General features: G+C 35.9%; 2 protein-coding genes and 1 long non-coding RNA gene across 4 annotated transcripts in view; 2 read left to right on the forward strand and 1 right to left on the reverse strand.

The window, feature by feature from the left end:
- Nucleotides 1-4,078: 4,078 nt before the first annotated feature.
- Nucleotides 4,079-77,906, reverse strand: pbx1a (pre-B-cell leukemia homeobox 1a). Of its 2 annotated transcripts, XM_058797551.1 has the most exons (9): nt 76,100-77,906; nt 74,822-74,895; nt 16,439-16,683; nt 16,063-16,253; nt 15,404-15,539; nt 15,087-15,246; nt 12,603-12,712; nt 10,055-10,144; nt 4,080-6,899 (listed from the first exon to the last, which is right to left on the reverse strand). In XM_058797551.1, exons 1-9 carry the CDS (start codon nt 76,285-76,287, stop codon nt 6,807-6,809), a joined length of 1,287 nt encoding a protein of 428 aa, XP_058653534.1. In that variant the 5' UTR covers nt 76,288-77,906; the 3' UTR covers nt 4,080-6,806. The 2 variants fall into 2 exon arrangements, with proteins under 2 accessions (XP_058653537.1, XP_058653534.1); XM_058797554.1 differs by lacking the exon at nt 12,603-12,712 and having other exon boundaries at nt 4,079-6,899; nt 76,100-76,995.
- Nucleotides 77,907-90,631: 12,725 nt separating this feature from the next.
- LOC131553148 (uncharacterized) lies at nt 90,632-92,012 on the forward strand. Its single transcript, XR_009274121.1, has 3 exons — nt 90,632-90,750; nt 91,212-91,329; nt 91,516-92,012. It is a non-coding gene; the product is annotated as an uncharacterized LOC131553148 (long non-coding RNA).
- Nucleotides 92,013-142,169: 50,157 nt separating this feature from the next.
- glula (glutamate-ammonia ligase (glutamine synthase) a) overlaps nt 142,170-144,179 on the forward strand; it is a 3,354-nt gene continuing 1,344 nt past the window's right edge. Inside the window, exons 1-6 of the mRNA XM_058762000.1 lie at nt 142,170-142,316; nt 143,101-143,286; nt 143,368-143,529; nt 143,611-143,757; nt 143,847-143,974; nt 144,119-144,179. The exon at nt 144,119-144,179 is cut by the window's right edge and continues 139 nt beyond it. Of these exons, the coding sequence (XP_058617983.1) occupies nt 143,121-143,286; nt 143,368-143,529; nt 143,611-143,757; nt 143,847-143,974; nt 144,119-144,179 (664 nt within the window). The 5' untranslated portion in view covers nt 142,170-142,316; nt 143,101-143,120. The remainder of the gene's footprint in view (nt 142,317-143,100; nt 143,287-143,367; nt 143,530-143,610; nt 143,758-143,846; nt 143,975-144,118) is intronic.

Consider the following 144,179-nt stretch of genomic DNA (forward strand, 5'->3'; position numbering starts at 1 on the left):
GTCTACTTGTACAGCCCCATTGTGCTTGCAACCAATTCTAACTTAAACTTTCAGGAATTTTTTTATTTTTTATTTTTTTTAATAAAGATTGAAAGACCTGTCAGAAACTTAATGGTGGTTACGTTGAAGTCATATGACCGTTGAGTAGTTTATTTACAGCCTACTTTTAGCTTTTGTCTTTTATTTAGGAAATCTGTGTTCATTTGTGAAGACTGCCAACTTATTTTCCACAATGATCCAAAAGTCAATGGAACAATTCTTTTGGGTTTTTTGTCAAAAGAACCAGGTTGATGCTTGGCCTACAAAAAATAATCATCACTGCAGCGCTCTATTGTGCCATTAGTGTCAACAAATGAAACTGCAAGAACAATTATTGTTTTCATATGTTTCCCAAACACTCCCCCATCCATCACTGGTTAAACAAAAACTCCCACCCTGAATTCACAGCATTGCTTGAGCCAATGTTTCTGTCTTGCTACTGTGTTTATACTGAAATGTGAAATTAAAAATGCATCAACCTTTAACTTTTCCAGCTAAAATGGTTTGAATATTAAAAATGAACTTACATTTTAATTAAACAATTAAACTTTGAGTTAAAAGTTTCTAGGACCTAGGAATTTTTATAAAACTTTTATGAACTCAAACGCAATACAAAAGTGAAAATAAGCAGGCATTCATTGGTCCTACTTCTCCGTCTCCCCAGTTTTGTTAGGAGGAAAGACATGGACTCAATATAATTTAAAGTTGGCTGGAAGCTGCTCAATATTTGACTGGCACCAAAGCTTATGTGTGCAGAGCTCAGATAATTCAGCTGGTTTCACAAAGAAAGCCTTTGCGAGTGTCAGGAAGGGGATTTCTCATCCCTCCTGTGAGTGGCTGATATGCAGAGGCTGTGCGTCTGGACCAGACGGCCTATCTCTGGGATTTGTCCTGTCCTTTCAAACCTGAGAAGATCAGTCGTGAGATGGAATGCCAAATGACACAGAGGCGACCGGGGAGGCTCCAACAGTGCCAAACAGATAAAGAGAATTAAACGGAACTGGCCACAGATGTTCCTATTGCCCTTTTTAATTTCCCAATACACAGTGCTGGATTTGCTGTCAATGCCATTGAATCTGTTCTCCCGGTATATGGATGCAGGAAAACAAAATAGCACACAATATCTACGGTCACATGAGTCAACAGTATTTATTTCAGTCACAAGCCCTTGCCTGACTTTTCAACACATAATTGCATTAAGGTGTGTGTGTGTGTGTGTGTGTGTGTGTGTGATTTATTAATTAAAATCTCAAATACACATTTCCACAATTCCACAATCCACAATTAATGGCACCCTTTTATTCAATACTTTAAGACTCCATAAAACTCCTTTTGCCAAGACAACATCTCTGAATCTTCACCTATAATGCCTGATGAGTTTGGTGAACATCTGACAAGAGATCAGAGATGGTGTTGCTTCTCCTCTTCGGTTTGCCCTACTCATTTTCTATAAGGTTCAGGTCAGAGAACTGGGTTGGCCGTGGCAGGACCTTCATTTTGTGCTCAGTTACCCATTTGTGTTTTGATTTTGATGTCTGTTTTAGGATCACTGTCCTGTTGGAAGATCCAAACATGGACAATTATAAGATTTCCAGCAGGGACAGTTTTGATTTATTTATTTTTTTATCTGTTGGTATCTGATAGAATCCATGATGCCATGTATCTGAACAAGATGTCCAGGACTTCTGGCAGAAGAATAGACCCACAATATTAAAGATACAGCAATATATATAATTGTTATTGGGACACTTTTTATCCCTGAGTGCACCAAACCCATCTTGAGTGTTTGTTGCCAAAAAGCTAATTTTTTTTTTAGTTTCGTCTGACCATTGAAGCCAGTCCTGTTTGAAGATGCTGTGTTTGTTTTTGGATGAGAGCAGAGAATTAAAAATAAATAAATAACCTCCCTATATGTGTAGTGATATAGGTGCGGTTTGATAATTTTTTAGGCTTTCTGACCCCGAGACTCAACTGTATTCTGGAATTCTCCAGGTGTGATCCTTGGAGAGTCTTTGGCCACTCAAACTATCCTTGTTGCCTTGCTTTAAGCCAATATAGTCACACATCCTCTTCCAGACAGATTCATAATATCTCCTGTTGATTGGAATTTATTAAATATTATATACAGTATATATACGCATTTCCAAACATTCATTTTGCAACGTCTCCACAACACTTGAATAAACTTCTGTTAACTTGATCAAATCAATGGTGCAACTACCCTTCGCGTTTAAACAGTTTTTTCCCCCTACAGCTTTGTAGGGAAGGTTTCTTCAGGTGTCTTGGAGATATTACCACAGTTCTTCTGGATTTAATCTGTCTTAGTTTTTTCTGATTCTTCTTGTAATTCCAGAAGGATGGTGTGGAGCACTGGCTGTTGTCAGACTCGTGCACATACAAAAATCTCACTCATTGGATTATTACAATTAATAGCAAAAGGAATGTTTGAAAATGTAAACTGATACTTCCTACCAACACACTGCAGCAAAAGATAAACATAACTGGCTTAAAACCTTTCTCACAGTGTTGTATTAATTATAATGTCAAAATAATCAGTATTTTAATCAACATCTGTGTAAATGTCCTTTAGTTATCTAGAGATTCTGTGGCATTTTTCAGCAACAATATTCTCCCCTGTGGAAGCAAAATAAGACCTGACATTACAGAGGACAATTTCACATTTCATTTCTGTTAGCGTTCACATCTCTCTCTCACGTGTTGACAAGTGGAAGATGTGGATGAGTGGGATTCAGGATGTTTAGGGTGAAAGACGTGTGGGGTTGTTTGCTGTTTGGAGGTGGGAGACTGGGTCAGTATGGGCCTGTGGAGGTGGGAGACATGTTAAAACCCTCGTCCCCCCTCACACCCCTCAGCCCCCCTCATGGAAGGCAGTGAGAAATGGCTGCCAGAATATGTATATATAAAACAAACTGCCAGTACTCCTGAGGCTGAGTAGCTTCAAGCTGTTCTGAGTCCAGAGGCATGAGACCCTGACAGACCTGTGAAGTCTAGGCCTGACCTTGGCCCACTTTCACTCTTAGGCATGAGGGACTGACAGAACTCAGAGCAGGAACACAATGACATTCAGGAAGGTCTGTGTAACTAATATCACAGACCTTACTGTGACATTCAGCCCAGGATAATGAAAAGAAAATGTATGTTTTTCTATGTATTTTAATATATAATTTACTGTGATGGTAAAGCTGAATTTTCAGCAGTAGTGCAGTCTTTAGTGCCACATGATCATCCAGAAACCATTTTAAAATGCTAATTTGATTTAGAATAGAAAACTTTCGTAACATTGTAAATGCCTTTACTGACACTTTTGGTTCTTTCTGAATAAAAGTATTAATTTCTTTCATGAAAAAACAAACAAACAAACAAAGAAACTACCGACCCCAAACTTTTGAATGGTTTAAGTTATACACAAAATAATAAAAATAAATTTGTAATTGGAGAAATTATAAAAATAATTACAAAAAGTTGTATATAAAAATAAATAATAAAATAATTATAAAATTAATAACACTTGTCTAATAATATGTTAGTATTAATATAATTTAATTTTAAATAATCTATTTGATTTTTTTCTAAACTAAAATCATTTTAAATTATTTCTTGATTTGTTTTATGATTACTAAAATTATCATTTATTTATGCACAGCAACATATTTATTGTTACTAAAGCACTTGCTGAGGAGACACATAAGCAGATGACTGTTATATAATAATTTACAAATAATATTTATTTGTCTGCATTTGTGACTCTCACTGTGGCTCCTAGATCCTAGACCCAAGTATAAACAAATACAGAAACCAGTTATTTTAAATTGTATTAATATTTCACAATATTACTGTATTTTTGAACAAATAAATGCAGTCTTGGTAAGCATTAGAGACTTCTTTCAAAAACATTACAAACCTTCCCAACCCCAAACATTTAAACGGTATTGTATATCTGCAGACAAAGTAAAATCGTGGAAAAAATACATCAGGATTTACTCAAAACACTGCAGTATTTTATTGTAAGCAAAACACATGCAACAAAGTAAAATGAGAAAATTTGTTAAGGGCTGACTTCAAAATCTCAGGCTAAGAAATGATGTTATTTTGGACCAGAAGTGTGCAAAATCTAAGTTATGGACTGAGTTATCTAATGCCAAATTATAGGTGCCCTTTATAGATGTGTATCTATAATTCCTTTACTGTATTACTAAAATGGTCCCTAAACATGAACTGAAGAACAAGAAAAGCATTAAACCCTGTAAAACCTTTATAAAAAATAATAACAAAACAGAGAATCTCACAAAATACATACTGATGTGTATCAATACTGTTCAGTGAGCAATACAACATTTATTGATGATAATCATGTCAATTTTGAGACAAAGTTTGTGGGAATTGTGGGGGAAACCCAAACACAATAGTCTGGACTTCAATGCTTCATATGGTACATAATCGTGAAGTCTAATAATGCATTTATAGCAGGTGCGGTCAAGTCTATTTCACAAAATATATATACATTTTCACAATGGCAACCATCAGCAAACTAGAGTGTGTTCCTGTGTGTCATAAATGTATGTCATTCAAATAACAGATGACGTATGTTTGTATTGTCATATGGATTAGCATGATCATCTTCAAACTATTCCAAAAAATATTAACTGGTCTTGATAATGAGAGCTAAACAAAAGCAAAAAAACAAGACACACTGAATAAAGAGAGAAAAAGAATCTTCAAAGCCATTATTGAAGGCAAAGGCAATGAAATATCTGTCACATATTTCTGTTTCTTATACATACATAAGCTACTTTCAGTTTTTACATTTTTGGTTTTGACAGTGAATAGCGATGAACATTCCCAAACATTTCCCCCCAAAATCCATTAAAGAGGCGGAGCGTCTTCCTTTTTGGCAACTGTTCAAAAAGATGTTTTTGGTAGAACATGTGTCAGAGAGCACAAATTAATAGGGGATAATATGATATTAGACACTGAGGTCATATTAGCGATCGATTGGCTTCATCCCAAGTCAGTGTTTGAAAGCCATTGAACTGGATTTCTGGCTTCGGGGCAAAGGGTCCATAAAGATTAAGCGCTTGTATGGCGCTTTACCTGCATAAACACAGCTAAGAGTGACCGTCGAAATGTCCAAATCTTATTAACTTAATGACTTCCCCATTTAAATGGATTCTGATTCAATGTACTGCAAAACAAACTTCATTACCCGGAGCCCTGACAGACAGGGATATATTTTCAACAAAAATTAGTTAACTATTGGATTTTTCAAGATCATTTTTTTCAATTAGGAAGAGGAGCTGCATCCGTCATGATTTCACAATGGAAACAGTGGCATCAGCAATACCAATTGGCCAAAAGAAATAAGACAATAAGGTAGAGTTTGTGTGTTGTACGTTCTTACAAATGCTACAGAAAACTCATTATGTTTGAACAGCTATGAGCATGATATTTCATATTCTTTTACAGCATTTACACAAAGGATTTTGGTTACCAGCAACGCTCAGCTGTAAAGCACATTGCTTGTTTCAAAAACTGTACACTCACAGTTGGCTCTCATACTTGAAATTACAGGAAAAACAAGATGTCAGGTTCACATTTGATAAGACGTGACCTTTTGATGAAACCCTCAAGGTTTTCGCGGGTGAACATAAGATAATAAGGAATAACATTTTTAAAAAGGGACTATACTAAAACTAATTCAATTCAAAACAATAAAGAGCATTAGTGCTTGTTTTTAAGGATTTGGGGTAGTAAAGAGCATCCGTCTGTATAAACCAAACAAATATATTGCTCTTTATGCCAAATTCCTTCACTTAAGGGAGAAAGGGAATAAGGGAGTGTTTGAAAGCAATCGGGGAGGAAATATCATTACGGACTGTAATGACTTGATGCTTCCGCCATTTCCGGAATCAGTTACATTTTCATCGACTCACAGACAGTGTCCTCAAAAACAAACAGAGTGAGGAAATGACTCCAAATGAAATCTACAACAACAGAGTTGTTTGGACTGCTCTCTACGATAAACGTAAGCATGTTCCCTTATCTAATGGACAGATTTGATGGCCTTTATGGGGAAAATATGATAATCAGCTTTGAAACGGTATGATTGACCTCCACACATCCTAGTTAAGAAAAATCAGTTTTATCTGGCAAAGGAAATACTTAAATATAGATGAACTGATATTGGAGGGTCTTTTGAAAAATGATAAAGGAGAAACAGTAAACAAACAAAAACAAATAGTCAATATATCACTATGAACGAACAAAAGAGGCAATAATAATTGACCGTACCGATAAGGAGAGCTTCCTCTCGAGCATTATATCAAGTGGTAACATTTTTATTTTTTTTAATTTTTTTTTTAGAAAACAAGGACTGTTCTTTCATGTATTTTTCTTTTTTTTTCTTTTTGCTGAGAGGTAGAATGAAGTATTTAAATTGAAACACAACAACTGGTCGTTCCATCATTAACAATTGCCTCATAAGACTGAAACAGTCACAGGTTTTTGTTAGTCGCCCTGTGCCACCTAAAATACACTGTGAAAACTGTACAAACACATCTTTTTTTTTTTTCTTTTTTTTTTTTAATTCATAATTGTTTTCTAAAATCTTGTAAAGTATCCCAAATGTTCCACGGTAGGATGGCATGATTGTGTATGACCATGTAGGATGTTAATCCAAATCTGAGGAGGGTGGATCGCTGGATCTTTAGTCTGAAGATCCCACGCGCTGTGAGGATGGATGGTGCTGATCAGTTGGAGGTGTCAGAATGGACGCTCCCGGGTCCTTCCGTGGGTGAGGTCACTGAGGAGGGTGTCGGGGCATCTTGCCAGCCACCGTTCGCCTTTTGTGAGGAAAAAAAAACGAAAGACAAAATTACAAAGTGCATATTTCAACACTCATCCGAATGCAAAGATGCAGGCGACCGGCTACAAACCCCGTCGTGAAATCAAAACGAGAGCGATCGTGAAGAATTCCCTAACTATAAGCACGCTTTTGCAAGAAGTGAGTCACAAAGTGAGGCAGTAAAAAGGAACGACATAATGCTGCATATTACGAGTCATTTCCAGAACATGATTTTCAAAAGACAGATGATGGAGGAATCAATTATTGCAAATTATCACATTGGCTAAAGGAATGAAAGTATAATGGGCACCTAAAAATGGAGGCCATTTCATGTCCGGGAGACAGGTTGCCTAAAGAGCATTTGGGGCATTAATAGCAATTTCCATGCCATCAGAAAAAGGACTAGAAATGGGCTTTGGCAGCCTCTTATTTTCCCAGCCTGTTATTTTAGATAGAGGCAGTCTGTAATCAAAAAAGAAAGAGCAGAGCGAGGAGAGAAAAAAACTTTTCAAATCTTCAGCTTTGGTGACACCCCATGTCTATTTCAAAGGCGTAATTACAGCGCATGGGCGAGAGGAAAGCTCCCCCACATAAATGCTTTATGTCTCAGGCCGTCATTATCCACAGCTGAAAAAAAGGCGAATAACTTATCTGGGTGGAGAAGGAAAAACATCATGTTATTTAAGACAGTGAATTTGTTGGAAGATTGAGACACTTTCTCTGGCTACATTATCACGGCGTTATGATGCAAATGTTCGGGCTGTTGCTTTCTTCTTTTTCATTTATTTATGGTTACAGGTGTTCAGGAGGTATAAAATATTGTTGATTGAATTCTTGACAAGAACATGAAATCAGTTGATTTTTTTAGATTCATTTTTTTTTAGAAATGACCGCAAGAGTATGTCACTGAAAAATTATTAAATATAATAATTAAAAATTAAATATTTCTTAAGTGCCAACATTTGAAGATAGCGATTAAATTCAAAATATATGTGAGAAAAAGAAAAAAAAATTCAGCTAAAATATATAATGTTGAAATATTTACACTTAAGATTTATGTGAATGTAAAAAAAAATCTATGTGAATAAAATACATATCTTTTCATATTTAATTTAATTCAGAAATATTTACATGTATCTTTCAATAAAAAACTAAAATAAAAATATTTTCAGATCTTCAGAAAAATTTACATACAAATCTATGTGAATTAAAGAAGTGTTCAGATAAAATATCGGTAACACTTTACAATAAGGTTCATTAGTTAAACATTAGTTAATGTATTAACTAACATGAACTAACCATGAGCAATACATTTGTTACTGTATTTACTAATCTTCGCTAACGTTAGTTAATAAAAATACAGATGTTCATTGTTAGTTCATGTTAGTTCACAGTGCATTACCTAATGTTAACAAGATTTTAATAATGTATTATTAAATGTTGAAATTAACATTAACAAAGATTAATAAACGCTGTATAAGTGCAGTTCATTATTAGTTCATGTTAACTAATGTAGTTAACTAATGAACCTTATTGTAAAGTGTTACCAAAATATCTTTTCAGATCTTTAGGCTTTTATTTAATTCACAACAATTCAACATCTTTTTAGATTTTATTTAATTCAGACATATTTATATTCAAAATCTAGTATTTTGTTTATATATATATATATATATATATATATATATAAAGTCTTCATAGAGTTTAATTCAGAAATGTATGTGAAAACAAGAAATGTTCAGATAAAATTTCTATTCAAATATTTATTCAGAACTATTTAAATATTTTTCAGATAATACGTCTTTTGAGACTTTACCGAATTCATAAATATCTTATTCTAATGACCTCAAAGATTTATTTACATTACTGTAAGCTGTCCTGACAAAAACATGCTCTTCATCAGCCATAGGTGGCACAGAAGTGCTGGGCCACTTCCACAGGACACATTCGGTTCTGCTTCAGAGTGGCTATTTAGAGAGACCGTGTTAGTGTGTTTGTCTTTTTTCCTTTTTTTCCTCCTCACACTTTGCTGGCTCCCTGTCAGTGCTGTTAAGGTGGCAGATGTGTGATATGACCAATGCACTTGGATTGCTGTCCCAAATCTCTACTCAGCCCTCCCTTGAGACTGTCTGATCAATTTCCTCTGCTGGCGACACGGCTTGTCGCTGTGGATTTTACATGCTGGCCTCTGCCGTTTGTGTTCCCGTTCTCCCTCTCCCTCTCTTTTAAACACTCCTCCCCCAGTACAAAACTGATGGTTGGAGCTGCTCGTCTGCTCTGGTTAACACAATTCTTTTAATGTGCGCTCAGAGCTGTGGTGGAGAACACCATCTCAGGCTCTGAATGAGTTTGATGGCCTGAATACACCTGCGTCTGGGCTTCTTTGATGTTGTCGGTGTTTATGTGGCTGAAGGAGCCATGGTAACGTTAACACTGATCAGCGGTCACATTTTCTGTCGCCTTGGTGACTGTTGCTAGTGTGCATATTGCCGCTGGCACCACTAGATAGGGGTACAGTATATATATATATATATATATATGTATGCATATATATATATATATATGTATGCATATATATATATATATGTATGCATATATATATATATATATATATATATATATGTATGCATATATACACACATATATGTTTGTACACACACATATCCGTTCTATTTAAGGGTTTGGGGTCAGAGCTTTTTTTTTTTTTGCATTAAACTGATCAGTAAAAGCTTTTACATTGTTAAAGATTTGAATTTTTTTTTCCACAAACATATTAAGCAGCACTGTTTTCAACATTGAAAATAATAAAAAAATGTTTCTTGAGCACCAAATCAGTATATTAGAAAGATTTCCATAGTAAAAATACATTTATATACATTTAAATATAGTATACATTTAAAATACATTTATTTCACACTAAGTATAGTTCATATCTACTAACATATCTACTGACATACACTCGAGACTTACTGATATAAAAAAGTATAATTAAACTTTATTTGGAGTACAACCAGTGCACAATGCACATTTCAAAAAACATTTAAAAAAATTTTACCGACCCCAAACTTTTAAATATCATGCTAATGACATTGGTCTTGAGGATCAGGTACAAGAGCCAAAGACAAAGAGTGAAGAGGCTAAGTTTGGACTCACATTGATGCCCTGTGGACTGTATATCTGACTGGCAGCGAGGCTTTCACTGTATCCTCCTGTCTGACTGATAACATGGCGAAGAGTATCCACCTGCAGACACGATGAACACAACACAAACAAAAGACAGGGTCAAACAATACAGATACAAAACAAAGACGTTTGTGCTGAGAAAAGGTCACCCAGATATCAAAAGGATATTGGCAACCAAAAAGGTCATCAAATGTTGAAAGAAATGTTTGTGCTGCAGATATCAAACAAAAGACACAATTTGTTTCTGAATTGATATGAAAAAATAAATCAACATTTACAGTGTAATTATTGGAGTGAATTTAGAGAATTAAATGTCATAACACCTCCCCCCCGCAAATATATAAATTATAATACAGCTATTTACTATAAAGCAGAATAATATAAAATTTAGTGCTGTCAAACGATTAATCACGATTAATCACAATTAATCACATCCAAAATAAAAGTTCTTGTTTACGGAATATATGTGTGTGTGCTGTGTATATTTATTATGTATATTTAAATACACACACATGCATGTATATTTTTATGAAAAATATGTTATATTTGTACATTAAATATATTTATATATAATATAAAATATATAAATATATACATGTAAATACTTGTAGATATTTTCTAAATATATACTGTATAAGTGTGTCTTTATATACTTATTCCATGGTCTGTTTGAATACTGGATTCTGATTGGCTGGCAGGTATGCAGTATAACCGTTTAATGCGCAGGTAGTTCCAAGTCGGTTTAATCACCTTTCTATATTAATACACTGCTTTAATTGATGCACACTAACCAACACACATCACTGGCTCACACACACAAACACACACTCACACATACGGAGAGAGAGAGGTCAGAGATCGCAGATTGCAGATTGCGCTGCACACACACATAAACTTGTTGTCAACGCTTCCCCACGATTTTTATTAATAAAATAAAAGATAGATACTAGATCGCTACATTATATTCCCCAGCAACAAGGTGATAAAATCGCTGTTTTTGAAGTAATTGTTTGTAGAGAGAGACGCGCAGACGCAGCAAGCAGTTAGACACAACTGTCATCTCTCTCTCTCGATCGTTAATTAATTGAAATACATGCTGTAAGTCATTCAAATAAATGTGGTCTTACCACACTATTTCATCTCTGTGTCTGAAACTGGCAGAATGCTAGGGCTAACGAGACGTAACTAACGAAAATAACCGTCAATTTTACCCTTCCGGTCAAATATTGCGCTGCAAAGAGCAATACAAGTTTTAACTTGTCTATAACTTGGCAAATGACCATGGAATAAGCGGGATAATCAACGGCTAGCCATGCATTAAAGGATTTTAATGCACTTCGCGGAGGCAACCACCCTCCACTGCCTCCACTCTGTATTAAAATCCTTTAATGCACGGCTAGCCGTTGGTTATCCCTTACATAATAAATATACACAGTACCCACACATATTATGTAAACAAAAATGTTTATTTTGGATGCGATTAATTGTGATTAATCCTTTAACAGCACTAATAAAATTACATTTAAATATATACATGCATACATTGAGCCACAGAGCTGATACATGCATTTTATAAAAAGATTTTATATATTTTGTTACTCAGCACGTTCGTAACACACTAAAACAACTCGTGTAATTCTTGCACCACATGAACTAATTTCAGAAGATTTCCTCTGGGATTCTAGCACTGAATATTCATGAAGCACCCCAAGCCTTTGGAGAAGTTATTTCGTTATGGGAGGAAAACATTCCGAACGTCAAAAGGGGACAAACCGAAGCACCCTGTGTTTGGATGCTAGTGTGCCGGGCAAGGTCAGGCAGCCACGGTGGCGGATGTGACAGCATGACAGATACGCAAACCCGCTGACAAGAGTTGTATTGTTTCCAAGACTGTCTTTGATGGTCTATTCATTTGGAAGTTGACAATGGCCACGGAGCAGTGTACAACTGCTGGAGGCAAACTGTAACCCCAGTCTGTCCTCAAGGTCAGGAGGCCCGTCATGTCAGCCGGGGCTGAACAGAAATGTACACGCGCCGGACACTATGATGAGCAGGCTGGCGCTGAGAGATGAACTTTGTTGTGACAAGGATATATAACAAGATGATGACTATTTGATCAGTTATGACATAGACATGCCATTCAGTACTAACGGGAAAAGTTCCTGTTAAAATATGGGCAAACACAAGAACAAAATATGAAAAAAAATTTACAGAATAGCATGTGCTTGCTTTCAAAGGGGATTTCAAAGTGAAATCAAAGCTCAGTTAACAAAGTAACCCGGAAAAAAGCAGCAGCACAATTCTAAGAATCCTTTCTTAGAAATTCAATAAATAGAGGCAGAAAAAAGAATTGGATTACTAATGGATCCAGGCCCACTGTGTGAACCGCAGCTACCCAGATGTGATTTTGTGAGCGGGGTAATCAGGACCGCCATTATGACAGCCCAATGTGTGATTAGGTTTAACTGAATGAAATTAGTTCCGGTCATCTGCCCTCTCTCTTAGCGGCACTCCCTACCTGTGACTGAATGTTGGCCCCCACTTGGGCCCCCTGGTATGAGTCCCCATTCAGAGACTGCACACTCATGAACAAGTCCCCGGAGTTCATGTTAAAAGAGCCAGCAGAACCTAAGAGGAAGAGAGGCCGAGAGAAAGAGAGAGAAAGACAGGGATAGATAAAGACAAGAAATAGTCATGCAACAGTAAGACTGAAGTAAGGAGGGTTAGTAGTGCAGAGCTGGTACTGTAAATAAGGGATATGTGTTGAAAACCACACAAGCTTGGTACCAAGTTCCAAAACCTAAATCCAAGGTTAGAATGAGCTGAGAGAAATTCTGTTTAATATATTTATAGTTTATTCAATGCAAAGGTACCTAATATTTCTGTTTGCTAGGTATATTTATGCCTATTACAGGACTGCACTGTTAGCTTAGCAGCATGCCAAATGCCAAAATCTATTGGAATCAATTTAGGACTAGGCGATATGGCCAGAAATATATATTTTTTAATATCATTTGATATCAATATTTATCACAATATTAATTTCAAACCATTAATGGGGAAATAAATGCATTCCACATGTTTATCAGAATGCAAATATCATTTGTTTGTTTATAAGTAAACTAAACTTTTAATTGAGGGCCCTATGAAATCTGTTTAACAGTTTAATCAATACATTTTAAAAGGTAACCAACTGAAAATATAACTAATCACTTACAAAAATGTTTTACATTTTTATTTTTTGTCAAATAAAGTGCTGGACAACAAAATTTGTGTACTGTGAAATAAAACATGGATGAAAAATATCTTAGTTGTATGATATTCCTTAAAAAAATATTATTATTATTACTTTGAGAAGTACATTTTACTCTAGACTAGTAATATATTATTGTCAAAATTTCTTCAAGTTAAACCCAACTTTTATTTTGACACACACCTGAACATCTAAATATAGGCTAAATGTCAAAAAATACTCAAAAGTTTATTATCGAAATTGTGGATTTTTTTTTTTTTTTTCTCAATAAATATTATGTTTTGATATAACACCCAGACCTAAATAAATTCTAGTCTCCAGTGCTCTTCACATAAGAAGCACTACACTTTTTTAATGCTAGAGAGTATAATAAATGAGTCCCTTTTCAGGTTCCTTTTCAGTTAGAAGTAGACAGCAAGGCAGTTTAATAGGTTTAGGAACAGCCCTGCTGACCTGCCAAAGGTTGTTTACTCTTCAAAGCTGCTTTTTTTTTTCAGCCTGGACATGATGGTCTTTAGCTGGTTGGCCAGTTCCCAAATCCCTCTAAAACCATCAAAACAAACCTGCCTGGCCATCTTGGCAAGGCTGGATGGCTAGCTAACTGCCCTAGGCAAGTTTAAGCTGCTTTGTTTCAGTAGGGAGAGTTATATTGTAGTTAAATGCCACAAACATACACATTAAGTCTTAAGATACAGTAACATTTACTGTTTTTCAGCAATTTTAGTGTGAGTAAAACCTTGTCAGTTCAATAGGAATTAATGCGTTCTTAAATTTTGTGTGAGGGTGAAAAATTTCCCTATGCAGATTTCGCATCGGGTTGGTTACACAGAAAGCTGCTTGGTTTGGAAGTGAATTCTATGTGAGCTGTGCTTCATACATTGCTCACTATTGACACTATATTAACCTATTTGGCCCACAAACTTTCAGCTAATGTGACCGCACCTCTAGCTTATCACTAAATAAATCTACAATAGCTATTAGTGTTTCAGGAATAACAATGGGTGAAGAAGGACCAAAACAGACTTTTATTAATTCTACAGTGACATCTAAGATGGGCAGTACAGTTACACTGCCACAGCCAAGTCATTCAGGATGTGCTAATTGAGTCACAGAAGGAATCAAAGAATGCTATTTGTCTTTTAATGGAGGAGAACTCCCTAGATGTTTAAGAGAGAGCAGGGCTTAACTTAATTTCCGCTTTAAAAGCCGCAGGGCACTAATCAAATGTACATGGACCTCTAATCACTTCAAGGCTATATGACAAAAGGCTTGACCATCTCGTCATAATGACATCCAGGAGGTCAACCAGACAACAGCGACCGAGTTGGCTAATGGCTTAGGTGCGTTCACACCAAATAAAACAAAATGTAATTTGAGCCAAACAACTATTAAGTCAATATTAAATAAAAGCAAAGTATTGGTGAGTAAAAGCTGACTTATTGGTTGTGGAAAGAGAAAGTCTTATATGAGCTATGCAGCAGGCCAAGCTGCTGATGTAGATAAAGAAGAGGCGGATTTGTATGTCATAAAGAGAGGCATTATGGGAATGCTACAGTAAAGGGAGGACATTAAAGGCAGGCAATTGTCGAATATTCAAAACATTACCATGGTGAAGTACTTATTTACCAGTTGATGACATTAAATTTGCTGTTTCTGCGCCACTAGCAGGGCTATATTCTAAAACTTACTGAAGACCAGTGAAAAACAAACATATCTGTTGTTTGTGTGTTAATTTATTGCAATACTCACCGGCCGAATTTGGTGTGGAAGGCGAGTTGGCTTGGCTGCCATGGGTGGAGACGTTGGTTGCGGTCGCGGCGGTTTTGGCAGCGTACATGTTGGCTTCTTCTTGGAATTTTCCAATATTTTTCTTGTATCTGATCCTCTTGTTTCCAAACCAGTTGGATACCTGAGAAGACAAGAATTAATGAATAAATCAGAAAGAACAAAAATTCATTTCAACCTCAAGATTATTTAAGAGCTGTTTAGTGTCTTTGGACCACACATTTCTAAGCATTCATATATATTCTACATCACTGTATGCGGTTATGGTTGGTGTGTCTCACCTGTGAGACTGTAATGGAGCATTTCTTTGCCAGCTCCTCCTTGGCCTCCTCGCTGGGGTACGGGTTGCTGAGGTGGGAGTAGAAGTATTCATTCAGGATCTCTGTAGCCTGCTTATTGAAGTTTCTTCTTTTTCGTCTAATGGAAAATGACAGAACAGAAAGAAAAAGAGAAAATGAGAATGAGAAACAGAGCGTATAGCGAATAGCTTGATTCAGAAGCTACAGTGTTTATAAAGTCCTTCACATTTGAACCTGCTGTGTAAATACAGTGGCTCTAAATAGTGTTTGGACATTTCATTCACTTCAAAATGTATGACTATAATTGAATTCCATTAAAATATCAAACTAACTGGCACACTTTTTAATCTAAACTTTTCATAAAAACGTTGTTGGGTTTCAAACATATAATACATACTACCATTTAAATGTTTCTTTTTCCATTTTTTTCTTTCAAAAACACAAAATCTTACAGACCCCAAACCTTTGAACAGTAGGGTATATATTTGGGCACTTTACTAAAAAATCATATTGGTTAAATTTTTGGTGCATTTGGTGGTCAAATGATATTTGACCAATTTGTCTTTTTACTTCATGTTTGCTATGAAATTAGATAGAGACATATTAGATGTAGTATTAGATACACATACACTTATACAGACCTGGCATCTAGGAAGCGGGAACGCAGGATCATCACCGCCTCGCAGGTGCTCTGTTTGAGCTGCATTTGGATGGAGCTGAACTTGCGATGGATGATGCCCACCATGCGCTCGATCTCTTTAGGGGAGATGGGCCGAGTGCGAGACTGCTCCCTCAGCAGGTTCATCACATGGGTGGTGAACTCATTACACGCCTGAACATGCACAGAGGGGTGGCACATGAATCAATCTCTGTGCATCTAAACATAACTACAGGAGCTGCTCAAATATCCTATCCTGAGGACTTTTTGGTGTGCTACAACATTTTGTTTCAAAACATTTGAGTTTACAGAGATCAGATCTAAGAGTCTTTTCTGGAGACCAAACGCTGTTCTCTCACCTGCTCATACTTCTCCAGTTCTGTATGGTAGATCTGACGGATCTGGGACAGCTTGGCTCGGTAGTCTGAGTGTTCGGCCGAGTTATCGGACCCGCCGCCGCCTGCCGCAGCAGCTGCAGCCGCAGCTGCAGCCGACCCGCCTCCTTTCTCAGGTCCGGACACACCCTCGGCTAGCAGCATGTTGTCCAATCGCATGAGTTGAGCGTCTGGTGGCTCCTCCTCCTGAGCTCCACGGATACTGAGTACTGCCAAGAAAGGAAGAGAGAATAAAGACTTGAGTAATTTTGTAGGTTCAACTGGAAACCCTGAAAGTTTTCAGACATATTATGCTGTCTATGACTATGTAGTAGACATTTAGTGGTCCTTTCTGTTTAACTGTGTACTCAGAATAATAGCCTATTTCTAATATTAGTAAAGCTAAGAACTGCAATGTCTCAATATGACACTTAAAAATGAGAAGCACATATATATATAGGCTAATTTATCATCTGAGTGACCTCCATAACAGTCAAGTTAAAGTAAATGTCTGTAATAAAATTAACATAATAACATCACATTGTCTCCTTATGAGACGTTACAGAGCTTGAGAAGTAATATATGGCCTTCATTTTAATTGCTCTCTTCTTTGTGATAAAAATGTGGAACTATACACTGATCTTGGCAGGGTATGAGATAATAAAACCATCATTTCATTGATTTGCACAATAATTTAGAATTAATTATTATATCTGCTCATTTTTAGTTCTTGATCTTGTGATATTTACCCATTAAAGAGTAAAAGCATCAAATTATTATTTAAAACATTAAACTAAACAATTACTAAGCTATAGAAATGTCAGAGAAATGCCTTTTTTTTTTTTTTTTCTTGTTTGCCCACTATCTGCTGATTATTTTCAAAGTCGTTCACCTGTCAGGTTCTCTGGAAAGCTTTCTTTTTTTCAACTTATGTTTATATACAGATTAAGTTTATATGCCATGAAACTCTGCTCTTTGATTTTAGGACTGTACATGTATCACTGCTTATATTGGCTGTGTTACAGAGGTGCTTTAAACATCTACCTAACTGCAAAATTTAGCTCCAATGCTGCTCTGATATACACGTACTGTTCAAATTATTCCAAACACCCTGTTCACCTGATTTAAATGTAAAAATTATTTAGTAAAATGTGATAAAAACAGAGCTAAGAGTACCACTCTCTTACTGGTAACAGAAAGTATTATCACATTAGCAGGAAACAAACATGCAAATTGTGGAGGATGTTTACGATTCTGTGTGGGGTTGGTTATTACTACACTATGAAGGAAAAGAAGATTATATAAGGACTCTCAAAGGAGTTTTGTCTGTTTGTGCAGTGTTATTAGAACATTATAAACTGTGGTTTCTTCGTGTGCCACTAGATGTCTCTCCTTCTGTTCTGTTCAGTGAAGGCAGACTGACGGCACACAGCACCCGCAGCAGCCATTCCACCAGTAACAAAGAGCACACAAATCCAGATTTACTAAGTATTTGACAAACAAGCAGCCATACATGTCTGTAGAGGATCCACAGCGATAACAGAATACAAATAAAACCAATACTCACTATATAATGCAAAGATTTGTTTTGGTTACAGTTAAAGTGGATGCCAAACCAAACATAGCAATATTGCTTATTATAATAAATATGTTAGACAAAAATATTTACATTACAATACATTTCAAAAATCTGGGTTCAGTAAAGATGCTATTTTAAAGAAATTAATATCTGCATTTAGCAAAGATACATTCAATTTATCAAAAGTGACAGTAAAATATTAATGTTTTTACTGCATTTTTTTAATCAAATAAATGTCCCTTGCTGGGACAAAACTAAATTATTAACAAGATACCAATTAATATACCAATCTGTGTAAATACAGGCTGTAACACTCCAAACAAAAGATACAGGAAGAGCTTCCCTCACCTTTTAATAGTGAATGGGTCATTTTATTCTGCTATTCCAACTATATATAGTTATATGATTAGTTATAGTTTTTTTTTTATTTGCATTAAGTGTTATTTTTTCCTTCTGTGTTGTCCGGCCCAAACAGAAGAGACAGAAGTGCCCACCACCAGTTAAAAGCTGCTGACTGAACTCTTGTTTATTACATATGTAAACCTACAAAAACACCCAATGTCTACCGCAGTAGACGCAATGCAAATGTTCCTGTGACATCATTCTGAAGATGACAGCAGAGGGTAAGGCAACCAGCGTGCTGCAATCCTTTACCACAACCCCGAACCCAATCAGTCCAGCCTCTTCCAATCAGCCCACTCCCACTGCAAATGTCAGGGGCTGTCAGAGGCCTCCAGAGGTCAAGAGTTCAGGGCATGGGTTGAGGGACACCGGTGAGGTCCGATTTCTCTAGAGACTCCTAGCAGTACAGCGAACAACCTGCTTCTTTTGCGTGTCCTTTGGCGCACGTGTGCAAAGTGTGTTTCACAAAGTGATTATTTTCGTACCGCCATCATCCTAAACTCCTCACTTCTACTCTTTGACGATGACTTCAAGCCTTGCTCTGTTTTCAAAAAACTCTGGCTGTCCAATTTCAGGCTCGTCTCAACTGTCTGCCCACCCAACTATTTCACAGCGAATAAAAAACACAAGTGTATATCAATAGCACAACACAAGAGAAAAAGAGCGAGTCTTTTATGCCTTTATAATAGAAAGAGACAGCAACAGTAGAACGTGACTGGTGTACGGCATCGACTAAAGAAACCCAGGCCCAGAAGTGCGCAACGTTCATCTGGAGAGGAAATCTAATGAGGCAAATAATGATTTATTCATTCCAACCATATCCTCCAGTGCACAATTAAATGCATGAAATATATTAAATAAATACAATGAATGCGGATAATCATACAATTCACTTTGCAGTTGCTTAATTACCCCAAACCGACGCAATGCACTTTATTTATTTTGATTCAGTAATGGCATGGCAATCGATTAGGCCGTAATGCTGCCGGCCCTGCGTGCGTGTGTGTGCGTGTGTGTGGTCCGTGCCCAATGCGCTGCTGATGTGAACTGAGCTGAACTCAACCACCCGCAGACAACCATTAACAGTTTTCTGAGGAGCAGATCATTCTCTCTTTCTGTCTTTCTTTGGTTTCTTCCTTCTGTCTCTGTCTGTAGGGGAAGATGGGGTAAGACAACCTCTTTAAAAACAATGTGTATTACTGATACAGTAATATTTCCCTGAAATAGAAACATTTAAGTTTAACATGTATAAAATAATAATGTATCATCCATCATATAATTGGGGGGGGGATAGATAGCATAATATAAATAGCATTTGCTATTGTAGTTGTTGCAGCCCCACTACTGGCATAAAATGACCCGCAAATGTTATGTAAAATACTAAATGAAATATTCTATTATTTTTATTATTTAAATAATTTCTAAAATCATCTTATGCCTCTTATTTTGTAGTTAATTTGGATGAACAGAAAAAGAAAAAGAAAAAAGGATGTCACAATAATAAATAACACATGTGACCCTGGGCCACAAAACCAGTCATAAGGGTCAAGATACGTCATCTGAAACATGAATAAGTTTTCCATTGATGTATGGTTTGTTAGGATAGGGCAATATTTGACTGAGATACAACTATTTGACAATTTGGAATCTGAGGGTGCAAAAAAATCTAAATATTGGGAAAATCGCCTTTGAAGTTGTCCAAATGAAGTTCTTAGCAATGCATATTACTAATCAAAAATTAAGTTTTGATATATTTACGGTAGGAGAATTACAAAATGTCTTCATGGAACATGGCCTTTACTTAAAGGGGTCCTATTATGCTTTTTCACTTTTTGAATTTTAGTCAGTGTATATGTTTGGGCATTAAAAAGATTTTTAGATTACAAATCTCAAAGTCCACTCCAAAGAGAGATATTTCGTTTTTTAAAAATCCCTTTTCAAGAACTACAACAAATGGCTCGTTTGGACTACAGCGTTGTTTTCTGGTGTTAGTGATGTCACAAAGCGGGCTATTAGAATATCATTAAAATAAATCCTGCCTATGGAAATTGGAATGGTTGGTGGGTGGGGAGAGGCGAGGTCGTGGTTAGAACGCTTGGTTGAGTGCATCAGACAAGACAACGACGAAGAAGTGCTGCAGTTGTGTCAAGTTTTCGCAAGTTATTACACATGCACCTGAATAATTATGTATGTAAATATGTATGTTACAATTATGAAAATGTTTTTATAAATTGCTGACAGTACAATACTAGACAGTGATGTAATTATGCAGAATTTACACTTCAATTATGAGAATACAGTGTTTTTCATACATTGATTTATTTGTGGTGCCAATAGATTTGCATAGATTTTCCAAAAGGCTTTGACTTCGTTGAATAAACATGAGCACTGCACGTTTCAAAATCGAAACCCGGTGCGGGTGTTTTTATATCATTGTATTTCTGAAGGAAACCGACTGTCTTCAGAAAAATTTGGATGTCATTTTCATTTCATCTTGCATGTAATGTCTGATAAAGCAGCATTTGTGAGCTGAGCTCTGCTTTGTGTACAGCGTTACCGGGAAAACCTACCGCTCAACAGTACCTCCCGCTGGTAGAGAATGAATTTGCATAAAAAAAAAAAATTGCATTAGCCAAAAAAACAACAACAATAACGTTACCAGTCTAATATGTCTTGCAATATCCGTGCGTGCAAAGGTTCTGCGCGATTCTCTTGTTCAGTATTCTCGGGGTCTGAATCCGGCTCAAATTGATATGGCAATATTGACGCCAGACGGAAATTGCTGCTTTGGCAAGGGGTGTGGCAGTACTGAAACACTGTCTAAGCTGTTCGTCAATCACAACGCACTGGGATAGCTAACCAATCACAACACATTTCGTTTTCGGAAGGTGGGCATTCATCAAACCCAGAACTAATCGAGTCGTTTGTGCAAGGCTGGGGAGAAAAGTATTGTAATAATGTAAATTATGTGAAAAATAATGTATTTTTCGAAACACCAAGCATGAGAACATGTTCTAGTACACCCCCAAAACAAAATCAAGACTTTGTAAAGAGCATAATAGGACCCCTTTAATATCCTAATGATTTTTGGCATAAAAGAAAAATCAATAATTTTGACCCATACAGTGTATTGTTAGCTATTGCTACAAATATACCTGTGCGACTTATGACTGGTTTTGTGCTCCAGGGTCACATATATAAACCGAGTTATTCCTTTCATTTGCAAGACAATAATATAGATCTTTGAAATAATTGGGGGCGGGGAATTCTATAAATTATTGAAATAATCACAATAACAATAACATGCCATGGTGGCCTTCTGCATATTTCTGAGGCTCCAAAAACCAACAAACAAATAAATGTCTGTGTCCAACTAAAATATAAATCTAAAAAAAAATCACTTTACTACTGTTAAAAAATTTGATATTTTATCTTCAATAATCAATACAAATGTTAATTTTCTGATGGCATGTCAACATTTATATGAGCATAAGAATTCAATTAATGTGTTCAGATGAAATTTAATGTCAAGAAGAAAATTAAAGGTGTTGGGGGGGTGGAACATGTTACCCCCATCTTACCCTATTTTGTCTTTCTCGTTTTCTCTCTGACTTTGTCCTTTTTTTTTTTTTTTGCATGTGCTATTTAGCATCATGAACAGCAGCAGTTTTTAGAAATCTCTAATGGACCATCTCACTTTTGGAGGCTTTTCAGATGTGACTTCTCCTCAGACAAGTCTTAATTTCACCCTCCCAGCAGTCGCTTTTCTGAGCATTTCCCGTTTCACAGCTGATTTGCCAATCTAGAACCCACGCACCTGATAGCAAGACCTAATTTCACTCTCTTCACTTCTATAACAAGGCCAAGCGGGTCTGGTATTCCCCATGATAATCCCAGAAAAACTCACATCTTCCTCATGTTTGTTAAATTGTAATCTTTTTAAAATGTATGCTCGATCACAAGGTTGCAGAGTCTTGTAATCCTCCTTTGGAGCAATAAAAAAGTATTTTGTTTAAGTGAAACGAGGCGCTAACGCAGTCAGGAGCTTCAAGCTAGGTTTAGTCAGGGGGGTTTATCTTTTCAGTGTCTAAACCAAGGCTGGTATCAACTTCAGGGAATTAAGTTGGGAGTCAAAGAGTGGAATGGATTACTGTTGAGACAGGAGGATTTGGCCTGATTTTGTATCAGAAAGACAGACATATGGCACACAGCAGACTCGTGGCTCTTTAGTTCTCTGCGAAACCTCCTTGGAGTAGAATGTGTGAACATTTTTCTGCAATGTTCAGCGTTTCTAAAAGTCAAGCTACCATTTTTAAAAAATGCATTAAATAAGCAATAAGGAATGTTTCTACATTGTAAATATTTACCAAAGGCCTCTGTTAGGCTAAGATGACCAGAAATAGCTATTGTAATGGGGGTAGTTCTCATTTTAAAAAAAATAAAATAAAACTAAATGTGTTCAAAACAGCTTGCAAAGTTCAAATATATATATATATATATATATATATATATATATATATATATATATATATATATATATATATATATATATTCTAATATGCAAGATATTGCACAAACCTGTTCATTATATTCTCGCGTAGTTTATAACTTAAACTTCATCTTAATTATCAATTAAATAAAATAATAAATGTCACTGAACAGATGACAATTAAAATTGATTTGCCTTTATTTCAGTGTCCAAAGTTTATTGAGACTGTTATATCATAATGATGTCAGGAGAAAGTACAAAAATCTGGAATTATTCGCCTTTTTAAAATCATAATTTTCAATACTTAAAAAAATTCAGAACTAGTCTTTCATGACTACATATTAATACACAGCAGTGCCTTGATAAAGCAGTGAATTTATAAATTGTTTACTGCAAATATATATTTGGACATACACCACCACTGAAAAGTCTGGGGTTGGTAAAAACTGTAATATTATGAATTATTATTACAATTTAAAAGGCCTTTCTATTTATTCTATTTTCTATTACACTTTAAAATGTAATTTATTTCTGTGAATTTTGGGCAGCCACTACTCCAGTCTTCAGTGTCACATGATCCTTGAGAAATCATTCTAATATGCTGATTTGGTGCTCAATAAACATTTCTTAATATTATCAACATCGAAAACAATGTACTGTTTAATATATTTTGTGGAAAAAGATATTTTAAAAAATATCTTTGATGCATAGGAAGTTCAAAAGAACAGCACTTGAAATCTTTTTTAACATATACATGATTTTATTGTCACTTTTGATCAATGTAATGCATTCTTACTGACCGCACATTTTTAAATTGAACTTTTATTTAAATTCACAGTCTGTTTTGCAGTGATTGCATTTTAATATATTACCTTGTTTAAAAAAAAAAATCTGTACAGTATCTTTTAAAAGAAACCTTTGGCCATTGAAGGTCTCATGTTTGTCTGGGAATGCAAACATACTGTACAGAAGTTGGCTGATTTTTGTATTCACAAGAAAGCAGCAACGTAGTCAGCTTCAAAGTTAAAATGCATTAAAAAAATGAACAATCTGCATGTTTAAAATCTCTTGTTTTTGCATCTTTGCTAAGGATTCATTTCTTTCAAAAGAAAAAAAAAATCTTACCCCAAACCTTTGACTGGTTGTGTAAATTCATTATTTTACTAAGCCAATTAATTTACTTCCTTCTACTAAAGGATCTAACCACACATACAGTGTAAGTCAGTGAGGAGAAGTTTATTTGTTTGTAAATGAGAATTACTGTGCTGTGGCTAGCATGACAATATAAAGCCAGAGATGAAGTAATCGTCCTTCTCTGGCATGTTTTAATTGAACGGTGACAGAAGACAAATCCCACCTCTCTCTGTACTCATCTATAATTAATCTGTGAATGGAGGAGGCCCTATCAATGACATTACATTGTGTTAATAGCACCGGAACGAATGCACACACACACAATATACACTGTAATATACGGATGACAGAGGAACATTCTGATGCTACGTTCTTACTGTGAAAGCCTCTTAGAAACCACTTCATTTTGTCATTTGGCGTTTACACTAACACAACCACCATCCCATAAAAACTAGACAGAGAGACACAACCACAAAGCCAGCCAGTCAAAACAAAAAAAGAAAGGAAAAACAGCAAATGCAAACAAGCCGCCCCAGCGCTGCTGTATTTTCATACAGTGATACTGCCCAGCCCCCTCCCTGCATGGCCTCAACTCCCTGTGAGCGTCTTAAATGAAAGCATGTTTAATTAATGATGTTGAAGTATTCTGTCACAATTAGGAAGATGTATGGTCAAACAAGGCGCTTGTGATGGCCCTGACAAGGATGATGAAAGTTTGCCTTCCTGGACTGGCACTGGCAGCCAGCGCTGGGCCCTGGAGCCTCTCCAGATGCAGTCAATACGGTAACCTGAGACTTGAGATCTCCAAGCAGACTCATGCCGTCAGCCAACAAGCATCTAATGCACCTCACTACATCACACACTTTACTGGTGCTTCACACACGCCTGGTGAGAATATAAAGTAAAACGATAGAGGTACACCTTCTAAAAAAAGATCAGGGTTGATTTTTCAGTATGCCTTAATTACTAAAAGGGATGCACTGATATAAATATTATTGGCTAAAAGCAATAGTTTAGTTTTTTTTCTTGCTTCTTGTATTGCTATTTTTTAAATAAATTCATGAATAATAATACGTATTATTAAAAGATATTATATATATATATATATATATATATATATATATATATATTTTTTTTTTTTTTTTTTTTTTTTTTTTGCTTTGTTGTTTCGTTTTTCCCCTGGCATATAGGTCTAACCAATTTGATAATTCATCAAAACTAATATTGCCTAATATAAAAATGCTGACAAATAAATTTTGCATCAATAATTACATTTTTAACTGCAAAACTAGAATAATTAAATTTAATATTTTATATTTCTAATTGCAACTTTATATTTTATTTATATTGGCAGTGACTAACACTAAGAAATAGAAACTGGAAAGCATTAAAATGATATAGTTGTAATGAAAAAGTATTTTTTTATTATTATTAAATACTAAATTAAATATATGTAAAATACTGTATATCACAATTTACTGTTGCTTTGGTATTTCAGTAAATAAGAATAATGATGAAGTGATATATAATTTTAGTAGTGTATTAGGCTGCATAGCAAAGAGCACCAAAGCTTTGTAAATCTCTAGAGCCATCTATTCAGTTTTTCTCTGTTTCTGAATTTCTTTCTCTTGTCTGTGTCATGGTGGGCCTGTCTCCAACTTGTATATGAGACCGAAAGAGGGACAGCGACATACTAATGTAACATTACCGTCATTCATTACAAAGCCTGAATACAGTGAGAGAGACAGAGAGCGAGGGAGAGAGAGACTATCTGTGGTACAGGCAGCATAATAATAACATCCACAGTCATTCAGCACAGCTCTGTGTTATTTAATCTTTGTCTGTGCTGTAGGAACTCTGAATGTGTTTTGCTGATCTACTGCATTCTGTGTTACTGCCACATGCTGAAAATCTCATCCCACCACAGAAATAAAACATGTCTCGCTGGTCCTGTATGAAACATTTACTCATGTTTTGGTTTAGAGTAATATCAACATAGTCTCATGAAAGTCGAGTGTAAAGTTAGGTGATAGGTCTATACTATGGGGCTGTTGAATGCTTGAATCTGATTGGTTGACAAACATTCTAAGGTGTGCAATTATTTGCAGGGAAATGCACGGCTAAAGTAGTTCCAGGCAGGTCTTGACTGCATTACATGTCCATATCACTTCGCCAAATGATTTCAGTTATTTCAAACGTCCTTACAGCTTACAACAGCAAAAAAAACTAAACCCACAACAACGCTGACTGAGCAAATAAATATAGTGAACAACAAGATAAAACAAAAAATATATATTTTCATGTTTTGCCACACAATTACGTTTTATTATTATGTACAGAAAGCACATACTCTCTTTCTCCCGCTTTCTCTAACTTAGAAACGCACATACATGCAATACAGACACACACTCGCACAGAAATGTGTTGTCAGTGCTGCTCTGACAATTTTATCAGTAAAATAGTTTAGCAGCTTAAAAACTACTTGTCATTTCTCACTAGCAAGGTAATGAGAGGTAGTGTTTTTGAAGCATATGAACTTACAGCTTGGCTATTAGTAGAGATGCTGTTGCCAAACATAGCTGAGAGATGCAAAGTAATTCACACACACTTAAATATCTCTCTATCTCTCTCTCTCATAACTGCATTGCTCAAGCCTCCGTTACTAGGTCTAAAATGATGTTTTGGAATTAGCAACAGTGGCATGAATGAGATGCATACGAAATTAATCCTAAACACAAGAGGGTTTTAAAGACAAAAAATTGGCTAATTGGGCCCAATTTGGACACTTAGGGGTGTACACACTTTTGTGGCCAGCGGTTTAGACATTAATGGCTGTGTGTTGAGTTATTTTGAGGGGACAGCAAATTTACACTGTTATACAAGCTGTACACTCACTACTTTACATTGTAGCAAAGTGTAATTTCCTCAGTGTTGTCACATGAAAACATATACTGTAACAAAATATTTACAAAAAATGTGAGGGGTGTACTCACTTCTGTGATATACTGTATATATGAAGAATTCATTTGCAAAAACTGATAAACGCCACTTTAAAATTTTAAAATTTCATTCTCCACATATGAATCCTAAACACATTTTGTCAAAAAAGCCGATAAGTTCATTTTAGCGAATCAGCGCGCTGTATTCAGGTCAGGTGACAAGGCTACTCTCACTTTGAAAAGACGTGCTAGCTGAGAGGAATTTCGTCAAAGCTGACTAAAAGTGATCGAGGATGAATAATTCCAACGAACTTGATGAACCTGTGATATCTTCTTCAGGGCGAAAAAGGAAAATAAAAGCTGAAACGTTTTCACGGAGCCTTGTAAAAGCAGCATGTTACAATGGTGAGGGAAAAGTTCTGTGTAATGCATGTAATCACATCCATACAGTTTGTGATCACATCAACAACGTTTGTCAGGCATCTACATTGTCATCTGAGGAGATTACAAAGATTAAATGAGTGTTTTTTTAAACTCTAAAACATGAACCAACTGCAGCTTGATTGATATTACTTGGAATGCGCAATAAAAAAATGTGATTTCTAAAAAAAAATTAAATAAAAATGGAGTTATCGGTTTTTGCAAATGAACTCTTCATATATATATATATATATATACACACACACACACACACACACACACGCGCGTGTTGTTTGTGTATGTGATGTATTTGAAATAGAAATCCTTTGTAACATTTTTAATGCCTTTACTGAAAAAATAAGTGCATCCTTTCTGAATAAAAGTTAAATTTTTTGTTGTTGTTTTTTTTACTGACCCCAAATTTTTGAATGGTAACTATTAAAGCAAATGTTCTCATTTTAAAGGAATAAGGAAGGTGAGTGATTATGAGATGATTTTTATCAATTTAAGTCAGTTCAGAGTCTATTTGGGAAAAGTCAAAACTGTATAGGGGGCTCTCCAAAATAATAAAAAAGGCTCAAGGAATCAGAGGGTGACAGAATGAACGCTGAAGATACAGAGGAGGAGGGGAAAGGAACTGAATCGGAATGCTAAAGTACGGTGTCAATTAAAAAAATGAACTGGAGTACATTGCCGGGATGACAGCTGGTGGGAGTCGAGATGACAGGCGTTACATTACGCAGCTTTGGTGGCTCACGTTGTTCCCTCTCTTGCCCCCCTTCCCCCTCCCCGCGGACGGTGGTCAGCGAGACGGGTTTGGAAGAGAGTAGAGAGCTGGGACGCCACAGGCCCCCAAGCTACAGCTAATAACCGTGATTAGCATTAGCAAGCCTCCACCAGGCAGTCTGGTGCACACCACAAGACAATTTAGAGCTACGCACTTCTACTTAAAGACCTTCATTAAAAGAATTTGTTATTCAAAACAGGCGACGCAAAGTGTCCTCAGGCTATCAAAGTCCTGTCTTTTAAGGTGCCTCGGAAACGTACCTCACTAGATCTAATCAGACTTCAGCTTGGCGCATTAAGCTAGCTGAGTTTTTATAGCCTTTGGGCTAAATTAGATATCTTTCGCTTGGGTATGTTGCCAGGACAGATCACAGGGACAAGGATACATGAGAATGGCTCATTTAGTTCACTGTGTTTGACACGTAAACCATAAAACAACATCTGAACTTACAAAAAACGCTAAAAGTTCGCACAGCTTTTTTGGCTGTTTGTCAATAAAACTTCACTTTGACAATTTGCATTGGCTTCTAACAGATACGTATCGAGTTTCCAGAGTTGCTCTATAATGTCTGTCTCTTAAAGAGCTGGAGATGGGAAATGATCCCTTTGAAAGACAGCGACAGTGATCAAAGTCAGAATTAATTATGCACGCTTGTCTCTCTCCCCCCTCCTCCTCTCCCAGTGAATTTTGCTAATCTAATCGAGCCGGAGTGGAATGGTTTCCTCTCTGTCATCCCTTGCATGCGTGTGGTGCCTGTTTACTAAAGGGAGAGGTGCGTATGACTTAATCTCTGCTCCTTAGGGAATCCGCCAGCTCTCTGTATATTGCTTCCTTTATGAGGATTGCATGTTAGAGAGGAATTTCTCTGTAACAATCAACCGCCAAGGAAATCAAGTCATCTTTCTCCTCGAATAAATACCTCCAGAGTTATACTTGAAGGCTGACACACAAAAAGCAGCTAAGATAGCTTTGTAGGGATTGTTCAACCAAAAATGAAAGTCATTTACTCAGCCTTACTGTATGTTGTTTTAAACCAGTATGGCGGGTTTTTTTCTTTTTCTTTTCAAGAACACAAAAGCAGATTTTTTGAAGAATGGTTACACTGCTCTTTACCTTATAATGAAAGTGGATGGGAACCATAAAAGCACAATAAAAGTAGTAGTTTTCATAACTGATTTGATAGCTTTATAAGAGGAACTAGGACTGGATGATATTCAAAAAAACTGACATTGCAATATGTTGTTTTTCTATATATATAATACTATATAAATATATAATGCATTTTGTGACAGGAAAAATAAAATCACCAGATGACTTTAATAGCTCTATTTGGAAATAATCACCAGTACAGAAAATAATGTACCAGCATAGAAAAAAAATAAATAAATAAATAAAAGTCCCACTTTATATTAAGTGTTCCTAATACCTGAACAATATTTACATATACAATAATATATGTAAAGCCAAACTTACTGCTGTGTAACATCAAAGTAATTACATGGTAATCCATAGGAATTGTCTACTTAATATAAAGTGTAACACTTTCTTTACAAAAAAGTGCTGTTACTCCTGTTACACATTTGTACTTTCATTACCAAAAAGTGTTGTTACCAATGTCCTGTTACACATTTGTACTTACACATACCATTCAGAGTGTTGTTACAATATGTGTAGTTACACAAATATTAGAGCTGTAGATACTATGTACCAATGTTACTATGTAAGTACACAGGTATTAGGGACACAATATAAAGTGGGACCAAAAATTATATTAGTGTACTAGTATTCAGAAAAAAAAAAGTAATTTATTATTTAATTAAAAAACACTTTTACAATACAAATTTATCAAATTTATTAATAAAAGCATCAAGCTTTTATTGTGGCGGATTGCCGGCAAATAAATATATGCAAATGAACACAGCGCGGCACTTCTCACGGAAACCTGCAGTGCTTAAATTTTTTTTAATTAAATTGCAGCCTTTGAGATTTGATAATCACACTAAGATATATTGCGATATTGATTTTATTATGATATATTGTTCAGTCCTAAGAGGAACAGACTTAAACTTTATCCTGAAAATATAACTTGCTTCAAAATCTTTCTTGATATCTGTGGTCACAATTAACTTTCATTATATGGAAAACAGAAGTGTGAACATTCTTCAAAACGTCTCCTTTAGATTTTCATATAAGAAATAAAGTCATGCAGGTTTCTAAGAACCTGAAATATATAACTAAATACATGCATAAGTATTGACAGATCATGTTTGGGCACATCTACAGTAATATTCCAAAAAAGCTCTGGTGATGTGTCTAATGAGTGAACTCTTTAAAAATGATGAGGTAGCAGGACTGAGTGTTGTCGTACTTTAATGTTCATCTGTGCAGGTGGGCTTGAGAGCAGAGGTGAACGTGTGAGAGCAGTAACCTTGCTCTGTTGTGGCCCTAAAGAGGGTCTCTATACGAGCGACAGCATGTAAAGGGACCCCCACACACTCGCCGAGGTCCCCGTGGTGTGTTTGCACGCGTGGCACATTTCATAAGGCTTCGCTCTTTGACTGGTGATGAGTTTATGCGAAAGTAATTAACAGTAATTAATCCTTAATTACCATAATTAGCCAAGTCGCAGTAAATTAAACCACATCTGGAGGCAGATGAAAGGGGCTCGGCAACTGAAGCGGTCTGTTTTCTGCTTTTTACTTTTTTTTAGAGGACTGGGGGCGAAACCAAAGCCATCTGACAGCATTTGGTGGCGGCTACCTGTTTGATCAAGACTCCTGTGTTTTTTGCTCTGGATCCCATGAGAATGACTGAGTGAGTGAAGCTGAGGGGGATGGAGCATGATGGGAAAGGGGGAGGAATGAGGGATTCATTTCAAACTACAATAACCTCTCATCTCTAGGGGAGCATCTCCCTTAAGCTACGACACAAGGACGTGCAACATATGGCCACTCGCAGAAACACAGACAATTGCCTGTGGTGTCTGGCTCCTCTGGAACATGGATGTCTGCATCTCACACATGACACTGGGTTCTCAGAGATAGCAGCCGTCGTCATCAGATAAATCCATCTTTGTGCGATCCCGAGTCGTTTCAATCCCTCTATGGATAAATGCAAACACGGGAGTGTTTTATCAAATATAGCTCTATTCGGATGGGACTCGTTTTCCCTGAGGAGCTCAGATAAATTTGTGTTTCACAGACGTACTTTGTGGTTTTAATCCAGTCCCAATCAACATAGCTGTTGTTTTCTTTTCACAACCAAAATTACAGAGCAGTTTACCTACTGATTTTCAACTCGGGCATCCTTTGGAAAATCCAGTCCCATCTGGTCAGTGACTGTGGTGCAGAACAATTCTTCTCATTTATTTTGACCTTTGTTGAATACTGTACCTAAATCAAATTTTCTTGAAGTATGCAGAACAAAAAACACAAAACACGAACAGATCACAGACTGGACCCCTGCAAACGCTCATGACTGTGTGTCAAGGTCAATAAAACTCTTAAAATAGCCTATCAGATAATTTGACCTTAGGGTAGGAAAATGTACAGTTGTAAAAAGTCATGTGGTGGGATTCTAAATACTTAAAGGGTTAGTTCACCCAAAAATGAAAATTCTGCCATTAATTACTCACTCTCATGTTGTTCCAAACCTGTAAGACCTCCGTTCATCTTCGGAACACTAATTAAGATATTTTTGATGGAATCTGAGAGCTCTCAGACCCTCCATAGACAGCAAGGGTCCTTACACAATCAAGGTCCAGAAACGTAGCAAGGAGATCGGTAAAATAATCCATGTGACATCAGTGGTTCAACCGTAATTTTACGGAGCTACGAGAATACTTTTTGTGCGCAAAAAAAACAAACAAACAAAAAAAACGACTTCATTCAAATTCGTCTCCTCCGAGTCACCTTAGCACCCTATTCTTTTTGAAGAATATCCACTGAACGCAAACAGCATATGCTCTTCTGTGTCAGCTGCGCCATTACTATTTTTTTTTTTTTTTACCAGTGTTAACTAAAACTATTACAAAAATGTTTAAATTAAAAAAAGTTAAAATAAAATAAATAAAAATAAAAATATTAGATTTAATTAAACTTAAATGAAAATAAGTTGATATATTGGCAACTATCTGAAACAAAATAAGCTAAAGTGCTTAAGTGCTAAAAATACTAAAACTAAAACTGAAATAAAGCTAAAAACACATTACTGTAGATAAAAACGACAAAAGCACAACAAAACTAAAACTGAAATTAAAATGAAAACTGAAAATATAAAACAAAAGCTCAATCAAAATAAATACCATAATAGTATATAAATAAGACTAAAATAATACTGTTGTTTACTTGATGGGTGCACCACAAGAGAGAATTCATGCAGTTAGAATTTTTCTTGAAAACAATATAAAGTTTTTCAAAACCATTGAAACCGACATGAATATAATGAGTATACGTAAGATTTTGGCACATGTGTTTACACAAAATTTTTAAACACTCTAATTCGTCATTGTCCCATATAAGTCTTGTTTATTTCAGTGGGTTTTGTAATGGATGTATCCATATGGCCTTTCGTAACACCCACACCCACAAAAAAAAAAGAAAAGAAAAGATACTTCCATCTTAATAAAAACTACAGAGATCTCAATCCTGTCAAATCAACACATGGAATAATATGCTGCGTTCAAGTCCTCCTGGGGCGTTCGTACTTACGAGCTGACAAGTCGTTATTACGACGTAGGGTGCATTCAAGTCACTTTGGTCGGAACAAGATGGCGATTTAACTTTTCTACATAAAATTCAACGTTTTTTTTAACTCTACAAAATGATGAATGAAGAATGTGCATTGTGTTTTTTATTTCTTCTGTTTTTATTTAATTTATGAAGGTGATGTAAACTGAATAATTATATATTCTATTATAATTATACAATAATATATTATTTTGTATATGCAACTTATATAGTTTTATTGTACATTACAAAAATCTGCATATCTTTAGCCTTTGGCTGCGTCCATTGCATCCAAAACGTTTTTTCACTGACACGCCCCCAACTCGGAAACTCTGGGCTTAAAGAAAATTTCAAGTTTTCCACTCGTAATAACGACTTTGTGGTGGCGTTCATGTGCATTAAACTTGTAAATACGATGTATCCGACATGACTTGAACGCACCAATAGACATCCTAGGTTAATAATTAACTCAAACATCGTTGAGAAAGCTAATCTCATCCCAATAGTGCTTAAGTGATGCACCAATATACTAAACACTCAAACAGAGAAATGAAAGTGCTGTGGGCTGTGGATGCTCGGCAAGTGTGTGTCACTCTCTAATCAGTTATTTACACAGAGTGTGAGCAGATTAAAGTGGGATTAGGCTATTTGCCACACCCGCAGGCAGCCTATGCATCCATGTGCCTTCCCAGCCGCCCACTAAACCACAAAACCCCTCCACAGCTTTACATTGCATCCCTATCAAACAGCTCCAACTCTGGCACAACATCCGGCTGATAAGCACTTATCTGCAGAACATATTCACAAACATGCCATGCGTCAACACCGCACCAACATTCGACATTCAAATCATACCAATGTTCCACATTCAATCACAACTCCCCAGAATTCAGTGTTTCTGATGTTTCAGTAAAGCACATAAAAGAAGCATAAAAGAGTCCTTATGACTTGTGAGCTATATTCAGAGTCTTTAGAAACCATATAGATAGATTTGAGACTAGGGTTGGGAACCATTTTTACCAATCGTTTTAATGAATCAAACACATTAGAGTTCAAAAGTATTTTTAAAAGCCTCTTTTCCTCACTGAGGCTTAATTTATTTGAAATGTATTGATCTAAATTATTGATGAAATTATTATTGTTATTTCAATTTAAAACAACTGTTTTCAGTTTTAATGTTTTGCTAAATTTAATTTACACCAGCCATTAATCTAGTCTTCAGTGTCACATCATCTTTCAGAAATCATTCCAATATGCTGATTTCTTTATTTTTATCCATGTTGAAAACTTAAGATATTTTTGACATTTATTTCTTCAGGGAATCATTCAATTCAACTTCTTCATTTTTGACAGGAATTAAATTTGTTGCTTTGGAAGAGATCTAAAATAAAAAATCTTCTTTGTGTGGCACATAAAAAAAGAAGAAAAAAAGTAACAGCTTTGAAATGACACCAGGGTGATTAAATAAAGTAAATACTTTTTGGATGAACTCATCGTTTAATTATCAAGAGAATCTTGAAATCTTGTATTCTGTGAGCCCATCCTATTTGAAACAAATGGTCTGCGTGTCTCTGCAGGATTGGCCCGCAGTTGAGGTGTAAATTAGAGCACTGGTAGAAGGCGAGAAAAGTCTATTAGCACACACGCTTGGACCCGATTCTGGCGAAGAAACTGGATCTTAAATGACCCCAAGGTACAGAGCTGTGATGGAGGGCAGGTTCGAGGCACGGTTGTACACGTAAAGCTGTTACTTCAATAACACGTTGCTAACGTGATCTCACTGCAAGTGCAAGCTGGAGAAGAGATCTCACACTGTGTACCGGACTTGACACGTCTTATGTAAACAAGAAAAATGAGAGGGCCTGCCAACACTGACACAAGCACCATCTCTAATTGGACTATAGCCTATAAGCTATTTTTCTTGGTTAACATAGTTTCCCTGTACACTATAAATGTCTTGTGGAAACAGGCGTGTTAGTGTTTTTGAATCCGACTACTTAAAGTAGTAACAGGTCTCATCTGGAATCTGTGGAAGAAAATGTCAAGTTACCTTGCGAACTAAAGAATATTTGGCCACACACTTTATATCCCCTCACCGATTTTGTTATTGTGATGTGTCTGTCTCTCGCTGGAATTTTCCATTTGCAAGCTGTGGTGTGTTGGCTTTGCTGAGGCTGCCTTGTTCAGTAAGCAAGAGTAAAACTACATGAGACATCAAACTTCATAACAACTCCCATCCACAAGACACCAGGCCGCTAGAGACCAGTGTTTTGTGTGTGGTAAGCAGAAGGCCCTGGAGAATAGAGGTCTGTTTGTTTCAGTTACTGCCAGTCATAATTTTCCCTACTCCAACATAACTAATGCCTTGCTTAAGAAAACTTGTCAATACCAACTTAAGCTGCATTGAAAAAAATAATAATATAAGATTCTGTGAATAACTTTTAGGTGAAAGTCAACATGAAATCAAAATTAACTATTCTTATTTTTTAATGGAATATTGCAGTGATTATTTATCATGTATCTGTACACATTATTATTTGTGCCCTCGTAATCTTGAGATCATATACATTAGATTCCCCTCCCCTCAACAACAACAATCCAATTGTCTTAATGTAAATTGCTAATGGACAAAATCAAAACCAGTCCTACTGTACATTTGAAAAGCCAATTCATTATAGAGAAGAAAAGACATTGGCAATTTTCATTGCATGCCCAATTCTTAAATTATATATAAGCCCATGACCACAAAGATTTTCTTTAGTCTGCAGAACACAAAAGAAGATATTTTGAAAAATGTTGGACCCCACTGACTTTTAATGCATGGACAACAAAACAACAACACGGGGATATTTTTCAAAGTATCTTCTGTTATATTTCACAGAAGAAAGAAAATCATACAAGTTTGGAATGTCATTGCATGAAATGACAGATTTTTTATTATTTTGTTGAAATAGGCTATCCCGTTAAAAAAAAAAAAAATACTTGAGTAAAATCTGGGTCAGGTAAACCCAAAAACACAAGTTGACTATACTGCTTGACTAGACTAATATACAATAACGCACAAAATAATTGATTGATTTTAACAATCTCAAATTATATCAGTTGCCACACCCAAAACTACTTTAGTAAAACCAATCTTTTCTCAGTAGCAGACAGCATTCCTAGATTTCCCAAATGTCACATCACTGACGAGAAAACAGAATGAAATCTACAAAAAAAAAAACGTGATCCAATTTTTCACATATTCAAAGATAATTGTCACAACATGGGATTTTCTGTTCTGATTGTTTTGGGTTGGAGATTAGCGGCGCAGCTAATCTTGCTAATTAGTGCTAACAGCGTTTCTCACTTGACTCCCCAGTGAGACGGGGACTCCTGCAGACTCTGTGAGTTAAGAAACGAATGTGGCTGAACATGCAAATGAGCTGAAAGCGGACCGGGCTTTGCAGAAAAGCCGGGCCGGACAAAAACCGACTCGCCCTGAGGTTCACAATGCTTCAATCACTCAATCTTACTGGCTTATATGGGTCGCATAACAGATGCACATGTGGGTCAAAGGGAACCCCCGTTGTCAATCAAGAGACAAAAGTAGAGAGAGGGAGGTCATTTGTATATGAACTCATTAGAGAAAGTAGCGGGGGGTCATTTTTACATCTCCTTCTGTCCTTGAGGCGATATGTATGAAAAATGAGAGGCAAGTCTCAGAAGGCAGCGGCCACGCTTGACCCCAAAAAGGCATTGCGGTCTGACGCTACAGCTAAATGGAGAGGTGATGACAGAGCTACAATACAGGGCGCTTCACATGTTATACAAACACAAAACAAAAAGGAGAGAGAATCCTGTTTCGTCTGAAAATGCCTTGACGCGAAAACCAGTGAAGTGTATAACTGTCAAGGGGAATCGGAGGCTCGGCTCAGGGGCCGGTCGATTGCGCTAAGATCGCATAAAGCATCCTCATTCTCTCTCTCTCTCTCTCCTTCGCTCTCTCCATTTGTCATTCTCCTTCCTCACCCGGCTGGCTCGGAAGCTTTTTCCCCAACCCATCCCTCACCGAAATGCCCATCGCAAATAAGCTATGCATGAGTCAACACAAAAGGAAATTGAGCAAACGCTAGGCGTGTTTGCGCGGCATCTGCTTTGAGGGATTGCAGTGTGACTAAATAGGCAGCTTTCTGTCGGTCAGCCCATCCACACCTGCCTCCCCAGCTGGACTGCCGCGCTCTCCTCCGCACACAGCCCATTCCAAATAACTCCCAGCTGCTGACTGTATTTTTAGCCTCGGCTTTTATTTTCACACCTGCGGGGAGTGTTTTCACAATCGACTTTGGGCTTTCCCCCCTCTGGCTGCAGGCAGGTACAGTAAATGGAAACACATGTTGTTTACTCATCAACTTTCATCAGGCTGTTTGCGTGAAGAACAGGCCTGTATCTGGCGAGGGCCTGGTTTCGAAGCGCTACGTGACGATCCGTCCTTTGAACGTGTAGCCCTGAAGAAATCGCACCTGCATATTGGCTTGTTGTGAAAGCTAGGTACGTGGTCATCTTTTGTTTATGTTGTACTGACAGGATTTACACTGACACCTAGAGGTGTGGATGTTGGACCATGCAAAAGCAATAGTTTTCAATATCAATCCTATGGCAGTAAGCTATGATCTATTTATTCCAAGAGTGAAAGTGTGCAGTAATAAGCAGGTCTTCAGTTGGTCATGTGATCAAAACATGGTGGCCCGCATGAGGCGACACGCTCCGTGTAAAATAAATCAGCTTCTATTAGGCTACCGATAGATAGAAGAATAGATTTCTTATGATTAGATTGTTTTTCCGCTATCAATCCAATAGCTCTTAGTTACGATTCATTTATTCAACAGCGAAAGTGTGCAGTAAAAGCAGGTTACTTCAGTCTCCAGTTAGTCATGTGAAATAAAAATGGTGGCCACAATGAAGCGACACACTCCATGTAAAATAAATCAGCTTTTACCAGGCTACTAATGACTGGAGTGTTTTTAATATCATTTTATTTTTTTTATTTTTTTAAATTTATATAGAAGTTTATTATTTATTTTTTATATTATTATTTATTATATTTGTTAATGATTTTATTGTATTTATTTATTATTATTATTTGTATGTATTTTTTCAAGAATGACAATATATAAACCATCTCAAACAACTGAGGAAAATGTAAAAGATATGTAAACCATTTAGCCTTATTTTCAAAGACTTTTTCATTTTCAAGTTTTAAAGACATACAACAAATGCTTAAAAACACACTTTTATTTCTGCATTTTACTTTAACTTCTTTCTACTTTTATCATCTTTACAAAAACCGGTATAGTTCTAAAGATTCTTAAGGATGTATGTTTGTATTACAATGTAAATGTCTCATTTAAATGTACTCAATTTGACACATTTGAATTTGAATTTTTTAGAGGTAAAACTTTTTTAATGAAGAAAAAAGAGACTGAGAGCACCTTTAATGTATGCGAAACCTGAGCCATCTCTGGCACACGGCAAACAGCGAACTTGACAAAATGATTTAAGCGTGCCACAGTGGCACTTGGTATGATCTGGGCCAGCGCCGACATTAGCATGATAATGAATGCCGATTTCGACACTTGGAAATATAGAAATAGGATTTTTGTAAGAGCGCTGCAGGCAAGAAGCTGAAATATGCTGGGGGAGTGGGAGGTTTCGCTTCATCTTCTCCATCCTCACGTACAGCTGGTTAAGGGTAGAGATGGTGGGATTACATTATGAGTCTGACCTAGTTGGGAGTTGCCTCCAGAGACTCAGATACTTGCCTCAGTGGCTGGAACTGGCTGTAATTTCTCCCTGCTGGTGAAGAAGAGAGAGAAAGAGAGAGATGGGCAGACAGGCCTTCGCTCAGAGTCTCAGTGTTGACTCTGGGGCTCTCCGGGACATTGCTGTGTGGGGGCGGTGGTTACAAAGCATGACTGTGCTTTGGCTCAGGGGCTTTATGAGCTCCATCTCTCTCACACACTCAGCTCTGTGAACCTGCGCTTCTTAATTTGAGTCCGTCTATGTTAAACTCACATGGGCTTCTACCAAGGTTGGGCTTTAACCTTCTCTAAACAGTGGAGGTGTAGTAAAAATAAGCACAGGAGAGGGCTATTTGAAGTGTTTTGGACCTGCTTATGTGACCGCATATTGCAGTTACAAAAGAATAAAAAATAAAGGTCTGATAGCAAATGAAAAATTACATACAGTGGTGTCCAAAACTCTGAGGCCATTAATGCTTTGCATTTAAATTAATGGGGACATATGCCGTTGCTAAAAAGAACATTATTTTGTGTATCTGGTGTAATGCAATGTGTTTATGTGGTTTAAGGTTAAAAAAACATTATTTTCTACATACTGTACATTATTGTTGCTCTTCTATGCCCCGCCTTTCTGAAACACGTCGATTTTTACAAAACTCATCGTTCTGAGAAGCGAGGTGTGCTCCGATTGGCCAGCTATCCAGTGCGTTGTGATTGCCAAATACCTCAAGCGTGAGACGGATATGTTACGCCCCTTACCGTATTGCATCGCTCCGCGTAAACATTACCATGTCTGCATTTCAAATCAAATCAAATCTCTTTATTGTCACACATCATGTACACAAGTGTACCAATGGTGAAATTCTTAGGTGCAGACTCTGTGCCATGGCAGTACAAGCAACAAGATATGAAAATTTACAATATAATAGGGATGTTCATTTTAACCGTTTAACCGTTAACCGACCGATAAGAATTTTGACCGATTAATACAATCAGTTAAACGGTTTAAAGTCACTTTTTTATTTTTTCAGTAATTTATCAAGATATTTTAAAAGGTTTAATGCATGGTTAAAATAAGCTACAGGTATAAAAAAAACAACAACAACAAAAAAAAAAACGTTTTTTAGAGAGAGAGAAAAAAAAGCATAAGTCGCCTATAAGTCGCATTTTATTATTTCATTCAGAAATAGGCCGACGCGAATTACAAATATTATAATAAACACTGTAAAAATAGCTATGCTATTTTAGTTCCCCTCACTCCACAACAAATCCTTTCAATTAACAGTAGGCTATTTAGAAAAGAACAAGAATTAAAAATGTAAGAAGCTATAGCGACAAACCAAAACGAATTAAGGCTAAAACGAAACTGAAACCAATGTTGGGTCTCTCCTTCGACATAAAATCAAATGTTTCCGTATTCGCAATGTATTTGAATGCCAAAATATTATTTACCTATTATGTAGCCTAGGCCTACTTCACTCGCGTTCCAATATCCACGTAAAACAAAATGTTTTGCATAACTTCACGGCGGTACGGTGATAACGCTTAACAGATTTTACTACATATTTAAACTGAGCAGTGTTTTTTGTTTTCCCATATGTTTGACTGATTGTTTTTTATAATGATAATGAACAGGCTGCATTGTCAATTAGAATGCTAAACTGTGTGCGGCGCTGGAAAATCACTTGATTTTAATTTTTTTTCCCACCTTCTAACAGTGGAAGCAGCATACTTCTTTTAGTCATGAAGATAATCGGAATTGTAAAAGGTTAGGGTTGTTTGCTGCTTTTTGCGCATGTAAAATTAATCCCCGGAAAACAAATGTTAGTATTTTTAACGGGTCACAGACACTTATTCTTTCTAATTTAATTTAGTTCTAATTTAAAATAATCTTGTCGGTTAACGGTTAATAATCGGTTAACGAGCGTCGGTTGTCGGTTAGGAAAAATAACCGAAATGAACATCCCTACAATATACATAAACAAGAATATACAACAATATACACACTTTACACAATATACACATTTGCACAGTATACAATAAACAATATACAGTTGTACACAATATACATTATACATACATATGTCTATAATATACACATAGTAAGTACACATGTTCTCAAGAGACTTATAGATGTATGTATAGCTTTTATATTTGACTTATAGCTTTATATTTGACTTACAGTGATGTATGCTGTTAGTGTTTTAACTATGAAGTGCAGTGCAGTAGTTAGTGCAGAAGAGAAGATGGAGCTGCATACATTTGTGATCGGAGAAACGACAAACAACAAGCACTACGGTACACTGCTTAAAACTCGCGTTTGAATCGTCAGTGGCAAATTCTTTAAATAAGAAAACGTACTTACAGGCTGTGAGTCAGAAGCGCCAGACTGTCCTTGCAAAGTTGGAATTGCCCCACTATACAGAAACAGCCTTTGTGCAAGCCAGCATTGTAGGCTATTCTATGCATTGTAGGCTATTCTTCCAGGTTCAGGAAATAGTCCACCGTAAAATCGTAAATGTGCCACATTTAGCCAAAGTGACTAATTTTCCTCTGTAGTCCACCTGTAGTGTATTTACTATGTTTGGAATTTAATAACATTATATTACTTATATTACAACATTAATAATTTACTTTGATTATTTGATTACTTCGACTTATTTTGTTTTAATTCATTACTGTGAATTAAGTTTTTTATTTTTTTTTTTTTTTTTTTCCTCAAAATGTAATAGTAAAGCCATAAGCCATAGTTTACAGTAATTTTAGAACACTTATATTCCTGGAAAGGTAAAATAAACAAAAACAAATAATAAATTATTGATAACAGATAATAACTTTTCTGCAAAGCAATGCGGTTCTTCATCAAATATTTAGCAGAATAGCTGCCAAGCAACACAGACGCAGAAACACAGATGCAGTGGCGCAGTAATACTGGTGTAAAGAGGTCATAGATACAGTATATGGTTTATGAAGAATTTTACAACGGCTTTGAATATGGCTCAGCCAATCATAATCAAGGACCGGAACTATCCTTTTTAAAATAATACTTTTATTATATAAAATATTATTATTACTTTTGATGCTATTATTATTATTTTATTTAATAATATTGAATATTGAATAATATTATTCAATAAGGTTTAAATTATGCTTTCAATCAGATTCTCAATATGGACTTTTGTAACTGACTATACATGGGAAAGGTAGCCGGTTTGTAATACAGTTGTTTTTATGTTCTGTTTTGCTGCACCATCTTAAAACGTCATTTAATATCTGTTAAAAACAAAACCAATTCATGTTGAGTTTCAGTCGATATCTAAGGCAGATGCTGAAAAACAGGTGCAGAATAATGACAGGGAAAATGGAAAAAGAGATGCCATTCTAAAATATAAAAAGTCACTTTATATTCAGTTTCAGTGTACTCTAAAGGTACACATTTTGAATTAGTATTTGAATGAGTAAAAAAATGAACAAAAGAATAAATCAAGGAATAAGTCAAAACAGATATAGCTTTTTTTTTTCCTGCAGGTGTGTGCTTCTTTCTCCATCTCCTGTGTCAGAGCCAGCTAGCCTTTATCAGAGGGGTTGAGGGGAAATGTGCTCTAGCCAGATTAGCCTCTGCTCTGTGCCAAGGTTATAAACAGCCTGTTATCGGCCTCCCAAACAGAGTAATCCGCACTGTATCAGCACCCAAACATATGGGGCCACACAAAGGCAGATAGGCCCTGATGGACACCTCATTTTAATTGCAATGAAAACAGCGTTTGAACATCTTTCAGGAGACCAGGGAGTATATATTTCCCTGAGTCCCTGCCTCCTTGTGTCTGAGATGTACATACACCGTGTTTAAAGATGAGGGTTTTTGTGTCGTCTCTGAAGGTCATTATTCATTTTCCTTGTTTAACTTCTATCACATTTATTCAGCTTAATTGATCTTTGTTCAGCGCTCAATCTGGTCCCAAGGCTTTCATCTGTGAGCGCAGCTCCAATATTCAATAGCTACGTTATCTGAGACACTTCTTACTTCATTTTAAGCAGCGATGTGATTAATATTCATTGGACAGCAGTTAATTCAGTTCAGAAACATAAAGGAGGACTACACAAATGCATACACGTGACGGGACACTTCATGTGAGATATAACACCTTTTTAAATAATACAGTGCTAATTGAAAAGAGGAAACCACGTTCTCGCAAATTCGGAAACGGAGATGATATTAAGCCTTTCTGAAACGGTGCAGATTATTTCGAGTGAGTTTGGTCTACGGTTTATAATAGCTTTCTAAGCTATTACAGAGGACAGCCAGATTGAGCGGTAATGGCCTTGGTAGCCATGGAAACATTATCAGGGTAGTAAAATGCTACATGACATCAAGAGCACGGAGAATCGATGAAAATAAACAGCATTATGTCTGATCCACCATGAAATCCCAGTGTTTAGAACGCAAATTTATGAATGAATTACCTGACCGCCAGGTTTAGCGAGACTCTCGCTTGACAGAAGTGCAGTGCTGACGCCCCCGTTACGCCCCGTGCCTGAGAAACTCATCCACGGGAGAAAGCAATAAATTCCTAAATTTTTATATACTGCCCACAGATTTAAAAGTCTTGTTCAATAAAGTTTAAAATGTCACAGAGGGGCAATAACCCAGATCACATAAAAGCTTGAGGCTTGGAAAGCTATGCAAAAATGGCAGAGTCCTTTTCCTCGAATGCAATAAACTTTTATATGTTTCAATCGGCCATAAAAAATGGTTTTGCAGGTTGTCAACGGGGGAATAATTGGTACATTTTATTAATATTAGCACATCATCCAACAGGCTTTTTTTTTGCCACGTCAATCTTCAGTATGTATGTGAAAGGACTCACAAAACAGAATTGACTCAGATTTGAATGGAGATCAATTTATATTATAGTTCTTTGAACTAATAGTACTCAGGAAAATACCACATTGAAATGATGATACACATGGGGACAATGTACAAAAAAAAATCATGTCAGGATATTATAAAATATTATCATAAAGCATGAGAGGGGAAACACCAGTTATATTTAGACAAGCACTAACAATCTAAAATTTGGACATATCAATTTATGCTTCTTATGTCCTTAAAACCTTAGGTTTAGGTAATGTTTTATTAATTTTGCATAAGAGAAATATAAATTGTGCCCACATACAGGTACATTATGATTTGAAAGTTTGGGTTAGTGTTTTTTTATTTTATTTTATAATTAATATTCAGTAAGAGTGCATTAAATTGATCAAAAGTGACATTTGTAATGTTATTAAAGATCGCCATTTCAAATAAATATCTATTCATCAAAAATACTGAAAGAAAAAATAAGCAGCACAACAATTTTAATTAATGATAATAAGAAATGTTACCTGAGCATCAAATTAGCATATTAGAATGACTTCTGGTGGATCATTTGACACTGGAGACTGGAGTAATAGCTGCTGAAAGTTCAGATTTACCATCGCATAAATAAATTCCATTTTAATACATATAAAATCTGAAAAAAAAAAAAAATGTATGATTTACTGTATTTTTGATTTAAAAAAACGCAGCCTTGGTGAGCATAAGAAACTTCTTTCTAAACATTAAAAACTTTTTTTTCTTCCAGAAAAACAGAAAATAGTTACTCCTTCAACTTCCTGCATTTTACATTGATATGTCAATTATTTGTAAAGCACTTTTTACTAAATCCAGAGAATATTCACTTACTAAAAAAAATAATAAAAAATCTTTTCTTGAAAGTACTTGGTGCAAAGAAGAAGATATATAGCTTTAATTTCTTAAATATATGTTTGTGGAGACTACATTATTCCCATACTACCATTTGAGTTTTTACATAGTCTTGATGACTTTGTACTATTTAATATTTTAACGTGGAATAGTAGTATTAGTAATAATTAGGGCTGTGCGATATGATGATATATATCGGATGGATGAAATAAAAAGTCTATCGTTTCATATTACGCTCTATCGTTTATTTCGTGGTGTCGCAAAATACATTGTTTTCGGGAATACTTTTTCATAATTTGGATGACTGCACTCTTACACGTGACCCCGGGCGTGAAGGGGAGACAGAAGCAGGTGACTCCGAGTAGTAGAACGACCAGCCAGGACAAAACGAGGAGCTCGTTCCTAAACGAGGGACTACATCTGTAGCATGGACACACGTTTTTTAAGCACTGCAGTTTTAAAACAACGATTTTAAGCTGTTGAAATGCAAACAATTTTGTACAGAGCTATATGCGTGCGCCATCTCTGTTTCTGTGTGAGAGGAGCACGCATTTTTTACCGCTTTATTGGCTTTTACCAATTAAATAAACACACTTATATGCGTCATAAAGGGGTCTTAAAGGGGAAGCTGTCCAATATTCGTCCTGTCTGCCATTCATATTAATCAAACAACAGTGAAAGAAAATCTCTCACTGTTCTTGACTAAATCACTTTTGTCATTTTAATAAGAAGAAATAAAAAAAAATAATAATAATAATGATAATGTATGTATGTGTATATATATATATATATATAAATCTATACATAATACATGTGTTAATTATATATATATAGATATAATTAACACAGTGAAGACTAATTTACACAATGTATGTAGCGTTTCTGATTTATTGTAGTTTTTGTCCTATTGATTGCAATTAGTTTATTATCCTTATTTCATCACTGACTGAGTTTTTTTGTTTGTTTGTTTTGTCTCTTTTTAGGCTTGTATTAGTTTTATATTGGCATTGGTGACAAGGATTATGAAAATTATATGGCATCAAAGATTTTAATATCATAAAAATCTTTTTAAAATAAAAAAATAACTATATCGTGATATATATCGTTATTGTTATATAAAATTACTCATATCGTGATATAAGATTTTGGTCATATTGCCCACCCCTAGTAATAATAAAGAATTAGTAGGTATGTCCACACTTTTGACTATTACTACCACTACAAATGAGGGACTAAAATCCACCATCTGCTCACCTCTTCTAACATGCAGACTTCCAGCCTAGAGTATAATCTAGTAAATGTCAATGCACTTTTTTTAAACATCACTTCTTAAGCAGGTGATGAACGCGACCACATGCGTCCCTCTGTTTGCGTAAATGTCAGTGTATCAAGCGTTTGCGCGGCTGAGTCGGAGTGCTAGCCTGGGCAGACATCTCGGAGCATCCTAGGCTCTCATTAGATCAGTAGCTGCTGTCAGGACGCCCGCCCGCCCGCCCGCCAATGTGCTTCTGCTCTGGCTGGCTGGCACACAAACACTCCTGGTGTCTGTGCATCTTCAGCCACACGTGAAAAGGGAACGGTATTGAGGGGTTAACGTCAGCTCTTCTCCACGCGCGTGCTCAAACGCTCTGTTCCAGCAGGCTGCTTTAAGCCATTACCTCTCACCACATTGCCGTGCCAGCTCATATGCTGGATGGCCTCGCTCTCCCATGAGCACCCTGCTTCAGACCGTTACACAACCCAACAACCACCCCACACACACACACACACCTCTTCCAACACCCCCCAGGTCTATATATCACATTTAACACTCTGACAGTAACAGTCTATAATGTTTCAATTCTACAAAATCACTCTGCCAACTCCAGGATAGCTGAGCGCAGACTGAGGAAAATAAATAACCCCCTCGGCCAGCCACAGTCCATTTCAGAGAGAGAAGAAAGAAAAGAAAGGGAGGGCAATTTTAGCCCTCATAGACTTTTCCATTTCCTGTATGAATGATTACAGCATGCTGGCAAAATGAAATGGGGTAATTAATTTGTCACTCGGTTTGTTTCGGCAAGATTTGGCACCTAAAGTCAAGCAGGTTCTTGAGCGAGCGATGCAGGAAGGATTCGAAAAGTGCAAAGTGAGTAACTGGCTAAATACACGTTGAAAGGTTGAATAAATCAATGAACGCTTGCTGAGGAGGTAAAACCGGACTGTTGCTTTAGCTATTGTTGTGTTTACACAAAGGTTTCCATTCATAAAAAATCCCCACAAGCTCATGAGGACTTTGATATCCTTTCAAAACATCAACAATTGGATCGTTGGATAAAGACTGTTTAACCACTAGCCTTTTAACTAAGTTGTAGATTTGCGTAGACCAGGCGACATGCCGTTGAGTGTTTCTGTTTTTCTCGTCGCATTTTAATGTCGCAAACCTTGGAAGATTTACCTCGGCTAGATTCAATCATTCCAGCTGTACACAAGCTTCCTGTGTTTCACATCTAAACCCAAAGATTTGTTTTGCTCCACAGGAGTATTAACATAGACATATTGTCAACTGCTCCTGCTCTTAGGAGCCATTCATTTAAATTCGCCCATTTGAAACACTTCAGTTTGTCACCATTATTCATCGCTAGCACACCACCAAGTCAACAGCAACAATGGTCCTATTTTTCAAGCTAATGGTAGGGCTTGCCTGCCATTAGCTAAAAAGGCATCTGCTTTTGAATAAGCCTCTCCAAATGTGACTTCTGTTTAAGAATGAATTTGAATAATTAATTACACGATAAACCAGGCACGAGCAACAGTAACAGAGCTTCAGGGCTCAGACGGTGAGTTTGAACTTTTTTTTCCAGCCCCAAGGCCAAAGGCATTTCTCATTTGAGAGCTAATCTTCAAGGATAGCAATCTCAGCCGAATTTAATGAAACAGAAGTAAAAGATAACGTCACATTCGATCACGTCAACTCTCGAGCGCTTCCTGTGCTGTGCTTTTGAGGTGGCACTCATCCATAATGGGCAGAAATGTGTGATTTCACCGTAAAGAGATGAATTTGCCTGGAGTGCTGGTTCTCCGCTTCAGTCCAGGGGGTTATTTGCTGACTCCTGACCCGAGGTCATAACCTGCACTCCAGCTGTCAAATCAAAGAATGGTCAACTCACAATTATGAGGGCTACACTCCAATGAGGATGTGATTCATATTCTCAATGAGAAATCCAATAACTAGCCTACAGTCATTTCTACACATGCATGTTTAAAAGGTTTTTGAAAAATATGCAGTCAACTAGTGAGAATGACTACTTAATCTAGATTTTTTTGTTTATATATATATATATATATATATATATCATTATATTTATCATGCTGCCACCACTAAAATATAAATTTAAAAATGTATACATAAAATGGAATTATTTAATTAATATAATTACAATTATATTAATACAATTTGAAATAATAGATCTGACAACTATTTTAATATATTTTAAAATGCAATTTATTCCTGTGATGCAGAGCTGAATCTTCAGCAGTCATTACTCCAGACTTCTGTGTTACATGATCCTTTAAAAATCATTGTAATATGTTGATTTTGTGCTCAAGAAACATTCCTTTAGATTTTATCAATGTTTTTGTGGATATTGTCATACATTTTTTTATTTATTTCTGGGTGTTTTGATGAAGAAAGCTCAGGACAGCATTAATTTGAAATAGAAATCATTTTTAACATTATAAAAGGTCTTCACTTTCACTATTGATTAACTGAAGGTGTCCTTGATGAATAAAAATATAAAATAAAAAATATATAAAAATGCTACATACAATGGATTTTATATAAATGCCTTCTAAGGAACGTGTCCGATTGAAGCCGGACAAGGTGAACTTGAACCAGCCTAATTACACAATGCTTCCTTGAAACAGATTAGTCAACAACTAGTTGAGCCAACCCACTGACTAGCTGCATGTGCACATCCCTATTCTTAAAACACAAATCTGTTTGGAGCCATTCTGTAATCGTATTCCAGCACTCCCGCCACATATTAATGCATAAAACAATTTCACCACCATAACACATTCATATCTCTCGCCCGATCTAATACGGCCCCGGCAGCACTCAGCATATCGGCCAGACCCAAGTTTGTTTAAACCGAAGCTAATATCCATTTATACCTTGAGCGTGTATTTATTTAATAAATCATTCAGCTCTTCGGAGGCTAACAACCCGCCAGTACCAGACTTTGGGTCATCCCGCAAGCTTTTATTTGTTTACCCCCTTCTCTTTATTCTTGCACAGGGCCGTATCTGCGGGTGCCGGCGCTCCATTATACATGAGCCATCCTTGTTCCATTCCTTTGCAGGGCCACACTGTCTTTATTATTTAATTAAGTCGCAGAGTCGTTACATTAATAATTGAGTGCGAGGGGACCCAGTGCAGCCCGCGGCTGTGGCGGATGGGCCTTTCCTGGTGTGGAGTGTATTAAAAAATGTGTGTATTTATGTCCTCGGGGAGTCTGTCCTGGCTGCATAAAATTGAATTGGTTATATCTAATATATCCACCCCCGAAGGGAAAGGGGGAGATCGAGCGAGAGAAAGGAGAGAGAGAGAGAAAGAGGATGAGAACGAACAGTGGAGGCAAGGAGGGAGGGCTGGATGAGTAGATGAGGTGCTTGAATCCAGCCATTGGGGAATAGAAAGCTTGGCTTGGCTCTTGGATTTGGCAAGATGCACAGGGCCTTGACGTTAATGTCCCTGAATCAAATCAATGGATGTCCAAATCCTGAGTGTGTGGTGTGTATCGCCTTAAGGCTGAGAAGGAGAGAAAGACAGGGCAGAGAGACAGACAAGACGGACAGAGAGAGAGAAAGAATCAAGAGAGCAAGACAGATTAAGCGCATTCGTCGCCGGGCCTCTTTGTTCTTCCGGGATGTGTGGATACGAGGACGGCTTTGTGCGAATCAATAAGACCAAGAGGTGGATCGGGTCTTAAAAAGGATTAGCGGCAAAACAAAGCTCACATAAACGCGTTAAAGACTCCTCGGTAGGAGCGTGTTGAGGAGCACAATGCTGACATATACGATAATGTGCGGCTGAATTTGAATATACCAATAGCGCGGCACACTTCCGAGGGAGCGTGGCTCAAACAAGCCGTTCAAAAACACATTTGAAAGGAAAACGTCTTGCGTTCGTCCTCATGAAGGGTTTTACGTCAAAGTCCATTCGTTCTGCGCTGCACCTTTAAGCAGCCTAGCCTGCGGGCTTCCAGACGTATGAGCTTTTAACGCTACCATTAAGGCCAAGGCCTAAATTATTGATCCGCTGCCTCTATCAGCATAACGGTCACGTCCCCGGTATCACAACCTAACCAGGCCGTGCCAGGCCATTCCGCAGCCACAGTCTCTGATCTCTGGAATAATTAGGGGGGTCGGACAGAGAAGTCTTGTGGTCTGGTGGGGGTGGGGTGTTTAATATCCCCCCACCCCACAGGTCTGCGATATCTCTCCAATCAAATGTGCCGGCAAAGCCTAAAGATGGCAGGTCTCATCCAGGCCCAAATACAGCAGATAAGGCGGCGGTAAAGAAATAATAAAAGAATAATGTGAAAGGAGAGAAAGAGGAGAGTGCCGAGCAGGGGCATAAATAAAGATGTGGCGCAGTGGTGTAATGAATTCTGAAGGCCGGGATCAATAATATCAGCACTCTGACTCTACCTTATACATACACAAAGAAGAGTGAGAGCGAGAGAAGGGCTGCTCACATACAGTCAAAGAGATAAGACTCCACTGGATGACTGTTCACTGAAAGACATGCTACAAAAGAGAAAATTTGAAATCACTACTGAAAAGAAGGGGATGGTCAGAATGGTCGACTAGCAAACAACCGGAATAACTGGAAGTGATTTTATTTCAATTAAAGTTGAATGCAATCTGATCTTAATACTGAACTTCTTATTGCAGCTGAGCTGATTATTATTTCCATATAGTTGATTAAATGGATAAGTGTGTACTTGGGCTGGGCGGTATATCGAGTTTGTACGATATATCGGTATATTCTTTATAAGCGATACGGTATGAAGCAATACCGTTAATATCGATATAAGTAGTTTGATACGAGCACATCTGCAAAAATATCTAGGGAGGACACAGACTGAACTGCTGCGGAGAAAGTGCATAATACAATTTTTTCTACATGTATCAGGCTTTATATGAAGGGCTTTAAAAAAAAAAAATCGTAAGATATAGTAGCCTATAGTTTATAGTTTCAGTTTAAAGCGGCTCTGTGAGAAAGGCTGCATGTGCCGCTGACAGAGACGTGCTGTTTTCCTTAACGCATAACTTACATTTCACAGGTATATTCTCCATCTGTAAATGTTAGAAAGCCATGGAAATATTTCCATTTTGCAGTCAGAAGTGCGTGAGCTTTTGCTTTACGGTTCTCCGCTAGACTTCATTTAGGACGAGCGCCGCCACGCGCATGCGCGCCAAACAGATGGAGCGCAATGAAATAGGAGCGCAATAACTCTGACTAAAATATACATTTTGCTGAAATATTTGTAGTTGGAAAATAAATGTGACATATGTAGAATTTTAAACCTACAAGTAAGTGTATTTGTATGATAGCACTAACTGTAAAGTGTAATGGGGTAATCAAAATAGCCCTTTTACTCAATTAGTCTAATTTTTTATTATTTTAAATTTTAGTTTAGTAAATTTAACTTCTGCTATAAAAGCATTATTTTTGTTTTTAGATTGCAATGTTACGATGTTAGAATGTAATGTGATTTGAACCCTTTTTGCACATAATATATGCCTACATGCTTACATTCACTTTATTTGTTTAATCCAAATACAAAATACCGAGATATATACCGTATACCGCACATCAGCCAAAAAATACCGAGATATGAATTTTTGCTCATATCGCCCAGCCCTAGTGTGTACTAGTAAAATAAAATAATGAAACTAAAAGTATGCATGCTACAAGTAAATATAGCCATCACAAAATTGTTACGTACAGAACACCAGATATAAAATATTTATTTTATTGTATACATTTGTTATAAATATACACTACTTGAATTAAAAACAAAAGGAATGCTCACCAATGATTTGTTTATTTAAAAATACAGTAAAAACAGTAATATTGTATTATTACAACTGAAAAATACTGTTTTCTATTTTAATACATTTTAAAATGTAATTTATTTGTATGATGGCAAAGCTGAATCACTCAATACTCAAGTACTGAAGTACTCAAGGCATTTAACTTATTATTGTCATTATTTGGCAATATTTGCCATTACATAATATTTTTGTGTCAAGATTCAATAGAAAGTTCAAAAGAACATTTATTTTAAATAGAAATATTTTGTTAACATTCTAATCACTTTTGATCAAATTAATACATCCTTGCTGAATAAAAATATCCAAAAAAAAATCTTACTAACTCCACTCATTTAAATAGTACTGTGCGTACACACACACAAATACATATACACACATATCGCACATATTGGCCTAAACCAATATGGCCAATACATACTGATACTATAATCAAGTCTATGCAAAAAGTTACTGTGAATGATTTCACTGCTATACATGATTTGTCTCTAATGCACGCAAAACCATTTCAGAAACTGCACTCATTCTGGCTGAGTTTGATTCCATTCATTGTTATTTGTAGAACGCCCTTTAACAAACACATCTGATGGTTTATTCTGAACATAACTCTAAACCTGTACAATCATAGAGGGCTTCTGCATGACCAACTAGTCATTCAGAAAACCTGACTAGTCAATTAAAAAAAAAATGTAGTGGTGAAAATAAAAGAAGAATTTGCTATAGTGACTTTCTCACAGCAGGAACAGACAATACTGCTTAATGTTGAGTACTGAGGAGATGGAGAAAGAGTCAGGCAGCCTGCGACAGTGACACACACACACACACACACACACGCGCGCTGATGAAGTGAACCGGTGTGGGGGTGGGGTGCTCTTATCTGCAGCGGTGAGATCAGACAGAGAAAGACCAAACGAGCAGTCAGCACTGATGGTCTCCACTGTAGAGAAAGGCAGACAGAGCGAGGGTTGTCACGAAAACCAGTACTAGAAAAATTACATGATTCTTGATGGCAATTCTGATATCACAGCAAAAGCAAAAATGCTAATTATTAGTAGAAATTGGAACTATTCTGTTTGGGATAGTTCACTCGAAAATGTAATGCTATCATCAGTTATTTACCCTCATTATGCCCTTCATTTTTCTGTGGAACGATGGAAAAACATTCAGAAAAATGTGTTTTTTGTCCATACAATGGAAGTTAATGGAGTCCAATATTGTTTTGGATGCATTGACTTTCATTATATAAACAAAAAACTTTTCTGTTCACGGAGAAGACAAGTTATACAGGCTTGAAGGGTGAGTAAATGATCCACACAGAAACTCCACTGAAAAGGATTTTCCTTGTATCCAAATGATTGAAGTTTGCAATGACCAAAGTCATTCATCTGAATATGAACGTAAACCAATATTTAACTAGTTAACAATGGGGCTAGTTCATTCTGCCCCAACAAACATCAACAAACACCTATAAATACAGAATTTTAGCAGTTGTTGAATTCCATTGGGTCAGTGTGTTCACCCTTTTGGTGATTTTTGCGATAGTACTGTGAAATGTTTTCCAATCAAGTAACAACCAAGTATCCTACAATGAACTTCAGAAAGTGCTGTCGTTTGATTGGACAGTGTGACGCAGCCTTAAAGAAAGTTTCTTGCTAATGTTGAACACAAAAGAAGATATTTTGAAGAATTTTGAAGAACTGAACAGTTGCTGGTCCCCATTGACTTCCGCAGTAAAGATTACCAGCATTCTTCAGAATATCTTCTTTTATATTCAACATAAGAAATTCATACAGGTTTGTAATGATATGAGGTAAGTAAATGATGAAAATTGTTAATTTTTGGGTGAACTATCCCTTTAAGTCTCCTTCTTAAAGACTGAATGGATTTCTGTGGACAGCAGTTCATTGACAGACTTATGTTCAATTATATGGAAATTACACAAACCATATATTGATTTCTTAAGCCACTTTCTGTCATGCCTATTCAATGCTTTCTTCTGCACATCAATCTAATGTCTTTGAATTATATTAATTTCACAGCTCTTCTCAGAAAATATTGATGCAATTAATTGAGAATAATTTGATTAATTACCAGTCAATAGGTTAAGAAAAATAAATTTATAAAGAAAAATATTTCCTAAAAATATGCAACAACAACATATTTTACAAAATAAAATTTGTCAAGTAAATTTCATATTTTGTACTCAAAATCACATATATATACAAATGCATATACATATCGATATGAGTACGCCCATTTGTGTCACGTATGCATCTCACTATCACCATCTCCAGCCCACGGTTCAGTCACGAATGGGAACAATGAGCGTGGAGGGATTTTCAGCAGGCCTCTGGTAATAACAGACCTCATTATGTCCTCATTATGCCGCCAAGCCAACGTTATGATGATGTTTCAGAAATGTTATGAACCACTCCGCCACTCCTATAAAACTCCCTCAGTAGGCCTCTGCTTCGGGTTACGCTCCCATCTGGCTACGGGAGCAGACATCATGTCCGACGCCTGTCGCGTGCGCGTCGAAGCCATGTAGCGGAGCGTCACCTGGCCCGTGCAAATTCCTCCCCGCGTCGTGGAAACAGGGTGATGCTTTTGCCAGTGGGAGGGGTTACGCTATGCAAATGAAGGTGCTGGAGCTGTATCAAGGAGGCCCGGAGGCTGTGATCATTTTCTCCCACCATGCCAGCTCGGCTCCCCGATCGCTCATACAGCACCACAGCCTAATGGCAGCCCATTAACATAATTGCCAACACAACTAGTGTTCCGTGTCTGAGAGTCATTCCCTATCCTTCAGGAGAAAAATACGGAGCGAGAGAGAGAGAGAGACAGACAGAGAGAGGGAGTCTACAGAAAGGGGGGAATAAATGGATGCAGGGATGGAAGGTGAGTCATACTGCTAACCAGTTAAACCATTATCATATAATAATTGTCTGTTGCCTCATTCAGAGGGGTGAGAGTTCGTATTGAAAGCTTACAGAAGATCTGGATGAGCGTCTGGATGGGATATGAAGAAACAGAGAGAAAGAAAAAGAGTGTAAAAAAACAAGTGTAAAAAAAAAAAACAAGAAAGACAGAAAGCAGAGAAAAAGACCTTTAAGAGCAGAAGAGAGAGAAAAGAAGCCGATTGGAGGTGGGAGGCCGGTATTCAGTCAGGCGAATGTGCCAGACACATACTAGAGCACAAACCAACCTGCCAGGCAAAATGAAATTCCCATTATTTTTAATTAATCCCTAATTAAAATATATTACTCCACAGATTCCGCAAATCTCTCTTAATATGCAAATGCAGCCCACTGAAAGATATTTACATATCATTAATTAAAGTAGTGCATTCTTTTAGTCTAACGAGCTGTGGTCCAAGTCTGCCAAAGAAAACCCCAACCTACACAGCAGAGAAAAAGAGAAGCAAGAGAGAGAGAGAGCGAGAGAGAGCGAGCAACAGAGTGCTGGACGCCAACTAAAGCAGGAGACTGGCAATATGGCTGCCACCTCACTAACAAAATATAGCTACATATTAGGGCTTGACATTATAGCTAAAAGAATCATATCTCAAAACTCGTCAACCTTTTGACAATGTGTGATAAATTTGGTGGAGTTTAAAGGGGTGTTATTTACAAGTAACCAAACAGCCATTAAATTAAAAACAACAACAACAACAATAATAATAATAATAATGCTACAAATAATAGTTTTTTTAAATTTAAAATTTTATTTTATTTTTTTAATAAATGAACACACAGATTCAATTAATATGCATCAATAACACATTTACTAAATCATTTTGGTCACACTTTATTTTAAGGTTTAATTCTCGCTATTAACAAACCATTAACTGTGTCTGTTGCCTAATTACTGCTTATTAATAGTTAGTAAGGTAGTTGTTAAGTTTAGGTATTGAGTAGGATTAGAGATGTAGAATATGGTCATGCAGAATATGTGCTTTATAAGTACTAATAAACAGCCAATATGTTAATATTAGGCATGCTAATAAGCAACTAGTTAATAGTGAAAAAATGGTCCCTATAAAGTGTTACCAACATTTTAATATACAATTCTAGGAACAAGCAAACAAATCATTTTTTTACATTTTTTATTTATTCACTGAAACTGATAGTTTGAACTGATTTATGTAAATTATTACAAATTATCAACTCTAATGCTTTTGTTTAGTTAAAGTCACAGACACTTTCAAAACACCTCCATCTTAAAGCTTTCACACAAGGAAGAACAGAAAAATTAATCTAATGATACAGTCTTTAGCAAACTTAGCAACCACATAAAAAGTATCTTAAAATGGTTGCAATATTCACAATGTTGAATTATTTTTATTTATTTATTTTTATTGAATTGTGATTCATTGTGAATCTAACATGAATATTCATTATATATCACCCAGCCCTGTTATACATATATCATAGTGTCAGATAAATCCAATAAAAATCCATATGGAATATCACCTGATGTTAAAAACTGTTCCGAAAATTCACAGATGACATTTCCCTTAAAACATGGACATGGTCAGGGTGGTTCCTTGGTTTATATTGCGCAAATGTGTAGCCAAATTCAACATACACACAATGTAACTTGCATTTGAGAGGGGGCTCACATAAATGGAGGCGACTGGGCAGAATTCATTAAGTTGATAACCGCGGGCTCCATTACACAACTCACTGTAATGACTTCTGAGGATTGGGGGAATGAGAAACACGGCAAAAAGAGTAACGTAGAAAAAAGAAAATGAAAGGTTTGACTGAAAAAGAGAAAATGACAGAGAGAGAAGGGATGGATGGCGGTTTCTCTTTTGAACCAGAAAAAGCTTTGCTAATGCTAACTGTGCATATATTGTGATAACATACAGCTTCCTGGTAACTGAACTTGGTAGCAGAATGTTGGTTGACCCAGAGAAACATAAAAAAGCGCTTCAGTTCACAAACATAACCTCTGCTCACCAAACAGTCATCTGATCCCAGCAGGTTAATTGCTAAAACAGACATAACATGCAGAGGGAGCGCTAGCATAAAGCATAGGAAAAATGATCATGACACTTGCAAGACTGATTTATAGAGTGCTGTCGGGGCTGTCCATGACATATTATGATGCTCGTGAACGTCCTGTTCAGCATGTGAAATCATGCATCCTTCCTGTCTCAATCAAAAGGTATTATGCTCTTAACTTATCATTCCACATTCATTTATTATTTAAACAGTGATTAAACGCTTATGTTAAAAGTAAAGTCGTAATTACCATTGGGGAAACTGAATTTAGTTTAAGCCCCAAGTTCAACATTAAGTTTAGTGTCAGTTAAAGAATTATGACAAAAGCAAATTGGCATTGAACATAAGTTGATGTACACTGTAGTCTGCAACCATTTAACATGATGGTATATAAATACTTGAAATGTGATTTTATGGCTTTTCTCTATAAATAATATGATAATTTGACAATTAGATATACTGTAATGCAATTTAAATCATTTACAGTTTTTCACAATATGGTAGGTTGCAACTTGCAATTAACAAATTAACAGGTTTTTACTGTAGCTGTCCTGTAAAAATTACATTAAAACATTTTTTACAGTGATTAATAAAGAACAGTGATAAAATACGCCAGAAAACACTACAAGCTAGTTTGCTGGTTTATGAGAAGACATACCCATCAAGACACTTGCCATCAGTCACTGTGCCATGAAAATGATAGAATATACATATAAAGCATTAATTACACACCAAATGCTCATCCTTTTGTTGTATTCGCGCTAAAACAGCCCAGCAAGTCTGTTGTATTCAAAAAATCACTTCAACATACATCATGCAACAATTAAAACTTTCAAATTCATAAGCAGGATCTTTCCAGAAGGTCTTTAACACAGCATACAAAACTACTGCAGGAAACACCTAAGAATATTCCCATTGATGAGACTCATCTATCTGAGTATTGGTAAAGACTGGCATTCGTAGTCTTTGAATGATCCCTCACCAATCTATCGTGTGGACCTGGCTAATGATAATCATGATTCTTAATGGCAGGCCATTCATTTCATAAATCCTGTCGGGCTTGATTGCTGAAGAAGCTTTAAAAACCGTCCTTCATTAATGTTAATGGGCTTTTTTAGTGGAGGCCAGTTGTGGTTAGGTCTACATGGCAGGTTTCCCAGGCTTGTTACATTGAATCCCTCCACACCCAACCCTGATTGGCACAGAGATCCATCAGTCATGACTAAGATCCGCCCCATTGGTTTATTTCGGTCCTCCTTGGGCAATACAGCGAGTGGACGGTTGACAACTCGTGAAGCGGAGAAGCTAACAGCTCTCAAGATGCATTGTTTTGAACGCTTGCTTATTGAAATCACACAATGGATCGTAATAGCTGCTATAAACTATAAGCTCCTATAAAAAGAAATTTCGGTGACATCCCAGAGGAAGCCAAAATTACAAAGAGTAGAAATTTACTCCCACTTTCTGACTACACGGCAATTACAAAGGAACAAGGCAGATGCTTTTTTAGGATCAAATTCAAGAGCCACTACAGTGAAAATGTCAACATACCGGCCTCAGCATCATCATGAGTATCACAAGAATCGTAAGAAATGATTGAGATGCTACACTCAATTAGCATAATATAAAAGTGCTCCATAAAAACTCGCAGTAACAGATATGAGCAAAACAGAAAAACTAGCTCAGAAATAACAAACCCTGAACCCTGACTTGAAAAGATCTCAGCGTTTACTTCTAGTAAAACTATTCGCTTTGTGCAGATTGTTTCACAGATAACCGATTTAATTTGTTTTTCATTACTCCCTTTAGCAAACTGCAAGTAAACAAAGATGCAATAGGTGTCAGATTAATGTCAGATATGCAATAAAAACGCATTGTTTTCACACTTTATTTTCTGCATTAGTGTCTTTCTTGTGACCATGGTATTCTGGGACATTAAGCATTACAATTATAACATCTCCTCACTCCCTAATTAACTTAAACATCCATATTTCACAAAGAGCTAATAATGCTCACATTCGTTACAACCCACTAACATAAATAAATGACTTAATTTGGCATGGGAATAATAGTATTTCTTGGAAATGTTCTTGTTATTGTTGTTAGAACATCCGCTCGCATTTTATTCACACTGGACGCACATGAAAATGCGTGTGTCTCCTCTCACACTTTATGCTGACACATTTGAATATGAACAATGTGGCAGGCATGAGAAAAAGGACGTTATTAATATTTTATAAGTCAACATGCTTCTAGCATTCTGCTGAGAGTAATGTGGGGCTAGTCTGGGTGTGTGTGTGTGTGTGGAGGGGATATCTGTGAAGACACACTAAATTTGGACAGTAAGGAGTATCACCCTGTCAGCGCGGTACACCGCACATTTGAAACGGCCCATTTAACGGCAGCACGCGCCTATCCGCTGTGCTCATTTGCATACTTCAGTGAGGCCCTGATGGATGAAGATGGATGAGAGAAAATCAACCTCGCTGAAACAACTGTTATATCAAGGTTAAACTATCCACAAAGCTCTTAACCTGTGCAGCTTTATCTCCCTGCTGCCTCCACCGATATCAATTCATCAATAGCGCCTTATCGGGGAGGATTTCCGAAAGACGCGCACTATGAGGTCTGGTAATAGGAAATCAAATGAAGGCGAAGTGCATGCAGACATAAGAAGGCACCTGCTTACAATGCTGTCAGGGGATATTACCTAGAAAAACAGTGGACAGCAGCAACAGGAGACGCCAGACAGCTGCTTCAGCTCTGGGTTTAAAGCTAAAAAGGTGGGGGTTGTTTTTTTTTTTGGTCAGAGAGTAAAGCACAGAAAGGACAAGAAATGACTATGAAAGAGAGGAGGAACAAGATCAGGTAATGTTGCAAGCCAAATTCGAACATGTTTACCTGCCTGAACAACATAGCTAAAAGTGTCAGAGCATTTGCAAAAGGGATAGTACTTTCTTACCTAGTCTATCCAAAAAAAGTTGTTCTGTTAATTCAATTACACTTTTAATAAAGTGTTCATTTTGATAATATGTTGTTTTATATGGAAAATATTTTAAATAAGGCTGCACCAAATAAATAAATATATATATATATATATATATATATAAAAAAAATCAATATGGCTCATATTATATTATATTACATTATTATAAATTTAGAACGTAACTATATTAATTTTGTAAAACTGCTATTCTAACATAAAAAATGGATATAATATAATATAATACAATACAATATAATATAATAATGCCGTTTGTAATCGTAATCAGTGTGAGATGTTTACCATGTTTATCTTGATTATAATATTTCAAATTATGATTTTTGTCCAAATCACGCAGTTTTATGAATTAGATGCTTCACAGTGTGAATGTGCATGAACGATATTCTTTCACATACTGCGATGTATGTGGGTCAGTTTGCAATATGTGACAGAAATATAGTGCAATATTAAGGCAGAAATATATTACTTTTGTAAAATTCCTATTCTTAAAAAAGATTATAATATAATATAATATATAGTCTTCTTAAATGTGAATGTACACGCACCATACTCTTACGCATATTTAAAACGATTAGTTTTACAATGTGAAGAAATTAGGACAAAAATACATTACTTTTGTATTAATATAATATAATATAATATAATATAATATAATATAATATATAATATAATATAATATAATATAATAATCAGTGTGAGATGTTATATGTTTATCATAATATGATCTTTTTGTCCAAATCGAGCAGTCCTACTTTGAATTGGATGTACATTCTGGGAAAAGACAATCACGTTAGAGTGAGTTCCTGTTTAAAGCAGATATAAATAAAGAAAGGCCATCAAGTCTTTCATTATGGCACTCAGAGCCTCATCCTCTAAAAAACACAGTCAGTGGGGCAGAGAACACAATGTCACCAGCTGGTCTGACGACACAAGCCTCCGATGAGAGTTCTCCAGTCGATAAGGATTCGATGGCGGAGGTTTGGCTTCAGGTCGAGGTAAACTCTACTGCACATGCCTTGACATCTCACTGTTCCTTTTTCTGGCAGGAGGCTTGAAATGCAATATATCACTAGAACAGCCTTCTTCCTCCCCTACTCCCAAATGCACACACACACACACACACACACAACACACAGCACACACACACCTGCCACCCATGTTTCCGTCTGTGCTCTCAGCAACGGAAGACCTAGAGAAGAGCTGCTAAAAGCGGTTATGTAGGACAGCAGAGCACAATGCTGATTATGCAAAAGGCAAAAAAGGAAAATGACAGTCATTAATAGGATTCCAGGAGTTAACTGTCCATAACTAACACTGCCAAAGGCGAGCTGGCAAACAGAGACAATCGGGAGTGTGTGTGTGTGTGTGTGTGTGTGTGTGTGTTTCTGTGTGTGTGTGTGTGTATTCAGGGACAGTGAGCATACACTGTACAAACACTTCTCAGTTTAGAAACGAACTATAATAGCAAACACGCAATTAACTGAAAGATGTGAGACCTGCGTCCTCAAGGTCAGACGCTATTGAATATTTTGTGTTTAGTGTACAGGAAGTAATTACCACCCACATAATTACAGAAGGTGACTGTGTTGCAATTCACAAACGCACCATATTGCCTTCGAATCATTTCATTCTTCATCTAGTGCATTTTCGAGGGGAAGCCCACTGAGCTATTGCAAGACCTTGAATTCCTTGCCACATGAGGGGCTCTTTGTTTCCCCTCGATTAAGCTTGCCTGAGTGTTCAGGGCAGAGTGTGTCACGGTTCCTCAGTGTGTGTGGTGTTGCCAGGCGGCCGTGGTGAGCGCTGACCCCTGCTAAAGCTCCTGCTCCTCACCCCGCTGTGCTAAAAGCTACCTACGCGCTCACTGGCCACCATGTTGGGAAGTGATCCAAATCCACCTCCTTGTGCTCCTCTTGCACGCTCTGCTCCTCCGCAGCCGGGCCTGCATTCGGTCGCGTCTGCTGTGTGTTAAAACACTTTCTCCTATCACAGCTTAAAGTGTATGTAAGCCAGTCATTGATCGTTTTCTCCAAAAACTGTAAAAATTCTGGCACTATCAAAACATTTCTCGACCTGCCTGCCATGCCAACGCTGGTTCAACCAATGTTGTGAGTATGAGGCGGGGCTATCTGTTTGACTGACCAGTGACATAGGGGAATGTTTGGGAAATCTGTTTGAAAACAGCCATTGTTTTTGCGATTTTATTTGCTGATGCAAATACAGATACAGATATTTTCATTTAATTTATGCTCTAGAACTTTGGCAATTTTGACTCTTCAGAATAAAAATGTGTACAAAAAAAATATATACATAAAAGTATATGATTATATACAGACACTTTTTATTAAAATAATAATAATAATGTAAGTTTTCATAATATATATATTTATGTTTTGGAACAATAAGAGTTTGGAGTCAATAAGATCGTTTAATGTTTTTGAAAGAAAGCATATTACAGTTTAAAATAACTGATTCTATTTTAATATATTCAAATGTTAATTTATTCCTGCAATGGCAAAACTGAATTTTCCACATCATTCAGTGCCACATGATCCTTCATAAAATTAGGTGAGTTGGTGCTCAAAAAACATTTACTGTTATTATAAATATTGAAAACCGTTGTGCTGCTTAATATATATATATATATATATATATATATATATATACATACAGTACATACACATATATATACAGTATACACACACACACACACACACACACACACACACACACACATATATATATATATATATATATATATACAGGGCTCGCAAAATCGCTAGCCCGACGTCCCGGGGCTATTGTGTTTTCCAGTCGGGCTACCAAAATGTATCACCGCCTGCCCGACGGGCTCCTTAAATACAGATCTCACGCGGGTCTTTAAAAACTCTTAAAGTGAGTTGTATCACACTTAAAGTTTTAAATACGTTAAATGGTATAATAAATATCTTAATTATAATTTCTAGAGGTCTTACAGTTGGGGACTGAAAGATAAGAGTCGCGATACCGCAGGATTAAACTTCAAAAGGCAATGATGTCATTGAATAAATATGAGCGCTGCACGTTTCAAGTCAAAACGCGGCGCGGATGTCTTTATGTGAATTAATCTGAAGGGAACCGACTGTCCTCAGAAACGTGTCGTTGGCAATTTAATTTAATTTTACCTATAATTCCTGATAAAGCAACGTTTATGAGTGCAGAGCTGCTTTGTGTACAGCGTTTCCGGGGAAACCGCAATATTTCAGCGCTCCTAAAGCGCCACCTCGTGGCAGAGAATGAATTTGCTTTTCCAATAAGCCTTTCTTGCTGTTTATGGTCAGATATGCAATTGCAAACATCAACTTTTTATGCAGCAAACACATAGATAATGTGCCTTCTAAAAATTTAGAAGTTTTAAATTAACATAATACTTGACCATAATACCTTAAATTAACATGAAAACCTGTATCTGCACTGTAAATCATGTAATTTTATGGCTCAATACTGTATGTTACCATAGACATTGTCCAACGCCGCTCATTCTGTGTTAATTTTACTTGTGCAGCTCTTAAAAAGGGTCATGAATTGCCTTAAATTTATTTAAAAAAATTCTGCAGATAGCCTACCCTGTAAATAGTGAAATAAGATTCCTTCCTTCATATTTGTTTATATTTGTGTATTGAAAATATTTTTGATTGACATTTAAACTCCTATCTGATTTTCTATATTTAAAAAAAAAAAAAGTATTTTTTTTAATTTGGGCTAGTTAAATTAATTTTCAGGCTACCAAAATCTGAAAAGGGATTTTGAAATTTTGCGAGCCCTGATATACAGTGGGGCAAAAACGTATTTAGTCAGCCACCAATTGTGTAAGTTCTCCCACTTAAAAAAGATGAGAGAGGCCTGTAATTTTCATCATAGGTATACCTCAACTATGAGAGACAAAATGAGAAAAAAATCCAGAAAATCACATTGTAGGATTTTAAAGAATTAATTGGTAAATTCCTCGGTAAAATAAGTATTTGGTCACCTACAAACAAGCAAGATTTCTGGCTCTCACAGACCTGTAACTTCTTCTTTAAGAGGCTCCTCTGTCCTCCACTCGTTACCTGTATTAATGGCATCTGTTTGAACTCGTTATCAGTATAAAAGACACCTGTCCACAACCTCAAACAGTCCAACTCCAAACTCCACCATGGCCAAGACCAAAGAGCTGTCAAAGGACACCAGAAACAAAATTGTAGACCTGCACCAGGCTGGGAAGACTGAATCTGCAATAGGTAAGCAGCTTGGTGTGAAGAAATCAACTGTGGGAGCAATTATTAGAAAATGGAAGACATACAAGACCACTGATAATCTCCCTCGATCTGGGGCTCCATGCAAGATCTCACCCCGTGGGGTCAAAATGATCACAATAACTGTGAGCAAAAATCCCAGAACCACACGGGGGGACCTAGTGAATGACCTGCAGAGAGCTGGGACCAAAGTGACAAAGGCTACCATCAGTAACACACTGCGCCGCCAAGGACTCAAATCCTGCAGTGCCAGACATGTCCCCCTGCTTAAGCCAGTACATGTCCGGGCCCGTCTTAAGTTTGCTAGAGAGCATTTGGATGATCCAGAAGAGGATTGGGAGAATCAGATGAAACCAAAATAGAACTTTTTGGTAAAAACTCAACTTGTCGTGTTTGGAGGAGAAAGAATGCTGAGTTGCATCCAAAGAACACCATACCTACTGTGAAGCATGGGGGTGGAAACATCATGCTTTGGGGCTGTTTTTCTGCAAAGGGACCAGGACGACTGATCCGTGTAAACGAAAGAATGAATGGGGCCATGTATCGTGAGATTTTGAGTGAAAACCTCCTTCCATCAGCAAGGGCATTGAAGATGAAACGTGGCTGGGTCTTTCAGCATGACAATGATCCCAAACACACCGCCCGGCCAACGAAGGAGTGGCTTCATAAGAAGCATTTCAAGGTCCTGGAGTGGCCTAGTCAGTCTCCAGATCTCAACCCCATCGAAAATATTTGGAGTCCGTGTTGCCCAGCGACAGCCCCAAAACATTACTGCTCTAGAGGAGATCTGCATGGAGGAATGGGCCAAAATACCAGCAACAGTGTGTGAAAACCTTGTGAAGACTTACAGAAAACGTTTGACCTCTGTTATTGCCAACAAAGGGTATATAACAAAGTATTGACATTAAATTTTGTTATTGACCAAATACTTATTTTCCACCATAATTTGCAAATAAATTATTTAAAAATCCTACAATGTGATTTTCTGGATTTTTTTTTTCTCATTTTGTCTCTCATAGTTGAGGTATACCTATGATGAAAATTACAGGCCTCTCTCATCTTTTTAAGTGGGAGAACTTGCACAATTGGTGGCTGACTAAATACTTTTTTGCCCCACTGTATATACAGAGCTGGGTAATAACTGATTACATGTGATCTGGATTACGTAATCAGATTCCAAAAATTAAGTACTTGTAATTAGAGTAAATTACATTTTAAAATCCTCGTAATCAGACTACAGTTACTTTTTTATGGATTACATGATTACATGTTATTCACACAATAGCAATAAATGATTCATAATTCATTGATTCTCCCTAATTTCTTCCCTTTTTCATCTTTTAAATTTTCCTTTCTAAAATAGCCTACCGATTATATACATTATATATATATACCTATAGTCCAGTTTTGTGGACATTCACACAAAGATCAGTCATTAGTCAGGTGGCGACAGCATTTGAACACTGGATTTACAAAAATCATTTCAGGTTTAAGAAGGGTTTCAACATTGCATCAACTACTGATGAACATTCATTTTTATTTCTCTGTAGGTTTTTTAACCTAATTATAACTAATTAAAATGCACATATTCACATTATTTCTTAGTTGCATGTATTGCAGGCATTCCAAAACCTTTTGTCATCAGAATCAGAAAGAGCTTTATTGCTTGCACATACAAGGAATTTGCTTTAGTGTCACAATGGATCTGAGAGGCCATCAAAAAACATCTAAACCTTATACACCAAGTATATTTGCTTTAAGTACCCCTGAGATTTTAAAATAACTATTTAAATAACTAAGTATCACATTTGCATGTTCACGGTTTCTTTGATGTTGATTAATGATCACATGGTATGCAGGTAAATAAAAGTATTTCATCTTTTTAGTAAGTGTTTTATTTAAAACAGATTTTTGAGATTTCAGGATTCCTCCATTCATTAAGATAGTTCTTGTACGAGCTGCCCAGAGGCGTTGCAAATATGGCCGCCGAGTGAAGAGACTTTCCTCGACAGGGAGTTTATTTTAAAATTATTCATTTTCATTTAAATTTTTTATGATTTAATTAATTGTCAGCTTTTCATTAAACTCACAACCCCCCTAAAGTTCCTTTACGAACCCTAGTTTGGGAAACCTTGATGTAATATAATGTTTAATGCACTTCATGTTGTAAATTACAATGAATGGAACAAGTTTTCTTACTCTTTGCATTTTTTACATCATTATGGTACAAGATAATGCTATTTAAATCAATGTGATAATAGAGTTAAATCAAAAGTAATCTAAAAGCAATCTGATTATATTACCTAAAATGTGTAATGTAATGGATTACGTTACTGACTACAATTTTTGTCATGTAATCTGGAATCAGTAACGGATTACAATTTGTAAGTAATCTACCCAGCTCTGTATATATATATATATACACACACACACACAATGATTCTTTGATGAACAGAAAATTGAAAAGAACAGCACTTATTTGAAATAGACATCTTTTATAACATTACTGATTTCTTATAATGTATACACACATTACATCAGATTTTAGTCTGAATAAATCATACATTTACTCTACATGAACTTAATTTGTTAAAGCTGTTACATTTCCATTTAGAAATATATATTAAAGTGCATTAATAAAATGTACTGAAGTATACACTGTATATACCAACCAAAAGACATTATGCACGTTTTCATGATATGTCCTTTATGAAAGTACACCTCACAAAAATCCACATGAACACGTTTTTCATGAAAAAAAGTGTTGATAATTCACAGTTCATCATTCACCCACAAAATTCTATCTTTAACCAGACCTAAAACTATGCTTTTTCTGCTTTAAAATGTTGCCAATCAGATAGGAACACCACTGAGGACGGTGGCTTAATTCATCATTTCTCTCCTTCCCTCTCGCAGAGAGAAAATATGTACACTCATGTATGTGTTCACGGAGGGGGTTACGCAGGCTCATAGCCAGCCCTTTTGTTTCTCAAGGCAGCGCCAGCTTCATTAGCATAAATTAGAATATTTCACGGCAAGAGAGCGACTCATAGCTATGCGTTACCTTCACATAACGACACACGTCCTCCCGCACCCCTCGACTCTATCTCCTCGCCCGCTGTAACATCTAACCCCCCTGCTGATTAAAGAGAGTGGAGGGGATCTTTAGCACAGCCACACCACGCCAATAGCATTACATTAATCTACATTAGAAACATTCATTACATGCTAAACCACTCAGGCAACATGCCTCTTCCCCCAGCACACTCTGTATATCATATCATTAGCTTAAAGTATATGGAATGAATATGAAAATACACTTCCCTGTTGAGACATTCCCTCAAGTAAAATGCTAAGACGTGGCTGAGGCAACACTATAATTGTATGGTGAAATCTAACAAAGGTAGATGATATCAGTGTCATTTTATTACTCTAATACACACTATCTATGAAATAAAAACGTGTGTAAAAGTCATTTTTGGGCTGTGAATAGAGTCTACAGGATGTTTTAGGTCACACAGATACTCAGTGTGTGTGTGCAGGTCCTCAATCTCTCCACGTTTCCCTGAACACAGGATACGACAGCGAATAAATGTTGATCAGTGTTGATTCCGTCCAATGAGCATGTGTCGACTGACAGTGTTCCTAAGCTGCGGCGAAAGGCAGCCATTAATCTTGGTCTGGTTTAAGTAGCATATATTAATTTGTGTCATTTTTACTAAGTCGAGACAGGAAGGGGCGCTCGCCAGTCCGTGTTTGACTGCTCACAGCAGCGGGAGAAGGGGGGGAACTGATGGCTTGGGGGAATATAGGGGGGTCTTTTATGTATTGCGCCGCTACTGCCGCCGCTGCTGTCGTCAAAATCAAACAGCGGGACGCGGGAGAGCGGCAATCGCCGGCCTTTGAATTAAACTAAATGAACTCCTGGGGTGTTGGTATGGCAACCGTAGCTGGAAACGGCACCGCCTTTTACACTTAAGGCACGTAAGGAAATGAATGAATTGAAATGTGTTTGTAACGATGAGGATTTGGTGGCAGAGAGAGCCCTAATGCTGTTATATGGATCACGGCCATTGACTGCACCGCTGAGGGGCTGAGTCTGACTCCACAGAGACAATAATAGCATCTGCAGAGCCTTTTACTGTAATTCGCTTTTTTACATTGAGCTACAAACTGCACCACAGACTAATATCAGACAGAAAAAAAAAGAGCTCCGTCGCATCTGCAAGCAAATTTCCTCTCTAAAGCAATTTTTAATCCAATAAGTGAGTAGATGTTTTCGCTGTAATGGCTCTGAATATGATATCTGTCAGACAACTATGAACAAAGCTCAGTTTGCAGAATGGCTGGCATTGATGCTGTAGATATCCAAACCGGCCAGCACTGCCATGCTTTTATGCACTTTAGATGCATTCAAATCTTTTGAAAGGAAATATTAAATGACCATTACGATTATTGTTCCCTTACACTAAAACAAACAATGACTAACAGTTTGTATTGTTAGCCAATTCATACAAAAATTAGAAACGGCGTATTCCTTGTTTTAAATATAATGATATATTCAGTGTAGGGCTGCGTGATTAATCAAAATAAAACCAAAATTGAGATATGCGCTGCATGTTTTAGTTTATAGCGTGGCACTGTGTTCTTTTTACATGAGCAGCTCGTGTTTTCAGTGTCTCAAAGTGGCTTGAATGCAGTAAATGCTGCTTCAAACAAACTCCATCTCTGCATCTGCTCTGAGTTTGGATCGCTTATAAAGTTGGGAATGCAACATATGCCAACCATCTTCCCAAAGTTGTGATGAGAAGCACTTGTAAACCAGTTTCGGTCAAAAAAAAATAGAAGCTTTAAGGGCCCCCAGTTTGATATTAAGATATTAAGACGGCCATAAAGAATTAGTACTGTAATTTTACTAGTGCTGTCAAACGATTAATCACATCCAAAATAAAAGTTTTTGTTTATATAATAAATGTATGTGTACTGTGTATATTTATTATGTATATAAAAATATACACACATGCATGTATATATTTCAGAAAAATATGTTATTTTTATATATTAAATATATTTATTCATAATATAAATTATATGAATATAAATATAGACATGCAAACACATTTTCAAAATATATACATAATAAATATACACAGAACACACATATATTATTCAAACAAAAAACTTTTATTTTGTATGCAATTAATCGCGATTAATTGTTTGACAGCACTAAATTTTACATTTGTACTTATTATTTTTTCAAATATGGAGCTTTGAAAAAAAAGCGATTTAAATTGCAATCACAATTTTTAGCACATAAGACACGATTAGACTTTTTCTCCAAATTGTGCAGCCCTACTTCAGTGCACAATCCAACAATAAGGCTTGAATAAGGCTCAGTTTGCCACAAATTAGAGTGCTGATGATTAATTTCATGTGTTGTGATGCCTTTCATACAGGAAAGGAGGAGGGGTGGGTTTAAATAAAGGTTTTGATCCTAAAGCAATGTGAAATAATATTAACAAGATGTCGTCAGCCAAGACTCTCTACCGAACGCAGGTACGAAATGCAACAGTTTCAAACAGGCCCAGCGTAACCTTAAGCCATGTCAATAATTATACCATAAAATGAGGGTTTGGGTTCCTTTATTGACCATCCGCAGGAGGAAAACACCTCCCACACAAAAAGCGCTTCTTCACTATTCACACGGGCAACCTGTTATCAGAGCTAATTAGAGACTCCCACCTCCGTTATACATTTCTGTAATTAGGCTCTTAAAACATGATTAACATGTCTCAATTACGCCAGTCATCATTTGCATAATTTATAAGGAGCTCTAATTGCGAGTGAGTTTAGACTTGAAGCTGGGTAATAACAGAAACACACAGGAAACATTATGCTGCTACTGAGGCATGTCCGTTCCAACGGCCCTAAGTATGATTAGCAATCACGTTCCAAATAAAACAGGAGGAGAGACTCCCCTCATGTAGCTGTAGCAAACACAATATTTCTCCACAATTCACCACGATGGTCGTTAGATATCTCGCCAGCTCTAAAATTACGTGGCGCACGAAGAACAAATGAGTTAAGGAATGAAGCCCAAACTTTATTAAGCGTGGTGTTGCAAGCACTACTACCGCTACAATAAAGGTAAAAGAACACTGTGAATAAATATGTGAATATTACAAGAGTAATACATCAGAATAAAACCTTAACCCAAAATGTACTCTGTTTACTTGTGTTTTCTCATCTCATCTCATTATGGCTATATTAATATATGAAAGAAAGACGTTTATTTGAAGTTGAAAGATATTTGGTAAGAATTTCGCAGCTGAATCTTGTGTTAAAGGTAAATGAATCACTTCTCTTAGACAAGTGTGAGATATGTATGAGGTTCTATCACTCATTTGACATGAGATACAAGTAAGGACAAGCTTGTTAGTGTGTGCATGTGTCAGGTTAGATGATAACAGTGTATCAAATATCTCTATATTGCTTTTAGCATCATGCACATGCCAGAAAGCATCATTTGTTGAATGCCACCTTAAATGAACTCTTGAAGTCTGCATGAAATGCAATATTTTGATCTGGAAAAGTTTATATTTTCTAAACGTGTTTTTGATCTCAAACAGTTCATCCATGCATGTTTTGTTTTTTGTGTGTGTGTCATAAATCTTCCCGTGAAACAACTCTCTCTGGTGACGGGATGCCAAACCTCTCCAATCACTTTCAGTTTGCTTAAACCCCACCTCTTTCTCACAATCGACTGTAAGCTTGCATTCAGATCTACCTCCAGCCAATCAACAACCAATGAATATAACCCAAAGTTTCACTCAGATGTTTGTCATAATATGTAAGAAGATATCTCTCGCTACTTCTGTTACAATGTGACTTTATATACCATAACTGACACAAAGTTGCCACATTTAACACTCGCCAATATATTAGACACTAATTTTTGTCTGTCTATTATTAAAATACATTAAAAATACAATTCATAGGTATAATGACTTGTTTAATGAATGTTTTTAATTTCCCAATTCATTATAAATGTTTTAGGGCATAAAACCACAGCAGACCCTCATGACTGTGTGTCTAGGCCAATACATTACTTCAAATATCAGATCATTTGTAAGTCAAGGCAAGGTTAGTTCAAGCTGTAAAATGTCATGTGGTCCAACTGAATCTTCAAAAGCGTAATGATATTTATTAATAATACATCACAATATCTGGAAAAACCTTTTACCTTGAAAATGTGTGTACTCACATGTATTGAATTTTTAAGGAAAATGTTTTACAACACATTACATTTTTAGAAGGGAATTATTATTTTTTTAAACTTTTCTAAAAGTTTTTTGAAATTGCATGAAGCCAGCTTGAACTAACCCTAACCCTAACATGATTTTAAAAAGTTTTTTTTTTTTTTTTCCTTTTCTTTTTGGTGGCCATTTATTTCTGTCATCAACCCTCACGGTTCAGCGAGTTCAAGCTAAGTTTAAGTTTATTTTTCAAAGCTCTGTTCATGATCGGGCAAATGCATGTCCATGTGAAACAGGCCTGATGAAAGCCCCAAGGGTAAAAGGAGCTGAAACCCGATTCCAAGAAACATCCAAGTTAATGTCAACGTTTCCATTCGCGACCATCTATATGTGCCAATCACCCAATTCAAACACACACACACACACACACAGCGGCCTTGCATTTCCAAGAGCATGCAATACACACAAATACACGAAGGCTTTAAATAATCCGAAACACTTGCGGCGCTAAAGCAGCCTTGTTTAAAAGCCCCCACCCTGCATCACATCCTGTTCCGTGAGCCGCAATACTTGTTTATACTCGCACGCCGGCCTGTGCCATGTTAGCTCGGTCAGGCCCTGTGTAAAAATACACGGCAAGGTCAGGAGTTCAGGCCGGCTCTGTCTGCTGCTGGCACACCGTACTGCCCCGCTTGTCAGCTGCTTGCCAGAGGAGGGCTCATCACCACGCCGTCCCCCCGCACGGCTGTCAACACCGCGACGCCACTAACACCCGCCACGCAACACGTGGTGTGCGCCGGGCAACTCGCAGCCGTGTCAATCTCGGCAAGACGGCCGTAGGTTACGAAGAATTACAGGAGCCGTGTCATTTCGTGCTCTCTCAACACGTCTGCAGATGAAATATATTAGCGGAGCGAAAATTTATTGTTCCTGTCGAAGAAACTCTGTCGTGTCTGAATAGGAATTACGAGTTGTGCTTAAAGCAGCAGGCTGAGGTGCCTGAGGTGACGACGCAGTTGATCCAAACATCCAAAGTTCTTGTAAATCAAGGTTATTGTGAGAACAAAAAGTTCATTTTTTAAAACACAGACCCACTGTTTCATTGAGGCAATGCTCCATGACCTCCACAGTCTGTTATGAAAGCTAAGACACCACTGTTCCACAGCACGCTAAGACATTTCAACAAAACAGACCTGCTATGGATTTAATAACCTTGCTTTTCTGGAATCCACCTGGGACTCTATGGCTGCAACAATGTAAAACCATGAACGAGGCTGACTCTTTATTAAAAAAAAAAATTAAAAAGGCCCCGACAAAAATGGTGGCTGCTCTCGTTTGGGCGCTCTGCACTCAGCACATTTGCAGTAAATGTCACGGCGGAGGTTTGAGCCATTTTCTCCGTGGCGGCACTGGATTTTTAGTGGTGTCTGTCTGTGCAGTGTGAAATTACACCCTCACATTAAAAAGAGACAGAAGTGAACCGAGGTACAGCTCACGGCTAATTCTGTAGGAGAGAGCACAGGGGGGTTTAATGTACAAGGACCTTTCAAATCAACCATCGAGGCTTGAGTTCATTTATTTTCAGTGTTTGCTAAACCATATTCCTGACAGCATTTTCAATAGTATTAGAAACTGACACCTAAAAACACTGAATCTTTTTTTCCCTTTCTATTTTCGGAGTGTTTTCTTAAGTCACATCCAGGCTACTATCAATAGAATCTACTTTAAAAGCATCAAAAATCCTTTTTTCTCTCTCAATTCCCAGGCCAGGGCTCAAAAAAACTACAGAAATAGTTTGCAAATGTTTGTGGCGGAATGTTTGATGGTGTAAATAAAACAAATATATTTCTATTTTATATTTGTATATATATATATATATATATATATATATATATATATATTGCCCTCCTGATCCACTTGACAATATCCTTCCTCCCTCTTCCTTCAACAAATGGAAAGCCCAAACTTTTTTCTGTGTGTTTTCGAAATGAAACAAACAAAAAAAAAACAGGAATCAGCTAATGTTAATATTTTTATACAAACACTGATCAAATGCAAGTAGGATTGATTCTGATTATGAAAACTTCCTAATGAAGTCCTGAGAGAGAAAAGCAAGCGCGCCACAACCGAGGAAGCTGAGATGAACCCCCCTTGACAAAAACAACACCAGGGCTGCGTTCAAACACAAACAAAAGCTCAACATGAGGTGTGTGTGGGGGGGCATCTCACATCGTACACTGAGATAAACAGAAGATAATATAGACGAAACAAACAACTAATTCACACACTCCTCGTGTTGGGAGCGACATCACAACTATAATTCAACCAAAAAAAGCCCCATCTTCATAATCGAACATTTTTTATAGCCTGTTTGGAGTCTAACTGGGTTCATCTCTCCAGTCAAAAGCCCTGCAGGTTCCTGGTTGCCAGGAACTGTGGGAAGAGAAGCAGGAGCAAAAAGCCAGGAAGAGGTCCAAGTCACTTTGGTCTTCATCTTGGAAACGAACTTTGAGTGAACCCCGGGTGACGCCAGGCAGTTCAAAAGAGCCAGGCATAACTCTTTCCCTCCTTGGAGAACCTTGCTAAACAAGAGGAGGAAAAAAGCGAACCTAGTGCCATGAGGCCCCTGTGATCGCTGACACAGTGGCCCTCCGAAGCCCTCTTCAGTCAGTCAGAATCTCAATGCGGAGGAGGGAACCTCTCCAATGCAGCGCCTTTTAGACAGTGTGGCAGAGCGCCAAATTCAGCTTCCATGTAATGAAATCTTTGTAAATTACACTTTGGGGCTAATTAGAAGGAAGATACGGCAGTGTTTTTTATTAATTAATTTTTTTTTTGACATTTGTTGTTGTTTCTCATTGTAGCAATCTGCCTCGGAAAACCTTCACTCAGGGACGATCGCATAATCAAAACAGCATGTTCATTCACTCTAATGAATAGCACTTCTGTGGACTTTTTAAACTGCTCTTAAAGTACCTTACTCAACCAGCTACATTTTATGCACACAAAAACTTCAAAATGTATCCATTAACAATTTAGAATCTGCATCCAGCCAGACAGCGCAGCAAAAAAAAAAAAAAAAGGTATGTCGTAATAAGCCGAGTTTATAAAACTCAGATGGGCATTATCAAAACCATGAGGCAGAGTAACTTAAAGCTGACAGTCAAAATCGCAATGTGATGAGTAAAATAACATCTTAAGATCCTATTTTCAAACTAAAGCCATTGATATTCTCATATACTGTAGGCTATAAAAGTAAAATAACATGAGAAAAAGCCTCATCATTAGCGCTCAATGCAGTATAACCAATGATACAATACAATGTAAAATGCTGTATTAAGTAACACACTTCAGCTCAGCTTCAAAAATTATAATCCTAGCATACAAAATAATAATAGCTATCTATTTGAGGAATCTGAATGCAGTATGAATCACACATTATTTGAATAGCATGAATTTTTGTGTTATCATTGTAATATCAGAACTTTGACACGGTGCAGTCTTGACTCTAACTGCAAATTCTCCTCTATCTAAATATCTAATAATGCACATTCTCACAAGACACGCAATACATCACTGTATTAAAGAGCTCTGTGGCAAAAAAAAAAAATCAATATTTCAATATTCAGCTTAATGTGATAACTGGATTTAAACAAAGGGTAGCACTTACAACGTTTTGCTTTCTGTTCTCTATGTACTGTAAGATAGGAAAACCCACCTGTTTTTTCTTTTATTTCACACAGGACGTTGAATAGAGCCGGCTTCATTCTGTGACAATTCAGTGCATGTTTCCTAAAAACACAAACAGAAAATAAATATCAAGCCGTCACTATGCATGACCTGTCAAAACTGTCAAAACACAGACATTAGGCTTAGAAGGAATGTCTGCTATGTCTAATGGAAATGTGTTTTTGAGTATTTTACAAATGTTATTTGATAGAAGACAGCTGACAAATGGTCCTAAATTGTGCAGCACTTTTGGGGAGTGTTGCATGTGTTAAATGAGCAAAAAAAACTGTCAGAATATTTCACGTGCATCATAGATGGCAGTATAAATTGGATTGCAAAGTGAAATTACTATCAAATTCTCATATAAGGGGACTAGTTACATTCCTTTTCCAGAAAATAGCACAACACAAATTGAATTAATATTAAACCACAAATATCAAGTACATATCAGCATAAGAGTACTTTAATATGTGTGGTAATTACTACAAATCCCATTTCAAGTATAATTCCAAAAGTAAAATGTCTGAATTTTTTCAAAATATTTTATAAACACTTGTGTTGACAGTTGCTAAGGCTAATAGGGTCAAGTAAATTAATTTTTGTCAACACTTCAGTCATATAAATTAGTCTTCAACTAGCTACCTTATTGATTTTAATTACTATGTAATTACTACTAAGTTAATGTGTTTTATTGCATTGAATATTTATATAGAAAGTAACAGATTTAACAACGTTCCTTCAATACACAACAAGTAGACGACAGAAAGACTCTAGCCACTTTGTCATTGTACAGTTATGGACTTTCTTATAAATACGTACGATTAAAAATGTTTAAATATGCATACTTGGTAACATTTATTTCTTTGCTCAGTTTTTAGGTGCTTGCAGTCCAATAAATAAATAGACTAGGACTGAATCCACCCGCAACATGTAGCAAGTCTATATGGCACTGAATCAATGCGCTTTCTCATTTGTAACCTGCGAGATCCAGAGCAATTGGAAATCGAAACGATGCATCTGGGAAGAAGAAGACAGCTGAGATTGTGCACAGAAGCACTCGGAGGTGATTGTAACATGTTTGTAATGCAAGATAAAAATTTACGCCAGGATAAAAGTTTGAAAGAAGACGCGAAAAGAAAGTCGGTGCGCTTCGGGAGGCGCGTAAAAATATAAAGCAGCTGACTTGTTCAACACTGTCGACGTGTTTCAGTAGCTACTACGAAGTTAATAACACAGAGACAGCATGCATACATTCTTGGATATATACCTGGCTTGTGCCTCGTCCAGACTTTGGTCGGTTATGGTCATGATTTGTTGTAATATGTCTCCAATGTCCTGTTTTCTTCCATCGCCGTCCGCTCCTCCCGTGCCATCCTGCATATGCTGCGCCAGGCCGGGGTGTCCGGCCATGCCCACCCCGTGAGAGGAGTGCATCAACCGGGGCTGATCATCCATTCTCGCCGCTGTTCTCTAGACTCTGGTGACTTTTTCAATTCTCGCCTAGGAGAAGGAAAATTCCTTCAGGAACTCTCTCCGTCACTCCCCCTTTTCTTTCTGGATGTCAGGAGCGCGCTTACAACATGGAGAGAGGGAGAGAGGGGAGAAAAGGCAAAGCTCCGTCTCACAGCTGGTTTGGGTGAAATCTGATCTGGAGAGCTGCTTTAGGATCAAGCCACTCCTGCTCTTGCCACCAAAGCCAAGACAACAGAGCCCAACTTTGTCTAAGGGCTGCTGTAATCCTGTGTAATCTGCGACTCTGCCGAGTAACTCCTTGTTTCCTTTGACAGCTTTACGACTGAAACAGCTTTAAGACTTGCTTTGAAGGCGTTAAACGTGGGGGGAGAAGTGCTTTTGTTTCGCACAGGTCTGCTGGCAACACTGACACATAACGAGAGGCTCCGCCCACCAACACTGGCACATAGCGATAGGGCGCCGCCCATCGGCCGTGATTGGACGAGAATGCGCTGTTGGCCCCGCCTCGCTTCTTCCACGATACGTCAATCATATTCCCGAGGAAGGTGGGTCGCCGTAATAAGCTTTAAGATGTGGCGTTAGCGCCGGGACCGGACAGGGTGGTAACACGGTGATGGATAGGGGTTGAACATGAAAATAAATAATGGTGCTTGTCGTAAAGCCTCTGTGTCCGCTCTTTCCCACCGTCAACCAGGACTGGAGCTCCTTGTCATCTGTGATCATTAATGATATCTTTCATATGATTCCACTAATGTAAATATATGACCAAAATTTATTTATTCATTTATTTAGTTAGTTTGAAGGGTCTGAACTGAGTTGTTAATGCATTTTACACATAGCTGTCAATAAAAAATTAAAGTCCAAATGTCAAATGTGAACATCTGTAGATGCGTGGCTGGTGTAAACATGAGGAGAGCTGTTTAATTCTAGTTTACCCATCTGAAAGATTATGTCTGTGTCAAAACCACATAGAACATGTCATAACACAGATAGGGCTGCCATATTTGATAGGCTACATGTAATATTTACAGGGTCTATTAAAGTATCATGCAGATTGTTCTGTCAAATAAATCATAATCATATTACATGTAAACATGTGTAAAGATGAGGATATATATATATATATATATATATATATATATATTCAATCCTCCTCCACCATGACCACTCAATGTGTCTTGGAAAAATGATCAGACAGGCAGTTTGCTCAGCCATGTGGTCTATTTAACGGTATTAAATTCACTGGCTATTGACATGGAGCTCAGAATGTGGCAGAAATGTCACGCTCTGGCTGCAGGTGCTGGGAAAAGGACCAATAAAGAGAGTGTTAAAGAGGCCGTTTCTGATGCCTGAATACCCATCACTGGAGCAAATATTCGAGAAGCACCACTCCAACTATTCATGTGATGTCTCATCCCCGTGCTCAACATATGAGGCGTGTCACCTTCCATTATGTTCCTTATGAGAAACGACACCACTTTAACCTGTCCTACTTAGGAGGTGACTGCTGACATATACTGGTCGTATAGGTAATATCACAACTTTTTATTGCATACAATATCATCAATTTCAGAGAGCAAAAAAGATACGTGAAGGATAATGTAGAAATCACTCAATGCATTATGACTATATTCAGAGCTCATGCATTACATTCATGTATTACACTTTTTTTTTCTTTTTCTTTTTTTTTCTTTTTTTTGATTGCAATGATAAATGGTTTATTAAACAAAAACTTTTACCAACAAAGACAGATAACAAGTACAAAATGTAAATAAATAAATGAATGAAAACGCTAAATATAATATTTAGTCATGCTTTAGTTTGGGGACAAATTCTCACTATTAACTAACTATAAACTATGACTTTTGCCTTAATAAACTCCTTGCTGCTTAGTAATAGTTAGTTGTTAAGTTTAGGTTTGGGTAGGATTAAGGGATCTAAAATATGGTCCTGCTGAATAAGACATTAATATGTGCTTTATAATTTAAGTACTAATAAACAGCCGATATGCTAGTAATATGCATGCTAATAAGCAACTAGCTAATAGTGGGGATTGGTCCCTAAACTAAATTGTTACCTTCAATTTCCTAGCTGTCCTTTTTAACATTAGCAACAACCAACCCAATATCATGAGAAAACAAATATTTTTCAAATCACGTGATATAAATAAAAATAAAAAAATAAAAAATGTTAGAAAAAAAAGCATGAAGGTCCATCCCTAATCCTAACCATCAGTGAAGTATAAGCAGATTTTACAAAAATTAATAAATAAGATGGTATACATTTATACAAATTAGCCAACATTTCGCCAAAAGTAAAATAGTTATGATGGGACAATAAATGGTTTATTAAGCAAAAAAATAAAAAATAATAATTTTTTTTTTTTTTTTTACCAACAAAGATAGATAAAAAGCTAAATTTAATATTTAATTTATTAGTTTTATCCTTATTATCATTAGTAGCAACCAACCCAATATAATAAGAAAACAGCTATTTTATAAGATGTCATTTTAGCATAAATTTGTACGATCCTACAAATTAATGTGCAAAAAATGTAAGATTTTTTGGAAAAAAAAATCAGGAAGGTTCATTTAAACGTAACTGTCAGTTGGACATAAGCAGATCATATGCAAACATGCAAATGAGATGAGAATTCCGACGAATTAGCCAAAAATGTACAAAAACGTAAAATAGTTACAAATTGCCATGATGAGATCATACTGGAAATTCATGTTCCTTTGTGAATGATGGCGAAATGTGATCTCTACTCTTGGCAAAAGACATTTTTTACACCACAGTAGAAGTTAAATCGATCCATCAGATTTCTCATTAGTTGGAGAAGAAGAGGAACTAGTTAATGATAAAAGGAATTGGCCCTGCTGCTGTGATAGTATCTGAAGACTGCTGGGCTGGAACAGATGTATAGGCTAAGTGACCTTCCTCTGTGGAACCAGACCTCAATGATTGTTTGACCTCTTCACAGCTATAGCCTACAGCCAGAAAAGACTCTACAGCATCATGTACTATAGCCATACAGCTCAATGTCAAACATCTTCTGAACCAAACAGGAAAGAATACAAGTATTGACTCACAGACAGTTGGCTGCTTGTTTACTTGTCCATAAATTTTAGTAGAAACATTGCAAAAATTAAACTGCTGCATAAACAGTATGAATGTATCTTATTAATGAAGAAAAATGCAACATCAGGCTTGAATATTAGCCTTTTGATATAGTTTGCCATATTTGAACATTTTCCGGTCATTCTAGCAGTGTCAGAAATTGCCCGCACATTAAAAAACTGATGCCCAGTCTGAATTTACAATGAGCTTCACGCAGCAAATAACACACTTACAGATATTTGACATTCTCTTGTAGACGCTTGAACTCTTGTGGTTTGAATTTAGAGTAGTTCGGTTTTCCCTACCGATCAGCAGTTCTGTATTCCCAGCGGTGAGAGGAGCACATTGTGCTGCTGCTGAACACTTTTCTAGCTCACTCGTTTCATTCATATTTATGCCAGCTCATCTAAATTGTCCTCTCTAATAATGTGTGATCTGCATACTCTCACTTATATCAAGCACATTCATCTTTTTCAAAGCTTTGGAAACATTTAAATAGTTTTAAATGGTTGTGTGGCATGAGGCTGACTAGTTGGGTCAATGAAAAATAAGAGCGTCCACTAAAAAAATAAAATAAAATAAAACTCTCTCTATATATAATATAAACACACGTCAAGTTCTTAGAAATGTACTCTTTGGATTTATATTGCTTTCCTATGGTTTTGAAAGTCCTTTGTAGTATTTTAAAGGGGTCATGAACTGAGAAACTAAAATTATCTTGATCTTTTGACATATAAGAGGTCATTGTACTATAAAAACATCCTGTAAGTTTCAGAACTCAAAATTTTCTTGTTAGTCTAAAAACAGCTTACATCGAAGCCAGTCTACCAAAACCACAGTCTGTGGAATGAGCCACTTAATGACGTAATAGTGTGGATAATAGGGGTGTAACGATAAATCCATTAATCTAATGCATCGCAATTCTCTCTGAAATCGATTCTGAGCTTAGTTTTAACAGCAGATGGCACTGCATGCTTTAGAAACAGCTTGCTTTCAGTTCCTTACACACACACGACTTGAACTTAAAATAATCATTCATAAAGTTCAAAAAGGTTGAAGCGAATTACAATTCTTGCGTCATAAAAGCAGAGGTGCAAGTACATTTAACCACTCAGTTGACCGCACGAGCGGTCTTCTTCGTGAGCATTTGAGTGTGCAATTAAAAACTAGCCTAGAGCGCCATCTGCTGTTAAAAACTAAGTTCAGAATCGATTCAAGAGAGATTCGCGATGCATTAGGAATATCACAGAATCGATCTATTAATCGTTTTATCGTTACACCCCTAGTGGATAAACACTACCTCCACAGAAGAAGATCAATGCCTGCTTCTACATCACTGCCTGTTTAGCCCCGCCCACCGATTCACGCATGTAGTGTAAATAATGAGAGGCAAACGCAGGTCTACTTAGAAACAATACGATAAAGATGCTGCAAAGTCAACAAGACACTGTGCAGTGCCAAGTCGTGGAAAAACAGTGTTTGCATTCCTTCTGATCCCAACGTTAGGAAAGTGGATGAACTTTATTTTTAATGAAGATCCAGACCATGTCAGTAAGAACTCAGCCCTTTGTTCACTTCATTTTACCACAGATTTGTTTACAAACAAGGCACAATTTATGCGTTTTTAGTCACTGCAAACATGTCAAACATACACAAGTGTTAGCCAATCATAGCAGTGGGCATTTACTTCCAATTCTACAATCCTCCACGCCTATTCAAACAGAGTGTTCCGATGAGGGGGATATTTTTTATGTTAAAATCTAGATAACATTATAAGTGGACCTCAGAGAACAGTACAACATAAAAAACAAAGGCAGTTCATGACCCCTTTAAAGAAAAAAAATCAATTTAATGACTCTAAAAAATGTATTGAGTTGTTATCATTAAATAAAAAGTGGTAATACATTTTCCTGTACACCTTGAGTACATGTGAATGTAAGTATCTTACTCATATTTTTTTATTTTTTATTTTTCAAGATAATTTTTGTGGAGTTGCACCACATGACATTTTATAACCAGAACCTTGCCCTTGAATTTTAGGTTGAATTAATTAATTAATTAATTAATTCATTCATTCATTCATTCATTACTTACCTAAAATGTCAAATTATAATTAAAATAATGAATAATTAATTAGGGTTTTTTGTCCACTGGCTTTTAATTTTTTTTTTTTTTTTTTTACTTTACTACTATACTATATATATATATATATATATATATATAAAACCTTAGTAAAGTAAAATAAATCAAATAAAAATTATTAATTATTTTACTAAGAATATATATATATATATATATATATATATATATATATATATATAAAACCTTAGTAAAGTAATAAAAACCATAATAAGCATATATATATATATATATATATATATATATATATATATATATATATATATATATATATATATATATATATATATATATATATATGCTTATTATGGTTTTTAGTAGGTCTCAGACTGTATCGCGTCCCTCGTCAGTGTCGGGCGCTTGCTTGGCCATTTGTTGTGATTAACAGGAAAGTGTGTTCAGCTGAATTGGATTAGTATTTTGCTAGTCAGGTATAAAAAATCTTAGTTTACTGTGACAGCCGTTGTGTGAAGGCCTCCTCGTGTGAAGACCGAAGAGTGTAAAGACCATCGACTCTACCGTGCGACTCCACCGGACAGGGACACCGCCAAAGGATATATGTATCGCTTTTTATTTTTCCTCTTTTTCTACTACTTGTTTCAGTTTTTATAACCATTTCTTATCTAATTTCAGTTATTTTAATACTTCAACATACTAAATGGAAATGAAATAATACTGTACATACACATATGTAGTTGTTTTTTTGGTGTTTGATTTAGTGTTATGTTAGAATCATTATTATACTCATACCTTTTTTTGTTTTAGTATTGTGAATTGTTTTTAGCTTTATTTTTTGTTTTCATTTAAATGTGTAGTTTTTAAATGTTGTATGCATTTGTCATTTTTATTTAATTTCTTTATTTTCTTAAATGTGTATATACTGTATAGTATTTATAGAGTTTTAACTTTTAGTTAGTTACTTTTTCTTATTTGTAAGTCGCTTTGGATGAAAGCGTCTGCTAAATGACTAAAAGTACAAGTAAATGTGTGTGTGTGTGCTTATCATATGTGTTTGATTGTCATTGTTTATATAGCACTGTTTTTCAATAAATTAATAGGTGAAAGCTCTATTAATAAGCTCTCAGACTATTGAATATTAGTCATTTTGTTTGCCTTTTCATTTTTAATGTCATGTTGCACAATTAGCATGTTACAAAATACGAAAGTGTTTATATTGCGTGCAACATTGTGAAGGATTTCCAGAAGCTTTGTGGTTCATGTTAAAACCCCTTTGGGATTCAATCTGCATCAATCATTTATTATTCTTAAGTAAGACATTAGATTCTCATCACCTCTGTCATGCCACAGTGTAACAGAGGCTGAGTAAAGCACTTCATGACACGTCTATTGATCACTGTTGCACGGTGAGTGCGGACCAGTTTGAGAAGACATTGCAGTGCTGCAAGCTTCAAGTACATCTCTCAGGGGGAGGCTGTGATGAAATATTCAGTTGTTTGGGGCGTCGTATCCCCCAAGCATGTATAAAAGGCAGTGTGAAATAGAGAGAACTGGACACAGCTTGAGTCTGCATCAAGTGCAAAGCTGAAAACCTCTCCATCTCTCAGCCTTAAAGACGGGGCTAGAGGAATTAAACTTTCATTGAGCTTTAAATGGGTTACAGGTCAGCGGTTGATTCAGCATTTTACGCTTTTCTAAAGCTTTGGGGATAAGAAGAAATCTACCTGTTTACTTAACAACTCTGAGGAACAAGTGAGTTTTTTCTGTCATTACCTTTAGAAGTCATGTTATAAATACAGCAAACAACCAAATCAAAAGCGGGAACAATGTCACCCTGCTATTTCATATGCAAAAGGCTGTTTTCCATAGTAAAATGCTGAAGCGTTGGTTACTGGTAAGTTTAACTCATCTAAATGTCTCTTTCTGAGTGTTTCTCCCGAGCATCAGTCCACAAACCTGTCAGTTTCCTAGGCCATTGTGAGGACACACACCACGCAGCAGCTCCTGACCACAGGAAAAAGGGAGCGGGGACCTGTCATAAAGCATTCTCATTTACGGCTGCAGGGTGGATGCCTGGAGGAACAGAGAGAGAGAGAGAGAGAACACTACTGTAAATGTCAAGAGATGCTACTGGAAGGCCACTCAGCACCTCCCAGCCTCCCATGCGAAAAGGCCACTTAGAGCAGTGGGCAGATAGCAGGCTGAGTTTATGTGCTGACCCAGCGCTCCAAATCAAACTTACAAATAGCAGGGGCTGGGCGGGCTGGGCCGGGGAGGTTGGGGAATGAGAAAGACATTGAAGGAGAGAGAAACTGAAAAAAAGAGAAATAAACAGGACTAACAGCGACCTACATGTTTAGAACTGCCAATACATCATCCCCCGTAAATGTAGGATTGGGAAACGAGTACCTGAATAAAAACTCAATTTTCATTAAAAAGATAAACAAACTGGCAGAAATGAAAGAAGTTTGTTTATATTTATGGTCATTGCACAAAAGTAATCTTTCCTGCACTGCTGCTAAATTTACATTGTGATCAGTGAAGTTTGAACAAACAATTTCTGAACAAACAACTCTCATGAGGCAGTACTTTTTAGTGTATCTAAACCAGTGATGGGAATAACGGCGTTATAAATAAACGGCGTTACTAACGGCGTTATTTTTTTCAGTACCGAGTAATCACGAATTACTGTTTCCCCCGTTACAACGCCGTTACCGTTACTGACAATAAAATGTGGCGTTACTATATTATATTATTGGAATTAAATTTTTCAGTTCATCTGAATGGATGCGCAGTGTAACTGTATTTGACGTACCATAAACTCTAGTGTGAAGCGCAAGACTCGCCGTCGCTTTCTCTCACAAACACGCACGCAAAGAAAGATACAGAGCAAGAGAGTCTTTCATAACATGCAGAATTGACGCGCTACATGTAAACAATATTCTTTGTTGTATTTTCCTGTCAAAATAACGGAGTTCCTTTGGAATTCTTCAGCTTTTAAGAACTGCCGGTTTCTCTGGTAGTGGGCGGAACTAATGCACAAACGACAATCTGATTGGCTGGCGCTCACCTATTATCATCACTGTTTTGATTTCAGCAAATCAATTCGAGCGAACGCAGACAACGAGATTAATATTCATTAACCCAGCATTTCATTAATCCTTAGTGCGTTTTATATTGATGACAAATATGCATTCATACTTGGTTATTCTAATTACTAAAGTTCTATCATCATATAATATTAAATTATCATAATATTATATTATAATGTTTGACTGACTGATACTAAGTGTCAGTAGATAAATAGTGTAGATTAATGTACAATGTTTTATAATAATAATTTATTCTTTTTAATGTCCATTTCATTAATTTAACATATTTAATATTCGGGGCATCCAAAGTTATTTGACGTTTGAAAAGTTTTTTAAAAGTAACGCAATAGTTACTTTCCCTGGTAATTAGTTACTTTTATAATGATGTAACTCAGTTACTATTTGTGAGAAGTAACTAGTAACTATAACTAATTACTTTTTTAAAGTGCTCAACACTGATCTAAACTACAGAAAACAAATGTTGTCCAGCAAGCAAACAAACGAATTAAGTCGCCTTTCCACTATCTCCAACAAATAACAGGAAAGAGCTCTTTCATTTTCAATGTAGAGTTGTACAGGAACTGTGTGGAGTTCAGACAATATGCGAATATGTACATTTCAGATTCAATTTGAGCTTCGGATGCACTGAAATATATGAACTTACGCAGCTAGACCATATGCGACTGCCTGACTGGATGTAACGTATCTTAATTAAAAAGTTGAGAATTGCGGGGGGGGTTTTCTTTACTAAAATGTTAAACACTATTTGTGTAAAATGGTGGTTATGACTATAAAATGTTGATGTTGTTTTTTAAGACGTATTGGATTCATCAAACAATTCATTTAAATTATTCATTTTATCATGGCATTTTATAATTTTATCAAAGAGGGTAACAATTTCTTCACAACCAATTTGTATGTTCCGTGGGGCACGAAATGCGACAATCATATGTGACTGACATGAATAATTGTCGCATTGATCGCCCCCTAGTGGCAGTCGCACAAAACATACAAATTGGTCAGGAACCAGACAAAATTCAGCATGGTAGATCTGCCCATTTTAAACATTGTAAGAAGTAAATATTGGTAATTGTAATATCACATTCATAGTTCCATTCTGGTGGTCGCTTACGGTTTTATCGCAAAATTACTTAAAATATATTTCAATATACCGAAGCTCATATCGGAGTTAAAAATTATGTATATGAATCCACACACTCCCTAAACTTGACTTTATTGGAAATTAATGACTTGCATTCTGTCATTTTTCATTTGTCTGAGATAGTGAAAAGGCGGCTTTGTGGGATGGTTCTTGTAGAGAATCAATGAATCAGTCCGATTCAGCTTACGCAACCAGTCTGATTCACATCTTAAAGCTTGTGTAAACACACATTTTTCAATAATTGTTTAACATTTATTGATTTTTGAAATGATGTAGTTTAATCTGTAACAGAACTCTCAAGGAACCAGAATCATCTATAGGAGTCAAAACCAAAATTGTTCCATTCTTTACAATCTCTATCCTTAAATATATCTGGTTAACATGATTTTTTTATACCACGATAGTCAAGACTTCTTTTTCTTCTTTCCCCTTTAAAAAGTGTTAGGAATGGAAAATACATAACTAGTGCAGGATTTTCAGTGCTGTTCATAGCATTTTTCAGGCTTATTTGCATTAATGAAATGGCTGTTCCTTGTCACAGTATGTTGTCTTTTATTCCCCCTCCCTTTCTTTATGCCGTCTCTAAAATCCCTGTGCGACTCCTCGCGGGAGTGCTGTGGGAAAATCCGACTGTCAGTGACGACAAGACAAATGAATCGCGGTGTCAGGCGCGCGTGACTTCAACGATGACAGATTGAGAAGAACTGTCCCTCCGTCGACAGGCATGCTTCGGTTTTGAATTAATAAATCTGAATAAAATATTTCCCCTCTCAACACAAGGAGCTCTACCGTATGTTTCCATTCCCAGTGAGTATGTGCTTCGAGTGACCAAGGTGGACAGTAAAGACAGCTAACCGTAATTCTATTTTACCATCAGATGCCAGTCCGTCTGTTTGTGTTTCTCTGGGAAGAAAAGAAAGAAAAAAAAACAAGGAAAAGGGAAGCTTTACTCTGGTTTTCCACAGCATCCAGCAGTGAGAGTCAAGTGTCAAGACCTAGAGCAGCTGCATTGTGATTTCTGCATTTTCTAATACTCAAAAAAGGAAGAAAAAAACACCAAGATAAGACAAATATTGTTAAAGAATTGGTTATTATAGTGCAGTAATGCTATTTTGCACAGCAGTGTTCTGTTGTGTCAAATACTGTATAAGAATGGAACTTAATCAATGTACTTAAAGTTTCTATAACATATAATGTGCTTAATACATTTATTTTGTGGCCATTTCATAAAAGCAATAAGGTCCCTTTTGGCTGTGGCAATTCATAATATAATAATATAATATAATATAATATAATATAATATAATATAATATAATATAATATAATATAATATAATATAATATAATATAATATAATACTTAAGCAATAAGGTACATTTTGTATTATATATATATTATTATATATTTTCAGTTCTGTAATGACAAAAATAAGTTTTACAGTATAAAAATACTGTGTAAGTGTAATGAGAAATTAATAACCATTGAAAATAGTCAAAATTACATTAAAAAAAGTGTTAAGATTTCTTATCTTCACATTAATTAGGATATATTAATTAGGATACATACAGATTTGTGGGAGAAAAAAAAAAAAAAAGACAGGGAGGGGAATTTCACAGATTTTCAATGTGTCCAAAACGGTTTCTTAATATAGCATGATAACATCACACAAAAACAAACAGAAGGCTTTATATCTGTCTCAATGATTTTCCAGAAACCGAATTGATTTATTGCAGAGAGCAGCTGCTTTAATCGCTGTAACTAATGACCTTTTAGACAGGAAGACAAAATCCCTTTAAAATGAGGAAAACCAAGCAGTCGTATTGTTAAATAGGTGTAAATGGTGCTGGAACAATAGGGAAAGCATCCCCTGGAATCTGTGGCCCACAAGGAGCAGGATAATGTATGTGAACATCTGGTGTGTGCAGAGGGCTGCCAGGACAAGACAAAGCCATGTGTCCAGGCATGGATGCACACACACGGTCCCCGGCGACACACACATGGACACCTCACCTGGCCAGCCTCAGAAATGAGGAATAAAGACTCAGAGGAACAATGGCTCCTGTAATAGAACTGGCTGGGGCTGAAAAGAGCGGAGGATAAAAGAGGAAATTCTGAGAGAAATTAGGGAAGGAAGGAAGCAGAATGGATAAAAGAAAGAAAGAAAGAGATAGAGAAAGAAAGAAAGAAAGAAAAAGAAAGAAAGAAAGAAAGAAAGAAAACACATCCATGCCTACAGGGCAAAGAGTATATAGCTGGTGATGGAAAGGGAATCTGCATCTAAATGTGACAAATCTTTATGCTCAAAGGCTTAGCAAATGAATATGCATGAGAGAATAAAATTATATGCCTTTAAGCAGGGCACTTATTCTGTGTGTTCACCCTCGGAGGATTTTCAAAGGTACAGCTGAATATGAAGACAATATACTGCAGAATCAAATAGCAAAAACGGCCATATAAAAAAGCCCTCGGCCAAGTATAAATGTCATGACACCATTCAATGTCATCCTGACTGGAGCCTTAGAGGGTTCAGGCAATGCAGAGAATGATTAGATATTTGCAATTGCAATCCATAAAATTGAAGCACAGTTTTACCAACATCTGCCATAGATACAACAGTGAAAACATATACATTTTTTATTACACAATTCTTTGTAATACTTGATTCTGGTTGGCCAATCATAACATTCAATGTACGCTATTTTCAGTCTCTCTCTTTTCACATAATAAAATTAATATTTAAATGTGCACTTAAGAGTTTGGGATTATGACTGGCTGATTATTCGTTAATCCTTAAATATTGTAATGTACTATTTTAATGTAATTTAATGTATTGTCCTTTTAAATATGTACAAGTATAAGCTATTAAATGGATTTTTTATTCTAAAATTTAATTTCTGTCAACATTTACTCATAGAAGATATTATGAAGAATGTCTGTGTCTACACTGTAAGTCACCCCATTGGCTTTTATTGTATGCACATGCTTTGAAATATGCTGAAAAATGGTGTACACTGTAAATATATATATATATATATATATATATATATATATATATAGTTGGGTTATTTTGATTAGGTTAAAAAATACTAAAACATACAGCTAAGTAGCACAATAAAAATATGATAACATAATAAAAAACATGATTTTTGAACATTTTAAAAGGGAGTTTTCTGTTTTTGCAAATAAACTCTTCATATATATATATATATATATATATATATATATACACACACACATATATATACATTTTTTTCTTCTTCAAAAGTTGTAAATAAAACAAAGAGTATATTTTACAAGAAAATAAATCTTATACTTGTTGAATTCAATGTCTGAGTGAAATTTGTTTCTGCATCAGTGTAGGATTTAACTTTGAAACAATTTTCACTCAGATATTTCACAAATAATTACAAAGAAATAGCAATTCATACATCAAAATACATTGAGTGTATAAAGACTGAAATAGTATTTTCTTTTCTCCAATAATCCAATAATTATCCATACATGTTTGGAATGATATAAGGGTGAGTTACATGAATGTTCATTTATTTGTCAAGAAACTGTCATATAGGAGCCACAAGACCTTCACTGTTTGTTCCCAGGTACAAGGAATGAAAAGAGTTTTGATCCAGATGGGGTCTGGCAGCTGTGGCCATCATCCACAACCATTTTTGGTTTAGATTGGGGGAAGAGGCTTACGAGGACAGGGCGCTTGCTATAATGGACTATGTGATGCAAGTTAGACCACGAAATGTCTTACCCTCAGGTGAGAGCTGAAGAACATCTAGGTGCTGGGCAAAACATGGTGGGGGATGGGAAGTTAGAGATGAATGGGCCATCAAATACTGAAGAAATGTCAGATGAAGAGGAGAAGCATCATTTGAAAAAGGCAGTAAATAACAGGGGTGTACAGCGAAGCCAGTATTTGTATCTGTATTTGTATCTGTAACAATCACAAAATTATTCGTATCTCTATCTGTATACGGATAAAACCGGAAGTAGGCGGAGCTTGAACCAGAACTTCTTACAGTTAAACTTGATAAGTCCATGTTTATGGTACAGCCTTTTTTTTTTTTTTTTTTTGTAGTTATCACTGAATAAATATACCGTGTTTAAGTAAAATAATATTTATTTATTTATTTATGATTATAACATTTATTTAACGGAGTGTCTATTTACACTAAGTGCAAGTAGCCCGTCTTGTTGGCAAAGGCTATTTACACTAACTCCGCCCAGTAACGTGTGATTGAGTTAGTCAACACTACAAAAAGACGTTTAATCAATATAGGTTTCAGTGGTGTAGATGGTAGACGCATGTATTTTGACGCGATCTCTTTTCAAATCTCATATTGCATCAGAAAGGCATTTATTTTAAGTAAAAATGAAAGAAATAATCAAAAAGTTGAAAATAAAAGTATTGGGTAGGGTTAGGGTAGGTGTAGGGAGTGCTTTATTATCCCAATAAGGTGGCATCCAGTTAATAATTTGAATTAAAACTATAATTTACACTCAATACGTTATAATTGCGTACTGTTTTATAATGTACTACAATACTGAGGTGCAGATAATTGCCACTATTTGCAATAAGTAGTATAAATAGCAGAAAATATTGCTATTTTAACATAGTGTAAATAGAATCTATAGCTATATTAGCACTTATGTATCTATCGCTAAAAAAAATGCTATTTTCACTTAGTGTAAATAGCATATCTTTAAAAAATACTGCTATTTTCACTTGGTGTAAATAGAATCCATTCACTCTAAACCCGGATTTTGTTTTAAATAAACGTTTTTAGCTGTCTTTAATTATTCTTTCTTGTGTTTGTAAAACACGTCGCCATTACTAAATATAATTAGTAATTTGAAGTAATCAGATGAGGAGCCCCATTCGAACACGTCTGCGTGAGCGCGCCATGTTTGAAGAGACCTGAGACCGGTTGATGATGCACGCGATGGATTTGGAAAACATCATGAAATGGTGAGTGTGTAAATTAGCTTCTTTCTCTTTATCTTTCTGGGAAAATTGATTATCCAAAAGACCGGTCCGATGACAGCGTTACTATAGTTAAAGCTAAAGTAGTCTTATAGGCCTAACTTACTGATCGACGGTTTTTTCCCCTGTCGGTTCACAGAAGCTATAATGCTAATATTAAAATCCGTGTTTCTTTTGGTTCACAGTTAAGATAAGTTCAGCAAGTGTGTTTCTGCATGTTCAGTTTAGCTGTGATGTTAGCATTTCATTACCCTTAGCTTCAGTTGTTTAAATCAGCACGTGTGCATGAATTAGCTTTTTGTTAATGCTAGTTTGTCTCTTAGATATATATTCGTAACTATTATTATTTATTATAACTGCAACTGAGTTGTTGAGCTTAAAGTGATGTGCATATGCTAAAAGTTACAGTTAGTCTTAAAATGTAACACTTTGTTTCTCTGTTTTAGGTGTTCATGGAGTTCTACAGGATTGTGGGCAAGAATCTCAAGCAATCATCTAATTGAGATATTTCAGTCTAAAGTGGGAATGTTGGGCAGCTGTTGACAGCTTTCACAACAAATCAAGGTTGGTCTGCTCTATATCCGTTATAGACTTTAATTGCATTGTTTTTCACAGCTTAAGTAATGAAAATGTATCGAAAAAGTTTATAATATTGGTTGTATAATACAATCAAAATTGTACCTGACTGGTTCTGCTTTCTTGTGATAATTTCTTTCATTTTATTAATCGATTCATTTTGCTCCCCAACAGACTAAAGAGCCAACTGATACTAGGTTTCTGGTGCTCAGAGGGCTCATCTCAGCTACCCTAAATCTGTGAAGAACACATTCCAGATCATCCAACAGGTACTTCTCATGTTGGGCCACAGTGAACTAAAACCCAGGTTGCAAACTCTGAAAAATTGTCCTACAATGTTAGGAAATGTGAGAAGCTTCCATGAGAAGTCACTTGTGTTCTGCCGTACGAGACATTAAAGTGTATTCTGTCTCTGCATATTAGTGCTGTTAGAGCTCCGTTAATGTGTGTTCACACAATTCTTCAGCCAAGTTTAAAGTTATAGAGACTTGCCTTAATTTAAGCCCAGTTGTTAATGCACATCCAGGCATTCACAAAGGATATAGCATATATTCTTGAATACTGTGTGTTCTTGTTTCTTCTACAAAATAGTTACAATTGTTAACAAGCTGTTCCAAAGGCTTGTGGCTGACAAGTTTTATGTATTGTTGTGGTACCATTTCTTTGGTGAACAATTAAACAAAACAAAAAAAAAAACATTGGTGCATTGAAATCTGTTTTTCTTTTTTTTCCAATTTATTTGAAACTAAATGTTAAATACCATATTGACCCGAATATAAGACTGTTTTTTTTTTCTTGGAAATACATCTGAAAAAACGCTGTCGTCTTATATTCAGGGTCTAGACTTTGACATGTCAGTAATACCCCACAACAATAGGTGGCGACAAAAACGCATAAAACGAGTGTGCCATTAAATATGTAATATAATGTGTGCTGTAAAGATCGCGAGTGAAAACAAAAGAAAAAGAAAAGCTTACAGCAGCATGAGTCGTGACTGTCATGTTAGCCTGATGGGAACAAACTTCCTCTGTAAGTGATTTAAAAACATAAGACAGTACCCAGATTTGAAGACTACAATAAGATTTCACTTCTGCTGATAATACAATTTTGGTTGGCTACTATGAGATGGATAGCCTAAATGTTGTATAATTCAGATGGGCTACCTGTTATTTCAATGGTATATCAAAAAGTGTATATTTTTCAATGTCATTGTGGTGCATTTTACCAGTATTATTTACCATACTTTCAAAACAAAAATTAAAATAGGAAAAATATGCAATTTGAAAATAATTTAAGAAAAAAAGAGTTGTACAGAGAGAGAGAGAGAGAGAAAAACAAAAACAAGATTTGGTTTTCAAAAAAAGGAAAAAGGGGGGTCGTCTTATAATAGGGGTCATCTTATATTCGGGACAATACGGTACAATAAATCTCAATCTGTGTCTAATTACATGACATTACATAAATGTGTCATTACTTAAAAACATTTGTTAATGTTATTTGCTAATATGTTTTTGTAGTTGTAACTTGAAATAGATATTTTATACAACCTATACTCCAAATAATAATTGATGTGAACTAATGATTTTGAGTGAAGACTACTAATGTAAACCTGATTTGTCTACTGCATGAACTTAAGGTTCTATGTTAATACAACTGAACCGGTTTAGTTTCACCCTGTGTAAAAAATAAAATTGTTTCGTGCAACGGGTTTCCACGTGAATTTCTAGTAAAGTCAACTACTTCGGGTTAAGAGTGTTGCTATTTGCACTTAGTGTAAGTATCTCTCGCTAAAAAAAATATGCTATTTGCACTTAGTGTAAATAGCATCTATCGCTATTTACACTTAGAGCAAATAGCCGCTGCCTTTATTTAAATATCTTCTAACAGTCGGAGCCAATACCCTTGTATTGTATCGAGATGTGCTTCGAGTAACTGAGTTCAAGTCCCAGCTTGGAGACCTGTCGTGATCCGATAAATAAATATTTAAATATCTTCTAATTAAAACAGTAAGGGTTCTCAGTTTAGAAATATGGAAATTTATTTAAGTAATTTACAGGAAATGCATGGAAGGCAACTGCAACACTGCTATTTTATTTGCACTTATTTCATTCATAGTATTTTAAACCCATTTACTTCAGACACTTGTTACTACGTTGTAATTTTAGAGGTTTATGTAAAATTATTCGTTATCCGTTATTCGTTTTAAAAGCCATTATCCGTGCCATTCCGAATAAGGTATTCGGCTTCGGGCACATCCCTAGTAAATATGCATTGAAATCAACATTAAGTTTGAACACACTGAAAACAATTTTGGGCTTTTGTTGGCGTTCTCCATTATCTGTCGGCATGCAAAAAACCCTGGCTAAAATCATGTAGTGTGTGGGCAGCATAAAATGAGAGGAATAAAGATCTATTCCTCTCATTTCTCTAAACATTTCTCTATTTTCTTAGTCTATAGAATATAAGAGTCATATTGCGGAAGTAAAAATCCCTTTCATTTTCTCTGTAAGGAAATGTATTGTTTTTTTGTTTTTAGTCTTTTTCATTTCAGCTTAAATTTTAAATAATCGTGTTGTAACCATGAAATGTTTTTTTATGCAATGACAATTCCTCTTATATACTAAATTACTTAATTCACCAAAAACTGAATATGTTGCTGTTAATTCACTCACCATCAGGCCATCCAAGATGTGACTTTATTTCTTCAGTAAAGAAGATTTTTAAACCGTCAATATGTGGTCCTATAGGTGATTCATAAAATGCAAGTAATTAAAAAAAGCATATTAGGGAACACAAAATTAATACTCATGGTTCATAATGACATATTGAGGTCTTATGAAGCGAAACAATTGGTCTGTGCAAAAACTGAAGATTATTTACACCATTGTAATCCAAATGTAATCCATGGTAATCCACCATTGTAGGCAAATGGGAATGTCTGATTATTTTGCGTGAAATACACTGTAAAAAAATAAAGTTGAGCAATCTTAAAATTTTAAGGCAACCAGCTTCAGAAGGTTTTTGAGTTTTCTCAACTTATTTTTGTAGGAGATTTTTGAGTTCCCTCAACTTTTTGTTGATTAACTTAAAACAACAAGTTGAGAACTCAAAAATCTGCTGAAGTTGGTTGCCTGAAACGTTTAAGTTCTCTCAACTTTAGATTTTTTACAGTTCTTTCGTATAGTTCAATAAACTGGTTTAAAAAATTGATTCACTCCTTTGTTTACGTAATTATATTATTAAAGGACCCAATAATGATGAGAAACGCACGTCTAAAGCATACAGAATTAATGAACTAGTCTTAATAAACCTTTTACATGAACCATGATAAATAATAAAAACTTTCATTTCACCCCTTCATTCAAATGCTTGGTTAATGCGTGCACTTATCACCTGTCTTCGGTTTGTGTCCGAACCTTTTTCTCAGTTTAGTGTACTGTTGGAATAACTGTTTATAAGTTTATAATGTTGTGATTCAACCCGTAGCTGGTTGGTTTGGTTAAAGGCTTATAAATCTTTAACAACTTTTTAAAGTGCCCCTATTATGGGTAATGAAAGGTTCAAATTTTGGTTTTGAGACTTTCCAACAACAAGTTGACATGCTTGCAAGGCCAAAAAACACTTTAATTGTCTTTATAATAGGCATTTATTTTTACCTTATTGCTCAACGACTCCCAAACGATTCGCTCAATGATTCATTTTTCCAAACCCCTCCTTTGCGTGACGCTAATCTGAGGTGATTGGTCGATTGGTCTCATGCCTGTAATACCTGATAAAGCAGTGTTTGTGAGCAGTGCTGCTTTGTGTACAGCGTTACCAGGGAAACCTCTATTTTTACAGATCCAAAAGCAGCACCTAGTGGCAAAGAACGAATTAGCTTTTTCATTCAGTCCAACTCGAAAAAGACCAACAAGTGGGCGGGCAATATGCTAATGTTTCATGAAATCAACATGAAACGGCTTGGGATTAATTTTAAAAACAACTCGTTTCAATGATTCAGAGCTGACTCTTTCTTTTGAAAGACAATAGCCTAACTTTATACACGGTGCACTTTCAAATTTAAAACTTTGTAGGATGTTTTCATTCACTTAGAGCTGTGTTACACACTGCATGAAAGGTAATTTTCCAAAAATCCATAATAGGGGCACTTTAAAAAATATGAGAAAAAAAAATAAAAAAAATAGTAGGAAAAATAATTCCAGAATAAAGGCTGCTGAAAAGGTGGGCGGGCACTGTTGCAATTATGTACACTCAGCCTTCTGTTGAGTTGTATATATTTCAAAATATATTATTTACTTATGTAAATCATAATTAATGACTACAAGTCAACAATTTTTCAAGACAAGTGAAAATTTTATTATCTTTAATAATTATTTTATATTTTATTATAGAGTTTTTGTTGTACAGTATAATTCACAAATCGTTGTGGGAATTCACTCAAAAAATAACACTTGTGTCTTCATCTTTGTACCTTCGTCTGATTTTCATTTACTTGTTTGCTTTAAATTAAAGATTGTAGTCATGTGATTTATGAGCTAGTTAGTTTAATTAATGGCTTTATATTTATATATATATTTTGGAATGGAAAAAAAAAAAATGAATGAGAAATATAGTTCTGCATCAAGGCTGCTGAAAAAGCGGGCGGTCATTGTTCCCCTACTCAGAATGATGTCTCAATCAGCCCTTGATTAACACCTGAGGTCAGCGTTTGTCCAGCAAAATTATTTACTTGATTTACGGTGATACAACTGCGCAAACACTAAGCAGGCCTTCTCTGCTGGAAGTTTTCATCTCTCATACGCAGCCACATTTAATAACCTAATAATGATGAGGCCAGTTCCCTGTTGGCAAAATATTTCCTCCACACAATAAGGTAATATAAAAGAGAGGAGAAAATACAAGGAGAAAAAAAGGGAGGACACAGGAAGAAAGAAGCTGCAGGAGCGCGAGCAAACTGTCTCTAGTCAGGAAGGAGTTAAGGCCATAAAGATGTACCTCAGCCCTGACCCTTCACACTCCAAGGTATCCCCTGCGTGGAATTCTTATTCCCCACCAAACTGACAAAGTGTTTTTAATCTTTTCTTGCCCTCTCTCCTGGAGATTGGGGAAACAAAAATCAATACTCTCTGGCAGGCGATCTAGCAAGCGGGTGAATTACAGAGGCCGCACTCCGGCCACAGCCGCACAGAGGGAGGCCTTGGAGGCGAGGGACCTTGGGAGTGGCGTTTGAGATGCAGGGGTCAGCGGTTCAGCCCAGGTCCGCAGTCTGAGGAGCGCCGTATTTACTGCAACGGCTCACCGTAATGAAAAATAACTCCAGGAGAGGAAGAAAGCTAGACAGAGAGAGAGCGAGAGAGAGATGGAGAAAGGAAGAGAGAATCTCAGTGAGGATGAGGAGATTGAGGGGAAGGGGGTGGGGGGTTGTTGTTTTGTATCTGTCAGCACTCAAACAAAAGCTTAGGAGGAGAGAGTCACAGGTGCAGGGTGGGTCATCACACATAAACACACGTGACCGTAGAGTAACGTCTGAGTCTAGATTGGTCATTATCTGTTCACCCTACCAATCAAATCCCTGAAATGTGAATCAATTTAAATTTTAAAGGTATAGTTCACCCAAAAAAGAGCATAATTTGCTCACTCTCTTGGTGCACAGAAACAAAACAAAAAAAAAACAACAAAAAAAATTTGAAGATGATGAAAGTGAACAAGAACTGAGATTGTAAATCTTAAAAAAAAAATAGCCAAAAGAATGCCATAAGAGTATCTCAAAAGTGGTTCATATGACAGTATTAATCATTATTAACTGAAAATCTTGACAACATCCAAATTAATTCTGCTTGGCGTTATCAGTATGTCAGATTTGTAAATAAATCACTTTTTCAATTGAGTCTTTTTAATGAACAACAATATTGCACATTTGTTTTTGTTAATTGGAATAAAATAATGTTAAAAAAAATAGATAATTGAAATTCTGCCTTGGCAAATAACATAAGTTGAATTATACTAAAATTAAAATTTAAATAATAAATAAATAAATTACAACTAAACAACAATATTAAAAAAATAAAAAAAATAGACAAGCATGCAACAAATTATTATAAAATACTAAAATTTAAAGAAAACTAAAGCTATAAAAAAACAAATTCAAAATAATAATGGCTACAATAGTAGGTATACTGTAAAAAAGACAAAAGCATGCAACAAATTATAATAGTATGAATATAATAGTATGTATACTGTATAAATAATACTAAAATAACATCCAGACTAGAATATTATTTTTCATTTTGGACCTTGACAGCTCCAGTCATTATATTAAAAAGATTTGCCAGAGTATTCTACAAAGATTCTCCTTTTGTGTTCCACAGATAAAAGTCATACCGGTGTGGATTAACATAAGGACGAGCAAATGCTGACAGAATTCCTTTATCTGTGTTTCTCATTGATATACAAAATGTCCACCTGAAAGCCACATCAAATAGTGCTGATATTAACAAACTGAATAATAAACCATTAAAAGGCATGGATTAGGACATTTTAGCTTTAACTTATATTATTCTGTGTTATCAATGTGACTGAAAATATTTCCCATTATATCACTTGTGTTTGTCATATTCAAAATACACTCAAATGCTACTCAACTAAACATAAAGCACTTACTATCGAACAGCTAAATTTAGAAGTCTGTCACAATCAATAGGCTGGCTTGGCACCTGTCGATTTGTTTCTTTCTCTGTTAATTATCCACTCTAGCCTAGCAGCTGTCGTTAGCAAATCAAATAAAGCCAAATTACTTTATGTACAATAAATCTGCATTTCTTTTCTAATGTGCTTTTAAGAGTTAAAAAAAAAAATCATAAAAATCTGCCATTTTAAATTAAGCAGACAGTAGCACAACAACATTCTTTAAATGCACAAATTAAGTTTTGCTCTATGAGATTAGTGCATCAAAGACAGTGAATATTCAGCCTCTTTACTGATTATTAAGATAACTGTATATTTGCATTTATAAACCATTCTAAATATTCTTTAACGAGGTGAAAGAGCATATCAGAACATACTTTTCCCATTTATTTGATGCCATTCCCAGAAAGCTCATTCGAGAGCGACAAGGACAAGCTATATATTACCAATTCACCAAATGAAGCCTTTTTTATTTTCTCTATATGAAATAAGCACCTCATTTAGGTAAACAAACATTCTGTGTTGATGGGGAGATTGTTTCAGGAAGCTGTTGCAAAAATGTCAGCTTACTCAATTATCCCACCACCCGACAGCTGGCAGGCAAAACAATTAGGACTGTAAAGATGATAATGATGATGATGATGAACTGAATCTATAATGCCTTTATTTTTTTAAAACAAAGCAAAAGAATTTCTGTCATGACCCTGGGCTTGTGGGCCTACAACAGGGCTTGATCTGGTTCATACAGTCTGATCGTTGGGGCAAACAGAAGTTAATGCAGGGACTACAGACTATGGCAATTATGCAGTTTTAATTATGGCTGTCTTTTGAAGGTATGAATTGAGTATTGAGGCCACTGCAGCGTTTCTGTTGAACATTTTGGAGCCTTGGGAGTCCATTGCTGTAGATTGATTTAGACAACAGGAAGGAGGTGAGTCTTTCTGTGATCGATGATTGAAAGGTAGCTGATTTGCTCACTCTCAGAGGGCAAAAAGTATTTAGTAACATGACATTAAAATCTACCAGACAGGGTCCATAAAAAAGGATATAGGGGGAAAATATCTGATATATTGAATTTTATATATATTCTTATATTTATATATACTTACCTTAACAGCAATTAAAATGAATTTTGCTCCCCATTATATTTTACAAATTACTGTACATTCATGGATTTAGTAAACTCATCCACAGTGCTTTACATACAAATAAATTATTATATACAGTGGGGCAAAAAATTATTTAGTCAGCCACCAATTGTGCAAGTTCTCCCACTTAAAAAGATGAGAGAGGCCTGTAATTTTCATCATAGGTATACCTCAACTATGAGAGACAAAATGAGAAAAAAAAATCCAGAAAATCACATTGTAGGATTTATAAAGAATTTATTTGCAAATTATGGTGGAAAATAAGTATTTGGTCAATAACAAAATTTAATGTCAATACTTTGTTATATACCCTTTGTTGGCAATGACAGAGGTCAAACGTTTTCTGTAAGTCTTCACAAGGTTTTCACACACTGTTGCTGGTATTTTGGCCCATTCCTCCATGCAGATCTCCTCTAGAGCAGTAATGTTTTGGGGCTGTCGCTGGGCAACACGGACTCCAAATACTTTCGATGGGGTTGAGATCTGGAGACTGACTAGGCCACTCCAGGACCTTGAAATGCTTCTTATGAAGCCACTCCTTCGTTGGCCGGGCGGTGTGTTTGGGATCATTGTCATGCTGAAAGACCCAGCCACGTTTCATCTTCAATGCCCTTGCTGATGGAAGGAGGTTTTCACTCAAAATCTCACGATACATGGCCCCATTCATTCTTTCGTTTACACGGATCAGTCGTCCTGGTCCCTTTGCAGAAAAACAGCCCCAAAGCATGATGTTTCCACCCCCATGCTTCACAGTAGGTATGGTGTTCTTTGGATGCAACTCAGCATTCTTTCTCCTCCAAACACGACAAGTTGAGTTTTTACCAAAAAGTTCTATTTTGGTTTCATCTGATTCTCCCAATCCTCTTCTGGATCATCCAAATGCTCTCCAGCAAACTTCAGACGGGCCGGACATGTACTGGCTTAAGCAGGGGGACATGTCTGGCACTGCAGGATTTGAGTCCCTGGCGGCGCAGTGTGTTACTGATGGTAGCCTTTGTTACTTTGGTCCCAGCTCTCTGCAGGTCATTCACTAGGTCCCCCCGTGTGGTTCTGGGATTTTTGCTCACAGTTCTTGTGATCATTTTGACCCCACGGGGTGAGATCTTGCGTGGAGCCCCAGATCGAGGGAGATTATCAGTGGTCTTGTATGTCTTCCATTTTCTTCCATGTCTTCCACAGTTGATTTCTTCACACCAAGCTGCTTACCTATTGCAGATTCAGTCTTCCCAGCCTGGTGCAGGTCTACAATTTTGTTTCTGGTGTCCTTTGACAGCTCTTTGGTCTTGGCCATGGTGGAGTTTGGAGTTGGACTGTTTGAGGTTGTGGACAGGTGTCTTTTATACTGATAACGAGTTCAAACAGATGCCATTAATACAGGTAACGAGTGGAGGACAGAGGAGCCTCTTAAAGAAGAAGTTACAGGTCTGTGAGAGCCAGAAATATTGCTTGTTTGTAGGTGACCAAATACTTATTTTACAGAGGAATTTACCAATTAATTCTTTAAAAATCCTACAATGTGATTTTCTTTTTTTTCCTCATTTTGTCTCTCATAGTTGAGGTATACCTATGATGAAAATTATAGGCCTCTCTCATCTTTTTAAGTGGGAGAACTTGCACAATTGGTGGCTGACTAAATACTTTTTTGCCCCTCTGTATATGTGTATGTGTATATATATATATATGTATGTGTGTGTATATATATGTATGTGTGTGTGTATGTGTATGTATATATATATGTATGTGTGTGTGTATATATATGTATGTGTGTGTGTGTGTATGTATATGTATATGTATATGTATATATATATATATATGTATATATATATATGTATATGTATATATATATATATATATATATATATATATATATATATATATATATATATATATATATATATATATATATATATATATATATATATATATATATATATATATATATATATATATATATATATATATATTATTTTATTACAAATATTGATAACACATTAGTTTATAGGGACCAATTCTTACTATTAACTAGTTTTTAAATGAATAGCATGCATATTACTAGAATGAAACACATATTAATGCCTTATTCTGCATGATCATATTTAAGATTCCTTAATCCTACTTCACACCTTAACCTTACAACTATACCTTACTAACAATTAATAAACAGCAAATTAGGAATATATTGAGGCAAAAGTTGTAATTAATAGTTAGTTAATAGTGAGAATTGGTCCCTAGACTAAAGTGTAACCCAGATATTTGGTATCTGCCCCAAAATTGTATTTTACATTGCATTTTACAATTACATTTATGCATATTCCACATACAAATATACCTTTATTTATAATATTGTCCATATGACAGAGGAATTCATTTGTTTTCCCTTACATATGTGTGGTACACAGCCAACCAGTTTTAGTTGGCACTTGTAACAAAAAAACAGTTAGATGTAATATGATTTTGCTTGTCATAATTTTTCATACCAGCCAACTGGCAGGTTTTATTTACTAACTAAAGTCGAATTTTACTTGGCAAATGTTCACTTTGGACCCTACAACCATATTTTACCAATATCAAAAGCAAAACCAACTAGGTGAATCATCAAACAATAGTTAATAATAATAGGAGTAATAGAAGGATATGCACATATACAGACATATTTTCCGCTCGGCTTCAGTTGCCCACTGGTGTTTCAACTTCAAAATAACCAACTTCTCAAAGATAGTTTTGCACTTCTGAGTTTTGCAATCTCGTCTCCGTTTGTTAAAAATTTCATGTAGCACCTCGGCACTTATCCGAACACTCTGCGAAACTAAACGACCTGAACTCTGGGCAACCCCCGCTGAAGGGCTTTCTCTTTTCTGTCTCTCATTTGCATTAGCATATTAGAGTGTTTTCTGGGAAAATGAGCTATAGAAATTAATTCAGGATTAATTGGTGCCTTTATCTCGTTAGGACAATCTAATTTGGGGGATGATGGAATTGTTTAGACTCCCTTTTGCATAATTGGATTGCAGTGAATGGCTGTCATTATCGTCTCTTTAGCGGTGTCTGCGGACCCCCTCTTCCTGGCCTCCACCTCGTAAAGACCCATCATGTGTTCAGCCAGTATTTTGCTAACCCCTGAAACACAGCAATGAGCCAGAGACGAGCATGTGGCTAACAGCACAGCAGTGATTAGCTCTCATATAAAACCATTAGTGCACAGTCAAAACTGTTCATGGGCTAGTTTGTACTCCATCCCATCTGACACACAGCATATAGGTGCGAACAAAGGAGACAATGGATTGAGCATGAGCAAAAATAGACATTTGGCTGTGCATATTAATGATGTTAATCATTTTTATAGTATTTCAAGTTTTGTATTTGAGTTCTCAGAAGGCAAGTGTACGAAAGTAGCTGTTAAATGTGCTAAAGGTGTATTTCACCATCACTACATTCTTTTACTAGCTGTTTTGATTGGCAGCAGCTTTTGACAGTAGCCTAATTATCCGCCTACAACTAGCTTCATCTACACTATCGTGCTAACAATAGTATCAATTTAAATTTTCCAATTCCTCATCCATCAACCTAGATATTAGCCTCTAAAGAACTAGTAATCATGCAGAAAATAAATGATAATCATAAAAAATGTTTCTTGACCAAATCAACATATTAGAATGATTTCTGAAGGATCATGTGACTGGAATGATAATAGACTTATGTGCCCTCTAGAAGCTTGCGTTCTGCAGTGAACATCGTTTTATTGTGCCATCCCAAAGTGGCACAAAATCACTTTCACAGACTTTTAAATTAAATGTTCCCTCTTGGTGGAATGACCTGCCAAACTCAATCCGAGCAGCTGAGTCCTTAGCCATCTTCAAAGATTCGGCTGAAAACACATCTCTTCCATCTTTATTTGACCCTCCAACTCTAGCTCTCTCTATTCTAATTCTATTCTTATTTTTATTTTTATTTTTTTTAAGTACTAGCACTAGCTTTTCTAATCTTTTTGTATTCTATCTATTTGTTCTCTTTATATTTATTATATAATGAACAAAAGCAAAAAAAAAGGCATCTAACATCTGTTATGCACCTGTTCTTTTTCTATTCTATGTTTTCTTTTTATTTATTATATAATTAAACTTGCTATGTGCACTGCGTTAAGCTAACTGAGAGTTAGCTAAATAACTAAATGTAATGTAAATGTAAATATAATAAATAATATTTAATTTTATAATTTTACACATTGTGTATTAGAGTTAACAGAAATGTCTGTAAAATTAATGGATAATATTGAGTGTAATGAGCTGCCAGTACTTTTTCTGTTATTTTACGGATTTATTTTTTACAGTGTATTTTACAATATTACTGTTTTTACTGTATATTTTATCAAATAAAGGCAGTCTTAATAAGCATAAAAGCATTTATTTATTTAGAAAAATAATATATATATATATGTTAAATAAATGTGATGGCACTGAGCATCAGTGTTGGAAAAAGTTACTTTTAAAAGTAATGCAATACAATATTACGTTAGTCCACAAAAAAGTAACTATTTGTGTTACTTAGTTATTTTTAATGGAAAGTAATGCATTGTTACTTTTTGTCACGTAAGCTGGACTTGCCTATTAACCAAAAAAAACAACAACTGTAAAGTAAAATAAGCCTCAGTCCGAAGGAAGCACCTCTGATTTCTCTCAATAAATGGGAAAACAAAGTAACTTGCGTTATTTATATGAAAAAAGTAACAGATAATTTCTTGTAAAATTTAAAAGTAATAACTCGCATTACTTGTAATGTGTTACCCCTGACACTGTTGAACATATTTTATTACTGTCATTTATTAAATACAATAAATCTGTTGGCACCGATAGCCTCGTGGTTAGTGTGAGTGTGACTCGAGTTCAATTCCCGTCTCAAGGTCTCAAGGTGCCGATCCTGACCCCCTCTCTTTACCCAATGCTTTCTGCTCTCTGCCGTCCCATCAAATAAAGGCAAAAGCCCATAAATATAACTTTAAAAAAATCAATCTAAAAAGAATCGTAAACATCTCTGAAGTTCTTCATACAAAATGCTTACATTCTAAATGCTGACCATACGTTATGTGTATGAGAACCACGTTTTATCTTTAATAAGATCATGTTGAATATCCAGATTCACTCGGAAACAATTCACATAGCAGAAGCAACGGGGGTTGCATGAAAAGGGTTTCATGTTGACTTTAAATTCTCATTTATACATGGTCAGATTCCTGTTCTTTGAATGTTTTTTGCTGGTTTTTATCACTGTGCAGTTCTCAGAGCTGCCGCATTAAGATGTTCCATTAACAGCAATCGCTGATGGAATGGGGAGGTCACTGGAGTATCAGTTGATTCACTGTTGTCAGCACCCACAATTCTTGTCTGCCTAAACTGCTTGGTAACTATGGCAACAAGGCTGGAGGGCCCACCATTGTCTCACATGTGGTGAAAAGGAATCGAGGATATTTTTTACACAGCAAGAATGAGTGTGTGACAAAAGCGAACCGGAGAAATGAAATGATACACAGCCAAAGATCGATATAAGATCACAAAGCACTTATCAAATTTTATGGGCTCATAATAACTTTTTTTCACCCACTCTGAATGTTGATGACTGAACCCACCAATGAAGTTTGAAACCCTCTTTGCCTGTCTCCCATCTAAAGCTTGCGAGCTGGATCATCAGTGATGTGCAATTTGAAAGCATTATTATTCAAGCACAGCTCGTAATGCTATTATACTGCGAGCCATTCGAAGTTGTAAACAACAGCGGAAAGAGAAATGAAATTCAATGTGCCACTACCAGGCAGCATACAGTCCATAAAGTCTATCCCATGGCGAGAAAGGAATTTTATAGGTATTTTTCAGGGGAAATCTGTTGGGGGTTGTTTTGTGCTACACAAATTGTCATTTGGCGCCACTATCATGGTTAGCTAAGCATCTAAAAAGTCTTTTAAAGCAAAACATTAAAGGAACAGTTTATCCCAAAATTTTAATTTCCTGAAAATGTACTCCCTTGCTCACCACAGGATCCTCTGCAGTTAATGGGTGCCGTCAGAGTCCAAATAGCTGATAAAAACATCACAATAATCCACAAGTAATCCTCATGACTCCAGTCTATCAGTTAACGTCTTATTGAAGTAAAAAGGTGTGTATTTGTAAGAAACAAATCCATCATTAAGACGTTTTAACTTCAATCCATTGCTTTCAGATAAAATACAAGTCCTCTATCCATGATATTGCATTCTCCATTTAAAAAAGTTGTCTTGTATGCACAGATCAAGAATTGTTTACAAATTAAAAGAGTCCAAATCAGTTCTAAACAAATATGTCGGTGGATTTTGATGTCAGAGGACAACAGAGGATGGACTTTTTCACTGGAGGAAGTGTTCCCTTTGAAAAAGAAGTTTATTCAAGTGTGCTATTAATATACCTCTTTTAAACTAAACATAGGAAAGTATACTTTTAGTCAGAAATGGGCTTTATGTACTTCTCAGATATATTCTTATTTTAGTATACTTGACTTATACTTACAAAAAGTCAAAATATATTTGAGCCATACTTGTGCTACTAGAATCCGTGTTTTCATTGTTGTATGGTAGGGGCGCTAGTACACATCATCTTTACAGAATTTCCAAAAAAACACAAGTGAAGAAGAAACTGAAACAACAGATGCTTCCACATGTCATCTAACATGATCATTAGACATAAAACAGCATCAAACTGTGTAACGTTATAGAATAAAATGTCACCAATGAAGAGAAAATAATAATTGTCAAGCTTTGGGGTGTTGATTGACTCAATCTACGTCTTGATTATCATTCTGAATCTAACTCATATTCTTTTTTCAGCTTTTTGTTGCTAAAAATTTTTTTAAACTTACCCACATTCCAGTGTTTAAAAAAAGAATGCATAAAGCTAGAATAAAATGTTTTTGTTTACAAGCAGATACTCTGTTCTTTCTTTTGATGTTTTGTATGTTCAGATCTTCATATAACAAAATATATACAAATTAATACCTAAATGGGGACATAGTAGTATACTTAAAGTATGATGATTCACTTAAAGAAAACGTATGCGTACTTACAGTATAAAACTACTAAACTGGTAGTTTACTGAGACTATACTTCAAAGTGTACTAAAAATGCTACTACAAGTATTTAATTAGTAAACTATCAGTATACCTATAAGTTCACTTTTAGTATAGTTGCAGTACAAGCTAAAAACATTGATTTAAACTAGTTGTGTACTCAAAGTTTACTGCTGTTATACTTAAAGTATACTTAAAAGTATACTTTTATATACTAGTAGAAAGTGGACCAATTTAGTCTCAAGGAGTATTGAAATAGTACATTTACAAGAATACTACTAGTACACTGATATTTGTATACTTACATAAAGTATACTTTAAAATATACTTGAACTTTACTTAAGTATACTTAATAAAATAAATGTTTTGGTAAGGGTTATTATCACGGCTTGACATTAACACCCGCCAAATGCGGGTAGATTTAATTAGTGGCGGGTCACGCCCACTTTGGCGGGTTGAATTTTATAAAGCCTACAGTCACAGAGCTTGACATTAATGCTTGTGTGGGACAAGTGGCTGCATCTCTCTTTCACTTGCCCGACCGGACAACTAATCTGATTAAAATTAAAATTTCGGCGAGAATGATTCTGATTTTATTACATTCGTTGTATTCAGCAATTGATAATGGATAATCAACATTAACAAGGTCGCGTCAGTTGAGGCTCATGCAGCCTGTCTGTATGTGAAACAATCTCATGGAGAAATCAAAACAAATGAACACAACTGCACACAGAAGAAACATACTGCAGTAAAAATGTAACTTAGTTTTTATATTTATAGCATATTGCCTAGTTAAACATGACACAACCAAGAGAGTGAAGTTTTCCCTGAAAACCATGATTGCAAATTTGACATCGATTTTAAACAAGAGCTCAAACGAGTAGTTAATATACATTTTAGTACAATATTGTCAATGTTGACTGGTTTTGCTCGATTTGGTTAAAAATAGTTCCAAACAAAGATCACAGCAGAACAGTCGCGCATCTCTGTGCAACACAGCCATGTTTTGTTACTGAATTAATCGTTGATTCCGTGTCAATGATTCAATGATTCAGTGGTCCATTCATAAAGACAAGCACTTGCTTCATTCTTGAATGAATCAACTGTCTGAACGAATCGTTTGAATGAATGCCTAATGACTCTCTCATTAAGACAGGCGGTTTACTTTCATATTTAAAAGTAGCTTATCTTTGCGTTTTTCCAACATTTCATATTTGTATATTTTTTTTTAAAAAACTGATTCGAAAACACCAAGCTCATAACATTATTTATGCTATTATAATTTTGCAGTGTAAATGCATTCATGCTAAATTTCAGCTTCATTAAACTGTCTGTGTAAATGTATCTAAATGCCACTTCAGCTGCTGCTTCTTCTGCAGTGGAAATATCAGATTTGCTAATAGGCTACTGATTTAATTTGATTGGTAACAGCCCTATATTGTCTTATTATATTAAGTGAAATTATTAATAAAATGTAAATATTTTATATGAAAGATGACACATGCATTTAATACAGGGAAATGGCCTTTAAATAGACAAAAAAAAATAAAAATGATCAGGACATCAATTTAAATAGATTATAGCTGGTGAGCAAAAAAGTTCATGTCAAGCCCTGGTTAGGGTGAGATTTCTAAATTGCCTAAAATGTCCAGGTTTAGGCTTTGTTTTCCAACTGACGTGCTACAGTCATTATGTTTGTGTATTTGACTGCTTTGACCGTTCTCAATCAATCCCACCTTCTCGCATGCCATGATTAGTCGATTATATACAATGCCTGCGCACTATTGGTCAAACTATTGTTCAGTTACTATCTTCAGCAAGTATGAAAGCAATAGAAAAACAAAGCCAAATCATGGACAATTTGAGCAATTTAGAAATCTTGGTAAGGGCATGTCCAGGAAAAAGAGGATGTGCTGTATGGTCATCCTACCTGTGGAATAATGTGATGATTTTATCAGTTGTTTAAACTCTGGCAACCATTGACTGCAGAAGATCCACTAGTGAGCAAGTGATGTGAATGCTAAATTTCTCTAAATCTGTTTTGATAAAGAAATAAACTCATCTTGGATGGCCTTAGTGTGAGTGAATTTTCATTTCTGGTGTATGTGTGATGTATAATACATCTATAATGTAAATCTATAATCTAGTTATAAATACTAAAGAAATTGATCATGTTTTATCCAAATAATGCCTGACAGTGTTTGGCAAAAGGTGAAAATACACAGCCTTTCTTTGGTGGTTTCAGGTTTTAAATAAGAAGCCAGACCCCCAAACCACTAATCAAGTTTCTGAAAATGTATGATACAAACTATAATTTCAAGAACTGTAAGATATACTAAAATGTCAGTGATGAGGTTTCCATTTAAAAGTTAATTGTCTGCAACTGAATAGATAGTAAATATTAATAACTTTGATTGAATTGTACATGTCTTTTAGGTCACTGGCAGTCCACACATATTGAGGAGCAAAGAAGCACAAAAAAAAAAAAGAAAGAAAAAAGAGGATAGAAGAAAAGCAGAAATAGAGAGAGAGAAGAGAGCGAGTGAAGGAGCACTCCTACGGGAGTTGGAGACATTAGGACCCATCAGCTTGACATACGAATCATTCTCTCATGTAAACATAAATATGAGAGTGTGTTCCTGAAGTCGTGGCAATTTCTGTTGCTAGGCTACGTTGCATTAAGCAGTGTAGCTGTCCCTGTTCATTTCGCTCCAGGGATTTCAAAGATAGCAAAAGAACCTGCCACCTCTAATGAAGATTTTCTCCAACTATACAGCTTTTGCTAGCTCATAAACATGCATTTAAATGCATCAGTATTAGGTTGTGAAAGTAGTTTTATTGTTGCATGTTACTAGACCCAGTACTGTGTACAGAATTAACTTAAAACTTCATTAAGAGTGCACAGATACCCAACTGGGACTGGTGAGGTAGGAGGAGGTGTATCATATAAGCCCAAAAATGTTGAATATCAAAGACCAAAAATGTGTTGTATGCAGCTAAAATGTTTCATTATTTTGTGATGAGCTGAAACAACATACCATTCCTGAAGTTCTAAGGCCATATCACCATTAACAGAATTATTATATTTATATATAAATTTAGAGAGACAGAAAGTGACTCTATGACTTGGAAGAAAGGAACTTGTGTGATGTGAACACAAGATGGATTTGCTTCCATAAATATCTTGTTGACATTTGAAGGTACAATCAGAAATAATGTTAATGGGACTGTTAGCAGTCTTGGAACATATTTTTGTTTGCTGATTTAAAGATGTGCTTAAAGACACACCTAATATCTAATAGCGAATAACAATAATATCTAATAGCGAATAAGAAAGAAAGAAAAAGAAATGTTGGACTCATCAAATAAGGATAAAGCAATATTTTAATGAACATATCTAAAATTATAACGCAACTCTGAACTTTATGAATGAAAATACATGAAGTGTTACTTGGAAACCTTAAACAGCCTACAGCTTACTCTTAAAAAAAAAAAAATATATATATATATATATATTCTGATTACTATTAATAAATATTTATTATTGCAAAAAAATGTAGTAATATAGAAATGTAAAAATGCAAATGAAAAAAGGTAGCAATATTTAAAAATGTTCCAGTATTTAACTTTTAACATTGTTAAATGGCTAAATAATATGTAATTTCACTGTAAAATAGTGCAAAATTCATATTGCTTAATAGCATATAAAGTTGTAAAATATACAGGCAACAAAATGCCATTCCTCGATACCTGAAACGTCGTCACTATTTATTTCAATGAATGTATGGCAACTACGGCTACCACTTTTTACTGAAAAATTAACAGGAAATTTTTTATTTTATTTTTTTAAATTACTGATGTATTTTGCTATATTTGCTTGTATTATTTTGCTACATCATACAATGCAGTGTATTCCAAGAATACCATGGAGCTATACAGTTTTTGTACTGGCGTTTCCTTTGCTGTTAGTCAGAGATGCAACTATTAAATTTATTCACATATTGTTGAGTAGTGTTTTCTGTTTGTCACACTGTTGTCATTTCTTCCTGTCTTTCTCAGATCAGGGCTTTAGGGACATCCTTTATGCTGGCCTCGCATACTCATCTATTCCTGGATTAGGACTGCCGCTCATACAATTTCATGAACCTGGCCTGTAATAGTAACCTTATTTCAGCCCAACAATGCTGAGCGCACACACTAAAGAGTGGCAGCATGTGCTAAAATAAAACCACAAAGATACGCTGACTGTACCGGTGCAGATATCAGTCAGAGTTATGAGCGAATAACACTACTGAGACAGTTAAAGAATTACAGGCAAGCAAACACATCAACCACTTTTTATCTCCACACATGTTCAGCGTTTATCGAATTCAGCCTGTGTTCTTCAATATGTTGAATTGAGGTTGAAATTAAAGATAAGCAAATGACTTTGATAATGCTGTTGTGAACGTACAGGTTTGTGTGCATTTAATAAATGCATATAACAGCATTGCAGCGATGCTTCAATGCAATTTAAGCACTGTGAAATTCTATATCCCAGTGTTGAATGTTGAATCTGATGTGCTGCGATAGGCTTCCATCTGTTTATGCGCTGAACATCACATTAGGTGAGGATGTGAAATGAGAGGCATTTTTTTAAACCACATGCCCACGGCACAACAGTTCCTCTTCAAAATATAATTTTCCCCAAAATCTCTTGTTGCTGTGGTTGTTTCACCAGGGTAGGCAATACACAGGCCCATGAATCCTTCGGAACTCAAACTGTTGAAGGACATTTGTACTAAATCAACAGGATCTTGTGATACCTAAATTCATTTTCAGTTACTTTCAGCAGCATGTAATCATATATCGCATGGAACGTGTTTCGGTTGACATTGAAAGCCAGTAAATAATACTGTGAGAGATCCATTGCCATGAGCTACACAACCTCTCTGTCTGTGTGTGTGTGTGTGTGTGTGTGTGTGTGTGTGTGTGTGTGTGTGTGAATATGTGTTCTTACAAATGCAAGTGTTGCTACTAGTTGCCCATGTTTGTGACTAGCACATACATCTACTCTTGTTTGGAGATATATAGCGTATTTTTGTAGCAAACACACGTTTTTATTACAGTACACCATGTGAGCAATTGTGTATATATATATTACAATAGTTATTTATTGATTTATTCATTTTTATGTGATTATAATTTTGTAATGACATTATAATTATATAAATCTAAGATATATACAAATAAAATGGAATGCGCTATAAATAAATAAAAAATAAAATGTAAAACTAAAGTGTGTGTGTGTGTGTGTGTTTGTATGTAGACTGCTATTTAGGATCAGTAAGATTTTTAAGTCTCTTATGTTAAGACGTGTCTTATGCTCGCCAAGGCTGAATTTATTTGATTAAAAAATACAGTAATATTGTGAAATATTGTTATAACTTTAAATAATGATTTTAATACACTTTAAAATATAAATGATTCCTGTGATGGCAACACTTGAATTTACCATACTACATTAACCATACTACAGTTGTAAGTGTCACATGATTCTTTAGAAATCATTCTATTATGCTGATATTATCAATTTTGGGAACATTGATTGATTGATTTACAACCTGTGATACTTTTTTAGGATTTTTTTGATTAATAAAAAAAAACAGCATTTATTTAAGTATTTTCACTTTTTAGCAATTTAACGTATCCTTGCTCAGTAAAAGTATTACTTTCTTTTAAAAAATAAGAATTCTGACCGCAAAATTTGTTCAAAAAAATCTATTTTGAATAAATGCTGTACGTTTGAACTTTTTATCAAAGAATCCTGAAAAAAAGTTATCACAATTATTACAAAACATTAAGCAGCAAAAGTGAATCAAATATGTCTGAATATAGGTTTGTGCAGCACGCTGAAGGTCTGCCTCATAGTTTGCTGGATGATGTCCAAGAAAATCTGCTATCATCAAAGCAGTAAAAACGGCACACTACTCCACATCATTTCCTCTATTTCTAATCATCTTTTCTTTCCTAAGATTTGATCACTGCCAAGTCCTGATGCTCGAGTAGGTCTTCTACACAATAGACCAATATGGTTTTGGAATATGGAGGTGAGTTCAGTGATCAATAATGCTTACAGCCCCTAAAATGGCAAGAAATAATATCTGAGGCTAATGTGCCTGAAATTCTCATTTAAGAGTCTGTGAGCTAACCTCCTTAGCACGTCCCCTTGAGGAAACGGGGGATATGATTAGGAATTCGTTAGCAGGCTTCTATTTTTATGCTGATGACACACTTTTCTCTCCTCTCTCCCAATGTTGCTGGCTCTTGACTTTCTCAACGCTTCTCAAACTAGATCAGCTCTTTGCCACAGCATCGAGAAATGTGACACGCTGTTCATTAAGAAAAAAACCAATGGCCTCAGGGAGACGGTGGCAGTGGCATAATGGATGAATCTGATTTGCACTTTACATTGTGGAAAATGGTTAAATTTAAAGTTGCTTGATTATGCCTGGAACTAGAGAGTGAAGGATTTGTTTATAGATCAAGTTTTCTGGAGGTTTACACTTAACTTTTAAAGGGTTAAATTCACCCAAAAATGAAAATTCTGTCATTAATTACTCACACCCTCATGTTGTTACAAACCCATAAGAAATCACAAATTAAGAGATTGTAATATTAAGATATTAAGTTTTTTTTTTTATAAAACCCCTACATAGATAGCGATGCAACTGACATGTTCAAGGCCCTGAAAGGTAGTAAGGACATCATTAAAATAGTCCATGTGACATTAGTGGTTCAACCTTAATTTTACAAAGCTACAAGAATACTTTTCGTGCGCAAAGAAAACAAAAATAACGACTTCATTCAACAATTCTTTCTTTCGCGTTACTGTTCTCCGCCATTAACCAGAGTATCATGGGCTGCGTTTACACTGGCACAAAAAATCCGATCTTTCGCTCGCATCTGATCGGAATTTGTTGCAGATCCGATTTTTTCGCATGCGATCTGAGCCACTTCCAAATGTGGATTTTAATCGGATACACATCCGATATCTGGACATCCGATCTACGTCTAAACACACATATCCGATTCTCCACAGATCTCCCAATGCGAGGGCGACATGTTTGCTCATAAAGATTTTTAATGGTGTTTTAATGCCGGTGTGCTGTATGCGCTCAAATTTTATTGAGATGGAAACTTTTTATAGGTAAGAAATTGCACATTCAGGAGCTGGTTTTCAACCCCAAAATAAGGGGTGAGTAAACAATAACATTCTTGATCTTGGGGTGAAATAGACTTAAGGCAGAAATTTAGATATTAAGACTTAAAGCCAATTTACACCACACTAACAGACTCAGACCAAAGCCGACAGACAACCATTAGCTACAGTATGTCACAATAAACCATGATTCAACATGTTCAATCAGTGAAAACAAGTGGCTAACAAGACCAACAGACACCAACGGGGGAAACACACATTGATCCAACAAAACTTGTTGAACGTGTCTGTTGTCGTTTATCGGCATACATCGTTGCAGTGTGTATTGGCCTTCACACTGATTCACACATTCTGAGAATACTAGACATTTCCTATTTCTGAAAAACCAAAATGAATAAAGCATCTTACACTTTTAAAAACAAAAGCTTCTTTATTGGCATCTATGGTTCCATGAAGAACTTTTAACATTCATGGAAACTTTCCAGTGTACAAAAGGTTATTTATAGTGGAAAAGGTTCTTCTGATTATTAAAATGTTCTTCACACTAAGAACAAAAAAGGCTCTTTTAAGAACTGTTCACTGAAAGGTTCTTTAGGGAAGCAAAAATGGTTCCTCTATGGCATCGCTGAAAAAAAAATCTATGATTCCACAAAGAACCTTTAACATCTATTGAACAAAACGTGCTTTATAGTCAAAAAAAGGTTTAGATGTTCTTTACACAAAGAAATCAAATGGTCTTTTAATATCTGTTCACTGAACTGTTCTTTGGGGAACCCAAAATGGCTCTTCTAAGGCATCGTTGCAAAACCCCCATATTGGAACTTTTATTTTAAAGAGCGTATTTCGGTTTTGTAGCTTCTTGTTCCTTTTAACCATTAAAAAACTGCTTCCATTAACAAAGCTGTACCCCAATTTAGTAAAAGAGTGCCCAGATGCAAAATCTAAACAATACGCGTCTAATATTGATCATTTCTCTGGCTGGTTAAATTGAAAACGCGTATAAATAGACACAAAGGTTGGGGCTGAAACGACCGTATCTGTAACGCATCCCCTCCGTCCCCTCCTGCCCACTGTGGCTTTGGTATTGTGTTCGTGTAAACAGGACACAGGGCCCTTGGACAGGGTAGGTCTGGAATGTACTGTCTTCGCATTTGTTTTTCATTGAAAAGGGGATTGCGAATCCTGACGGGCATGATTAATCACCGCTCGCCAGACATCTGAATACGGCTCGGGAAAGGTTCAACTTTTTAATTCATCCTACACGCAATCTATTCAAACCAGCTGCTGCCTTTCCTCATGCTCATTTTCACTCTTTTCTCAGTGACCACTGCTGCTATTCTCTCTCTCTCCTTCTCTTTCTCTTTCCTTGGCTTTCATAATTATCAGGGGAGAAGGGGCATTGAAAGCTGTTGTTTTTGAGGAGATTTCGGTCGTGTCAACGTCTCGAGCCACAGCCAACTGTCTTCTTCTCTCCGTTCTGTCGAATTATTATTTCAGGCTTACAGATATGACGAGGAAAACAGTCACTTTCCCAGCAAATACCTTTGTGAGTGAAGCACTGCTCTGTGTAATTGTGAAAAAGGTAGGAAAAGTAAGAAAATACATCTTGTTGAGCGCTCTGTATTTTGTGTTGGATTGATTTTCTGTTTCCCTTATTACCAGCAGACAACCCCAAGAGGGAGAAGTGGATCAAAACATTTTTGAAATGGTTCTGTCTCCGGTTCCCTTATTTTGTAGCTCACTTTAGAGCCAGTCCAATATTTCTCCTGGGGAGCTTGAACATACTCATCAAAATCTGTTGGGCAGCAACAACCCACTAAAGCCACAGTGTGGTTGCTCCAATTGTATAAAACATCTCCTCCATTATGAGAACAGGCAGAAAAACAAACCACAGCATGCTTGGCATCAAAGTCATTTAGAAAACAACAGACAGACACGGAACTATTTCAATAACCCCACAAAGATACCACAGGAAAACATTTGGTCCATTAAACTATTCACATACGGCCTAACCCTTTCGAATGCAATTGATTTCCACCTCACAGTTTGAGGTGAGCTTAGGGTTCCAAAACCTAGTGAGCTGCCTCGCTGCCTACTGCCTACATAGCCAGCTGCCTTCTGAGGCAGAGTCTTAAAGGGATAGTTCACCATAATGTGAACGTTTGTCATCATTTATACACCCACATTCATTCCAAAATGGTTTGGTGTTCTTTATTTTGTGAAATTTCAAAGATGATATTTTGAGGAGGTTTTTTTTTTTTTTTTTACAATATCAGTCAATGGTAATCAAAACTGGTTACCTGCAATTTGGTTTGTATTGACATGAAATGATGTCATAATTTTCATTTTTGGGTTAACAACCCCTTAAGTGTCATTATAAAAGCAATTGAATTACATTTTAGGTGGCAATTTGAAAAGCCCTACAGAAGAAGCTCCACCTACACTACAAATGTTCCGCATATGCAATTGATACCAATAGTGTTTATTGTTAGCATGTTGCTAAAGCTAATATGCTAGTATGATATTTAAAACAAACATAATACAAATGTTGGATAAATTCCATTTTTAATTGCACTGAACATTTTTTTTTTTATTCATAGTTTTATAATCAACATTTTCCTCAAGTCGTCCACACCATATTGGATGCATTACATCACGTTGTTCATCGCAGTGCATTCTGGGGTTGTTTTTGCTGTTAGAATTTGGTTTAAATGAGGTATCTAAAATATGTTTTGCCTTAAAATGCACAGGTGGCTCACTATTTGGGGGGGTGGGGTCTGGCCAAAACATATGCTAAATATGTGACCCTGGACCACAAAACCAGTCATAAGGGTCAGTTTTTCGAAATTGAAATTGTTATGATTGGACAATATTTGGCCGGGATACAACTATTTGAAAATCTGGAATCTGAGGGTGCAAAAAAATAAAAAAATATTGAGAAAATACCCCAGCAACTTAAGACTGGTTTTGTGGTCCAGGGTCACATATATATTCTATAAAAAGCTGAGTTTGATGAAATTTATCTTTAAATTGATAAAAAAGACAAATAAATAAACAAACAAACCTTCATATGCTGAAATGTATGATTATTTTGTAATAAGAGTCAAAATATGTTTCCAATCTAGTAATGCAAAATGGTTGATGCCAAATGTACTTTTACATTTAGAAATTTAGGTCCCATTTTATATTAGGTGGCCTTTTATGGAAAAATAATTACAATGCACTTATTGCATTCATATTGTGTTGCAAAACACTTGCTGCTATTGAGGTGGGATACGGATATGTTTGGAGGTTGGTGGTATGGGTAGGTTTACGGGTAGGTCAACAGTGTAATTATCAATGTAATTACAGATATAATTGCATGCATGTATTTTTTTTTTTTTTTTTTTAAATATAAGTGCAATGTAAAAACATGTATGTACACAATAAGTGCACTGTATCAAATAATTAATGTAAATGTAAGTACATAGTAGGTAAGGCCACTTAATATAAAGTCTAACATATTTTGAAATATATTTTTAGAATATATCTGGAAATGTATTTTTAGCTCTCTATGGGAGAGCATTTGATTCCTTTCTTAAAATGAATGATGGCTTATTGGTAAACCACCTAAGCATTAGAAATGCATCAGGTGGATCTATTTTTCACTCCTTCTATCCCGGGAGACGTTTTAGCATATCTATGACTGGATCTCCTCCAATACAAGCAAAACATACATCTGTTTAAAGGATTAGTTGTGAATAATGCTGAAGGCAGAGGGCAGTTTTTATCTGAGCCAGCCACTGCTGCATCCTCAGGTAGGCAATTCCAGAAGCCTGTTTGTCTCTTGAGCTGACTGACCTTGAAAGACCCTTGTTGTTCTCCTGCACCGCCACACAAACAGACTGCAGATGATTTTATTGTTTGCCCTTTACTGTCTGAGAGACGGGTGCAGGGAGTCGGTGAGCATGGCGGAGAGAGAGAACATCAGTGGCACCCGGTACGCATTCGATTCCTCTTTGACGCCTGAACAAAACACTGCAGAAATCGTACGTCTGCTATTCCTATTCCACGGAAACAGAAAACATTGCGAGAAAATGTAAATGGAGGACTATTCTATTGGTATTATTCATTTAAAAGTATTGTGGAGTTTTTCCCCACTGAGTTTCTCCTCGGCTCACTTTGGAATGACAGACTTTCATCTCTAGCTGCACTTGCGAGCGTGAGTCACACTTCGACTTCACAGAGGCATCTTCCAGCTCTCCCTCTCTCCTCCTCTTAGTCTCTGAGCCGAGTTTCTCCCTCTCTGACTTACTCTCTAACTGTGTTCTCTCTGTCTTGTTCCCTGAGGAAACAGGTTGAAGGATGAGCGGCTGACTACGGCATGTCAAGATCTTGAGAAAAACAGACATTATCAAATGCACAAGTCAGAGTTTTAATAGCATTTTCGATATCAAATGCGATGATAAGCACTCGGTTGACATCGGCTGCTGTTTATATAATACCGTAGATTGCCAGTGCCTATGCTTCTGTGCACATTACTTGAAGAATATTGGTTTTATGCTTCTTTGATATCGGTCCATTCAGTGCTGCTGGAATTTACAAAGCGGTTTGTCCTTCGATGAATAGTCAAGGAGGTCTAAAAGAGAAAGCTATCATTAGCATTCTCCTTCATTTCAATAACAGTTGCTCAGCTGGCACATGCAGCCCCGGAAGTATGCAACCTACATGCTGACGTCTTTTGGTCATTGGTACTCAGTTCTGCATACAGATTGGTTTTCATAAATCTGCCATGCAGATTCAGAGCTAATAGTATGAGAAAATGACAACAGCGAACGAGCACAGTCCCAAAGCCTTCTTGCGATTATCCTGAGCAGTCCATTTCCACCTCAGTGAACAAAATAAAACAGGTAATTGTAAGAAAAAGATTAAACTAAGTCATGCTGTGAAATACAAAATCACAATTGCCAAAAAATCAAAAACTTGATTGCCACTTTGGTGGATTTAAAGTCACAGGTACAAGAAGTAACATTATGAGATATAAAGTCACAAATGTTAAAACATGAAGTAGCAATTGACCTATTGGTAAGCCCCGCCCCCCTTAGTTACTGTTGCTCCCTCGGACAAACAAAGGGAGTTGCTCACTGTCTTGCAATGACAGCTAAAGTGTGAAAACCTTGTCCCACGATGTTTTTGCACAATTTTGGACACAGAAGGCCACCAAATGGGAATTAAATATTCCATGGAGGTATTTATAAAATATTAAAAAATAATTGCGGTGGGTAACTCGAATCGAGGGTTTACAGATCACAATGTAAGCGGGAGAAATGTCATATTACAATCATATCACAATCTCGGATGACAACATGCAAGATCAACACTGTTCATGTATCACAGGGTATGATTAAATTAATGTACATTTAACCAGTTTAATATGGAGAGGCACTGAAATGTAGACCTTCGTTTATGTGTTTTTGACCTACACTGTACAAGACGCGAGAACAGTCCGCTATTTAGGTTTGTACATTAGCTAGTTTTAGCCAGAGATACCTTGCTAAAGCACAAGATAACATTAACGTTCTGCTTGAGCAGATTCAAATTGTAACTTAATGAGTGTATGACAACCAGAAAATGAACGTGTTTGTCTTCATTTGTATTGGGGTGAATACTTAGGGACATTTTGCTCTTTTTTTTTTGGATTCAGGAAATGTAATAAAATAAATTATATTGCCCATCCTCTCAGGATACCAAGTACCCCAGGCACATCTTTTTTCCATTTTTGAAGCATAAACCCCATAAAACCAATGCGACCTTCGGATCTTCCAATGTTTCTCTTTGGCGCTGAAACCTAAAGATGTCCGAGTTCAGCTCCCCTTGCAACTGATACTCGACTGCCATTGGCTAGTCTGTGTTCGAGGGGAGGGGCTTACCAATAGGTCAATTGCAAGATATAGAGAGGTAATTGCAATATATAAAGTGACATTACGTATATTTATTCACAAATTTTCATCAGTCCGTTCTTCATCACTTCTTTTTACATGCGCATTTAACAATTCTGAACAAAACTTCAGAGCATGAACTATAAGCTGCCCCATAGACTAAATACCGGATCGCTACATTATATTCTTTAGCAACAACGTTGTAAAATCTCTGTTTTTAAAGTAACTAAACACAGCTTCATTGTGGAAAGTGACACGCAGATGCAGGTAACACACATACAACTCTCTCTTTCTCTCTCTCGATCAATTGCTCAATTGATAACAAATTCAAATATATGCCATAATTCATTTAAATAAATGTGGTCTCGCTGCACTATTTCATCCCTCTGTCTAAACTGAATTGGGCAGAATGCTAGAGCTAGTGAGCCGTAACTGACGGAAATAACAGTTTCGCGCTGAGGGTTCTTAATGCAAAGCTAGATGGACATTATCCCTTACGTATAGCACTATATCAAGAGTGAAATTGCTATATATGTTACCTATTACTCCAATATATAATTTTCATATACGTTCATTGCCTGGGAAGATGAAAATAATAATATATGAAATTAATAAATAATAACAGTGAATTTGATTACTTAAGTGATTGTTAATCTTAACAGATTATTTAAGTGTATATGAATGCAGCTATTGCTATGTTAAAGTCATAATTTTAGAAAATAAAGTCAGAATTGTGTTTAGTATTTTTAACTCAGAAAAAGACATCAACAGAGAAATAAAAGATCATACAGGAAAGAAAAGTTTACTACATGCTTCAAAAAAATAAATAATATACCAAACATGTGAATTAGCATTTTATACGCAGCTATTTTTGAATGGCGGTCAACAAAGAACAATGTTTGGCCACTGAATGGTGTAATTATAGCATATACCAGCAGGGCTTACTGTCAAAACTAACCAGTCAAAACTTTCAGAGCTGAGTATTACTTAAAAATTGAAGTCCATGAATGAAAACTATAGTTAGAAATGTAATAGGTTACTAATTTTAGGTAATGTATTCTGACTACTTTTTAGGCTACTTCTAGATTAACTTTTTAATCTAACTGATAAATTAAACATACCATACTGATACAAAAAAACAAACAAAAAAAAACAAAGAGAACGAGAATGTATTCCATTTTATGATATCAACATCATGGAATGCATTAAACATACAGTAAACCAGGGCTTGTCAATCTAGGATTAATGTAAGAACTGCAGTGGGTTTGATAAAAAGCTAATAATTAAAAAATAAAAATGTAAAATTAATTTGAACACTAAAAATAGAAATATGTAATTTGTTTATCTGCATCATGTTAATGTGACCATTAATCAACATCAAACTGTAAACATGCAAATGTGTTTTAAAATTATTGAAATATTAACTTTCTCTGTGACATTTCGAGTAAATATTTAAACATTTGGGAATCCCTGCATTACATGAACAAACAATTATAAACATGAAAATAACAATTACATTATACTCAAAGTCTTTCAGATTTGAAAAGTTACTGAAGGTCACTGTCACGGTGCACACAGCAGGGAGGAACGAGGAATACGGAGACGAGGATAAACTTCAAAGTAATAGTCTTTAATAAAATCAAGGCAAGGCAGAGACAGGCAAGGCAAGGCTGACACAGACAGGAACACCGGGGAATAACAAGTAGACCAGACGAAAACTAACTAAACAGGCAGGAACTAAATACACATGACAATTACTGATAATTACTAAAACACGGCTGGACAAGACTTAACTAATAATCACGCTTAACAAGGACAGGAACAAGACCAAATATGGAAACAAGAGGCGGGAACACATGACACACGACAGAGGACTGACAGTCACTGGATATGATGACGACAGTGTTTAGTAACTTGCATAATTATTTGTTTTATACATGCATTAATTGCTTGAGAGGTGCTTTCCATCACAGTGTGCTGCTATTCAGCCATATCGCATTGTTTATACAACAGTTTGATGGTACAAGTGTGTAAATAAAAAGAGACAACAACGGAGCTGAACTACTTCCTTCCGCCACAGATTCAAATCTTAGTTTTACAGTTTAACAGCTGTGTCCAAGCCTCTGTTACTAATTCGAAAACGTCCCTTTAGAACTAGTAACGAAGGAACGGAGTCGCTTCACTTAAGCCCATTGTATTATATTGAGTGGAGTATTATGAGAGAGAGATTGCCTTTTAACAATTAAGGTGATTTCCCATTACAGCACTATGTTCAATGCATTTGTCGGTTATGTCTCTATATGGTTGTATCTTAAAGCTCTTTAAAGTAAAATAATAATAGTCCTTTTCAATATAAAAGTCATTGTGAATCACTCAAAAAGACATTATAATGTAACATTCTCTGAAGTTGAAATCATAATCACAAACGGACCCTTTCTCAATAGAAAATATGGCATATATGGCATACAACAAACTGTTGTATAAAATGTAATATCTAATTAATAGTACTTGATTTTTGGAATCTGATTACCGATTACATGTGATCAGTTACTACTCAGCTGTGCTTATAATCAGCAGGTTATATGGATGAACTTTGAACTTTGAGATAAATCTGGAATTGTGTAAAATTCAAAAAACACTGCATTAATGAAAACATGAGTTAGGCCTACAACAAAAAGGTGTTTAGGCCTACAACTACAAGCTAAATATAAGCTATTTACTATTCGTTAGAATTTTTTTCTTTCTCAGCACTGAGCAGAAGATCACAAATCTTAGGCACGGTAATGTTTTGATATCAGAAATTATTATTTATAAAGTCTGTTGTGCCTCTTGCCTCTCCCTTATTGAAATAAATCATATTCAAATGCGCTCGAAAACAAGATGGGATTTAATTAAGTTGTGCAAGCTAGCTGAGAAAGCACAAACACTCCAGGATTTAATGGAGTGAATGTTGAATACTTAGCATTTTTATTTTCTTTTCCTCTCCCCCTTTGCTGCAAAGTTGCATTCAACTCATTTCATTTGAAGGAATGTTTCTGCCATGATGGGGCTTTTCGATAAGCTCCCCTTTATTGCGCTTTCTGTCTGAAATGACTAGCGCGCTTTTCTCCCACCTGCTCGCCTGTCACGGTGTCAGCTTGAGTCAGAACGCTGTGAAATCCCAGCGCACCGCCACGCAACCGTGTGGAAACACCACAGATGAGAGCACCAACAATGGAGGAAGGAAAGACGCCGGCAATCGGATGAAGATGTCAGTTACAGTCAATAAAAGGAGAAGTCTTGATCTGTCATCTTGTGCATTCTGAAAGAAAGAGAGAGAGTCAGAGAAGTGATTGCATTGATGATGGGGAAAGGAGGTTTTATGAGTCATTACTATTAAAATGTTCTCTTTAGGGGTCTGAGAACTTCTATTAATTGCTAAAAACCCCATTGAAATATCAAGTTGATACTTCATGACTTCATAAAATTTTTATGACAACTGATTATACACAAAAGTCCATCTTAACACAATAGTAGAAAAGCCTGGAGATAGCCTTTTGTGGAGAAAGAAATTAAAAAATATAAGACATTTATTAAGGAAAAAAAATGTAGATATTTCGAAATATTATTTTTGTATTTCTGTCCAAGCAAAAGAAAAATTCTAAATTGTGAAAAATCTTGACTCATAGAAATTTTAATTTTGGCATGCATTCGACTCGGCATGAGCCAAGGAATCAGAGGGAAATATAATTTTCTTTTAGACCTTACGGTTCATAAGTTATTAGCAGAAACATGAGTGCAAATTTGCCCTGTTGGTGGCACTAGAAAGTTTGTGTTAGAGATTCCAAATTTGCTGTGGCTAATGATAAGACAGTCCTCTATCTGTGTGCCACATTTCATAACTTTCCCACAAGCGGTTCTATGGCTTGCCATAGACCTCCAGATCTGAAAAAGATGAAGAAGAAGAAAACTAATGGAGACAATAAGTATCTAAAGAAGCACCTTCGGTGGTCCATAAGCCCCTAATATGGTTCATTAGTTCTACTGTACATAGTTAAAGGACAACAGGAGAGTATCGGTCACCTTTAAATATCATTGTCATAAGGTCAGATAAGGCCTTGAGAGATGTTGGCCTCTCACAGCACAGACTAAGTATTTAGGTCTGGCTCTGGTTTGTTATTTTCTAGGTACTTTGGAGCTGAGTAAAGGGATCAGGAGGTGAGGAGTCGAACCAAGGCCAGGCTGACTGATAGGAGCTGGGTGAAAGGGTCAGTATGTGGAGCCTGTATCACCTCCTGACAGCCTGATTTCCTCCACCATTATCACAGCCATCTTTTAACACACCACCACAGCTGTGTGTAATAAAAAGAGTGAGAAGCAGAGAAAGAAAGCGCTTTTCCCTCCCCCTACATGCCTTTCTCTCGTAACAAAACAAATAAGTGTAGTTAGATGGGAAATTATAAGATTTTAGAATCAGGTGAGCATCACCCAGCCCCAACAGGACCAATTGTGAGAAGTTCAAGAAAGTTGTGAAAACAGCCCCTGAAGCACAGTGCAACTATCATTTAGACAAAACACATCTTTTCAACAATTAGCTGGAAAGATATTGAAGGGCTCCCCTATGTAACTCATTTAAAGCCTTACAGATTTCAATAAAATGGAATTATTCTATTAAATTCAGTTCAAATACACTCTTCCTTCAGTCATTTGCTTTCCATTTCGTTCAGGCTTTTCATTACCGAAAGAAAAAAAAAAATCAATTACATCGAACACCTGAACTAACAATACTGCCAGGCCAATTTGCAGTTGCAGGAAACTGCCTACGCAAGAATTAGTAATGTTAATGAGGAGATTGATTTGATATTTTTGGCAATCTGAGAGCACAAAGGCAGACCCGTCCTCTCGCTCCCACTCCTTTTGTTGACTGGTAAATTAAAGAGCTTAGACTTGATCAAAGAAGAAAAAATCAAATTTCCTCTTTCATTAAGCCTGACCAATATGCCTCGACTCTGTAGCATGGCCAACCCTGCCATTGTCTTGATAATCACCGGCAGAGTCCAGGAGGATTCAAACTTGTGTTCTTTTGAAAAGACTTTTGTATTGCACCAACTTGTAGCAGTTGAATAGCTATTCATTATAAAATTTCATATAACACAAGCCAAATTAAATGAGACTCAGGTAATTATGATTGGACGGGGAGTGTGCAGTCATCATAATGACCCTTGGGTGATAAGTCTAGATGTTGTCGGCGGAGGTAATGTAGATTATATTCCATATTAATACAGTATTCACTGATTGGGCAGTATCCCAAGCATCCTCGCACCAGCAATAATGAACACAGCAGAGTTATCTTACAGACTCACATTTCTGGATTCACTGACCCTGGCCAATCCCAGAGTGGAGTATATTCATCATATCTGTGCTCGCGTAGACCTCAGCCATTCCAGAGGAGTCTGCAGAGAGACTGGAGTTCATAAATCTACTACCTCTCACTTAATGAAGCTCCCCATTCCTCTGCAAAGCACGCTGGGCTTAACATACTGTACAAGTCTCAGAGAGAGCTAATAACTGAGGTCAGACTGGAGGAAAAGTTTCTCTTGGAGACTAAGTCCCACGATGAACTGTACACAACGCTATGACAGCTTGACAACCAGGAGTTAAAGGGATAGTTCACCCAAAAATTAAAATTCTGTCATCTTTTACTCAACCCAATGTGGTTGCAAACAGGTTTTAGGTTCTTATTTAATCTTATTAGTGATTTTGTTTTAAAAGCATTCAACATGTCAAATCACGATCAGCCATGAGAGCCAAATGTGTTCAATGTTAGTGACCTCCACTTGCAGCTCTGACATTCAGCTAAAATCTGCTTTTGTGTTCCACATTAAACTTTATTTTCAAATGTAACTTTATAATTCTCAAGTGCAACTTGATTCCTCTAAAATCTGAATTTATTTAATGTAACTGTGGCTTCTTTCCTCATAATTGTGGCTTCATCACTCAGTTGAGACATCTGATAATGTGACTTAAACTCACATAATTCGGTATCATGAAATACCAAAAATGAACAACAATAAACATTAATCTAAGATTATGTTAATTCATATACTGTATATTCTATTGTTCGCTGAATTTATACAAACATAAACAATTATATTAGCATATATTATATTAACATAAAGCTAGATTAACATAATTAACGTATATTAACATAAAGCTAGTTTAATAAATGCTTAATAAACTTTATATTTCTCAATTTTTATCTCGCAGTGTACACAGTATTTTTATTTCTCAACTACATTTAATTTCTCAGTATTGTAAATTTATTTTACGTAATTGTGACTTCATGCAGTTGAGACATTTGACAATGTGACTTCAAATCTCGCGATTGCGAGTTTGTTTCTCATATTTGTGACTTTGTATTTTGCATAATAATCCTGAAAGGAAGGTTACTTTGGAAATGTAATAGGTTACAGATTACAAGCTACTCTATTTAAAATGGCATAAGTAGTGTAACTATTTCAGTTACTTTATTAAAGTAATGTAACTGGTTACATTTGATTACTTTCTGATTACTTCTCTGAATTTCTAATGTTTTCAACTATTAATCATTTTCAAACATGTAAAGCAGGCAGGGTTAACCTTAAATAGTAGCATTCAACACTGATTACTGTCAGACTGTCAAAATTCTTCATCTCTTGAATTAAGATTATAATAATTTATTTTAAAGCACAGCCACCACAAAATCTGACTTACTTTGAGATCATCCTGAGGTTAAATACAGATTTAAAACCAAACCAAGAAATAATTTAGCTATGATACTGTTTTTGAAATCAAATCTTTGCGTAGCTATGACAGGAAACACTGGCATCAAACAATGGCTTGGGGGAAAAAAAATAAAAGTATATATAAACCTAAATAGGAAATAAAACAGTTATCGAATAAGCGTGTGTCCTAAACTCCTGAAACACTGGTGTCTCATATTTTAGATCAGTCACTGCAATTTATGAAAGAAATCAAATTATATCTGTATGTGGGTGTGCGTGAAAAAAATAATAAAAAAATCAGATGTAACCCCATTTGTAATTGTTAACACTTTCATAAGAAACTGTAATTTAATTACACAATTTTTCTCAGTAACTGTAACTGATTACAATGACATTTTGTTTTGTAATTAAATTACGTAATTTAGTTACATGTAACGAGTTACTTCCCAACACTGGAAATAACAAACAACTATAAACATTAATCTAAGGATATATTAATTCATAAATACACTATTGTTTGTTCATAATACATTAACTAATGCTAATTTATACAAATATAATTAATAAATGCCTGTTCGTTTTTTATTTCACAATGTGACTATATTTCACAGTCAGACATGATCTCGCAATGTATATTTATATTTCTCAACTGCAGCATATTTGTTTAACATAACTGTAAGTTGCGACATCTGATAATGCGACTTTATTTCTCATAATTGCGACTTTGTATGTTGCATGACTTTATATCTCTCAATGTGACTATTAGTTATTTTAGTAACATTTTACAAAAAGGTTCAGGTATGATTAGGTATCCTGAAATAACAACGTACTACATATTAATCCAAGGTTATGTTAATTCATAAATATACTATTGTTTGTTTGTTCATTATACTAACTAAAGCTAATTTATACAAATGTTTAAAATGTATGTGTATAAATTAGCATTTATTATTCTTTTTTTAATGTTGACAAACTGAACTGTATTGTGGAAACAGGCTTCCAGTAATTCTTTACTGGATAAGTCTCAGTGGTCCTCGTCTGAACGGAGCTTTTTAGTTCAGCAGCGTTCCACTATGTTGCTTTGTGTAAAGTTTTATAATGCTTTGAATCTAACTGAATCAGTCTGAGAGTACAAAGACACCCCTCAGTGAAATGTGTTTTCTTAGTCTCTCTCCAGCTCTTCATCACAAACCAAGTACCTGCTGTCAACATATTGCATTTTCCCAGGCTTCCACCTTTCGGTGGCCGGTGGGCCGTCACGTCATTGAGCTGTACTGCTGCCGAGAAAGTCATATCTGTCGAATTCAACGCGAGAGAGCGGCTGAAGCGAGGATGAGAGGAGAGGAGAGGAGAGGAGAGGAGAGGGAGCGGGAAGAATCTGTGTTTGCCATCAACAACTCAAGAGAGCAGAGCGCCGGCAAGATTGATGATCCCTTCCCTGAAAGTAACAAAAGATCTACCGCCCGTGAGAGCCTGCTTATGGGGCCTGATAGACTTGTCATTCTCTTAATAAACGCCACAGATATGTCAGCGGCAGCAGCAGTGCAGCCTGAGGTGGACCCACCCAGACACAGAGGAAGCTCCATCAACCCCAAACCCTTAAAATAAGCTCAGATGGGCCGAATACACACAGAGAGGCAGCACTGGCTCTTGACATCTTAAAGCAAAGTTGATTTTTTAAGATTCTCAGGATCGATCCTTCAAACGTGTTTTTGTTGACCTGGATATACAGTATGATTTAAATTCATTTAATTTACAAAAATACTCCAATCTTAAAAAATAAAGGTTGTTTATTGGCATCTATGGTTCCTTGAAGAACCTTTAACATCCACGGAACCTTTCTGTTCCACAAATATTCTTTAGTGGGAAAGGGTTTAAACATTTTTAAAATGTTCTTCACACTAAGAAAAAAATTGTTCAGTGAAAGGTTCTTTGAAAAAAACTAAAATGGTTATTCTATACAGTAGCATGGCTGAAAAAAATAAATAGAAAAATTATATTTCTTCAATAAAAGCCCTCCCAGAGGAGGTTAGAGAAGTTTTCATTTCACAGATGAACTTTGTCATTTTAATCCTGTCCGAATCGGCCGTGTCTTTGTTTTTCACACACTACTTCTGTAAAGATTTCAGAGCAAATTACCAAATGAACTCAATAGTCCTCTGAAAATTTTAATATCATTCAAAATTGTGAATGTCTGTGATTGCTGATCCCAGCAGTTCTCCTCATGTGTTTTTGACTAAACTGACATGCAGTACTATTTGCTCTCTAATTTTCCACTTGTTGCATCTCTTATTATGGACAGCATCTGACAAGGTATTATAATGCAAAAATAAAATGATAAAATATAAAAAAAATGAAAGAGAGCCAAATTGCAGAAACTGGCCGTTTCAGCTTGAGGTAAGATACTGTACATGAAGAAATTTCTCTACTCAGTTATGTGGGTTTATTATAAGCAGCCACGTCTCATTTGAAGTTGATTTAAATAATGATTTTTATTATAATAAACTGAAATTATATGAAATAATTAATGAAAAGATATTCTTTGTGTCTAGAAAACACACTGTAATAAACTAAACTACAGAAATAATAAAAGAGAAATTGTTTGTTCATAGTGGATTATTTCATACATTTAAATTTATTTCAAATCCTATTTTTTTTTTTTTTTTTTCTGGATAATTTTTAGTATGTATTGAATTCGATGAAGACCACTTTAAGCCATCTTATTGACCAAATATCATAATAATCAAATTATATATTTCAAGTAGTTTAAGGAGGAGGTATAGGGAAATGTACATGCCATATGCCCAGATGTCAAAAACAATTGCTGTTGTACCCATTGGCTTGAGACTGACAGCTCAGGCCTCAGTCTCTTTACATAACTGTCCAATCAGATTAATCCTGCAGGGAGGCAGCCTAAATTATGCAGAGACACTAGGAAATGACGAATATTTTAGCATATAATTTTTTGGTTTGCCAGTGGGTTAACTCTAATAAAGAAATGACAGACTAATGGCATATACAGATATTGTGGCTGTATGGTTACACCGAATAAAAAATGTTTAAGTGTAATATGTGATATTATAGTATAGTGTGTTTGAAATAAATTTAAAATGAATCGTTTTTATGTAATTAAATTAAAAATTAAATTGTGCATGTGCGTCCTCACGCAAATATTACCATCCTATAAAAGCTGAACCTGCTAACATGTCTAAGTTTTGAGAGGAATAGAAGAAAGAATTTGAGGAGAAGCAAGGAGAATATTGTTTTCATAGCCAAAGTGAATCTAAAATGTCTTGAGCAGTAAACACACATGCAAGCCGAAACACACGCACACATATATAGACAGATATATAGGCCTAGATGCACACAATAGAAATGAAAGACAAAAAAACAAGAGGAAAATCATCATCTCCAGCATTGCCATTTTATAGAGTCTGCTGCCATTTACAATATTTTGTTATTTTTCACCGCAAGAGCCGCTGTCTCTGTCACAATTCAATCTAGGCCTCTCTCCCCACACACTGTATAATGCCTAGTTAAAGGCAGCAGTGTGTGAAATGGTATTTTAAAATAAATGAAAGTGACTAGGAAACAGAGGGCTTGGGAGATATTACTGTGTCAACGCTGACAGACAAGCCCTGGAATGGGCTGTGAAGTTATCAGGCCAAGGGAGACGGCGCTGGATTAAATAAAACTCCGGTTTCACTGCTGCTGTGTCACCATCACACACTCTGCCACACTAACGTTGCTACAATACAGGGCCATTTTTCTGAAGCCCATCAAGATAATATGCTCGGAGACATAATGAGATGGCTAATGTTTCAGCCGCTCTTTCAATGCATCTCCTGAAATTTCCATATGAAATGGGGTCTTGGCTCAGATAATACAGCTAATACAGGAAGTGAATTCTACGGGTTGACGTACAATGGCACAGTGATTCCCTCCAGGAGGAATCTGAAAAGATTGTTATTTTGCTTTGTAAAACCCCCAAAAAACCCATTATATATTTTTATAATATAAATAACAAATATATTTTGTACACTACTATTTAAATGTTTGGGGTCGTGTTTTTTATGTTATTGAAAGAAGTCTCTTATTTGCACCAAGGCTGCAATAATTTAAAAAAATTACAGTAACTGAAATATTGTTACAGTTTTAAATAACTTTTCTATTTTCATATATTTAAAATGTAATGTGTTACTGTGATGACAAAGCTGAATTTTCAGCAGTCTTCAGTGTCACATGGTCCTTCATAAATCATTTTTATATGCTGATTTAGCACTCAAGAAGAATTTCATAATAATTAAGTATTGGTAACGCTTTACTATAAAGTTCATTAGTTAACATTAGTTGACTAACATGAACTAATAATGAACAATACTTCTACAGCATTTATTAATCTTAGTTTATGTTTGTTTCAGCATTTACTAATGCATTATTAAAATCACAAGTTGTGTTTGTTAACATTACTTAACGCACTGTAAATTAACATGAACAAACAATGAACGACTGTATTTCCATAAACTAAAATTAACGAAGATTAACAAATAGTGCAATAAATGTAGTTCATTGTTCGCTCATGTTAGTTAATACATTAACTAATGTAAACAAATGACACCTTATTGTAAAGTGTTACCGTAGTATTATTTCTTATTAATTTTATACCTTAAAAAATCCAACTGACCCCAAACTTTCAAACACTCAGTTATATTGCTATGAAATATATAGGCCTATTATATTATTGTAAAGTGATATAAGTGATCATGAAAGATCATGTGTTTTTTTTTTCTTTTAAAAATGACTGAATATTGTAATAGATTACACCAACATCACAATTGTGAGCATGATATTGCATTTATGCAACTCATTAAAGTGGTTAACAGACTTTTTAACTATTTAGACACAATATTGCCATACTTTGTCTATTTTTGCTCCACCTATGAAAATATTTCCAAACGAAGTAAAAGCAGAGCCGTTACATTACATCTCCACAAAAAAAAAAAATACAAAAAAAAACTGTTTTGAATTAGCTAGTGAACACACTAGTGTTTAGGATTCAGTTGAGTGAATTATTCAATGACTCGCTAATAAAAATGAATCAGTGCATTAGAACAAATTGTTTGAATTAATAATTCACTGATTCATTCATAAAGAGTCGCTTATCGCCACCTACTGGTGTAATGACACAACATGTAAAGAGTCGCTAAAACATCCTAACCACTAATACCAAGACTAACTGAGGAACTAACTAGTGTGTAATGAGTTAAAAGAAGCACATTTCTGCTTTGTGTTGATGAATGAGGCTGTGAAGGCAATAAAGGACTGAAGAAGGCCAACAAAAACACAAAAAATACGCAAATATTTAGGCCTAAGTCATTATACCTTAACGTAATAGCGATTCAAGGACAAAATGACAGTGAAACAACATTCGTCCCTACAGTTACAAATCATGTATGAAGAAGTAGCTGCTTCATCCTCTTTCCTATTCCCCCAATCATATCTTTATATTTACAACCCTGTCTGTGTCCTCGGGGTCTGCTAGGGGCAGAAAAAACTCTATGCGTGTGGTTTTACCGCAGTCCCTGTCCAGCTATCAGAGAGAAATCTCAGAGCCAATCTCCTGTGTTAAAGAAGACCAATTTCCCCACAGGGAGCTTTTCATGCTGGACAAAGCATATTGCCTTGCCTGGGTCCACACATACTCAGGTTTAAGTAAGAACCGCATGCGCTCTGTCTGTCAATACGGCAGTACTGTCACATTCTTCCCTTATACAAGCACAAAGAAACGAGCGAGCGTAGCAAATGAAAATGATATCTACACATCATCTGACTATGATGTTTATGGCACGATCAGAAATTTCACAACTGATTGTACCTCAAATAACAAGTGCTATCCTGCGACAGACTACCATAAACATCTGGTAGTGATGGCGACAGTTCAGAAAATGCCGATGACGAGACTGATTTTTTAAGACCTGTTTTGACATGTTTCTTGCTCACTTCTCGGGAGAGTGTGGCTTATTCAATTCACTGTCAAGGCTCTATAAATATTTATCTTGCATGATGCAAAACATGACATTAGGGAGAAAAAGAGTGTGTCACCTGGTGGAACAAGAAGAGAGAGAGCGTTTGAGTGACAGCGCTACCAGATGTCGTCTCAGTGCAGATTGTCTATAACTGCGTCGGCTCGTATAAACAGCAACATGTACGCTGTACCCTCTTCGGCAGACAGGATTAGACGTTTGAAGGAAGAATATGGACAGACGATCAGGATAAACAGTGCTGCAAAAGGCCAAGGGTCAGATCAATGTTGCCAAAACAGAGAAACTGCAGAGATGCAGTACACTGAAAGAGACTTTCAAATGTATTATCCAAATCCAGGGCAATTTTTTATGTTGTCAGCAGGTTGTCCACCCACTGGGAATTTTACAGTGCCTAAATAAAGCTAAAAATGTCTGTGCACATGAAAGCACTCTGATGTCTCAAAACATTTCTAATTTCACAGACGTGATATGATAATTCTGGAATAAATGTAGTGCGTTGCAGCAATTTGCATTTGTATATTTTAAATATTCCCAAGAATGATGATCGTAAAGTATTGTAATTCTAAATAAATGTTTTTGAATATTAGGCCTAATTGGGACAGTCTATTGTAAATTGCATAACCACAGTGCTTCACCTCAGGACATTAGTATTCCTGTTGTGCTTCTTACCAAACTCTCAGGTGAAGAATTTTTCTCTTCATTAATAAACATAAGAGTGGGGATCGGAGTAACCTTTTCAGGGAGGATTATGGAGAAAGGGGAAAATAAAACGCAAAACATCTGCCCATGTGTCAAAAAACGTTTCATATTCCAAACATGTCTGGCAATAAGGCTTCTGTCTCATCATGGGAATAATAAGCAGTCAATTATGAATTTGTCCCTATGTTTTTTGTTTTTTTGTTGTTGTTGTTTTTTTTTATCCAAAGTAAACTGAAGTTTTCTGCAAATTAATTGCATTGCAATAATGCTATATGGCAAAATTAGACATTTATCAGTTCTGTATATAAATTGTTGGTGTAATTATGTTATGAATGTTATGAATTTTCATTGCTGCGTTTTTACTGACAGACAGAAGTGGAGGAAAATAAAATGTTATTGGTCCAACAGAGGAAATTTTGAGCTGAAACTAGAAATCTTCTCAAAGAAACATGGATCTAAAACTTAAAATAAAGACATTTATAAGTTAACAAGCATTTGTTTCCGTAAATGTGACATCTGCCATGCAGTTATCACTGTACTCTGCATCATTAGTCAGAGCAGAGCTAGACATATTATCATAATCCTGCTATAAAGCTACAAATCAAAGCAGCCCAGCGTCAGTTCTTTCATTCAGAGCGGTGCTCAATCACGCTGGGGAGATATGCTTGGACAGTCTGCCCTGACACCATTCAACAATAAGCCTCTATTGCAGACCTGATGGTCTGTATGACTTAGCCAGTGCTTGTTTAAAGAAACCAAATGCACTAAGATATGAAGAAAGGGATACAGCTGCAGAAGACATCTAATTGCCAAGAAGTCTTTGAGATTCTCATGGTAGTAAACACTGCCATCTGCTGTCTACAGGTCAACAGGCTCATGCACAAGTGCTGATTTTTATGTGTGTGTGTATATATATATATATATATATATATATATAAAAAAAAATGATTTTTTAAAAATAAAGTAAATGTAATAACTTTTATATTGTTAGTATTATTTCAAGATGATTATTTATTGGACTGAAGCAGCTTAGGTTTCTTGATCATCCATACATATTTTTTATAACTATCATGTTAAAATGTGAATATAAAGTATGAGTATCAAATATGATACAACATTTGAGGAACATTTATTTATACATCCCATAATCATCATTGTATTCCACTGCATTATGTTTTGACCCCCATGGTTAAAATTACAGAGCTTTGATCATAAAACTATTGAAACATCATCAACTGATATTTATATACATGTTAAGTAGTCTGCTATAGTGTATTAAAAATGTCATTGCTTTTTCAGTGTTTACTTTTGTCCACTTTTGGTACCTTCGCTTTTTGAACTCTTTATTTCCTCTGTCGTCATTACTTAAGAATATATTAGGCTATATTACATTAGCTGTGTAAGTTGTTACTGACAGATGGAAAACAGTAAACAATTCAAAACCTCCAAGAAAATCCAGCTTTTTCTTTTAGGAAAACCCTGTTCTCTGCTTCTTTTAGGACTGTCAGCTGTGAACAGGCAAAATGACTGACAGACACAAAGTGCCTTAAAAGCTTAGTTTACCTGAATATGAAAATTTGCTGTTAATTTCCTCACCCTCAGGTCATCCAAGATGTAGGTGACTCTCTATTTTCAGTAGAACAGATCATTTTAAGCCGAATCCATGGTGATTCCATGAATGGGCACTGTCACTTTGAGAGTCAAAAAGCAAATACACTGTTGCCAACAGCCTCTACTTATTTTTGCTTACCCTGGATGATTCAGTTGTAAACAATAGCTTCACTTTACAGCCGCGTGTACATCATGAGCATGAGCGTGGAGGACCATTTGTTTGACTCTATGGATTACAAATAAGAATGCTGTAAAGAATTTTGTTTTTTATTTTATTTTAGTTTCTTTTTTCACAATATAATAATTTAAAAATATATAATTATACATTATAATTATAAATATATAATAAAATTATAATTTAATGCAGGGCAAACAAAGTGTTTTTTACACACTGTAAAAAAAAATTCTGTTACATTTACGGTAAAAAAAAACGGCAGCTGTGGTTGCCGGAATTCTACCGTAAAAAAATAGGGTAGCAACATTTTAGGTTTTACGGTTTTAACTTAAATTTACAGGTAAATACCGTAATTTCATTAACTGATATAATGTTAATATACCAACCTATTGAAGTACTGAAATCTGTTTTATACCTTTGAAATACACTGATAACCACCAAATGCAGGTGGTGATGAGAAAGTCACATGATGAACCAAAGCCCATTACAAGAAGCTTTTAAATAATACCATATATAGAAGGCGCACAGTGTCATTCACACAAACACTAAACACCATCATGGTGAGACTCATTAAACTGAAATATGTAATAAACATTAATTTAACAACATTAGATGTAACATACAATCCTAATAAACATAACTGATAAGAAAAAACTAAGAAGAAACATAGTTATTTCAAAGAAAAACATCAAATTCAAACAAAATTTGAAATGTAATGCAGGGAATTCTGTGAACGTCAATTTATGGTTTTTCCCTGTAAATTGTACATTCTTTTTCAATTCCAAAAACAGTATTTCACTGTAAAATTGTCTGAAATGTCTATTACAGTTTTTCACCATATATTTGGGGAACTTACCGTTAACCATTTAACAGGTTTTTACTGTAGCATTTTCACAGTTTTTTTACCGTTAAAATCACGGTCATTTTTTACAGTGCACGTGTGGCTTTAGCTTTGATTAAAGTGAAATTAATATTGTATTTTATTTATTAAACATTGTATTTTTGACCCTCTGTTACAGTGTAGAGCAAAGTGGAATGAAAACACTTGCACTTACCGTGTCTTATGATTTTTAAAGTTTAAAGAATAGACATTCAGACAGTTATAGACAAAACAACTATGTGACAGACGAACAGAGAGAGCTTAACCTGGAGAGCCATTTGTTGTTGATCATGGCTCGATAGAGGCTTGTCTGGCAACCCTGCCTTAAAGTCAGCGTCCACAACCCATCTGCCAGAAGCCCCACGTCACAGTGTGTGGCCTCACAAACAGACAAGACCAATTAGTGCCTCGACAACAGTGATTACTGCCAGAGCAAGGCTGAGACACACACGCTCTCTGTCCCTGTCATCCATCTCGTGCTCAAAATCACATGTGGCATTTTCGCTGATGATTTTTATTGGGTCGCTTACCCAGCTCCATCTGTAAAGTGTACTCCAATATGTCCACATGACTACTGGTGTGCTGCAAAGCAGACTGGTTAGAATGGCTGTCATTCCTTGGTAATACTATTGGACTGAACAATCAGAGCATGTACTTGTTTTGAGTGTAATTTAATTGGGAGTGACGATACAAATATATCATGTTTAATGCAACCCATTCAAGTCAGCATGTTTTTGCAATCATATTTTACTTTGTAAATCTTAAAATGCTTGAAATGGGTGAATAAATGTAAGGCTTAAATTTTGTTTAACAAATATATACTGCTGGTCAAAAGTTTGGAATAATTCAGATTTTTTTTTTAAATAAAATAATTGAAATTAAAAGAAGTGTCTTATGCTGATTTTATGATCGGATTTATGAGATTTTATTACGAGATTTATGATCCGTTCTTAGTGGTCATTAATATTAATAATGGTCCTAATTAATATAAATGTTAAAAACCATACATTTTTGAGCATCAAATTGCCATATTAGAATTAATTCTGAAGGATCTGAAAATTCACCTTTGTCATCACAGGAATAAATTACATTTGAAAATATATTCAAATAGAAAAAAGTTATTTTATATTGTAATACTTTTTCACAATATTACTGGTTTTATGTATTTTTAATGAAATAAATGCAGCCTTGGTGAGCATAAGAGACTTCTTTCAAAAAAAAAAAAAAAAAATCTTCTTTATTCCAAATATTAGTGTATATGTATTGTTTTTGCTGCTGCTGTTGTTGTTGTTGTTGTTAATGATGATGATGATGATTTAAGTCAAATAATTAAATTCATATGAAATAATAATTTTAATTATTTGCTGAAAAATATGACCTCAGACTTTATGTAAATCAAACAATCAATCAAAAACAAGATTGAGAGAGCGAGGCGATAAAGTTTGTGAGCTGTAGAAGACATGCCACTCAAAAAGCTGGACATCACCTCACACCCAAAATGACTTTTTTTTAATAAACTGAATTACTTTGGGGAGGAAAACCCATTCAGTCATTATAATAAGCTGAATTAAATGACTAATAAAAATAAAAAGCGTATTATTAGCTGCCACTGAGCCACTAACAGACTCTCGGGAAATGCTTCAGTAAAAATGACAATATAAAAGGCACATTAGTTTTGGAAAACCCTATCAAAAAGTCACACCATGCATAATAAACAGTGGCCTCCTTATTTAATTAGGCTTGAATACAGAAGAGTCTGCTGTAATCAGACATCCTCGCAGAGACCAGCTTACATCCAAATTGTTCATGAAGCTATCAGACAAAAGCTATATTTCCAATTTTATGTTAACAAAAACACATTTCCAGCCCATAAACGTGAACTGATAACAGCCTACAGTTTTAGAGCTAAAAATCAATGAGACATTAATGAAATGGAATAGAGTGTAAGGCCTTAAATAAAACAACATTTGTCCCTTGAGGAAGTATAGTTTAGAAAAGAAAAAATAAATAAATAAATGCTGTTCTTTTGAACTTTCCATTCATCAGATAATCCTAAAAAAATAAATGTATCTATCAATCAATCAATTAATCAAAAGCCACTTTAACATAATAGGAAGTGTTTCTTGAGCATCAGCATATTAAAATTATTTCTGAAGGATCATGTGATTCTGAATACTGGAGAAATGGCTGCTAAAAATTTATAAATTATATTTTAAAATACATTAAAATAAAAATAGTTATTTTAAATTGTTATACTACTTTACAATATTACTGTTTTACTGTATTTTAGATCAAACAAATGCAGCCTTGGTGAGCATAAGAGACTTCTTACATAAACTATTAAAAAAACTTTACTGAATTCAAACTTTTGAACAATACTGTATAAAGTCAAAGGCATGATAGGCTAAACATAATTTTTACCCTATATATTAATATTGTGATATTAAGTGTTATTTTTGGAGACTTTAAGAAAGGTTGCAGTGCCTTTCTTTTAATGTATTTTTACTAGTGCTGTGCAACGATGATTAATCTCATCCAAAATAAAAGTTTTTGTTTATATAATATATCTGTGTGTACTGTGAATATTTATTATGTGTATATAAAGACACACACATACAGTATATATTTTGAAAATATGTACATGTATTTACATGTATATATTTATATTAATATAATTTATATGATATATAAATATATTTAATATATAAACATAACACATTTTTCTTAAATATAAACATACATGGGTGTGTATTCATATATACATAATAAATATACACAATACACACACATATATTATGTACACAAAAACTTATCTAGATTAATCGTTGCCCAGCACTAATTTTTACCACATTCTTCAAAGCCTGCATTGAAAAAATTTAAACAAAACTTTGGTGTAAGCAACTATTTCTTTGAGAAACGACACATGTCTTGGTTATCTTTGACTATATTAATCTAAAACTAAAATATACCCTTTATAGATTTTTTGGCTTTGAAAAATAGTGTATACAAAACAAAGTACCCACAAAACATCTGCATACACACAAGTAAATACCATAAAATGGTCTTTCTTGATGCAAACAGCTCAATATGTCTCACACGAACACATCTGTGTCCATTAAATTTTTACACTCCCCAAACTCATCCACCAAACATCTGCTGGGAGATATGTGCAGTTTATGGGCAAGTTACAATCCATAAATATGCTGTAAATAGAGATAACAAGGCCTGGATGCCCAGCACTAGAGAGTGACATTCATGAAATAAAACAACAAAGCAGGAAGAACATCCAGAATATTCTTCTGAGTAAGTTAGTCTAATTTAACTACATTAATAAAATAATAATGTGATGCCATTATCATTAACAATATGAAAGTTACTGCCTGGATAACTAAAGAATGGGATGTAATGATGGCACACCTGCCGCTCCAAGAGCTATTCACAGATTTGACGACCAGAACCTCTTCAGTTGGCAGACCATAAAAATCTCATCTTTAGGAATCTAGAAGAGCCCTCGCTGCACTAAATGTGATTATGTTTAACTTTATGTGAAGGAACGTAAACAGATCAAATTGGAGGTGCTTTAAGAAGACCATTGAGGTGGGGTTTCACTGTCCTCTGCAGCTGAGGTAATCTTTTATGAATCAATATACCATTTATGACTCAATATGCATTACAGATTTGGATTGGAAGCCTCTTAAAGGGTGCTTATTATTGTAAAGACACGGTATGATCATGGGTAATAGCTTGCTTTACATTGATGAACTAAGTTTTGGACACATACTGCTAAATTATCATTAATTACCTAATATTACCTTCAATTAAGTTTGTCTAACATTATCTATCCACTAAGATAGCAGTTTTCAACCAGGAGGCCTCAGCACACACACACACAATGGGGCTGCAACATGGCTTAAATTGCTCAAATATAATATTATATATTAAATTATTTTAAAATATGACAAAACAAGCATTTAAACTGGCATATTTCTTATCTTAATTTGTTCATTCAGTCATGGAAATGAATACATTCTTTAAAAAGCAATGGGAATGTATATGAGTATACGTTTTTCTAGCTATCAAACTCTAAAATATTTATTAGAAGAAGAAGAATCCATTTCTGTAATCACAAATGCTTAAAAAAGAATGTGCACTGAAGAACATTCAGTTCTAGACACTTGTGAAATTATTTACAATATTTGTATTATATTGTTTTAATATATTGTCAACAGCTTAAACAAACAATCAGCTTTGTTGTCATATGATGAATATTATATAAGGACTTTCCTTTAGTTCAAACAGTTTGGGTTCGATTCACAGAGAAACCAAGAACTGATAAAAGGTAAATGTGCACCTTGAATACCACGTAAGTAGCTTTGGATAAAAGTGTCTGCCAAATGCATGCATGTAAATGTAAATATCTTAGACTACTGTCCCTTCGAATATTGTCTTGGACAATAGGGAAGCCTTGAATTTTCACTGCCACAAAGAGAAAAACTTTCACACACTGAACAAATACACACAGTTGTATCCATTTGCTGATCTGTTGCATCAACAATATATATATATTATAAACCAAAACGATAGGAAATCTCATTATCTTCAGCTGCTGCACTGGAATGTTTTCCTCACTAGAGGGAGCCATTTGCATACATGTTACAAGTATCTCTGGTCAAATTTATTGAAGGGAATAATGCAAATTTTCTGTATTTGAAAATAATACAGGTGCGTTTGATTCTCCGAATTCTCTGAATAGATGAAGTGAACTAAGGAGCAGTGCTTCCATGACAACGTAAAGTTCAAAAGTCACACTAACCTGGCATATGTTTTCTTCAACTTAAAAGATTAAAAAGCAGCACTCCAAGAAATTCTAGCTGCTTCCACAAGCACAGATGGTGAAGCTGAACTCTAGAGTTAAGTTTACCATGAAGACTGACCTGGCCTTTTACTTTTTGGGGGGCTTCTTCTCTCTGAAGCAACAAAATATAATGGTGTGCTTTGACCTCCATTTCCAGTACACAGGAAAACCACCAACAGTGTCCTGGCTTGACTTTACTCGTTGCTTTTCTCATTCAACTTCTCTTCCAGGTCATTGATACCGTTCATCAGCTATCTGACGCTACTTCATAATGGCACTTTGGCCAAAACAGAAAATGACGCAGCATAGTCCTTCTCTCACTTCAAAGGAGATTAGCTTTTTTTAATTTCAAAATAAATAAATCATTTCATTTAGCATGAGCATGTGATATCACCACGGGAACAGTGTCCGTGGAAAGTGGACCTACATTGCATATGATTGTTATAGGCCTATAATGTTAAAAAAAAAAAAAATGTGTTGACAACCCTTCTGTGCCATTGACAAAGGCACTAGCCTGATACTTCACTTTAGTACCTCTGTAGGGGGATTTGGATTTGGTGGTCCCTACAAACAACTGAAAGTTTCCAATTCGAATTTAGAATTAGCTCAATTCCAAAACTCTACCCAGTGACCTGGATAAAAAATAAAACTATTGTCAATTTATTTTATTTTACCTTTTTATTTTATTATTATTATTTATTTATTTTTTGCAGAAATGTAAAGACAGTTAAAAACCAACAGACTTAAAAAGTTTAAACATTGTACATCGTACAATATGTAAAAGAGGAAACAAAGTATTTGGGAAAGGATTACAAATACAAAATCCTTTAAAATAGCTTTAAAATCTGTCTGAGAGTGTTAGATAAGTAAATTAGATAGCCTATATCTAGCAATAACTGGATTGCGCTAGCCTATCTTGTTGTCAAAAACTATTTGAATTGAAATGCCCCTGTCAGTGCACCTGGTCTATACAGTATGTTGTGTGAAGATTACTCAGCTGTTTTCCATTTCTTAAGACTCACTGTTTTAAGACTTTACATGTGCTGATCTCATCATTTTCAATGACTTTACAGCAATTACATCACACAGTTATGAGTGAAAGAGCAATTCTGAGTAAAAGATAATGAGAATTACTGCTTTCTTGCACAGTGGCTCTGGTTAAGATAATTAGTTTATGGGTAGGAGTTTCCTTTTTTTTGCATTTTTTTTTTTAACTACATGTCTTTAAGGCTGCATTTAATCATGACTAAGTACATTGGCGATCTTATTTAAGCCATTAGATATCATCTTGCTTTAGAAAAGTCAAATGAATGAAGTTATTCACCAAGAAAATGAATTAACTAATTTAAACAAAATGAATGTATCCACTCAGAAGTGTATTTGTTTTACCTGTTTGTTTTATGACAATGATGAAGTCGCAGCAGTTTCCAAGAACGTGCATGCAGTATGAACATTATTTTACACCACATGGGTGCATTTAACATCTCTCTCACACACATAAATGCTTCATTTATTTGGGTTTGCTGAGAACTGAATCATTGTGAAACATACTGTTCTTAAACTCCCGTTTAAACATCCTGGAATGTTGTGACTACTTCGGTGGAACAAACTTCTCTATCATGAGAAAGACCAACAACAAAGGACTATTCGTACGCAGATGTCCCCTCGCCGAAACTGAAGGCGTGCCTCAACGCTGCTGGAACCCCGGCCAATGATGAAGCCGCGTGGCCCTTCAATCACCTGAGAACAAACAGATCACGCTTCTCGCTGACCAATCACGCGCGCCGGGATCCTGCCACCATACATATAAATCAGGCTGACAGCCCAAACTCCTGGTCAGAGAATGAGAGAATACCAAACACTAAATAGCCTGTCAAATAACTGGACCTGCCAGTCCGATATCATACATTTTAATTTCTGCTGGTGTCCAGGTACGTAACTATCTTTTATTTATTAGACTGTTGTTTGTGTGCAATGCACGAGTGTGCTTTTAAGAACGCTAATTTGGGATTATGCAACGGCGTTCTTTATTTGATGGCGAGTTAATTTTAAACCGAATTGACTCGTTGTTTTGTGAAATCACTGTTGTTTATCAGTACTTCACGCTGTGATGTAACACTGCCGCACTGTAACCATGGCTACCGGTTGATATCTGTGTAGCTGGGGATGCGCGAGTTGAATGCTTGAGGCTGCTTTGACATGTTTGTAGAACAGCGATGATGCTCTTTGCATTGACCTACTGATTTGTACGATCAATACTGATAGCGGGTTTGCATACTGATCGAACATTTCACAAGTGAATGCGAAGAGAATTCCCAATGCAGATTACAAAGCACGTGGTCTGGTCTTTCCCAACCCCTTTTAAACCCGATCTGTAAGGCTCAAGTACCTCTACATCGACACAAACCAGCAGTTTTATCTTAATTGTCTGATTTGATGTTTTAACATGCCATACTAAATCACTGGAAGGTTTATAATTCCAGGCATATATATATATATATTTTTTTTTTTTTTAACAAGTAGCCTAGTAGTAGTAGACTTCTGTGTTAGATGAAATTAGCATGTTTGTTTGTGCTCTTTCTTTTACCCTAACTATTGATGCTTGTGCTGAATGTATGTTTTGGTGCTTATGCAAGTGACTTCATGCTGAAGGAGCTGCAATATTTTCTATGTTTTACTTTGTAATGTTGACAAATCTGTTTTTCTCCTGTTTAGGGCTTTTATAGTAATAAAAAATGGCCACGTCTGCCAGTGCTCAGCTGAGTAAAGTGGTAAAACGGCAGTACATGGAACTGCCTCAGGGAGACCAAGTACAAGCCATGTATATCTGGATAGATGGAACTGGAGAAGGACTGCGATGCAAGACCAGGACACTGGACTCTGAGCCAAAAAGCATTGAAGGTAAGCTAGACACCGCCACGTCAATCTACATTGCAAATATATATTTTGATTTAAGTTAAAGGATCCTGTTTTGTTATTCAGATTTTCCTGAGTGGAATTTTGATGGTTCCAGCACGTATCAATCTGAAGGCTCCAACAGCGACATGTATCTCATCCCCTCTGCAATGTTCAGGGATCCTTTCCGCAAAGACCCCAACAAATTGGTCTTTTGTGAGGTGCTCAAATACAACCGGAAACCTGCTGGTACGTCTGTTTGAGGATAAAACATCATCTGTGTATGTTTGATCAGAGTTAGACTTCTAGCTTTTCTGGTCTTAAACGCAGAAACCAACCATCGTCTAACGTGTAAAAAGGTCATGGAAATGGTAGACCATCAGAGCCCATGGTTTGGCATGGAACAGGAGTATACCATCCTGGGTACCGATGGACATCCCTTTGGTTGGCCCTCCAATGGGTTCCCTGGTCCCCAAGGTAAGACCGGCTCCTTTAGTCAGAAATTGCCATATCAATGATGTTCTCAAGATGTCTGTCAGCATAACATGCTGCTCTGATATCTGCAGGACCTTACTACTGTGGAGTTGGAGCAGATAAAGCTTATGGCAGAGACATTGTGGAGGCACATTACAGAGCCTGCCTCTATGCTGGTGTGATGATCTGTGGAACCAATGCTGAAGTTATGCCAGCTCAGGTAACCTCTATTCCAGTGTGTTCTGGAACAAACACTACAGTCAGCCATTAAATTTATTAAGCTATCTAAGATTACCCTTTTGGAATGTGACCTCAATTCCTCCGTTAATTCTTGATCGGTTATACTGTGGCTTTTATTTTCCAGTGGGAGTTCCAGATTGGCCCCTGTGAAGGCATCAACATGGGAGATCACTTGTGGGTAGCTC

Source organism: Onychostoma macrolepis, chromosome 02 (assembly GCF_012432095.1).
Source record: "Onychostoma macrolepis isolate SWU-2019 chromosome 02, ASM1243209v1, whole genome shotgun sequence".
NCBI classification, from domain to species: domain Eukaryota; kingdom Metazoa; phylum Chordata; class Actinopteri; order Cypriniformes; family Cyprinidae; genus Onychostoma; species Onychostoma macrolepis.

Coding starts and splice junctions, on each gene's coding strand:
- pbx1a (XM_058797551.1), bottom strand. CDS start 76,287: ATGGATGATCAGCCCCGGTTGATGCACTCCTCTCACGGGGTGGGCATG. Junction 15,540..16,062: donor TCCCGCTTCCTAGATGCCAG/GTCTGTATAAGT, acceptor ATTTTCCATTAG/ACGAAAAAGAAGAAACTTCA. Junction 15,247..15,403: donor GCTCCATTACAGTCTCACAG/GTGAGACACACC, acceptor TTGTCTTCTCAG/GTATCCAACTGGTTTGGAAA.